This window comes from Gallinula chloropus (genome assembly GCF_964237585.1).
Source record: "Gallinula chloropus genome assembly, chromosome: 3".
Taxonomy (NCBI): domain Eukaryota; kingdom Metazoa; phylum Chordata; class Aves; order Gruiformes; family Rallidae; genus Gallinula; species Gallinula chloropus.
Genome location: NC_140087.1, coordinates 40,615,907 through 40,751,647, shown reverse-complemented (window position 1 = coordinate 40,751,647; position 135,741 = coordinate 40,615,907). Strand labels below are relative to the sequence as shown.

The following is a 135,741-nucleotide window of genomic DNA, read 5'->3' as shown; positions in this document are numbered from 1 at the left end:
GTGGATGGGGACGGGCAGCACAGGGACCTCCCTTCGTTTTGCGTCAGTCTGCTATGAAAATCCATCCCCCGGCGGGCGTCGGGATAAGGAGCCGCCTAATCCTGCCCTGCCTTGGGCGGGCGGCCGCGGTCGCTTGGGAAACGAAGCGCTTTCGGGGGTGGTGGCGGGGAGGCGGGACGACGACGACACGCAGAAAACAGGGCGGCCCCCGCACCCGGCCTTTCCCCCCCGCCACCCCCTTTCCGTACTCCCGCCCCCGGGCACGGCCGGTTCTGGCTGCGCCTCTCGGGCCGTGAGCGATGCCTGGGCCTGGGTCTTTCTCTCCCTCACGCTCCGTATTTAAGGCGTCGCTGCCCCCGTGGGCTGTGACCGTCCCGGTGTGAGCTGCCGCGGCGGCCGCGGCACCGCGCACACTCCCAGCCGGGGCAGCGAGACCCCCTCGCCGAGACCCCCTCACCCAGCCCCAGCCCCAGCCGCTGGCTGTCCGGTTACAAAGGGCCCGTGTTGGGTCACTGCAAAGCAGCCTTCCCCCTCCTCTCCTCCGCCGCCGCACCCGGCGGGGCTCCGGCCGCCTCTCCAGCCACCGCTCCAACACACGGGGGCACTGACGGATTTCCAGAAGCACTTTTAGGAAACGACTATCGCCTTCCTTCCGTTATCACTATTTTTTACCTTTTTCACAAGCAGGCAAGCAGTGGTTTTGCCCTGCTTTTTGCCTTGTGCCTGCCCGAACTGGCGCAAACGGGAAAAAGAAATAAAACAGAAAAACAAAATAAATAAAGAAAACCCATCTGGCAGGGGTACCCGGGGTGGAAAATGGTAGCCTGGTTTAACGGAAGCGCTGGTGGCTCTAATGTGAGGGGACGGAGGTTCCACGCAGCACCTCTGCCTGTGCCCCAGGTTGATGCAGTCCCTGACACAGCTGATATAACCGCATTGGGGTAGTTTAACCGATGCTCAGACTGAGCAGAAAATAGCTCTTGGTTGTTGCATGGACCCACTTCAGGCTTTGCGAACTCATGGGAGGGGGGCAAGTGTTGCCTGACATTTGCAGAAGCACTGGGGCATTGTCCTCTCAAACCCCCAGCCCTTGCAGTTATGGTGACAGCCCTGTGACTGCTGGGGACATCCAGGGTGTTGGTGTCAGTCTGTGTCCCATTCCCCTGTGTCCCACCCCCTCTGATTCAGGGAAATGCAATCAGGAGAGGCAAATTGCACAGGCATCCAGGGCCTGGTGCCACAGGCAAGCATGTTGTACACCTGCATTCATAAACCAATTATGGTCCATTTTAAAAGCAGTTAGAGCTTGTCCAGCTCCCTTCGGCTCTGCCAGCTGCTCTCAGAGGTAGGCAGCAATGGAGCTACAAGGGAGCAGAGCCTGGGCAGTGTACCTACCGGGAAGGCAGGCATAAAAATAGCACCCCTGACATGTCAGCCATCATGCAACTGCTTCAGAAACAAGTGAGGAACACCTGAGAGCACCTTCTCTCCATGCTGTGCTGCATGTGGTGCCCTAGCCGAGGCAGACATATGGGAGCCTTGCCCATGTGCTTCGCTGGAAGAAAACCAGGCAGGTGCAGCAGTAGCAGTTGCCCTCCCCTTCCCTCCCCCTCTCCCCCCTCAGTGCTGCCCTAGGGATTGCATATGGGATCTGCCCCATCCATTCATTATCCCCACTGAGGGCTTCAGTGGCAGCTGGGTTGTCCCTTCTGCCTTCTTCCATCACCCTTGGCAGTACCTCTGTGGAACCTCTGTGGTCCAGCCATGCCCTCAGCACCACCTGCTGTAACGGAGAGCGTTTCTTGGAAAATAACAGGACAATTGACACAAAAATGCCAGTAAATGAAGATGGTGGTAGGGGAGGCTGCCACAGAAGCACTGGTGAGAGAGGAAAGCAGATTAGTCCCCAGAACTCTTATGTTGATATTCAGCTCCATCTATATGAGCAGATGACATTATGAGTGGATTTCATATAAATGGGCATGATCTGGGATTTGCAGCATTTTCTTTCCATCTAGAAAATACTATTTTGTCCAAAAAGCCATTTTGAGCCAGCCTGCAAAGTCTTAGCTTAGCAGTTGTGGTTATGAAGACGTTGCTCTTCTTCCCAGGTATCATTTTAGAGTGACAGTCATTTGTGGCTTTTCCTTCCCAAAGAACTTCTGTCCCTGGTTTAGGACAACACACGTCTACTGGACATACATGGATGCTCTCTCATGGCTTCCCTTCCTGAGAGAGAAGAATAGGTTCACTTTTTGCAGGGCCAAACTTCTCCTGTGGTGCCCATAAACAACCTGCCCAGTCATTAACCTGTGTCTCAGCCATCCCACATGAAAACACAGAATCACAGAATCATAGGGGTCAGAAGGGACCTCAAGAGATCATCGGGTCCAACCCCCCTGCCAAAGCAGGTTCCCTAGGACAGGTCGCACAGGGAGGCATCCAGACGGGTCTTGAATATCTCCAGAGAAGGAGACTCCACAACCCCCCTGGGCAGCCTGTCCCAGGGCTCTGTCACTCTCACTGTGAAAAAGTTCTGCCTATTGTTGCGGAACTTCCTGTGCTCCAACTTGAGGCCATTGCCCCTTGTCCTGTCCCCACAGACCACTGAAAAGAACTCCAGAACTGCAAACATGAGACCCTGGCTGGCACACAGTCTGTCGGTCCCCTTTTCTGCATTTTTCCCCCCTAAACTCTACAGTCTTTGGAACACTCACTTCAGGCATCTTCTCTTCATAGCAGCCTGCAAGATGTCAGCACTCTGTGACTAACATAGTGGCGTTAGCAGCTGCCTCCACCCATCCTCTCTGTGGTCCCATACTGGGTTTAGGACCTCTCTCCATTGCTGGCATGAAAGCCCAACTGAGTGCCTGGGTGCTACAAGGTGAGCTGCTCCAGCTCCAATTCCTCCTTCCCAGCACATCCTTCCCACCCAGTGGGTTGCACACACACCCACCCACCCCCACATGCACACATCCCATACTGCTGGGCAGACTGCCAGCAGTGAGGCTTGGGGAAACACCAGGGACCATTTGCCCAAGAAGACCTGCAACAGCAGCCTGCAGAGACACTCCTTGACACTGATGCTGAAAATGGCACCTAAAGCCGGTTGGAGCAGCAGCAGTGGCTGTCAGGCACATTCCTCACGGCTTGCCACAATCAGTCTTCAGGATTACAGTTCAGGATCCGTTGGGGAGCAGGTCCCAGTGTCCCTCCAGGCCAGCCACCATGACAAATGGGGTCCAGACCACATTAGTCAGCTCTCAGGGAGGATGCTGAAACTCCTGGGTGATGTACAACTTCTTCCTCACCCCTCCAGCTAGAGCCAAGCGGCTCCATTATGTGCCAGACGAGACTCATTCCCCGTCCTCAACACAGCAGCTCTGGATATTCTCAGTGTAGCTGTATAAACATTATTATTTCACTAATCCTAATGAGTTTTGGCTTCAGTACTTCGTGGCAGAGACTCCATGGGCTGAGAGTAGCCAGTTATTAAATGATTCCTGAGTGAGGAACTACAATATTTATGACGCTGATACCACCACTAGATTTACCACCCTTGTGAAAAAAAAAACCAAACCCCAACAAACAACCCTTTCTCTGGGGTTTTTCCCCTCATTATAAAATGAAATAAAGGAACCGCTTGAAATTCTAAACAGGCTTTGTCCTTTTAAAGCACTTTCCCCCAGGATCTTAGTGACGCCTCTTAATCCTTATTATTGCCTACAGGTAGCAAACCAGGTGGCCAGGTAAGTAAAGAGTGTCAAACCAGATCCATGGCAGACGACTGATCAGTGCCAAACCCCAGGAGTCCCAATTTCATCCCCTGCCTCTGTGGGAGCACCAGAGCTTCTCTCTAGGGAGAAGAGCAACCTGGTCCTTGGAAACAGCCTTATTTCTTTCTGAAATAAGCCCAGAAAAGTCAACAGCATAGAGGTAACGTGATTTTTATGTGAGAAATAGCAGGAAATTAAAAATGAGCACGTATGTTATTTTGCAGTGGGGTCACAGAAAGACACAGGGTACCTGCATGGGGTGAGTTTACATGTGGTTTTGACTTGCAGTCTTGTGTGGTTGCACCTCTCTGTGGCTCCGGGCAATAAGGGAAGCAGAGGGGGACACATGGGGACAGGAGACAGTTTGTATGTGGTAGGAGTGGAAAATTACATGTCAACACAGCTTTCAGACTGGCAGACTAAGTTCCAGCCGAAACAGGAGCTGTCGTGATCTGAAATAGGGCTGTTGAGATGTCGCTTGGGTAAAGTCTGGGCGAGAGAGGAAATGGGGAAAAGCATCTAACAGCGTAAAATCCAAACCAGCAAGAATATTTTGCTGGGCAGGGAAGAAAAAATCAGGTTCACAGACCTGTGAAATTCTGCCTTCACCTAGACCAGTGAAGCTCTGCCAAATCCTGGGGTAGCTGTCCCAGTCACCTCACAAAACAAGCCACCGTGCTGTTAATAGAAGCTTGGTTAATCCCACAGATGTGGGGTCTTTGGTTTCATGGGCTATTATCCCTTTTAGGTCTGCACCAGCTGCCCACAGGGTAACACTGTCATGAGAGAAGGATCAGAAGAGCTTGTTCAAATGCTCTGCAGGGCAGGTTAGCCAGCAGTAGTGTGCTTGGCTGCAAAAGTCACCCAGAACTGCCTGATGCTCTTATCCAGAGCTCTGGGAAATTTGGTCACAGCCAGGATGGGCTGCAACCTGCTGGGGATGACCTGCAGCCCCCCCTGCCAGCAGCTCAGAGCACAAATCCTGTTACTTGTGCAAAGCTCACATTGTTCTTGGAGCCACGGGAAGCTTTTTACCATTGCAGCACACACAGTGGCACAGTTTCCAGCAAGCTCCTCCGAGCCTTGCTGATGGTCCGTGCTTTGCACCCACCTTTCTAAAGATGTAGCTCCTCGGGCTGTGTGCTAGGGATGTGTGCCCAGGAACAGGGACAGACATCTTCCACTGCCCAGCATCCTCTGGCTGCTGCAGTAGCAGCAAGCCCTGGACTGGGCATGCAGCAAGGCTGGCTCTTCACCAGGTGATGTGAACACAGCTCAGCTCCCAGCTTAAAAACAGTTACCATGGACAAAGAGCAAGATCCCTGCTGGTATCAGTCTTCCCCCCTCCCCCACTTTCTTTTCTTCCTGCCTCTTCCTTCTTCAGCTTGCATGGTTCCTCACCATTGCTGACAGGTCAAGTGGCTCCCAGCAAGGGCCAGCAGCAACTGGGTACTTGTCAAGGTGTTGCCCCCAGGAGGCACGCTGCAGGCTGCCTAGCCAGCCTGGGAAAAATCCAAGGTTACGTGCCAGCCAAGGGAGAGACAGGAGAATTGGGAGAGATTCCTTGCCTGCTCTCTTTTTATCTCCTGCTTGAGCAGCTCAGTGGCGAGGGGGCTGGCCGGTGAGCCCAGATCACTGCCTGGCTGCAGACTCCCAGTGAAACCTCTCTCTCTCTATGCTTAAAGGGGGTAGCTCAACACAGAGAAACCCAGCCTGGGAAGGTCTGGGTTCTGAATGTCTGTCAGAAATTACTTGTGTAGTTTCCAAAGTTCCCCTGAAAGAAAGGATAAGCAAGGATTGAGGCAGCTCTCCATGCGGAGGGATCTTGTTTCCATAACAAATCATCCAGGCAGAACTGGACCATGCCCTGAGGGGCAGAGCCCAACACATTCCTTTGCAGTGGTGCAAGACTTTACCAAATTCGTGGTCTCTATCAAATTTGTGGTCTCAGTAACACCTACTAGGTGCCACCTCCACCAGCCAAGGCAGGAGGCAGCCTGCATGGCCTGGTTGGGAAGAGTAAGTGGAGAAGTATCTGAGCCCACAGATACTTCGACGTTATATCAAGCTCATAATGCTGCACAAAGCTGTTCCTCACATCCCAGGCATGTCTTCCTCTCCCCCTCTCCTCCCTGGACCACAGGACAGCACCCAAGAGGCTGGTATGGCATTTGTCATAAGCCAGGGATTGCAAATACCTGGCACGGGCTGGCTGCCTCTGCGAGCCAATCTGTCACTGGGAGAGCACAGATTTTGGGGGAGAAACTGAGGTGCGTGTGCTGTAACCCCCTCCCTGTCTCACAGCTGTAAGGCAGAGCTGCCAAGCAACTGGCTTTGAAAGATCAGTGCTTCAGCTTTTCCCTCCGGGCCAGTGGCACCTCCGTGTGCCTTAGGCTGGTTTCTCCAGGCTAGGAACCGGCACACCTCACCTTTCCCCAGATGCAAGCCTGGCACCTCCTTGACATGGGGCCCAGCACCATTCCTGATCTAACCCCAGCCTGCTCAGTGATGGCACTCAGTTTCCAAACCCATAAACTGATGGGTAATAATAAATGCACTGTGGGAAATGATTTAGTGTTTGAAAAATCTTCATGGGATTTGCAATGTGGGGGCTGAGGAACAAGCCCAGCCCAAGCATGTATTCATAGAATCACAGAATGGTTGGGTTGGAAGGGTCCTACAGATCATCTGGTTCTAACCCCCTGCCATGGGCGGGGACACCTCCCACTAGCCCAAGCTAGTCATATTCCTGAGTTGGCTATTAAAGACCAAAAATTAGTGGCAGTTCAGTGTTGACACTTGGCTGATTTTGCTGTCAGTTTGAGAAATCTGTGTAACCTCATCTTGTTATTCCTCCCCCTGGAAATGGTGGGTCTTCAACACAGAATAAACCTCATCCCCACATAAACTCCACTTACAGACTTGAGTAGTATGATTGTGCACTTCGAGACTGTCCACTGAAGATCGCCACAGCCATCTGCCTTCTTTCCAAAGCACCACCAGCACCGGTTCAGAAAAGCCTGCGCATTAAAAGCTCTTCCCCAGCCCACCCAGAGAAGCAGCCCCAAAGGACCTGGTGGCCCCAGCTGAGGATAAGGGATGGAGGAGGATGCTATGATGGGGTGGGGGACAGGAGGAAGGCAATGCGTGGAGCTCCCTGAGAGGGGGTTTCCTGCCCTCAGAGGTACCCAGAGCTCAGGAGCTCCAGCCTCTTGTCAGGGCACTACTGTGCCCTGCCAGGGTTCAGTCCCAAATAAAGCCCTCACATCAAGGGCTCAGCTCCCTTCGTACCAAAGAGGAGCAGGGCTCAGCTGAGGAGCTGAGCTTCTAAATTCCTTCCAAAATTGCACAGGGGCAGCAGAAAGAAACTGGGAAATGACTGCTGGGAAGGCACAGGCAGGCTTGGGAACTACAAGCAGTAGGCTGGGGGCAGGCTGACTGCTCCCCTTCCCTCCCCGCTGGCACTCGGCTTGTCCTCACTTCTACCCATTTGAGAAGAGTGCTGGCTTGGAGGATGAGCAATGGGGGCCCCGTCCTCCCCCCTCCTGCCTGGGAGCTGCTGCCTTCGCTGCCTCTTTAAGCAGAGTAGGGGGGTCACTGCGGGGAGCTTTCCTATGGGGAACGCAATGGGGGTGTGCAGTCTGGACTCGGGGAACGGCATCCCTAATATGGTCTCAGTCACGCTGACTGGCTGGGGGGTCCCGGGGGAGGAAGGGAGCCCCTTATAAAAGCACCCAGGTCCTCCCACAAAGACAAACCTCCCCGGGTTTTAGCAGAGCTAGAGCGAGGCTTGCTTGATATGGGAATTTCATCTCCCCTTTGGAGATTATCCAGGCTTCCTTGGGTTTCACACAGCGCGAGGCGCTGGCCTGAGCCGTGTGCGACCTGGTGGATGCCAGCAGAGAGCCCCTTTTCAAGCAGCACGCAGCCCCTGCCAGCGTTGCTCTGTGGAGAAGACCTGCTGGCACTGCCCTGCCGTGCTCGCCCTGCCTCGCTCCCTGCTCCTGGCTGCCACAGCAGCGGTAAGCGCCTCGAAGGCTGCAGACCAGTGCCACCACTCCAGCCCCTTCCGCATTGCTCCCCTCCATGGCAGGACTCACAGCACCTCTGCTTTGGTTTTGCTTCTCCTCAGTCTGCCCAAGTGCGCATTCCCGTGCTACACTGGCTACATGTACCATCCGCACCCTAAGCAGCGTCCTTGGCCCGAGGAGCTGCACACGGGCAGCCCCCTGACCCACAGCACCAGCAGGGCTGGAGCCTTTCTCCCCTGCCTGGGGGGAGGTGGCAGCAGCCGGGGATATGACCCCAGCAGCCCCCATGGGAGCTGGGTGGGGGGGTGGGTCACACATGAGCTGGGGTGACTGCTGTACCCTCATCCACCCCCGACTGTTTCCTAGGCGCGCACATGGAGGATGCTCAGAAAAGTGTGTGTGCCAGGTACCTGCTGGGATGCTCACCCCCCACAGCCGACACGAGACAGAAAGGGCATCACTCTCCTAAGCCGTCCCCACACCAGGGCACCACAGGAAAGAAAAACGAAGGAAAACCTTTTAGTCATTCCCACGAGCTGGTCCCTGCCTCGCTCAGGAATAAGAACCACACGTTGGGGCAGCCACGGAGAGCACAGCAAACGTGCGGGAAGGCACACTGCCATTCCCCATTTAGAGGAAGGCAGAGGGGGGTCAGTGCAGCCCTGTGGAAGTAGCGCTCAGAGGGGAGCCCCCCTGGGGAGCCGTGGGCTTGAAAAGAGAGAAGAAAAAAAGAGAAAGATCTTTTGAACCAAATGCCAGCACTGCGAAGGGGTTTTCTCTGGTCTCTCGCACGAAGAGCAGGGCACACCTTTAAATGGACATAAAATGTGCCACCGGTGGGCTGGGATCTATTTTTAACCCTTTGGAGTCTGCAGATGTGCAAACCCCACATGCACTGGTCTCTGCAGCCGGCGAGAGTCGTGCCATCCCCTGTTTGGCTGTGGGACCAGGGGACACCCGCATAGTGCTGGGGAGTGTGAGGTGCAGGCTGGCAACCCGCCGGTAGCCGCCGGCAGCAGGGCAGTGCTGCCACGGAGGCCCAGCCCCTCTGTCAGCGCTGCTGCAAAGCCCGCGGGGCTGGGCGCCCGCCATCCTGGCCTGTAGTCTGGCCCCACCACCCCCTTCCACGCAGGCAACAAATGACACAGACCTGCCGAGCCAGGCCTCCTCCATTTCTGATTGATCTGCTGGCCTAAGCAGGGACAGGGAGGTGTCTGCCCACCTTTACGCCAGCCAGCATTTTGTGGAAGATTTAGCATCCTGCCTGGCTTCCCCATGGCTTCCTCAGAGGAAGCCTAGCTGCTCATCAAAACACAGTACCAATTCAAAATACAGACACACACCCTCTGCCCCCCAGCCCTTTCCCCAGGTCTCTCCAGATTACAAATTTAATGCATTCGTCTCCAGACACTTGTCTGTCCCGTCTGGTGCTCTCCATCCTAAAACAGCCTCCCCACAAGGACAGCCACCAAAAAGGCCAGACGCTCTCCAACAGCAGCTAAGGACACTGCAGTGTCCTTACAAAAAAAGATACCTCAAATCTGCTATCACACAGCTTGGCACCTGGGTTTTGGGTTTTTAGAGGGAAGGAGAGCAAGTGCAACCCGCTCCCAGCAGGAAAAGCCCCAGCTTGAAACATCGCATCCTCCCCAGGCACCAAAAATTATCTCAAGAGCAGTTTTGACAAATGGATGCCCTTGATAAAAACCTGTGCAGCACTTGTGAGTGGCTCCCCTAGAGAGTGCTGACATCTGTGTATATTATTTATAATGAATTATCTACTCGGCACGGGGAACCTGTTGGCTCTGGAGGGTGGTGTTAGGCTGACTTTCATCTCCCCAGCTTGCTGGTGTGAATCCAGCCTGAGCCGCCCGTGAACCAGACCTCTTGCTGTACGACCCACTGTGGTGCCCTGAGCCCACGGCAGTGCTGGGGGAGGAAGGCAGCTGGATCCCCATTGTCCTCATCATCCTGCACAAAACTAACTGTCCATGTCCAGAAACACTGCTCTAAGACTCAGCTGGGCTGCATGTGGAGACTTGCATGCTGGCTTCCCCTCTGAGGGGCCCAAGGGTGCTGCAGGGAGCTGGTTTTGGAGCAGCGGAGGAGCTGGCCACAGAGCTTGCTGGCTCCTGGCCCAGCACCGACACTCACCTGCCACCCAGCGAGAGGGAAATGGTTCCTGCTGCGCCCTCTGCTCCGCTGCTGATGGGCAACACGGGGAAACTCAAGGGACTCAGAAACTAAAAAAGCCGTGCTAAGCTGAGCTGAGCTGAGCTGAGCTTGCTGGAGAAGCTCATTGCCAGCTACGTGCTTGCTGAGAGGAAATGTGAGCGTTACCCACCAGCAAACTTGAGCTGTTTGCTTCGCCAGCAGCAGCTGACAAGGTGGGTGGGTTTAATCCTGGGGGGATCGGGAGTTTGGGACTCCAGGCACTCCCACCTCTGTGTGGGCATCCCTGCCCTCCCCACACTCCTGCTTGCCTACCTGTGCGTCTTCTTCTGGCTGCAAAGAACTCACCCGCTTGTGGCTGGACCATTGTCTGGAGCACACGACTGCTTCCCCACGGCGCTCTGACTGCCCACCTGCCCCGAGACTGCCCCAGAGGAAGGTGTGCAGCAAAGCTGAACGAGGGCTACAGCAGCCTGGCCTTGCTAAGCTGGGCTGGACAGAGGTTGCTTGTCTTCCTGTGAAGTCATTCGAAGTCAAACCACACCCGCCAGAAAGCAGTTAGCTGGGGGAGGCACACAGAAAGAGAGAAGCAGGAATAATCCGGGTGTCTTCAGACACCCAAGCCTCAGAAACAAGCAACTCTGCTTTCCTAGGGAGGTTATGGATGTGTTGGAATTGCCTACTTTGATACTCTTTAATCATAATTCCTAAGGCTCCGAAGAAGACTGAGAGGTGGGGCTCCAGCAGACATCACCTTCCACCCCTCCCCCTGTCACACATCTCCATGGAGAGGAGCAAGGCCACTCGAACCCAAGATTCCCTCCATGCATTGCTCAGGGGATGAGTTTGGCCAAGGATACAAGCGCAAAGAGCCTTCATTAAATAGAGTAAACGACAAGCAATTTCCCTTCCCAAGGTATGGTGGCTGTGCCGACACAGGGCTCCATGGCCAGCTGCAGTAGAGAGGCACTGTCCTGGCTATTCCAACCTCACCAGAGAACAAACCTGAAAGACCTCATCTGAACTGGTTGCCTGAAGAGGACTTTTCACTCCCAGGGCTTTTTGTACAGTTGTTCCAGAGACTTTGCCTGTCCCATGGAGTCTAAATACCGACTAACGTGTAGGGAACTTCGTGTATGTCCATGTATGTTACCAAGCACACTGACTGCATCATCCTTTGGCCCCGAGGTGGCCCCAAAGATTAGGTCTTTCTCATGTCCCACACTCAGCCCTGCTCTCTCGTTTGCCCAGTGCGTTTGCAGATGACCACCATGGAAGAATGACTGACAGGGAAACATGATCATGCATTCATCCAAACCACCCTTTGAAAACTCTTTGCACGTGTTTGCCCTTTGCCTGTGGAGAGGAGACAGGCAGAATGGGTTGGGACTCTTCCTTCGTTATTTAGTGGCACCCCTGCTGTGCTCCCCAGGACAATGCCCACTGCCTGCCTCACGCACCCCACTTGCTCCAAGGAGAGACGTGCACCACCCTGCACCACCCTGCACAGGGCACCAACCAGGGCAGCTGAAGGAAACACCAGATGGGACTCCCTGAACAACTCATCAGCTGTGCATGAGGAGCCTGGGGATGGAGGGCCCCTGTCTGCCCCACAGAAGGCAGTGGCAGGCAGGGCACAGGGATTCTTTTCCTCCCTGTTGCAAGGAGCAACACAGGTGGTGCCAGAGACACTGATGCAATGTCCGGGAGCGTTTCTGCAGCCCAGCATTTGGTGACACACTCTCTTCCCTCTCCAAAGCCCTGGGGAGGAGTGTGCATCTCCAGTGATGTGTCTGCTCACCCTCCTGCACGTGTGAGCCCTGTCAGCACCGAGGCACCCCACGGCCAGCAGCTGGCCAGCGGGCAGCCACCCGGAAAGAGCAGTCATGTGCAGCAGGGCCCTGGGCACATGCCGGCAGGGACCCCTGCTGAGACGCTGTTCCTCTTCACTAGCAGGGGTAGGGATGAGCTCCCGCAGCTCCACACCCTTCCTTCAGGCACCATGCACTGGGAGCGAACCACCAGCTCCATCCCAGTTGTGTTTGCAGGCACCTTTCCTAGGGATATCCTTGTCCCGGTCCTCCGCATGTCCCAAAACACAGCCAGGGGCTTGGCCCACGTGAACCCACCCTCTGCTCCTCTTTCCCCACCGTGTGACCAGCAGGCTGCAGTCAACAGCCCGCTCCTCCAGGACTCTCCCATGGTGAGAAGGCTAAGTGGCACACAAGCTCCGCTCTTCAGAAGGCAGCGGGCGTGCAGAGATTTGGCCGTGCCCTTTCTTAACTTCCCTTACTCTTCTAAACTATTCCCTGCCACCAGAATCCCTTCCACGATTTGGAAGGCTTACTTAGCAAGTCAGATATAGCAAGGCATGAACTTATAAATAGAGAGGGGCATGGTCAGGGACTGCGCAACGTGACTCACAAGTCAAACTGACAGCGCAGAACTTATCAGACATTTGCTTTAAATATTCATTTAGCAATACCCAGCCCTGCTCACAGCTACACATACCTTACTAAAGCACTGCTCCCATATACGGCTGGCATATTTACAGTAATTTCTCCAAAACTACTCAGAAGCCACTTACCACCTTGCTAGCCTGAGATAAACCAGGGTCAAACAGGAAAATACCTCTTTGGCCCTTGAGCCTGACACTCAGGGTGCTGGCCCAGTGCAAAGCTGATGGGATGATGGCTATGTCATTAAACATTTTCTCCTGAAATACTTTTTTTCCCCTTTTTTCCCTACTCTCCCCACCCATGGATCTTCTTTGGCAAAGCTGCTACTCCTACAGAAAGCCCGTGGTCCAGACTTAGGTCATACTGCTTTTCAGTTTTCTTTGATAAAGGACCATTTGCTCAACTGGTCCTTAATTGGGAGCGAAAAATAATCATGAATTATGAAATCAGCAATGAAATCTCTGCAGAAGAGGCAACGGATCAAACACATACATCTTACACATTTCAGGGAGTGAACAGCTTCATTACTCCTTTTCCTCCAGCTGATCTTTTAATGGCCTTGAGCCGTGCCAGGTCCTGGATTTAGAGCGATAAAATGAATGATTCCCTCTTCCTCCCTTCTGCTTCCTCATGTGATTGCTTTTATTGCTACGGCTTTGATTCTTAATCTGGGAGGCGGCCCTGCAAGCACTCAAGCATTAACCAAATCCCTGGCCCTCCCCGGGGCTCCAGTGGGGATTACTTCCGCGCATCTCTTCCAGCACGTTTGCAAATCGCTAAAGGAAGGGTTTGTCTGACCAGGCAGAGGATAGCTGAGACTGGAGGAACGGGCCAAAAGCTTCGCTGCAGCGCTGAATTAGGCACAAATAGCACAAATGAATAGTGAGTGCAATACCCGGGGCGTTCTCTGCCGCTTCCATGCTGCGGATCATCCCGGACACCTTCTTTCTCCTTGTGTGGCCCCTGTGACCGCAGCTCCCAGTATTTGTTCTGTCCTTGCCCAGACCCCCTTGGCCAGGCACGAGCCCTCCCTGCTCTGCCTGCTGACCTTGCAATATTTTCCACGTTGTGCTTGGCTCTCCCCTTTTTTATTTTTAAACAATGATGTGCCTTCAGCAGGTGGGGCTCCCCACGCTGCCCACGGCCCTGCCGCGGCCTGGCCTCGGGGAAACTGCAGCTGATGCAGAAACCAAGCGCCTCCAGTTTGGGCAGGGCTACATCTGGGGTTTCTGGTTCCCCAGTGAGATGTGACAGGAGTTATGTTGAGTTGCTTCTCAGCACGTACAGCAGGCACAAAGGTATAAACAAAGTCAAAAATTACATATATAAAAAACCAAACCAAGGCGTCAGCAGACACCTCGGGGATTCCATGGTGCACTTTCCAACTTGGACTTTGGATTTCAGCACCACTTCAGCTCCACTTAATGCCATATTTTGCTGTCTCAGCAGGTCAATCTTTCTTTCCTGGAATGTAACCCCTCACTTGGGAGCAGGGGCATTGTAACCCCTCGACTGTGCGATCTCGGCCGGGGTGGGCTGGCTGTGGCGGGCAAGAGGGAGTAAGTCTCAGAAAAGTGAGTCTAAATTCTACTGCTATGTTTTCCCCTAACACACTTATCCCAAGAGAGATTTCTCATATTCCCTCTGACTGGATTGAATACTGTAATCCTCCTAAATTCCCCACCTTTATTAATAATCTTGACCCACAGGGCTCTTGTGGGCCAAGATGCATTGCACCCATGGGGGAGGACGGGAACTGCTGGTGCTTGGGGTGCTGGTGGGAAGAGTTCAGGAGGAGGAAGAGTGCAGTCTGGGCTCTCAGCAGCACCACAGACTCCAGGGAGGCACAGCCGGTGATCCCAGACACCAGCAGCAGCTACTGCAGCCTCCAGCTTGTGGCTGCACTTGGAAAACAGTCCGATTTCAAGACTTTCTTTGGCATTTGTGCCAGGAAACTGGGCTGCATGACTTTCAGAGCTAAATTTAGGATCACAAGTATTTCACATTCCCCAAGCACCTTCTATGACAACGTCTCAAAGCCCTTCACGAACATTAGCTGTTCCTCATTGTCTTCTTGGAAATGGAAGACAGAAAAGCCATTTTGCTGGCAACAAACAGAGCTGCAAGTGTTGACTTGCTCATGGTCACAAAGGAAATCCATGATGAGCTTGAGATGGGGAGGGAAAAAAGCGAAAGAAACCCAACCTCCTCACGTAAACTGCTCATTTTCTGCAGTCACAGAAACTGGCATGTCACCTGCAGCAGAGCTGCGGGGATCAGGTAGGAAGAACACTACCTCTACTTCAACATGGTTGGGGTTAGGGAGCTCTAGTAGCTCTCTGTTGGGTTTTTTATTTCAGGGGGGTAGGGATTTCCAGGTCAAAAAATCCTTATGGAGGAGATCTCCTCTTCCACAGCCTTTTGAAAAGTGCCTCAGTCCCTACACAAAGGCTCTGAATAACTCATCACAAGAAAGCAGACAGGCCCAGCACCTGGCCCACGCTTCCTTTTCAGCACGGGATGCAGTTCAGAGCATGCAAGGCTCCCTGCTGTGCCCTTTGGCGCAGCTCCTTGCTCCATGGATGGCTGGCCCAGTGGCAGCATTGCTCATCGCCAGCGAGGTCCTCACGCCCCTGTTATTTTAACCATTCTCTGTGGTTGCACTTGCTAAGGGGAATTGAAAAAAAAATCTTACAGAAGCAGATGCAGCTGCCCCAGGAAAGCTTGTTGGCTTCTTTTGGTTGACCTGCTTTGGACCTTGTCCCACGTGCACGGTCCCCATCCCTCTCCCTGCATCCGCAACCCGAGCTCATCACCAGCCACTGCTAACAGCAAGGGAAACTCATTTTATTTTGTGCTCAAATGGGTTAGGTGATGGCTGCGGCTGAGGGACCAGGAGAAGGGTCACCATCTCCTGTCACCACCCCAGTGCTGCCTGTGAGGACCTTAGTCCTCTTAGAAGAGTTACAGGCACGATCTCCTCCGCAAACGCAGCTCAGGAAGAGCCCAGCTGCATTGCAAGGCAACAAACGTGCCTGTGTGAGCCAGGGTTGGGCACCAATACCTATTGTCTTTACACTGCTCGTCTCTGAGCATGTGTGAGAGCCCTTTTATAGGGCGGTCCTCCCCCCTCTCCCTCCAGCAGCGATGCTTCTCAGTCTTAAAGCCTTGTTCTCCCTGGAAGGGAAAGAAGCTGCTGGAAGCCAAGCAGCAAGGGAGTGCGGGGAGGAGGGGAGGGCAGGGAGAGCATGTTTGGAGGGTATTAAAGGCAGGCGGGATGTGCCAAGGAGGAAAGCTGCTTCCAGGGATCTATATATATGCAGCCCCCCAAGGTGGGGTTACAGAGAGGCTCATTCCCTGGCTGCCTGTGGCACTCCCTGATCCCCCACAGCCAGGGCTGCCTCCGAGCCGCACGCTGTGGTTTCGGAGCACGGCCTTGGGTGGCTGCGACAAGCCGGAGCCTGGCTGTGGTCCCTGCGGGCACAAAGAGGGTAAGCTGCCCAGGCTGGGAGCAGTGCTGGGGGGTCTGCACGCTGCTGGCCCCAGTCCTGTGCTGGGCAGAGTAGTTTCGAGGTTGACAGGAAGCCTTTAGTGGGATGGGGGCAGAATGGGACCCCTGGGCAATGAAAGCTTTCTCTGTCCCATCACCCGCGGTGCACAGCCCCAGTGGGAGCCAGACACACTCCCGGCTTTCCCTGCTGTGTGGCCATCAGGGCTGCTCTGCTTGTCAGCTCCTGAACACATAACAACCAGAGCCTTTGCCAGCTGCGGCTACAGCTAATTCCCCAGGCCTCAGGCCAGCCCCTTTTGGCCCCCTCTAAGACTGTTCTGCCCCTGAGGGCCTGAAGAGGATCCCCAAAGCTGCCAGCAGCTCCTGGGAAAGACCGTGAAGCCTGGGGATGCTCCCACTGACCCTGTCAGTAAGCTGCCCACTACCCTGACCAGCATCTGTCCCACGTGGCAGCCCTCCACACCCCCACTGCCTGTAGTTACCCATCAGCTGATCAATAGGTTACGCTCACTCTCATGTGCTGCTTTTTCCAGCCCCAGCAGGGGTGTCATCAAAATCTATATATCCAAATAGCTGTTCTAATTATTTGTTACAGAAATATGCCTGTTCAGCTCAGAAAGAAAGAAAGAAACCCTAACAGGCAATGCTACACTTGACCCCCTCACCCTCCCCCCCGCCCCCAGTAGATTAATGAAATAGAAGCAAAGTAATTATTATAAAGTAAAATAATTTAAGTTTTGAAACAACTGTGCTTGGAAGGGCTTCGCTTTAAAAGATAAACAATGCCACAGAGTGTGTTGCTCAGGAGTTTCCTCTGAAACCCAGGGGTAGTTTTCAGGTGGCCTCTAATTTGTCCTTTTATTGAATCACTTTGAATAAAATATTGTTGGCCAAGCGCCCTCTGGAGATTCACAGCCAACTGAGCACGTGGCGGAGCTGCTCTGGTGTCGGTGCTGAGGGTGTTCAGCTCCTCCCTGCAGAGCCAAACCCAACAAACACTGCAGGTCAAAGCGCTTTTTGTTTCTGCTTTTTCATAGCCCCCTGGGAGATGGGTGTCAGGGTGCCAATTCCCTGTCCCAAACCGGGCAGGGGGCAGAGCTGCAACATTCTGTGGGAGGTGGCCCGTCCTGTGCCACACTCTGCTCTCTGTGCAGCACAGACTGTCACAGCTGCAAGACCTCTTTCCGAAAGGAAATTAGGAAGCACCCCCAGTGCCCTCAGCTTCTCCAGGATTCCCTTTGTGCTTCTGCTCAGAGGCTCCCTTGAGCCTCTCCCTGGGATCCCAGGGTATCCCTGTTAATTATCTTCTCAAATAATCTTGCTAGAAGCCCAGACATCTGCAGACCCTGGGGAAACTTACATCAAAGCTTAATGTCCTGCTCATTCAAACAGCCCCACATAAATTTACCCCCCCTCAAGAACACTTTCTCTCTCCAGAGTTTCCATCCCATGGCGATATTCGCGCCCAGGGCAGCTTGTTGCATCGCTCACTGGGTGCAACCCCTACGCAGGGCGATGGAGGGTTGTCCCAGGCTGGTCCAGCCCCAGGCGCTGCAGGCTGGGAGCAAGGAATGAGCTGAAGCCCTGGAGGATGCTGCTGGTGCAGGCAAGAGCCGTTTCTGCCATTCCCCTCCCTCCCATGGTACATCAGTGTCCTTCATCCTTCCTTCCATTCCCTTTTACTCCTCCATGATCACATTTATTCCTTTGCCTCCCTCACAACAGAGGATGCCAATCCTGGCAATCATTTGCCTGTTACAGGCACGGGGAGGAGAATGAAGTTCTCAAGAAACACCCAATGAAGACCAAACTCAGGCCACTACGCGCAAGCAAAATTTCCCTGAGCACCTTCCCAATGCCAGGGTTTACAAACCATGTGAAAATGCCACTCACCAGTTCCCAAACAACCCGTGTCTTCAATTGCTGAGAGCCCCAAGCTCAAAGAAAAGGCTGGTTTCAAGTCCAGGAATGTGTTTTGGTTTGAAATAAAAAACCTGAACGGGTTTGGTTTGGCAGCCTTAAACATTTGTTGAGTGAGCAGCAGACCCAGGACACCAGCCATTTTGTTTTCAGCCATAAACCCACACTTTTTGGTGCTTAATTTCAACAGGATGAAATCAGCACTAAGACTATTGGGGATACCTGGTTCCATGGCTTGGTGTGAGACAAAACGTTGCTGTTAGACCAGAGGACGAGGTGCCAGTGGCAGCATCTGCCCTCCTCCTGCAAGGCAGTGCCCCTGTGAGGCTCTGGCTGCTGCAGGATTGGCCCCCACCCCATGTCTGCGCTCACATCAGCCATCCTAAGCTGAAGTTTGGCACTGCCATATCTAGGTCTTTGTTCAGAGGGAAGAAGCATCCCCTGCTCCCGCTGATTTTCCTCAGGTGGTAATTGCTCCACCCCCAAAAACACCAGCCCCTCTTACTGAGGGTTTAGGAGCCTGACTTTACCCATGCAGGTGGCAAAGCTGAGCCTGTGCTGGTACCCACGAGGCTGCTCTTCTAGCTTCACTTTTACCTGTGCTTCTAAAACAGCCTTTTAGTCAAAGAGTGGAAGTGGGTCCCGCATAAACCTGAGGGGGTCTCACATAAACCTGAGGGTGGGGTCAAGTCCTGAGGCCAAAACATCCTGATCTAGTTGAGCATCTCCCCACATCCCAACACAGGGCTGTGGGTGCTACCGCACAGTAAGTTGCACACACAGCAAGCAAAACCTGGTGTTTGGGTTTTAGGAAGCACCATGTCCTGCTTTCCAGGCTGATCCCGTCACTCAGGCAGGGATCCCGTGGGCTCAGGAGCTCCAAGAGCTATGTGGGGACCTCTCCACCCCCAGATATGAGGGAAGGATCAGGCCAGTTCCTCCTTGCAGGCTCTGCCTTTGGGAGGGAGCTACAAAGAACCATGAGACTCATGCTATGGGTCTCACCTTAATGCAGGCAAAAGCAGCTTAGTGTAATTGCAGCAGAGGAAAAACCTTGCTGGACTGGAACCTTACCTGGAAAGAATCTGTTTTTCCCAGTGCTGCTGTCTCCCATAGCAAAGGGACACCCCAAAAGTCAAGCACTGCTTTCCTGCCAGGGCCCTGTGCTCCAGGAAAAGTCCTTCTCCAAAGGCTGCCTGCTCCTGCACACGTGCCCTCACCCAGGGAGCTGCGCCAAGCCTGGCAGGGCTTTCAGGTGGCTCCTCAAAGGACGTGAGCACCCATGGGGTGAACTTTGGAAGCAAAGGGGAGCCCCAGAGCCCCCCACCCTCAGTAAGAGGGAAGAGAGACAGGCTGGGACACCTTTCCCCCCCACAGAGGCAAAAAGGGTAGGCAAACCCCGCGGCGGCAAGGGGAAGCCCTGGCATTTACCCTTGGGCTCCCAGGGAGTCCCTAGTGAAGGATCTGGCCCCGGGAGGGACTGGTGGGGGAGGGCAGCAGGGTGTGGGAGGCGGTGCCTTTGCAGGCAGCCCCTCATGTGCAACCGTGGGCAAGGGCGAGGGTGTCAGGCAGGGTGAGGAAGTGGCCCTGGCTGCCCCCGGCCCCCCAGGGACAGCCCCATGCCAGGCAGCCTTCCCAAAAGCGGAGTGGAAAGCTCTGTATTTAACCCGCACCCGCCACCTGCCCTAAGCCCCAGCCCCAGCCCTGCCTCCATCCATCACGGCTGGGCGCTGCACGCACATGCCAGGGCTACTCTCGGCAGCCTGAGCCAAATAAAACCCTTGGCAAGCCAAGGCTGCAGGTAACCCTTTCCCCCCCGGGGCTGCAGGTAACCTTCCCCCCCACCCCAGGGGGTCTCGGAGGGGCACCCACCTTGCAGGGGGCACGACGCAACACCCAGCCAACCCCTGGCTGCTATCCCAGGGAACCCAAGCAAGTCAGGCAAGGCTCTCTCCTTGGGTCCATGGGGTCCCATCCCCTCCCTGGTCCTGGGGAGCACCAAGCCCACCCCCCACTGTCCTCGCTGCTGGAAGACGCGCCACGTCAGCGAGTGATGGAAGAAGCCCACCAAAGAACGACAGAAACAAGCGCAGTAGGGGTGTGACAGAATGACTGGTGATTTAATGCTTCTTGAAGTTTTTTGTTTCCTTCCACAGGGCATTGATTTTAAAAACAAACAAAACGAGGTAAAATAAATTAATTTCTGTACACTTTACATACACTGTGTCACGTGGAGCTTTGCAGCAACAGTAACCAGAAACTGTTACAAAATAGAAAGTTACAATGGCTGTTGCAGGCCCTTGGCAGCCTGCAACCTAGAAGGTTGTCATCCTGAGCGTGGTTGGCAAGGTGATCATGTAAACATGTTTAGAAGCATTTGCGGTGGACAATGGACGGGCCAGCTTCATCGTACTCCTGCTTTGTGATCCACATCTGCTGGAAGGTGGACAGGGAGGCCAGGATAGAGCCACCGATCCAGACAGAGTACTTGCGCTCAGGTGGGGCGATGATCTAGAAAAAGCCAAGAGCAGAGATCAGTCAACGAGCAACCGCCGCGGGTGGGGGACACAGGGGGTGTGCGCAGCCCCCTGCCCCACTGGTGGGAGGGCAGAAGTTGGCTGCTCCTGCACCCACATGCTTGATGCTCCAGCCTTACCTTGATCTTCATTGTGCTGGGGGCCAGGGCTGTGATCTCCTTTTGCATGCGGTCAGCGATACCTGGGTACATGGTGGTGCCCCCAGACATGACGTTGTTGGCGTACAGATCCTTCCTGATGTCAATGTCACACTTCATGATGCTGTTGTAGGTGGTCTCATGGATGCCTGCGGACTCCATACCTGGGGGGCGGGGAAGGGGCGAAAAGCAGGTGCAAGTTCAGCACGGAGCCAGAGCTGTAATGGGAGGGCTCGGCCCCCCTCTGTTGGGGGAGGAGAGAGGGGAAGGGGGCACACACACCAATGAAGGAAGGCTGGAAGAGGGTTTCGGGGCAGCGGAAACGTTCGTTGCCGATGGTGATGACCTGCCCATCAGGCAGCTCGTAGCTCTTTTCGAGGGAGGAGGAAGAGGCGGCGGTGGCCATCTCGTTCTCAAAGTCCAGCGCCACGTAGCACAGCTTCTCCTTGATGTCACGGACGATCTCACGTTCAGCTGCGTGGGGGGAGCAAAGGCATCAGCGACCACAAAGGAGGAAGGGGGAAGGAAAGCTTGTGTCTCCTCCACAGGTCTGCTGGGACTCCAGACCCCCAACCATACACAAACTCCCAACAGCTCACGGGGCTTGTGACAGAGCAAGAGACTGCAGCACCCCTGGAGCTGCAGGGGTGGGAAGCCAGGGGGGGACGTTTTGAAGGAGGGAATAGTGCTTACCTGTGGTGACGAAGGAATAGCCACGCTCAGTCAGGATCTTCATCAGGTAGTCAGTGAGGTCCCGGCCGGCCAGATCCAGGCGCATGATGGCATGGGGCAGGGCATACCCTTCATAGATGGGGACGTTGTGTGTCACACCATCGCCGGAGTCCAGCACAATACCTGGGGAGACACAAAGCAGCCACCTGAGAGGCAGCCCACGAAGGGTCCTGCCCGGGGGGGCAGAGCACTTGTCAGCTGTAGGGGATCCATCCCAGGTGTCCTTGCTTGGGGAAGAGGGGCCAGTGGGACACCTGCACTCACCAGTGGTACGGCCAGAGGCATAGAGGGACAGCACAGCCTGGATGGCCACATACATGGCAGGGACGTTGAAGGTCTCAAACATGATTTGGGTCATCTTTTCACGGTTGGCTTTGGGGTTAAGGGGGGCCTCAGTGAGCAGGGTGGGGTGCTCCTCAGGGGCCACACGCAGCTCATTGTAGAAGGTGTGGTGCCAGATCTTCTCCATGTCGTCCCAGTTTGTGATGATGCCATGTTCAATGGGGTACTTCAGGGTCAGGATACCTCTCTTGCTCTGGGCTTCATCTCCTACGTAGGAGTCCTTCTGACCCATACCCACCATGACGCCCTGCGGGGGAGGAAAGGGGGGTGCTCAGCAACCTCTCCACAAGCAGCAGCATGGGGCTCCCCAGCGTGCCAGGCGTCCATCCTCCACGCAGAGAGCGGGGATGCAGCCGGGACCCACAGAGCCACGGCTGCAGCAGGGCTGGGGTGATGCTCAGAGGGGGACAGCACCCTACCTGATGGCGGGGGCGGCCCACGATGGAGGGGAACACTGCCCTGGGGGCGTCATCCCCGGCGAAGCCGGCCTTCACCAGGCCAGAGCCGTTGTCGCACACGAGCGCGGTGGTCTCGTCCTCGTCGCACATGGTGTTGGCTTTCTGCGGGGGGGGGGGCACAGGGGCGCGGGTTGAGCCTCACGGCCGGCCGGCAGCCGCGAGAGGGGGCGGCGGGGCCGGGGCTTACCTGGGCTGGCTGCGGGCTCTACGCGTCGGGCCGCTAGCAGAGAGGCCTCCCGCTCTTCGCCGGGTAGCTCGTGGGCCGCCGCCGGCCGCCGAGCCTTTTATCACGGCGGGCGGCGGCAGCGGCCGGCCCCCAGGAATGCGGCCCCGGCCGTCGCCATATTTGGGCGTCGGGCCCGGCGCGGCCCCGGCCCGGCGCTGCCCAAAGAAGGCGCTCCTGGCCGCGGCCCAGGTGAGCCGGGCCCGGCCGTATAAGGAGCGTCTGCCGGACCCCCCCCACCACCACCCGCGGCCGGGGCCGAAATAATCCCCCGGCACCGCCGGGCCCGTTAAGGGCAAAGCAGGTGGGGGCCGCCGCGGCAGCCCCTCCGGGCGGGGGAAGCCGGAGCGGACCCGGGCCCGGGCCCGGCGGGGCGTGAGGGCGGAGCAGGCCGCGGCCCTGCCGGGGCTCTGCGGGGCCAGGGGAGGCGGGGGGGGGGGGGGGGTGTCTCCGGCTGTGCCCCGAGGCTTGGGGGTGGGAAGGAGAGTGCGGCCCTCGTCTCTCCTGGAACAAGCAGGTACAGGCGGGCGCCAGGGAGGGGACAGGGGCCCAGAGAAGCGGAAGGGACAAGGGAGATCCGTGGTTTGCCCACAACCCATTGGACGTGGCGGCACGGTGCAGCCCGCACACAAGGCACATCTTTGCCCGCGGAGCTACGCCGCACGTTTCACCTCTGCCGTGACTTAACAGCGGGGAAATAAACGCAGGGGATCACTTCTGTCAGGTGAACGCCTGAAGAGAAACCCAGCACAGCGTTAATCCTGCTTCCTGCCTGGTCCCTGATGCCCAGCGTGGTGTGAATGCTGGTGCCATTACCCAGTACCCATTGCTGGCCGCTGAGGTCAGCTGGGCAACGTGGCATCCTCCAGCTACCAGCGTGGCTCACCCTTCCCACACAGAGTGCAGTCTAGTCTCACAGGCAAGTCATCCCTGCGAGCTGAAGGTACTGTGCGAGTGAAGAGGAAGACACTGTCTCCTCCAGCTATGGATACTTCAGCAGAGATTCCTCGTGGGACACGTGGAAGATTTTATATAGAAATTCCAGTTACCGATGGAAGAGGCAGTAGCATTAACAGATTTGTAGCCCTGCCAAGGAGTCGATGAAAATCAACCTTCAAGACCTTCTCTGAAGGCACAACCAGCCAAGGTTGATTTTAAATTGAATTGAATTGAATTGAATTGAATTGAATTTTAAAATCCTTCTAAAATTTAGGGAATTGGGAAAGGAGGAAAGAGAATTAGCAATCCAGAAGCGCTCATGCTGTGAGAAGTCTCCTGCAATGGAAAGCATTTCTGCAGCTTGATTTCCTCCACTCCAAGGTGAAGCAGAAGGGCCACAGAGAAGCAGACAACTCTTCTCCTCTATTTTCTACACCCTGTGGAAAATAGTTTGGCACTGTTTCTCTTTACCTCTGCCTACTCCCTATTTCGTTCTGCTGCAGTTTTTGATTTCCTGACAGGTTTTTGTATTGAAGTACACTGGGATAAAACATGCTATTCTCTCACACCATTCTTCAGCTTCTCGTATCATTCTTCAGTTCTGTCATCGACAACCGGCAGTACGAAAATCGGAAGCCTGAAAGCACTTGAAGCTGTCACAGGCATCAAATCTATTTACAGAACTGTAATGCTCCGTTGTGGATTCCAAAATACGGTCAGTTAGTTGTGTTGAATCAGAACTCAAGTAACAGAAACACTAAGGTTGCTGAAAGATAAACATTCTTAATCCTTCAATGAAACCTGGCGCAAGCACAAGCCCACTCCATCCCTTCTGTTTAATTTCTCTCCACCCCAGTCTAGCTCCCAGCAGAACACCCAATGGCAACATTGAATTCTTAGAGCTCAGCACAAGAGATAATTTTCCACACTTGGATCTGATATTTAACTTGACTCATGAAACAAATTTGAGTTCAGTCCCAAGTCAGAAGACACTTGGTTTCCAGAGCAGAGCTGGGCACAAAGAAGATCCCTGTCCACATCACATAGCTTCTGAGTGTGATCACAAACGCAAGCGATAAGCTGTCCTGCCGCTCCGGTGACAGCAGAGGGAAGGAGTGTGGACATCCTGTCCCGGGTGTACTTCCCTTTGCTGTGAGAACAGCGCTGTAAGAAACACCGTATGCTTCCCTGTTCAACAGGAGCTGGCCACGCTCCTCAAGCTGCTTTAACCCAAAGCATTTCATCCCCAAGGTATTTCTGGTTTTGTTACACGTGGAGGCAACCTGGAGCTCTGGCATGACCTTTGATATGCAGCGGTAAACGAAGGCATCCTCATCCTCCCCGTGCAGCTCAGTAACCCGAGACAGGAGCTCGGCCCCACAACAGCTCTATTGCATAACAGGGAGGAGGAGCAGCCCCAAATCCCAGCCTCTTCAAACTTCCCAGCGGAACAGTGAACCAGCTCGACATTCCTAGCACAAGAACGTTAAACTTCACTTTAGACACGGAAGTTATTTTAATGAGGTTTTATTTAAAGTAAACTCATTGCCCGTAGCCTTCTGTTTTGGCTGGAAAGCCCTTGTACAAATGCCAAACGCCTCCCGACCCAGCGATAGAATAAACCGTTGGTTGTGAAGCCAACACAGCTGATTGTTCCCTGAGAACCTGGAGAATGTTTTACACTGACCAGAATAAACCCACCCCGGCAGAGGGACAGCGAAGGATGAAGAGAAAACGCCTGCTTCTGGAGCAAGCTCTTCTGGTGGAATGCAGGTGGTCAGCAGTCAAGGAAGGGATGGGATACAGTGGGATCCCCCATGCTTTACCCTGGTAAGTCACTTGAAGAGATTCTTCTTCAAGCACAATTTAGTTTTCCAAATGTCCAGGTAAAGCATACTTTGGCAGGGCATGGCAATCATTAGGTTATTCCCTGTCTCCCAAAACATGGTTACCAACACGAAACCTCCTTTAAAGTGACTTGCAAACAAGCAAGTGGAATCCTTCTGAAGCTTTAACCCACTCCTTTGCAGCCACAGCTGGGCATTACACCCTCACTTCTCTCAGCCAGGCAAGGCTGAGGAAGAGCAAGGTTTGCTCCTTCGATCACTGGTAGAGGACTGCTAGCGCATTTCTTTCCCATATTAGTTAGAACCCCTCTAGATAAATCTATTCATCCAAACATGTTCAGACTCTCAGCCCAGCTTACTGTATTAGTACAGGGAGGAGGGGAAGCCACGGAAGGGGAGCTGTGCTTTTAAAACTAGAAACTGGATTCTCTTCAACCAATTTAACTTCTGACCTTCTCAGCTGTTGGATCAAGTTGTTGCAGCAGGCAGGGAGCCAGACAAGTAAAGCGCACGGGCATGGAAGCTGCTCTGCATTTACTCTCTGGCTGTTGAGCTGCTTGCAAAAAGGAACATACAACTTGTCAGATTAAATAAAAGTGACTGTAAAGATTAAAATCTGCTGCCAGTCAGAATAATTAAAATTGAAGAGTTAAATGGATTTTTTTTTGATTCCCACATCAGAGATAACTGGTAAAAAACATAAATTAGTAACATCAAGTGGTAGAGAACAAGCCGCTGAGTAAGGAAGATCACAGAGGACTCCCACACTTTGCTAACTGCTTTCTAGGTTTCTCTAGCCTAGGCTCAAGCAGTTGTTGTGAATGACTGCATGGTGAGATGTTAATCTCATTTTAACATGCATTCCAGAAATCTGGCTGTAACCTAAATGCCAATTAGACAGATAAAATATTAAGATGTCTTGAGAAAGTTTAATCTTGCCCCTGTGAACAAAGAGAATGGAATGTTTACTGGACCAGAGTTCTCTGAATGAGAACTGTGCGTTAATCCCTCCTGTCACGGCAAGCTGAGTGACAGTGACAAACCAATTAGCCTTTTTGTCCCAGTAATCTTCAGTGCAAAATCAGAACTACCTGGTTTCTTCAGCAAAGGGTGTTGTACAAAGAGAGAGCAGAGTTACCCGACAGAATAAGCAGTCACCCAAGTGTTTGTGTTTCCAGTGTGTTCTCTGAACTGAAATCACAGCTTCCACCTTCTGCAGTGGGTCCCTCATTTCACCCTGTGTGTGTCTGTATCTTCTGACTCTCAGGCAGGACTCGTACCAATGGAGACAGAAATCAGAACAGCAAGTTTAGGAAAGGCACAGAAAACAAACCTTTTATTTTCCTTTTGCCTGGAAACACACCTCTGCCTCTCCTGGCAAAAGTGTCAGTGTCCATAAATTTAAGACCAAGAATATTACTCACAGATTTTATTACAAACTTTTTTAGGATAAAAAAATGTAAAAAAGTGTACAGGAATTTAACAGTTCTTTTACAAAATAGTGAGAATCATGCTTGTCCCTGAACATAGAATTCATAGTTTGCCTTTAGCACAAATTCGAAGTAGGGGTTAGATTTCAAGATGCCAAGTTCGTTTGCTTGCAGTAAGTCCTTCACCTCCGGTAAATAGTCACTCAGCTGGACCCCTGCAACACAAAACCATCTATCACAGCACTGATAAAGGCACTGCCCCTCAGCAGTGAGGATGGCTGTTAAGGAAACACCAGTGCCTGCCTCAGAGTTAAATTACTGGTTTGGAATTGAGAGGATAAAACGATTGTACGTGGCAAGAAATACAATGAAGCTTAAGTAGCCTGCAAAACTGAGTTGGGGGTAGGGGAAGAGGATATTTCCTATCCAGACAGAGCTTCTCAGTGAATTATGATTAAACCTAAAATCCTTAAAAATCCTCAAATCCTTAAACCCAAAATCCAACATAACACTTCTCCAAAATAATAATAATGAAAAAGCAAAGAAAGATCAGTCATATAATAAAATGTATCATCAGTTGCAGCATTTCAGTCTGAGGAGTGAGAATCTTACTGAAGGAAAGAAACTGACAGGCCTGAACAGACAAAACTAGAACTGTGTTCTATCAGTGTTCTATCTCTGATGTGGAGCCTTCTCTGGTCTGCAAAAAGTCCATATCCAGGAATATTCAAAATGGACTTTGAGTCTAAATAGTTTCTCTCCTCTTCCTCCCACCCAGCTGCAATTTCCATGGCTGTAACTTCCCACAGTCAGTCACTTTTGATTGACAAACACATAGTTACTAACCCCTTTTCTTACAGGGGATGCACATGTAACTCCTGAAGATGTACTTTACAGTAAGAAACTGCTAAAGCTTTGATTGCTGCCCTACTGAGGAAGTGATCTGAGGGTACTGAGATTAGAACTAAAATCTGCTCCTCCCTCACCCCCCTTGACATGTCAGAGGGAATTAGCTCCATACAATGGTAATTACCTGCTGTAATGCACATGGAAGTTTTAATCACTCCGAGATTTTATTACCACCACTTGCTATATATCAGTATTGACCTGAAGCAGCTTTTGAGGCAACTACACAATTTCAACAAGTTCAGTTACATTCAGTACACTTTACCTTCTTTCAACAGCTTTTGTAGTATTTTCACAAATATACTATCTTTAGATGCCTCAATTGGATCGTCTTTACCATCTGAACTGGACCATCTGTCAAGGAACAAAATGTGGAAAGAATTGCACAGGTTAAATCAATTGAAAATTAGCAAGGAAAAAGTGTGGGGAATCGAATAGATTATCAAAGGCAATTAATACTCATTTACATGTACGTATCGTGTGCTTGGCTATAGAAAAAAACCCTCTTGGCTTTGTGCTATGGCATGTTAAATTATTCTTATTCCAAGAGTAAGACTGCAATAAAATTGCACTACTACAACATAGTGTAGTTAGGAGAACAATAGAAATGCTTCCCATCTCCTAAACTGTAAGAGAGAATTTTGTTCCCTCGATAAAATCCGAGCTGGTGTATATCAAGGTAAGAATTCCTTATTCTCAGTCATTGTGCTTTACAACTGAGATGATGCAGACATGGAAAAAAGCAACAGCAGCAACTTGCTGACGTATTTGAAAAGCCCAAACCAAACCAGCACACACTGAGAAAAGGAAGTAGGGAAGAAATATAAAATCTAAATTGCAGGCCTGTTAACAGCACACACAGACACAAAACAAATACAGGGTGTCTCATTTGTGATTAAATGTGAAGGCAGAGACTTGTGAATGCAAGTCTCATCTGTGACAAGAAAATCCCAAACCTTTTTTCCTATGAGAAAGATCATTAAATGTGAACTGTTCAATTTTGCAGAGCTTTGTGTGTAACAGCATTAAATCAACCCCAACCTAACTTCTCTTGCAGCGGTTTCAACCTTTCAGTTGTTAAAATATCCTGTTCTATGTATGAAGCTTCCAAAAAAACCCCCTAATTTTTATATCATTCCCTAACCAAGATGAACCTTCTGGGCCAATGGGACATGCTTGCAACAGATCTGTACCTAGCTCCCAGAAGCTGTTCCTGACAAATCCTCTGTACCTCACTGAGACTATGGTTTTACCCTGGATGTCACTTAAACTCCCAAACTTCTAGGATTTCATCTACTGGGAAGAATGTGAGGGAAGAACAGAGGATTTGAGCAAACAAATCACTCTCTGGTGCAGAGGAGGAGGTGAGTACCCTAGCAAGACATCAGGAGGGTGCTAATAAGGGGGTCTCCATTCTACCCAAGAACTTCCCACCATTTCTAGCTGTTTAGCTAGAAAACAGATACCATCCTTAAAAACAGGTCCTGTAGCATGCCCAACGTTTACTTTTACACACAGATGAAAGTTAACACTCTCTCCTATAAAATAGTGATCGACCACTCTGTAAGCCTTTGTGAGAACCTTGATGGACTGGAAATTCAACTGGGACATCAAGTTTTCTAAGTGATCCCAAACTGCAGCTGGTTAGCTAACAAAGCAGGCAAAATCTCGTCAGCATTATACATGATTTGAACAGTTATTATGGCCAAGATCATTCTTGGCCCAGGGTGATCAGGACACAAACCAACTATTAGACTGGAGCCATGTAGCAGTTTTGGGTTCTTTAGTCTTGAAAATAATAGGAAGGGAACAAAACACTTGGAATAGTGTGAAGCTGTTTCATATGTGAAAAACTTAATCTGCAACTAGGAATTTGTTTCCTACAGACCACCATCCTTTGGAATCTCCCCTATCCATAAGTGTGAATCCAAATGCTGCTTAGTTCCACTTTGATCACAAGAGGTGCAGTGTATTTGGATGATATTTTCTCCCCCATGTTTTCTTCCTTAGGTCCTCTTGGAAGATGGGTGGGAGCTAGAAAAGTTGGCTAACTGATGAAAATTAGAAAAGAAAGCAGGAAAATGCCAGGTGGGTTATTTAACCTGGGAGAGAACAGGCCCACTGCTTAGTAAGAAGATTCTTCTGACTAATTGGATTCAGCCTGTATTTGGTGTTGAACACCCCTAAGAGTGGCTTTTTAAAGCAGCATTTAAAGCTTCTATCTCTTACAGTCAAGGATGCAGCTTTAGGTCATGAAGCTCATGAGCTCAGTGTGGTTCAGTGGCCAAAAAGCAGTGAAATAAAAGTTTACAGTAGTGACCTCTGTACATGTTGTTCTTAAAAAGGTTCTATTTAAAACCCTTCACAGAAGGGGGTGGCAAAGAAAAAGTTTCAGCATCAGTCGTTTCTGTTACCCTACTGAAGGGTTCAGGGCTGAAAGCCACACAGACACATTCTGTCTCAGGTGCTGAGAACCCACAGCAGGTTGGCAGGGAGCTAAGGGAACAAAGCACTGCAGAGTTGTTTGGGGTCTGTGTGTGTCCCCCCCACCCCCACCCCCGCAAGGTTTCACTTTACAAATAAAAGAGAGACACATTTAGAGCGGGTATTTTATACTTTACTAACCTTACACATGAAATCCAGTCTTTTCAGGGAGCTAGAGGATAGCAAACTAGTATTTCATTCCGGAAAAGCAGTATCACAAATACTCATGGCAATTTATATTCATATTGGACTTACCCATCTCTTTGGAGAGCCTTACAGAGAATTTTAAGTTTCAGATCATTTACATCCACTTCCTCTTCCTTCAGTACATGTAAGGAGAAGAGACAGGCAAGTTAAAAAAACTTTAATAAAAAGAAGTAATCACCTCTCAGTGCCCGGCAGCACCGCTGATGTAAAACTGCCCCGTGAGAGCTAAGAGAAACCACAAACTCTTTGCCTGGAAGCCAAAGGATGGTCCTTGACTTTTTGCCACTTTTGCAAGAGAAAAGCAGGAAAAATTAGGCAACAGCTCGCTTTTTGACTCTGTCTAAACTGCCATCTCTAATTTGTGCTAACAAGCTATTAAAGGTTCTAACAAGCTATTAAGACTCCAACAGCTGAGCAAAGACTCACTTTGAATCTCCAGGTTTTAGAGTGACATTTGTTTCATTAGATTAAAAAAAACATTAGTTATCTTGGTGTTCCTTAATTTATCTTAAATTTTGTCAACACAAAACTAATTTCAAAGAACCAAATGAGTTCATGCAAGTTTATCTTACTGCAAAATATTATTTTATGTTTATGCTGTAAAAATTAAGGGGGAGATGAGGGAAAAAAGCATTAAATATTATTTTCAAACTACAGAGAATTAACTCAGAGTAGATGCTACTCTTAAGTAGTAGTACTCTTTCCTCAGCACACAGAATATAACATAGTACTATGCAGAGGGTGAGTAAACTATTTCATGTGTAAAGCAACCAAGCACTAGTTCATAGTAGCAAAGAAGTGTTAGTGAAAAGAAAATTTGATAAAAAATACAATTAAACCCCATCTAAAATTAAATTTAATTTTTAAAAATAAATTTTAAAATATTTATAATTATCAAGCCAAAGTTATCGAAGGCCAACAAAACGGCACAATGGTGTTCACAGAGCACTACCAGAGACTAGCAGCAACTGGGATGATCAAAGAACTTTCCTTTTTAATTAGTAAGGAAGGCTTTTCTTGAAATTCTAAACTTCAGCTGTTTAGCAAAGGCCGTTGTTCATTCAGGTGTGACGCTCCTCAGAAGCTGATTTATTCATGCTCAGTGGAAAATTACTCCTGACAAGATACTAGGTCCCTACAACACTGCAGAGATGCAGCGACAAAGGAGACAGCAAATCTGTTTCGATGCTATTTGCATGTTAAAAAGCTGGTGACTATCCCACATTATCTCACGGCAGAGGAAAAGCCAACGGGGAAGAAGCAAGAACTACTGAAAACAGATGCTCTTTGTCCTGTTTGGAGAACGCCTGCAGGGAAGGGAGCTCTAAAAAAGAAACTACAGACTATAAATGGGTGATGAGGATGAGGAGTGTCATTTTTCTTAAATGATCTGAACCACATTTGGCATCAAGTCTCCAGTGACTCAAAACACACTGAAAAAAAACACATCAGGGGTTATTTTTAATTACTGTATGCTAAACTAATATGCTAACCAACTACAGATGCACCATCCTAGACTAAATGATTTTATTAATAAAAAGAAATCTCTGGATTAAAGAAATCCTTCAAAAGCATTTCCTACCTCGTCAATATACTCCAGCAGATCAAGTGCCTTCTTGAAATCATACTCGTTGGCTCTTCTGTTCTCATCACATATGTATAACTATGATAGGAGAGATTAATGTAGAGAATTATTTTTAGCCTACAAACTAATGTAAACTGATCTCACGGACAACTCATTGTGGGAAGACCACCACGTATTTTCCACATACATGACCTTCTCATGAAAATATGTCTTGATTCAACTGCAAGTATTTTTATAGTAAGGAATATACTTAAGGTTTTAAAGCAGCATTCCACCTACATGACAATGGTCTGTGCACAAATGATATTGGATATAAGGCTGCTAGGTTTCAAATTTAAATGCCATTTAAGGCTGTAACATTCCTGGACTATTGTAGTCAGAGCTCAGCTACCCAAATAAGCTCTCAGAATTATTTTGGTAATTAAGCTCAAAGCAGTACTTAAGCACAAGTACTGCCTTTTAAAAATGGACAAGTTTGCTACCAATACTTCACACAGACCCCCAACAAAATCCTAAATTACTTCTTCAGTGGAAAACTAATGCTTTTTTCTTGTTTATACTTTCCAAGTTCCATTCCTGCACTGCATGTAGCAAGTGTAAAAACTGGTCTGACAGTAGAGAGAATTCAGAAGGAGAAGGGTCCTGATGCCAGCCAGCGCTCGCCCAGTCAGGACTGACACTTCCTAGTCTCCCCTGGTTCCACAGGTAGTCTCACTCAAAGATACAAGTAACAACTCCAGAGTCTAATTGGTGGTGTTCTAATAAGGAGAATGTAAAGCAGCACACTGCTGGATTTTGACTTTCCAGCATTACAGAGAAAGTAAAAAGAGCTGCAAAACTGACATCTAGGCAGGACCTGAATTTCTTACAGTGTACCATTGTTGCTCATTGAATGTGTGTGTGCATCCCTGGATGGCAAAACATGCTGCTGACAAGGCAGCAGCTGATAAGGTCGGTGGCTCCTACCAGAAAGGAGAGATGACTCCCTTTGCACACCATCAGCAACCTCAGTGCTGGAGCAGTTCATGGTTTGGTTTCAGTACAGGTCAGGGATTGTGTGTTTGTTTTTGACAATGAAAACAAAAAAAGACAGAAAAACCCCGAACCTCAGGGACTCTCTGCAAACAGGTGACCAAGCACCACTTCCTGCTTCTAGCCCTTCCTTTCTCTAGATTGCAGTGTCCTTCTGGGCATTCTTGGTTCCTGCTGCTTTCCAAGTTCTGCCCTGCTGAGAATGCAACATAAGGTAAAAAATTGTCTTGTACCTAAAAACTGGCTTCAACCAGTAAATCAACTTCTGGATGATTGATTCCCTTTCTCTCCTAGCAGCACGTGTGCAACAAAAATAAATATGAACTAAAACAAGAAGCTGAAGTTTGGTGTTGGCAGAAACTAAGCAAAGATAAAGGAATCAGTATATCAGATCCTTGGGTGCTTAGCAAGTCATGTAAGGGATAAAGACAGCTGTGACCTTCTTTTATTGCACAGAGGCAGAAAACATACTGGAACTTTACCCATGCAATGAGGTACTTACATCAATGAGCTGAGATGCAGACAACACCGGCATATCATTGAGGTTCAACTGTTTCTCAGCCAGCAATTGCTCAGGAAGTGTCTCCTGATGTAACAGAAAGCGCTCCTGTTCTGATATTTCTTGTTGTCATTTAAGGAAATGAAGGTTTCAGTGTCATTAAAATGTAGCAATGAATTCCACAGAGCAGTAACAACTGTCAAGTCACAGCATTATTCAGATCTAGAAGTGTTTGTTATGAAGCATTCAAATTGGACCTTCATCTATTTTCCCAAAGCACAGAAACACCATCACTTCAATACTGTCATCCTGGTGAGCCAGCAGTTACTTGCCACTCAGGCTTCCAGTGTAATGCAGGCTGATAACTATTCTTATTTAAAGCCAGAAAATGAATATATAAGATTGGAAGGAAGTTGTGGCACTAGACAGGAAGTTGGTTTGGAACTTTTAGGAGGTACCTTTTGGCTGAAGACTTGTGCCACAGACCTACTCTATCTTATGAAATATTCTATTTTTAATTATTTCCCAGTATAATCCACTTCAGTGTTATAGATTTACTGGGTGGAAACGCTCAAAATTGAATAATTTCAGCCACGGTATACGAACATCACCCCCTGCCCCCCCAGTTCCACTGCATGGTATAAAGCAGCATTTCATCTGTTTGAATGGATAACCAGAATGCAGCTGAAGTTACTGTTCTTTATCAAGAGAAAACTGATACATAGCCTAAGTTTTAAAAGCTCTATGTCACGTGACATGCAGAAACATGTAGCAAAGTCCAGACCAAGTTTTGAGAGACCATTACCCCACTGAACTAAAGCTTTCATAGCTTTCATTTCCTCGTTTTCCTATTTAAAGATGACATTTTTCACATTAGCATAGGTTTCTCTCATAGCAGTGAGAAAAATTTCAACTTTAAATTAGAAAGCATTGCATGAAATGTGAAGAACAGACAATATATTATTATCACAAGCTAGAACAGAATTTGTGAGGCCTAGTCATCATAATTAGCCCCAGCCTTTTTCATCAGGATTTCTTTTCAGAACTGTACAAAGCACACATGGATAAATGGGTAAATAGAGGTAAGCTAGAGTAGTAAACTTCAGAGTAGTATTTCAAAGCTTTCCCACAGTGGCCAGCATGAGATTAACAGTTAGCAGAGTTAAGACAGTTAGACTGCTTTTTCACAAACTCACAGCAACCTGACACTGCACAGTGTCAGGAACAGGGTGTGCTCCAAAGGGATAGAAATGGCTGAGCACCTGCTGCATTTGATAAGGAAGCAGAATAGGTATTCCTACCTTTCCCATCAACAGCCTTCCAGATAGAGCTTAATGAAACACTGCCACCATAGGATGCTGAGAAAGTGCTTCCTGATCATAAATGCATGCACTTGCAGTATACTGCAATACAACATAACTGCAGGATTCCCCTGTACGGCCCAAGAGTCTCAGGACTTGAGAATTCAAAATTGAAAGCTGTTCATCAAGCGGGCTTTAAGAAATAACATCACTTTTACCTTGCATATGAAATATAAGATACAGCTTTGTCTACTTCAGGACTCTCTAATGGCTTCTGAAAAGACTGTGCAGCTTGTTACTTATGCCAATGTTTTATATGTTATTAGAAAAAGCAGAAAGGTACAGGTTTCCCTTGCTCATAGACCTAACTATGAGCGAAGGTGAATACTAATGTAATACTAAACTTACACTGTTTTCCTTGTCCTTCCTGCAATGAGCAAGATCATCAGCCAGTTTATTCTTACTACATTAGAGCCCTCTGGCTAATAAATTAACTATATGCAAAATTAACACGATTCTCATTCAATAACCTCATTAGCCTATTATTTGCTTTGCTCTATTTCTTACCTTCTATCTTCTCTTGCAGTATATCTTCAGAGAAGTCAGATGCCAGTGCAGCCAATTTGCTCAAGCCAAGAAGCGTTTTCTTCTTTGCAAAATATCGTGTCTCCATGTTTGCCAACGTCTGCAACGTTCTGTGAGCCTGAAATTAAAGAGACAGGTTGGATAACCATTTTAGAATTTAACATCAGAATGATAATGGATAAGGAATTAATCTGAACTGCAGTCTCACAGCTATGTACTGTTTGTAATCCTCTAACTGTTTTTTAAAAAGCCGTGACCGATCCCTGGGACAGGCTGCCCAGGGGGTTGTGGAGTCTCCTTCTCTGAGATATTCAAGACCCATCTGGACGCCTCCCTGTGTGACCTGTCCTAGGGAACCTGCTTTGGCAGGGGGGTTGGACCCCATGATCTCTGGAGGTCCCTTCCAGCCCCTACGATTCTGTACAACTTGCACATTAAAGTCTCTGAATTGCTCTTCCTGAAGAGGTATAGATCTCCAATTATATCCTGAAGAGATACAGATCTCTACTCCAATTATATCCAAAACCCATTTTCATTACTGATCAAGAAAAACTATCTTGCAATCAAAGAATAAATTGCAACTTCACATACTACACCTCTGGGATCTTACTCAAGGCTCTGCCATAAAAGTCAGGTAAATATGCTTTGACAGGACAACTTTGCATAGAGGCTGATTTACTTGTTAATCTGACAATTTAAAACCCAGAATTATCAGTGTAACCGCTGCAGTAAAACGTTTAGGCAAGAATTTGTCTGTGGGACAACAGAAGAGAACATTTCTGAGCACCTACTCAGAAGCAAACTATCCAGACTGAATCACTGACCCTTCTTAACAGTGTTTTGCTGTAAGACAAAACTTCAGTCAACACAAATGGAATACCCACAAGACTCCCAGGGTGGGTTTTGGGTTCATTTTGTTGTTGCTGCTTGGCATTCTTCCTCAGTATGCTTTTTGGGTTTTGTGTGGGGCATAAAGTATTATCAACCTACAAACTGCATGCTTAATGGATGGGGAAAGAAGTAATTTTTCTTTATAATTAGTTTATTTGCTGAAGTGAAACACATTTGTAAATCTAGCAGAAGAAAGGGCCTGACCAACAGTAGGGAAAAAAACTAACTGGGTAGCCTACAAGTCAAAGAATCAAAAAAACCCCACCCTGTTACATTAACCTAGCCACATGCACATTAGCTACTAAAAAAAAATTGCTTTTATTGTAAGAATGTGAATTATTACAGTACTCAATACCTTTACTTTTGTGAAACCTACAAATTCTTTTGCTTTAAACAGCTGGTTCTGAAATACAAATTTCAGATTTTCCCCTGCTGGATAATCTGATAATGCTGTCAATAGCTCCCAGTTCCACCAATGTGGTGATTCTGTAGCCATTTAAAACTTCCTTGATACAAAATATTACTCACCAGCAAGGGATGTGAAGTCAGCCCTGAGTTCCATTACATGGTGCAGTGGCTTATATGACATACTAGATGGTGCCTGAGGGGGAGGCTTTTGGTACTGTTCAATATCTATGTCATCTCTCCCTTAAGTCCCCTAGAGAAGCTGTTGCCTTCTGCTGATGAAGAGTCAGAAGGAGATAACCTGCCTTCCTGAATGCATACTTGACTCATTTAACACACAGAATTTCAGCTTGGTTGTATCAAGAAACCTTACCTTTTGCAAATCCTGACTATTGATTTCATGTAACCAGCTCAGATGCTCGTGAGCCTGCAAGAAGCTGGCCAGCTGTCCGTGCTGAGCAACAGGCTGAGATAACAGCTTCCCGCGCTTCCCTTTCTCCAAGTACCACCGGAACAAGAAATCGGAAAAATTCTGAAGATAAAAGGAAGATGAGAAAGCTGCATTTAAACACCTCATTTGTCTAAGGCAACATGTTTCACAAAACACAACTGGGAAGAACCTGCTTAACAAAACAACCCCCCACCTCCCCAAACATGCTGCTGCTGAAGAAGTTTGTGTTCTGGGGGAAACAGTGTGTAAAGAACCCACAGGCTGCAGCACAAGAGAGGCTGGTGGGCACAGCGGGGTTCAACCTTCAATGAAGCCAAGGGAACGCCCAGTGTAAGTTCTTCATGTTAACCCACAAAAATGGAAACAGGTCTCATCATCCACAATTCTGATCTTATTTTTTCATCTTATTTTTTCCTACCTGCTCCCTCCTCCCCACCCCTCAGAACTCTTATTACTCTTACTACTGCTTACTACTTCCTTTCAGATACAGGAGAAGCTAGAGGCTTGCGTCTGCTGTCACATTTCTGAAGCATTCCCTCCTATCTCCAACTGAACCCACAACCTTACTTCTCAGCCACTGCAAAAAACTAGTATATTAAATAAAACCCAAAACAACAAACCCCCAAGTATTTTATCCTCAAGAACGTCAATGTGACATAACTAATTAGGGTTTAATGTTGAGATTTAAATTGAGACTTTTCAGAGTAATTTTAGAGTAATGGTAAATTTTAATTGCACTTAATTTAAGAAATAAAGTTTGAAGAGGCCATGGGTCAGGTATTCTATCGGCTAGACTCGACCTATTCAGAGCTCTGCATTGCTCAATTCTTTTCACAAAGTATTACCTTTTCCTTTAAAAATAGTGTCTGAAAGGAACTAATAGAGAATTTATCCCCTTCTTTGGCAGTATGAGGGAGCATTTAATGCTCACTATTAAAAACGTTTGCTACAATTGCTGTCTGTTATTAATACTTTTGTTTGTTCTTAGGCTCTTTATTAGGAAACCTGTAGACAATCATATTTCTCTTTCCACAATTGTTGTGGAAAGCTAAACAAATTGATCTCACCCACTCTCAAATTAGGAAATGTTTGTCCCACCCCCTTCACTTCAAGCAGCTTCTATTGCCTTTTTGAGCACACTTACAGGTTTTTACACCAGAGTTTGAGAGACATGGAAAGAAAGTTGTCCAACAAGTACCTGTCAGGACAATTAAAAGACCACAGCAACACTTCAATCTTCCTACCCTTCTTAGCTACTTTTTTATTTATACATTCAACAATCTCATTTTCTCTTTTGAAAATTACTCTTAAATTTGTATTACATCAATGTAATAAAACAACAGTAGACTACAGCACCTCAGTGAACCTAGTCACAAAATACCACAAGATGTTAAGAGTGGGACGATGTGTTTGACGCAGACAAAAGGTCCCATGGAAAGCCACCACACAGCTAGTGCACCTGCATTTCTGCTGACTCTGCTTTGCAGTCTCAGGGTAAAATATGCCACTGAGTTCTGCACGGTGAATCTGGATTCCAAGATGAGTATGTAAACCCATGTGCATTAAATAACAAGACACACGCCCACCCCCAAATCATACATTTGCATCTGAAACGCTGCAAGATTACTACTATAAAACGCTAGCCAAAGGAAACAGAAGAGTTACCTGATCTGCAAACTGAGTCATGTAGCGCTGTAACCTGGCCTGATTGTCTGTCTGCTCACACATCTGCACCAGGATATCAAAGTCACAGTACTTCTCTGCTAAAGCGGCCGCCATCTGATACTGCCCCAGGGAAACTGCGTAACCAAGAGGAGAAAAGAGTGATATCAAACAAGCTCATCTTTGGCTGTTGGATGACTGAGAGCAGAAAAATAAAACCAAGTTCCAAGTTCCTATTTTATCTGCAAATTAGCAGCAGCACCTGCTGTCTGAGCGTTTGGGGGGAAGGGGAAAAAAAAATCAACCCATGACTCAATACCTGTATTAGCAGCCACTTAATTATACAAAGAGACAAAGCAGCAGGCAAAGGCTTCTGGTAACAAACAGAACAAGTAAACAAAACATTTTGACTGTAAATCCTCTTATTTAAAATCTTTCATTTTGGTGCAAATGCATACGAGTTAGCAGAACAGGGAATTTTGTTATTAAAAAAATACTAACTTTAGTATTTACAAGATAACAGAGCCCATGAGCATCAGTAAAACTGACAAAGAGTTTAAGAGACTTTTATCAAGTTTTCAGAATGTTAAGAGGCCGCGATTATTAGAATTTGTAGCATTCATTTTTAGTCTAAGAAAATCCAACTTTATTAGCTTACTAAAATGTATTTGCTCAGGATTATTTCCAGTTAACAAGGGGTCTTTACTTTCAATTACTCATTAAAGACTTGACCACATCTGACATGTTAAAGAGCAGGTTTGCAGATTATTTAATAATCAAGATCCAGAGAATAACCTTTTCTTTATAAACACTAAATAAAATTTCAGGCATATAAATTATATTGTCACTAGTTGACATAAAACATTTATACATCCATTTATGGGCTATTTTTAGCCAGCTGGCACAAGACACATACCCACCAGAAAAAAATATAGCAAAATTAAAAAAAAAAAAACCAACCAAGCAGCTGCATGTCTTATTAGAGGTGTGGGCATGGGTGCAGCCCTGGATGTACTTCTGTGATCTGCCATTCTTCTGTAAACATCCCATTAAATCACAGACCCAAATGCTTATATTCTGAAGGCAGGCACATAGAATTCACACACACACACAGATGCCACTTAGATGCACATCCCTTCCTCAGCCAAGGGAACACTCCACCCTGGCGTGAAGGACAACAGAGGGTACTTACGGAGAGGAGACAAGAGCTCCGACCTCTTCTGCACATACTCCATTTCCACGTTGCTGTGTCTCTCTCGATCAGCAGGGCGGTCCACAGACTTCAGCTGAGACACGTAGCCATCCAGAAAGCAATCCAGTAGCGCCACCAGCTGCTCGGCCACGATGCTGCGGAGGTTGCTGTCCCCCTGGGGATACACGTTCTTCAGAATGATCCCGTGCTGACGGACTATGGCTGCACGAAGGCCACTAGATGCTTGGGGAAACAACATCGTGAGTATTAAAACAATAATCCTGTCACCACAGGGAGCGATGCTGAAGTGTAATAAAAACACATTACTACACACAATTTAAAAAACAAAAGGCAAAAAAGCTAATAAACGTTTTAATATTAAAACCCAAAGCAAGCCCAAACACACACTGTCATCTACCTTCACAAATGTAGTAAACAAAAAAGAACAGACCTCCCCCCCCCATAACTATACAGACCTACACTGTCAATTATGAGCAACAGCTGTTTTTCAGAAGAATCATTTGCACAACCTGTGAGCAAGGTAGAGAATACACACAAGGAAAAGGCAATATGTAACTTGATTAAATTACTGGGTTGTAGTCATCAAGACACAACACACCAAAATAGCTTGTATGGGTCCTGCTTTTCAAAAGATTTTTGTCTTGACAGGACTAAACAAGTGTGGCTTATAGGCAGAGGCCACAGGGAAGCTTAAGCACCAACTGGAAAGCACTTCCTTCTGCAAACATTTGTTCTGATGGTTTTCATTTATTAAAAAGTGGAGAATCATGAGTCTTCTTAAAACAATTATAGATCATATTTTATGATTAATTTTCATGTTACATGTCCCACATGCCTGCCAACCAGAACCACTGCATAACAGGAAAAAAACCCACCAAATGCTTTATCTCCCACACTTTGTTTCTGTAGTCAAATTTGCAATGCAAGTTTTAAGGAATTACCATCAATACTTGACAAAACAAGTTCTCCTTGATTCATTCCATTTCATTCACCAGATTAAACCTTCTGGTTCTCCTTATCTTACTGACAACTCTGTAGCAGCTTTTAACAGTAAGTTTAAACATTCAGGTTGAAATTCTTATGTTCTGAAGCTCATGAAAAGTATTTTTGTTTAAGAAAATAGATCATCAATAAACTAGCAATAATAATTTCTCACCTGTCCATGGAATATATTCAGGTTCTCTTTCTGGAAGCTCTCCTGTTTTATAGAGAGAGGCTCTCGACTGGCGATACTGAGAGGCAGCTAGTAGCATGTCCTGTTGAGAGGCAAGGACAGAAGCACTTTACAGTCTGCCTGCATATGCACAGGCTAAGAGATTTTGTCTTTCATAATTCTGAAATACTTTGTTAATATCCCCCTTCTCTCTACACCACTTTGTCAGCTGTACAGAAGAGCACATACTGACTGAGCAAGACACCTCAATGCTCAGGCATAAGCTCTCCACTTTTTGCTACGTACTCACGCTTTCACAGCTTCCAACAACACTGTCACTTCTCAAATTCTCTTTAGCAGTGGCTCAGGGGGAAAAGAAATGTCCCCCCAGTCTGTTTTAGACTTTTCCTTCCTAATATATCTGGACATGTGAAAAGTGCATTCACTTTTGTTCTATCACTAATTCAGATGTACAGCACTCAATTGGTTGAGAGGTCTTCAATAATTACCTTCCCCCTCCTACAAACATTCTAGTTAATGCAGTTCTGTACCTTAATGATGTTGTTCACATTGACAACTATCTGGGCCCATTCAATTGATTCAATAGGCATTTCTTTCAGGATTTGTTCCTCCTCTTCTAGTAAACATTCAAAGATGGAATCTATCTGGGACACCTAAAGACAGAAAGAAAAACTGCAGCATGCACAAGCATATCCATTACCAGCTGACACCTGAAAGCTAAGTTACAAGCTGTATAGAAAAACAAACAAGTATTAGTAAAAAACATGTTGATGACAGAAAAGATTAAAAATGTATCAACTACTCAAATGAATTAATGAAATTACCAGTTGATGTTTCATACAACACTTAGAATACAAGAACCGCCTTGTTTCTGGGCTTAAATCTGGAAGAACAACACTTTCTTCTCTGAAGGCCCCTCCATAAACTTTCATTTAGCTTATTCCTCCCTATTCTTCTGAAACATTTGGCAGCAGAACCTTTGTTAAACAACACATACTGGATAACATACCTGCTTTAAAATAGCAGACTATTATTTCTATTTTGTTTTACATTTACTTTTCTCCATTAGCAACTACCATCCACTCCAGGAACAAAGTCTTCCTAAATTTTGATTAGAAAGTTCTCAAGAAGGAAGAAACGAGCACTTGACCACAATGCAGCATAATCTCAGAATGAGCTTAGATTCACTAATGTTAGCAAGGGAAAAAAAAAATATGAGAGACTGAATCGATACAATTCCATCCAGGGCAGCTCAAAGCAGCTCTCTTATCTGTAAAGCTCTATACTCTTCAGTCCACCCTTTAAAAATGATAATTTAGCATACATTATCTGAATGTCACTTGTCTCTTTCACTGCTCATCTGTGTAGGTCAGTTGGAAATCCAAACTTTATTTCTACTACATGAAATCTGTCAGGAGTACGTACACTAAAGTGAGGAAAATGCTACCACCACACCATTCCTATTTAAAGAAAAGTTGTGTGAAGATAAATTGATTTTTAGAGGGAAGAGTTTTGAAGTATACATTAAAGCACTGCAACTTACTGCTACACGTGATATTATACAACAATTCAGAAACAACAGGTTTCTTACCTCTCTAAAGAAGACATCTGCAGGGGTAAGACTGGGGGGAATGTCACATTCTCTTTTGTTCAGTGCGAGCAGTATAGCAGCATTTACTAGATCAGGCAGCCTGGAGTGGTGATTCTTGAGAACAATAGCAGCTGCTAGTTTCTCTGCATGCTCACAGAGCAGCAGTCGAGTGGCCATCGGCATCCCTCGTACTGGAAAGCTGCCCAGATGTTCAAACACACCAACCTTTTATTAAAACAAACAAAAACCACATCACATACACTTTAAACAGTGTTCTAAAAGAGTTATTTTAAGACAAAAATACTCTTCTGTTGCCGATGCCAGAAGAACAGTAGAATTTTACCTGGTGAAGAAACTCAACGAAGAAGGAATGTGCTTTTGTCTTATCCTCTAGCTGATGAAGAAGAATGAGAGATGTGTTGCTGAAACCAGCTGCTTCTAATAAGAGGGGAAAAAAAATGTTGGATCAGACCACCTGATTAATTAGTTTATTTAATAACTACTTTTTTTTCCCTCTGAGATAAACATATTACTATACATTTCTATATATAGTGTTACTGCACCAGCACTTTTCAAAATATGTGCTGACACATTTGTATATTGCTGATCAGGCTGTTTTTGACGTGGTTTTTGAACTCTATCACAGCTGAAGCAAAGCCTTCAGAAGAACACAAGTACCGCAGTACAGCTGAGATACTTGTCTCTCAGTAATTATTCTGAAGCACTCAATTCATTACACAGCTAAAATAGCAGCTCATTAGCTTATTCAAGTTTTAGCACAATTCAGATTCCCATTTTTGTCTTCATCACAGACCAGCTATTGCTAAATTTATGACCACAGCTACTACACAATAATGTGGTAGCAGGCACTCAGACCGAAATTGACCTTGCATTGCCTTCACAATTCCACTGCACAGCCTAAGTGGGTGCCCAGCACTGGTCTGCTTTTCTTCTTCCTCACACAAGCTTGCATCTGAACAGCCAGCTAAGATTTCCATCCAGACAGTAAGGTCCTTAAAGGAGTCAGTAAGGACGATGGAAGCTTCTTCATGAGTATCCTCACCAGTATCTCACCTCAGCAGAGTAGTCCAGAGGCCAAGTTATTTTTCCATTTCAGAATTTCTGTACAGTCTACATGTGCTTTAAATCAAAAGACTAAGGCACAAAACCTCAGAAGAGCTATCACTATGAGCAAAATTAGCAAGACTATTTCCAGGAAGCTATCAATTTTCACTTCTTGCTTTAGCCAGGAACAAATGCAGATGAGGTGCTGCATTAAAATCAAGTTGATTCAGAAAATATTAAAGTTCTGATGCCTAACAATTTCTAACTGGCTGCCATGCAGAAATGACAGCAGGAAGTCAGCCATCTGTAACTATTTACAGTATGAAACTTTACAAGTAAGTCTTCGCTCAGTAACTGGCAACTGCCACCCAGAGAGGGTCCTGGGGGACGTTTCCAATTAACACTGTTCATAAGACAGGGAAACACCAACAAAGAAGTTTCTTGCTGAAAATGTGTCTGTGTTACTCTTATGTACAACAAATACTCCAAAGTAAATTGCTCTAGTCCTCTTCCAAACTCAAATACCAACACCCCAGAGGGGTAGGAGCTCACTCTACCAAGTGAATCCAAGCCTACCAGAAGCTGTGCAGCCACACTGACAAAGGCCTAAGCATGAGCAAATCACCTCTCTCTCAACATATCTACTTATGGAAAATAATTTACATCTATCCAAGGCATCGTGGAGTCACCCAAGTGACACCACCTGCTCCCTGCATGGACTACCCTCCTGAGAAATGTTTTCTTTGCTGTTTGTGCATACCACAGGAAGCCAAGAACTACCCACAGCAGACTGCAAGCTTATCTGGCAGTCCCAGAGGATGCATCTTTTAGCCCTTCTGGAAATACATCTAGTGGTGGAAGAGAGCAAGGAACACATCTGCCTTTTTTTGCAAATCTTACATTACAATTTTATCTAGGAGAACAAAAGACAGTTTTTCACCTAGAATAACCCCGTCACACCAACCAATAGAAAAGCCCCAACACACCCCCAACACCACCTCCCCACATTCTGTTTACCTTCAGGTACAGATTCAGCCCATCTTGGATCAGAGGCAGGGTAGTCGTCCATTAAGTCCACACTGATCTGTGTCACTGCCTTATCCAGTTCAGCATCAGAATCCAGATCTGCATTACTTGGGAAGATCTCAACTACCATGCTCTGTGCATTGACTATATCCTTCCTGAAAGAAACACAAAGCATGTGAAATAACAACAATAGATAGGATTATAGGAATAAGAACCACTCAATTCTCAGGATCTTCTAATATGCTTTTTAAAGAAGTACTTGACATTAAAAACATCATGGATTGTTTGGGCTATCTTTAATTATGGGTAAAAAGCACCCTGAGTCTATGGATAAAAGGTATTCCAATTCTTTTAAAGCTTGTAGGCTGCACAATATATAAGACAAAAAAGCACAAGCCAGGAAGTGTTTCAAGTTACTTTTTGTTTCATTATCCCTGTTACTTAAGAGAAAATATTCATCATACAGAGTTAAGTCTGGATGTCTCCGGTAGTTAATTGCTTGCTCTAAAATCCTATTAAGAGTACATGTAATTACTCCCACAAATGGCAACTGATTAAAAGCTCTCAGAAAAATGCTTCAGGAAACATAATGCATTATTCCTATTTCCCAGTTTCAGAGAAACCTATTCTGTTCATGTCAATGTGGAAAAAAGAGCAAGAAGCACCCAAACACTTAAACTTCCCACATATGACATCGTACTGAAGAACTCTATGTATGGGGTAATCAACACGCACAAGAAGCACTGATTTGAATTTGTGACTAAAAATTACAGTATTCCAACCAAGAAGGGATAGCTTGAATCTATTATTATTGGTTTTTCAAAATATGTCTATTTTTTATGAGACTTTCAGTTTGAATATTCAGATAACCAAGATATCTTGAAATAAAAAACATCAGTGTGTGAAATCACAGCAAGTTTACTGAAACAAACTATACTTTTAAAAACTGGAATATTCCAAATCTTCCATTAATCAGCCTCCCATCAACAGCTTGGCCAGCTGGACAAGCCATTGCTATCTAACACTTCCTATGGAAGACGTTCATCTATCACTAAAATAACATTTTATTAAAACAGCACAAAAGTAGCTTTACCAAGATAATATTTTACTCAAATATCAGAGTGCCTTCAACAACAGCAAATAAAAAACCCCTCAAAATCAAATGCAGTTTCTACCTGCAGTACTGTAGAAAAGCAGCTTTCAGTAACTTAGTCTTATCTTCTTGAGCTATCATTTCCAGCCTGCCTGTTGGGTCAAATGTAGGGCTCTGAAAATGCAAAGACAAAGCTTCAGCTGAAAGACAAATGTCAGACTTCATTATGAAATGAAAACAATGTTTCTAAGTACCAACAACATATATTTAAAAGAAAAATGCCACTAGAAGCAGTTGTGTTTATTAAGCCAAACATAAGCCCACAGGATGCATTACAATTAAAGTCACACAGTGGCCTGACCTCCAGCATTTTAATAAAATTCATGAGAAAGGAACTTATGTGAACTTATTTTACCAGTCAAACTTTGTATGGTAACAAATATCTTAACATTCAAAACCAACAGTTTTGACAGAATTTAAAAAGGGATTAATGAGTACTATCACCCCCCAAAAACAACCCAACTCACATATGTGCACACAAATCTAACCAGAGATTAGTTCAGTAAGAGAACTATAGTTCCATCTGAGCAATCACCACTAAGGTCTTCCACTGAAATAAAATACTAGTTAATAACTGACTACCTAACAGCTCACTACTACCCCATAGAAATATTCTCTGATTTATATTGCAACAACTGCTCTGTTCTTCCCTCTGAGTCCAGGGACATCTCCAGGGCACACACATTTTAAACAGAACATGTCTGATGTAAATAAAAGCCTAATAAACGTGCATTGCACAAAGTAACAATGAAGATACTTTAACATTTTTATAAGACCATATGAAAAATATATACAAGAGAAACAATATTCAGCCACTATACAGCCCTTCTCAGTGTGGTCTCCAAGCTTTCTGCAGCGTGATAAGAAAAAAGTCTCTTGCATGCACAAAGGACTGAAGAAACAATCCTGACCAAAAAGTGGTAACAAAATCTGAGTCTTAGCAGTACTGTTATATCAGGCCTAGTGACATACAGTAGTAATACATCTACATGAAAAAAAATACAAATTTCAGAGAAATCCTGACTTCAAAGGAAAGGAAAATAAAAGTTACCCAAACTGGCAGATGATGTAAAAATTTTGGGGTTTTGAAAACAGCCTTCATTACAAGTGTTTGATTCTCTATTAAAAAACCCTTTGAAACTCAAACAAGCTAGATTTCCCCAGTGACAATTCAAAACTACCAGAAAGACATTTTATTTCTACCCTCAATTTTCAACCAGTCAAATAAACAACCATTACCTCACTTCTTGGTGCAGCAACAGAAGAGGACAGAGAATCTTCAAGGTCTTCAGGAAGCACAGAAATGCTTTCCCTGGTTAAGATGGTGATAAGTCCACTTTTTTTGGTAAAGAAGATGGGGAGGCTGGTACAGGAACCTGCTCCTAGAATGCTATCTCCTAAGACAAGAGGGACAAAAGAAAAACATGCACATAAATGCCAATTTAGCAACAACATTGGTTTCACAGACAATTAAGTTTTGTCATGAACTAACCAAGAATAATTAAAAACTGCACCTGACTTAGAGAAATTATGGACACCATTTTGCTACTCAAGATGCAGATAGTGCAAGTTTTTAAAAAAGCCAAGATTCAGATGATTCAAATTCTACCAAATGACCAATGTGCACATCCTGCTTGAAAACACCTCTGAAGGTCAAGGATGACATACTTAAAGACAACTGATGCAAGCACCTAGTATCAGTTTTAGGCTCAATCTTGACACAAAGTTAATTTAAAAGAAAATAATCCAGAGAGAATGGTGAAAGAAGGGGAAAAAAAAAGACACACACACATCCCCCCCATATAAACTGCCCACACCCTTGCACATACCAGGAGTGGGGATTTATTTCACTTTTACCCAAACCAGCGCAGAGTAAGCAAGAACAATACTGGATGTCATGTCAGCACTTTCCCCATACACTCAAGAGAAACTTCCAAATTGAAAGACTTAAAGAGAAAAAGGAGCTTAAATATGATTCGCTTTCTGAGAAATCTGAATACTGCAAAAATGTTCAGTTAGTATGAAGAAAATGGGATTTAGTTTTCCCCTGCATGTTACCTTGTATGCCAAATATGATTTTCTCCTGGGGCAAAGAAACTTTTCCAGTTCCCGTGGAACAAGCAAACACTTCATCTTCCTTATAGAGGTAAGCAGCATGGCTAAAGTAATCTGGGACTACCAGACAGCACAGCACTTCCTCTTCTGACTGAAAGCATCACATACGAACAACATCACATACATAATCAAAACTTTAAACAAACATCTAACATTTTAAAGGTTGAGTTACCTGAATTTGTTTTAATACAGGAAGATATAGATATTGTTTCTAACCTAAAAACTCAAGCAACTTTTAATTTGCCCTAAAACTTAAGATTCTGTGTTCTTTTCCCTCCCCCTCTTCCTTATATATTAAAACCTTCCTGATTTCACTTGGAGAGAGAAGTAACAGATCATCAGTGTGCAGTTTTCACATTCTCAGCTTAAGATTCAATTTTAAGATGCCATTACAGGCAGGGGGGAGTGGGGGAAGGCTGGAAGTTTACTGAAGAAATTTAATGTCCAAGCTGACACTTCCAGAAGCGCAGATGAGGTAATGCTGAGGTAGGCTAAGGACCACCAATGTGTCCTCCCCTCCCAGCAAGCCAGCTGTCCAAGGAGGACCAAAACATGGGTCTCGATTCCTTGTTCTGCTACAAGAGTCTGAGATCTGCTCTAAATGGACTGCATGAATATACAATAAATTACTCTGCAGAAACTTTCACAGATAGGACAAAAATTAAGATAAACCAGCAACAATCAGTTTAGATTTTTATTATGGAGGCTTTTTAATATACTTTAAAGTGTAAAGCATGAACTTTTCTACAGTTACTCTTAAACATGAGAGGATGCCAGTACACATACTTTGCTGACTGAATATGAGCCAGCAGTGTGCTCAGGTAGCCAGGAACGCCAACAGCATCCTGGCTTGTCTCAAAAATAGTGAGGCCACACATGGAGTACTGTGTCCAATTCTGAGGTCCTCACCACATGAAAGACATTGAGGTCCTCAAGTGAGTCCAGAGAAGGGCAACCAGGCTGGTGAAGGGGCTGGAGGGCAAGTCTTACAAGGAGCAGCTGAGGGAGCTGTGGATGTTTAGCTTAGAGAAGTGGAGGATGAGGGGACCTTATCATTGCCTACAATTAGGGTAGATGAGCTACTTAGGGATATGGTTTAGCATAGGACAGGAACGGTTGGACTTGATGATCTTAAAGGTCTTTTCCAACCTTGTGATTCTGTGATTCCAGTAACAACCTTAAGACAGAGAACTTGATTTTACTTTAGATAAAAATCTGATGGCTGATTTATCTACAGGAATATTCTCACTCTGATTTCTTAACTTGGTTTTAGAGCTTTTGTTTCCATACCTGAAAAGATGGATTATACTGTGTCACCTCCACGACAACATCATCAGACATCTGGTAGCCTTTATCTTCTACTGTTATCAGAGTGTAGTAGACAAGACAGGGACTATCTCCAGGATGCCATGCTGCAGCAAGTACCACCAGTCCATCACTATTCGACAACAGATATCACACCAGAGAAAGATGATCATCACGTATTTTACTCACTCAAATTCTACCAATCACAAAAAAATTTAAAAGTTTAAGAGGAATCACATTTAAAGAAAGATTGCACTGCTTGCTCTTTCAAGCTGTTTTATAAACAGTATTCATATTGCAGTACAAAAGTGAACCAAGGCAGTTGTGATTTTATGTAATTACCTTAAATGCAAGAGATACTGAATTCCCTGCATTTGCAGCAACAAGTTACAATCAGTTACTTGCTGCCCTTATAAAACCAAGACAAAATGAACCCCCAAACCTGGTAAAATGACACTAAAAAAAGGGAAAGGAGTTTTGCATGGTTAGGTGCTGGGAGAGAACGGGGCTGCAAAAAGTGGCTGCTGTGAGGAGCTGCTGGAATTCTCCACGGCCCCAAAGTGTAAACAATCCAAGGCCAAGAGACAGTCGAGCGCCTCTGAGAACCACATGTAGGAGAAAACAAGCCGGCAGCAGCTGCATTTTGCCACCAGAGAAGGGAGCGAGAAGATGGAACGAGCTGTGCAGACACCAAGGCCGGAGAAGGGCGGGGGAGAAGGCGGCCCAGGTGCCGGAGAGAAAGATGCCCCTGCAGCCCGTGGAGAAACCCATGGAAAAGGCTGAGACCCCACCTGCAGCCCGTGGAGGGTCTCCACGCTGGATGGAGCAGGTGGAGACACAGGGAAGATGCTGTGACCCGATGTTGGGATAAGCCCCTGCCAGAACTTGCAGCCATGAGGAGAATCAGAGACACAGAGATGAGAGAAAGAGAGTTTTGCATCAGAACAGGTTTGCTGGGGGAAGCTGGTGACCCTGTGGAGGACTGGGACTGAGAGGCACTGGGACAAAGAGATAAAGCCCTGTGGGAAAGGACTCACGTTGGAGAAGGAAACCAACTTGCAAGGGACTGACCGAAGCCCCCATCTCCCAGTCCCTGCCCTCCTGTACTGCGAGCAAGGGGAAGAAGGGAGTGAAATCATGACTAGAATGAAGTCTGCTTAAAATGGAGCAGGGGGCAAGGTTAGAGGTGTTTTAAGATCTGGCAAAGGAAAACAGCTCATGAAGAAGTAACTGAGAACCCCATCTTCCCCAGTCCCTGCCCCCTGTGCTGTGAGCGGGGGGAAAGAGGGGAGCAAAATCCTGACTAAAGTCTGCTAAGAAGGGAATGGTGTGGGGAAAGTGTTTTAAGATCTGGTTACGTCTGTTTTAAGATCTGGTCACGCTTCCGACTCCGGTTTTCACTGTTCTTTGTAGTGTAGTGTAATAAATTAGGCAGTTTTCTTTCCTTCACTATGTGTTGAGTCTGTTTGGCCCATGTCATTTGATGACAGGATGATCTCCCCCTGTCCTTATTTTGACTCCTGAGCCTCTTAATATGCATTTTCTCCCCTCTCCAACTAAGGAGGAGAATAATAGACTGACTTTGGTGGGCATCTGGCCTCCAGACAGGGCCAAACCACCACACAGAGGTAAAGAGAGCATGAAATATAAGATATCATTATAACAGGGTTATCTAACATGATGTGCTTATTGCATATGCTTGAGTGGCACTCAAGCATAATTAAATTGCGATTACTTTAGGGAAAGTGTTTGCAAGAAAAGAGAACACATTTATCTCATTAATGTCTTACCAGACACAAGTGTACTTCCTTACCGATTCTGCTGCAAATCCATGTACTGTATATTTACTTCTCCTTTAGTATCTTCATAGTTACTTTCAGAACCCTTAAAAAAATCAAATCAATACATCTGACTTACTATAGAATCACAGAACAGGAAAGGACCTCATACATGTTTGATGATGTATCAACCTCCAGGTGTTATACACCTGTCTGTTACTATCAAAGTCGTATACATGGCAAGTTCAATGGAGGTGCCAGGAACCATTTGGCACAAGCCATCAACAATATCATAGAACTATGGAATAATCTGAGCTGGAAGGGACCTCAAAGCCCATCTAGTTCAAACCCCTTGCCATGGGCAAGGACACCCTCCACTAGCCCAGGCTGCCCAAAGCCCCATCTAGCCTGGCCTTGAGCACTGCCAGGGAGGGGACATCAAATGCATATACACTATATAGCAACATATAAATAGGCTGCTAAACAAACACACAAAGCCTTTACCAGGTGAGGGGGCTCTTACCCAAATTGCATCTGTAATATGTTCTTTCAGGATCCTGTTGATATCCCAACTAAGAATAAAACGTTCTGATGAATCATCAATCTCCCATTTGTTTAGATTGGAACTTGTCAGCATATAAAAGCTGGATCTCTCTCTATCCCAAAGAACACTTGAAATCTGCATTTAAAACAAACAAAGAAACAACCCTCAAAAGACTGAAGCACAGCCGTAACACTTGGATACAATTATCCACACCACTCTCAGTCCACATATAAAAAAAAATTGCTTCCTTGAGCAGCCTACACAAGTTACATTACAAGACGAGAATGTTATCCCCAGGAGGAGTCTCATTTTATAGATACAATAGCATCTACAGCAAGTATGTTTCTCAAACTTTTTGTAACTTCCATGGAATTTATTGACAAAGCTCAACCCAATCACCAACCCTTGGCAACCCTAAATCAGAAAAGTAAAATTGCAGGTTACTGTTAGCTTCTTCAAGTAATAATAAGGCTATTTCTAGAAAGAGGCAAGACATCTTTCCAATCACTGTGCGTTCCCAGGAAGTCTCCTTTTATTCAGCATCCAGATGTATTTGGTTTCTGTCTGTCTTCCAAATTTCAAAGAAATATAAGAACAAGAACAAGTTGGGTCTTCTCCTTTTTTTGTCATCGTACAACTAACTTTCTTAAACACTGTGGCTGGAAGTTATAGGGAGAAGTTAAAGCAGTTTACTATATGAAGGTTTTTCAAACTTACCACAGCATCGTGTCCAGGAGACAATATACCCAGAAGAGAAGAAACCTTTCTACCAATTCCAGAAAACATGCCCTGACCCTGTGGCAGGGCATGCTGATGAATCTTGCCAGAATTATCTGGTATCAATCGAACTAGTTGGCCTCTGGAGGATGATAAAATAAAGCTTCCTCCCTAGCAAAAAGAAATAGCAACTATATTTAAAAAAAAATTAAAGTCATAGTCCTAAAATAATTCTGTAAGATAAAAATTCTTTATTTCATCTTGTAAGGGCAAACACTAAACAAAAACAATGCACATGACATTCACAATACTCAAGAGCTAAACAATTTTTTAAAAAAATAATCACATAAGAAGACTGTTTAAACCAGTTTTTCCACATTATTCTCTAGGCTTGAATTAGTGCAGAGTACAGCTCACAGCATACTTTAATTTTAAACCAAGTTTTGGAAATATATGAGAAAACATATTTAATCAATTTCTGCAGGCACTACTACATGCAATATTCATATGTTGAATTAGGAATTAACATTCAACTTCCATGTCTGCATTTCAATCTTGAAGATTTAAGCCTACTATAGCTTTTTTTTTTAAATTAGCATCCTATTCTACAGACACTAACCTAAATGACCTGCATAACAAATCTTCCATCTAGTTGTGTCAAAAAAGACTGGGGTAGGTAATTAAAAACAATTAACAGCTCATTAGTGAAAGTATAAATGAGACAAGATGTCACAATGCTAGTGTCAGACCAGGAAATAAAACAATATGCAGATACAAAGACAGAAATAGTTTTCTGGTGGGGCTTGAGATTTTTTTAAAGGAGATTAGAATAAACATTAGCATGAAGTGAAATGTCAGACTGGTGCTTGGCACTGGCAGAGTCATGTTCTTATCACTGCATGGCATTCTTATCCATGAAACTCCATTTTAGCTTAACAACAGAACCAAAATCTTCTGCAACCCCAGTGATGAAAAATACATGCAAAACATGCACTCCAGTGTAGGTGCTTATATACCTCATTTAGGAGCTGGAGACTTCTGTCAGTGGAAGCCTTGCTTCTCCTAATGGGTGCAAGAGCCAAGAGCCTGTTTCTGAACCAACCATCTGAGAGACCCCACGTGATACCTGCTGGATCCCATCACAACTCAACCTTTTTACTTTATAGGTTCTCAGCTACTGCCTTTCACTACTTGCAGACATGGACACTGCCTTCGTGCCCGCTACCACCAAGGCAATAAAAACAACAAAAAAGGTGCCCTTAATCCAAAAACTGATCAAAGTGTGTATGTCATAGGGACTGAAAAGTCTGTTAGATGTACAACCATTAAACAACCCCACCAAACAAACCGCTAAGGGTCTGAAGGCTGCAGAGAGAATAAACTGTTTAGGTTTAGGACTGATAACGTGGAACATGCTTTTCCATTTCTAACATATGAAGTAAGGCAGAGTTCTGATATACATCATGCTGTACTGTACCTTTACTGCAGTTAGGAAGCTGCACAGAGAACCTCCAAAATCTGTGAAAGTCTCTGTATAGGAACCTTCGTGTGCCAGACTGGGCCAGTAGCGCACGGACCCTTCGCTGGTGGCCACCATTATTGCCAGGGACTTGAAGAGAGAAAGCAGGTAACAGAACATGCATCAGCATCATCACACAGCTTTAACCAAAACACCTTACCTATCAAGAACGTGGGTGCAAGTGCCCAAACAGGTAGTAAGTACACATGGCTGCACACTGACAAGCCTAGAGCTGAACTGCGAAATGGCTCTGTGGTGTAACTGAACACACACAGGCAACGTGCTCATTTTGCTAATGGTATTTTCTACTAGTTCTTGTTCCTGAAAACTCAGGGTCTGCTGTTGAAACGCAAACAAAAGTTATGGCTACAAGACAGAAAAGAGCCCAGGGAAAATCCCACATGCCAAGAGGTGTAAGCTACTATGGAACTACAATTTAACAAAGAAACTGCACCAGCTCACACTGCATACAAGATTGTATTATCAACACAGTACTTCTTAGAGTACTGCCGTTTTGTTTGTGAAAGTATGCCAAGCGACCCTTAGGGAAACTATAACTTAATCTGATCCTGTAACATGTAAATGGTGTTCACTCCAAAGGTCTAGAGAAGTTAGTTTGCAATAGTTTGAAAGAGACAAACAATCCTGAACCTTTTAACAGATATTACAACACCAAATGCAGTTTTCAAATACTTGATAAAATACAATATATATTCAGTTACTCTAAAAGCATTTTTAAACACTAGGATTTAAAAGTGATCACCTGCAGAGACGGCGCTTCACCCAAGGAACTGAGACAAGATATAGCGGCTAAACTAGAGCTCCACTGGAAGTCACTGGGTGGCAGCTGCAGTTCCTTGCACAGAGACAACTAAATAAGAAAGAAATGTCAGTATAGATATGAGACTGAAAGAACTTATTCCTCTGCCACAATCTTTAGACTTTTGGACCCTGCTAAAAATTCTTTTTCAGCCAGCCCAGAGACTAGATAGGGGAACCAAAAGAATGTCACAGGACATTTAGCTGCTTGTGGTGACCACACCGAAAAACACACCTATTTGTACATTTTCAAGCATAACTTCTTATTTTGCTTTGGTGGCTTCCCCTTTCACCCCTCCCCCCCCAAATGTTGTCATAACATGACAATTCTGAACTAATTCTTTTGCAGGTACAGTTACCCAGACATTCCTTAACACAATATACTAACAAGGCAGCGAAACAAAAGTAAACTGTGCTTGAGAAAGCTCACTAGGTGCTAACAGAATAGAGAGGGTAAACACTCCTCCCCTCCTGAAAAGTTAAATCAGCCAGAAAAAAAATTAGTATCTTGAAAAATCTCTGCAAGTACCAGAATGTCTATACCCTACTGTCCACTGTAAGCACAGAATCTGTATAATTAACATACACTCCCCTGATTTTGTGACTATGGGGTTCTTCTGACCAGACTTTCTACACACTGAAACACTGCCCAGAGGAAAAAAAAAAAAACAACAAACCCAAACCTAAATAACAGTTCCTGATGTAAGAAACCTGGATGAAAAAAATACCTGCAGCACACCTGAACCTAGGCAGCTAGTTTTGACAAGCTGAAAAGCAGTGACAGAATTATCTAAACCGATCTGTAACGTATCGGTTAGTTTCCAACTACTAAAACAAACTTTAATCAAGACTATCTAAAATAAGAGACACATTAAACCACAAAAAAATTACTTTGGTGTTAAGTTGACAAAAATGAAGAAATGAATATAAATAGTTAACATCTCTCAGAAGCCTGAACTTCAGTTACTGTTGTTAGTACAATGTTGTAGCAACGATGTTATTATTGAGGGAAAACAGATTAATTCAAATTTATTAAAAAAACACCCCTGCTTTAACCAAGGCAACTGAATATTTTAACCAGCATAATACAAACATGTAATTTTTTTCCCATCTTGATCTTTCAAATACCTTAGCAACTGGCGACTGACCAATCTTCCAAATAATCAGCCTCTCCTTATGGACTAGCCAGGCCCATCCACTTTCATCCACTTGAACGCTCAGCGGGTCATCAGCTACACACAGAGTAATTTCAATGCATTAAGATTTTAAGACACTGCAGACTAACCTTAAAACCAATGAACTTTTGTTTGCATATGAGAATAGCATCTTTTCTATCAAAATTAAATTCCACATTAAGATTTCCATATAGTTTAAAAATACATTTGACAAATGCCTAGTTTATGAGTGATGGAAATATCTTCTAGGACTGCCGTGCTTTTCATTTTACAGAAGACAAAAATAATCTTCAAAACTGCTGAGCACTTGCAAAGCTATGAAGGATAAATGTTTTGTTCCCTCATACCTATTAGGAAAAGAAATCAGAGAAAAATTGCTTAGGACACTCATTCCTTGAGCTCCAGGAAAGGTTGGTTTCACTGGGGGATTTAGAAGTGATAATAAACATGGTTTAAAAATAAATAAAAAATACAATTAGAACATCCACTGAAGGTGTCGCAGTTTTGCATGGCTGGGTGCTGGGAGAGAACGGGGGTGCAGAAAGTGGCTGCTGTGAGGAGCTGCTGGAATTCTCCGCAGCCCCAAAGTGGAAACAATCCAAGGCCAAGAGATAGTTGAGCGCCTCTGAGAACCACATGCAGGAGAAAACAACCCGGCAGCAGCTGCATTTTGCCACTGGAGAAGGGAGCGAGAAGATGTAACGAGCTGTGCAGACACCAAGGCCGGGAAAGGGCGGGGGAGGAGGTGGCCCAGGTGCCGGAGAGAAAGATGCCCCTGCAGCCCTTGGAGAAACCCATGGGAAAGGCCGAGACCCCACCTGCAGCCCCTGGAGGGGCTCCACGCTGGATGGAGCAGGTGGAGACATAAAGGAGATGCTGTGACCCTACGTTGGACCAAAACCCCTGCCAGCACTTGCAGCCATGAGGAGAAACAGAGACACAGAGATGAGTGAGAGAGAGATTTGCACCGGAACAGGTTTGCTGTGGGAGGCTGGTGACCCTGTGGAGGACTGGGACTGAGAGACACTGTGATAAAGAGATAAAGCCCTGTGGGGAAGGACTCATTTTGGAGAAGTTCATGGAGGACTGTCTCCTGTGGGTGAGACCCCCCGGTGCAGCAGGGGGAGGGTCTGGAATGAATGCCCCCGCCCCACCCAGCCAAGAAGGGAACCAACTTGCAAGGGACTGACCAAAGCCCCCATCTCCCAGTCGCTGCCCTCCTGTGCTGTGAGCAGGGGGAAGAAGGGAGCAAGATCATGGCTAAAGGGAAGTCTGCTTAGAATGGAGGGGTGGGGGGAAGGTGCTACCAAGAACCCCATTTTCCCCAGTCCCTGCCCCCCCTGTACTGCGAGCAGGGGGGAAGAAGGGAGCATAATCCTGACTAAAGTCTGCTAAGAAGGGAGTGGTGGGGGGAAAGTGTTTTCAGATCTGGTTGCATTTGTTTTAAGATCTGGTCACGCTTCCGACTCTGGTTTTACTGTTCTTTGTAGTGTAGTGTAATAAATTTGGCAGTTTTCTTTCCTTCACCATGTGTTGAGTGTGTTTTGCCCATGTCATTGCTGACAGAATGATCTCTCCCTGTCCTTATTTTGACTCCTGAGCCTCTTAATATGTATTTTCTCCCCTGTCCAACTAAGAAGGGGAGTAACAGACTGACTTTGGTGGGCATCTGGCCTCCAGCCAGGGCTAAACCACCACACAAGGAAACAAGAGATTCCAAACAAGTGAAAAGGATGAGAAAGAATTAACAAGCAAAAGTTACTAAAAAACTACTACTGACTGTCTTCATAACTTTAGATTACAGGATATATTGTTAAGACAGCAGCTGAAGGACATTTACACAGACTCATGTAGGTATTGTTACAATTACACTTATATAAACATAAAACCCTTAAAAAGTTGCTTTCAAACTAAGCCACAAACATTTCAGCATCCTCTGCAAAGTCAGCATTTAAATTGCACCAACAACATGTTAACACCTTTCTCACCTGCCAGTTTTCATGAGGAAAATAACTGATAAAATCAGTTCTTACCATCAGCCTTTTTCAGGGCTTCCATAACCTTGACAGGCAGAGAGGATCCATAAGCCTTAACATCATAGTTAATGGTCTCGCCTGCCGAGGGATGCTGGATGACTCTGGTGGGTGTTGCTCTGAAACCAAAGAGAAAGTTATAGGTACCTGACAGTTGTTTCTCCAACAGTTTCAACAGATGTTCACCTCATCAGTATCTGTTTAGAATAGATGTGGCGAAATTGGTTTATGTAAAATAAACACACTCTGTCTGGGAGCACCATCTAAAGCAGCCATTCGGTGGCCTCCTTGCTCACTGCCATCAAATCCCTTTATTTTTTAAAGAACTGATTTTAAAACATGCACACACACACACCCCATCGCAAGTCTCTCCTCCAGTAACAAAATCATCATTCAATATCCTTACAATCTGGTTGTCTAGAGCACAAAGCTATCCACAACACCAGGAGACCTCAACAGAGAGTCAAAAAGATTCACAGAACTCCAGGGGTTGGAAGGGCCCTCAAAAGAACATCTAGTCCAACCTACCCCACTCCCTGCCCCCCAGCAGGATCACCTAGACTAGGACATACAGGAATGTGTCCAGGTGGGTTGTGAATGTCTCCAGAGGAGACTCCACAACCCCCCTGGGCAGCCTGTCCCAGTGCTCTGCCAACCTCTCAGTTACCAAGGTCTTCCTTATGTTGACACGGAACCTCCTGAGGTTCTGAGAGGCACCCACTGCCCCTTGTCCTATCGCTGGCCATGACTGAGAAGGGCCTGGCTCTGTCCTCCTGTCACTCACCCTTTACATATTTATAGACACTGAGGATAACCAGGGGTACAGAGCATCTTATAATACATCCCAACAGATAAACAAACAGTCAAAGCGATTTAGATAACAGCACTGTCATAACCTAAGCTGGTTTTAGACCATAAAACCAAGGCAGAGACTGCAAAGAGAGATGAGGTCTGTTCTTAGAACTTCTAACGCAGCTGAAGCAGGGGCTTCAGGCAAAGCCCTCTCACCAGGCTCATACAGAAGTATGTCTTACCAGATCTACTGACCACTGGAAAAGGTTCAGATAACAAACACTTGGCTTTTTTTGTTTATTATTATGCTATCTTTCTTTTGCTCCCCTTTATCACCATCCCAGCTTCCTACCAGCTCTCTCAACAGCTGCTACTTCAGCAAAGAGCGAGCCTGGCCAGGCCGGCAGCACCAGTAACCTAACCGCGTATAACAGGCCTTCCCCGCGCAAGGAACGAGGGAGGGGGTGCCGGGGCCGGCTGTCAGCCTCCTGCGCAAGGGTGGCTGCGGAAGAGCATCGGGAGCACCTCCGCACGCCCCGTGCGGCCCCGCGGCGGGAGAGGCGGCTGCACGAGGGGCGGCGGCCCCCGCAAGGGAGCCGCGACAACGGAAGGAGCGGGGTTTCGCTCCGAAACGGGAAGGGAGAGGGGAACGCCCCCTCAAGACCTCAGCGGCGCGGCCCGAGGCGGGCGGGAGCACGGGGAGTCCCGGTCCCGCCTCGGAGGGCGCCGGGAGGGGCGGGGCCGAGGCAACAGCCCGGCGGGAAAAGCCGCCCCGTACCCCGTCACCCCTGCGCGGCGCGGCCCGGCCGGGCGGAGCGGCCGGGACTCGACTCACCGGGCGGACAGGGAGCCGCTCCTGCGCGCCACCGGGGAGAACAGCACCGGGGAGCTGGCTGCCGCCACGACGGGCAGATTCTTCCTGCCGCCCGGGCGGGAGAGCGGGCTGGGAGCGGCGCTGCCGAGGTTCCTGCGGGCCGACCCACCGGGGGTCCGCGGGGAGGCGGGAGCCGAAGGGAACATGGCTGGGAGAGGGGAGCGCCGCCGCACCGGAGCTCCCGCCGGGCGCCGGCTGAGAGCGTCACTGCGGGCGCGGGGCGGGGCAGAGCGGAGCGAGGCCCAGCCCCTGCCGGGGAGCGGCGGAGACCCCGCAGGAGCTGTACGGCTGTCGCAGCGCCGCAGCCGCGCTGGCGGCTCTGCCCTCACAGGCGCGCCCTGCCTGTCAGGGGCTGCGGCCTTAACGCACGAACGCCCCATTTCCCCATCGGCTGCGCGGAGCTCCTGCCGCCCCTCGGAAGAGGGCTCTCCCCCTCCAGAGAGGGGCGTAGGGGGCCCGCTGGCGCAGTGTTACCTCTGAAGAGCAGATGTTCTGCCGTGCCCTCCCCAGCACAGGAGCCTTTCCCCAGCCAGCGGCGCGGGCAGCCAGCGCTGGCGCGTGGTTCCGCAAAACCCCACGGGTCCCCTCGCTCAGACCTTCCAGAAGGCCGGCTGGGTGCGCTCGGGATTCACAAGGCTGGGTTTGGAACCAGCTCTTGCTGAATTCACGCGGTTGTGGCGCTAACCAGCTGGAGCGGAGAAGGGGGGCAGGGCGCTCGCAGCAGGCTGTCCCTGAACGACAAGCTGGTGTAGGGCGCTTTGGGAAGGATGCATGTTCTGCTAACAGGGCGCCTGCTCCCTGAAACAGCCTCTGCTGTAACCTGTGTGTGTCCCCCAGGTACCTAATAAAACCAGAAGCAAACAAAGCAACCAACCCGAAGAAAACATGCAAACCTGGGCACATCTCACTTCTGTGGCCCAGTACCAGTCACACACGGCATTGGGTATAGAATTAGCCCTAAAGGACACTGAAATTGTCTCAGCTGCGTTGGTCTGTAGAAAAAGAGCTTTCAGAAGGTCTCTACATACCATCTGCTTGGGGAAGAAGTGAAGGTAATTAGTGAAGATAAACTAAGAATATTAAAATCCCTTAATTAAAAAAAAGTTTGATTAAAAGTTAAAGGTGCCAAGCTTTCTGTCTGGACTGTGGTCCAGTATGACTGAACTTTAAATGCAGAGGAGATGAACTTGAGCTGTTTGGTTCTGGGGCATCTGTTTCAGCGCTTTGTCTTTTAACTTCATCTCCTTTTGCTTTGATTTTATAGGAAAAGCAAAAAATACGAACCTTTAGTGGAGCTTCACTCTACTGTTACATTAATAGTAGCATCCTTCTGTATGGCCTTCTCTATTATACTTGGTGCAGCAATGCTCAATCACTGTTACTCTTCCATCAGTAAAACCAAACTGAACCAGAAGACACACACACAAAGAAGCAAATGAGTAAAAGTCAACCTGCTGTCCACGTTTCCTTTTGTCCATGAACTGTGAAGTTCAAATTATTTTCAGAACTGAAAGCTCCCCTTCACATCTCGTTTCTGAATTTAAGGTGATGCAGTGGTCTTTTTGCCTATGGAATCCTGCATACACTTTGGTAGCTTGCTCTGGGCATTACGCAGTGGCTTTTTACTGTCCCAGCCCTGTGTTAAGAGCTCCACCTTCAGGAAAGAGGATAGAGCTCAACCTTTACATATTCTCTACACAGAAATAGTTAATGCTGGTATGGGTTAGAGATTTAACCAGTTCTGGAACTGGGACTCATACGGTGTTTTTCACACGAAAATGTGAACGTCCAGCTGGCACGCCAATATATATAGGAGTGATAATCTTTATACTTTTAAAAAATTTACCAATGGGTTGAAAAACTGTAGAAAATCCTGATTGGGCAGACTAGCCACAAATAGCTGCCTACCTATTCAGAAAGAAAAATTAGTTTGAAAGGATAGCACCAAACTTATTCAGCTGCAGAGCCAACAAAACTCTCATGAAGTGGTGAACTGAATATGCCTTACAGGTCTTTAAACAGAGCTCAGTATCATTTTCTTCATAGGATAAGAAATGTAATGCCTACCTTCTCAGAATAGAGTTCCCTAATAGGTCAGAGCATTAATCTATTGGATCATTGCATCGTGAGTTGAAGGCCTCTTAGGTAACTGGAAACAATTCTCCCCATTCAAGACATCTGAAAATGTTGAGCAGTGGAAATGTGAAGACAGAGTTGGCAGAGATCACAAAGGCAGGGTATTCTCTTCTGTTACTCCCTGAACTGGAATCCACTCCCTTTTCACAGATTAAAATTTTGACAGAAAACAGGCTCTCTCTATCAGAAGATTAAAGCAAAAATGCTGCATTAACTTCTTGAAAGCTCAGTTGAAAGAACTTTAGCTTATTTCAGAGATGCCAGTCATTTGCTGCAGCGATGATGTTGTCATCAGTACTATAGGTGTTTAATTACATCTGGATGTAATTTTATTTTCATTCCTTACCACACAGGAATCTCTTTAGCATCTTCACTATGTTCCACGAAGTGCCATTAATGGCAGGTTGGATAAGCATTTTAAGCTTGCCCAGCACTACTAGATCTTTTGCCTATTTCCAATGAAGTTTTCCAGCAGCAGTTGTCCTTGTATAGATGACTGTTTTAATGTGACCTGGAAAGTTTCTAGCTTTTTAAAATTACCTGGTGGTACTTCACATCTTCAGAAAGTCCCCAGGGATTCCGTTGGAAGAGATTCTTAAACCAGAAACATGAAGCCATCCCTGCTACCAAACGTACCCTCCTGCAGTTATTCAAATGAAGGCACTGCAATTATTTTTCTAGTTACGCTTTTGAGTGTAGTTTGCTTATTGTCCCTGATAAGGTAGTTAGGCAAAACCTGGGATTTCTAGGAATGAAACTTTAAGTAACAATAAAAAACCCCCAACCCTTACATATGCTTTAAAAAAGGGCATAGACTTACATATGTAAGACCATGTTCTTTTAGACACCATCTGAGAAGTGAAACTACAGAACTGGGAAGAAAATGCAAGCGCATTTTAGATCTTCCTATGCTGACTTAATATACAAATGTACTTCTTTTGTCCTTGTGGAAAGTCAGCTGGGCTTTTTGTTTGGTTGGTTTTTTGTTGTTTTTTCTTTGTGTTTTAACGAACTTTCTTCCAACTCATCCTCCCGTACTCCTGAAAGGTTTCTCCTCTGTAATTCTCTACAGTAACTGTAGGTGGGGATAATAACCAACCGTCACATTTCAGAACAAATGATAACTAAAAGGGCAGCACTGTGAAAGTCACACAGAACTCTGAGACTATGCTGGTGCAGCATTTTAAGACTACTGACAAGCACAGAAAGCAAAAGTTCCTTGAAAACTATAAGATTGTCATTTAATTACCCTTAAAATACTGAAGTTACTTGAGAATGCAGCACATCATCATACAGTGCATTATGGCAAACAAGATTCTAAATGGTCTCAACATAACACAAAGCAGAAAAACCTATACACTGAAATTCTCTCAAAGGGATAGACATTTTAAAAAGTAGCAATAATTATTAAAAAGCTTTCAATAAAAAGTTTAAACACATTTAAGTTTCAAAAGAAATTTTGTACATTTTGGAAAAATAGAACATTTACTTTACATCACTGAAACATAAGTTATATTCTTTGTAGTCTGTAAGCCTCCACTATTCACACATCCTCTCATACATTTTCTTTCATTACATTCTTTTCTTGGGGTTGTAAATCGAACATAAAAGTATCGTTATTCTGAAGAAAAGCTTGTTTCTGCATTAGTTTCCTGAAAAGTCCGTTCGGATTTGCAAGGAGTTCTTCATGTTTCCCACATTCAAGAATTTTACCCTGGCCAAGGACTGCAACAAAGTCGGCATTCTGAATAGTGGACAGACGGTGAGCGATAATGAGGACTGTCCTCCCTTCCATCAGCCGGTCCAGAGCTTCTTGCACTAGATACTCATTTTCAGCATCCAGAGCACTAGTGAGAGATGAGAAACAGGGAGGATGTTTGTTATTTTAAGACAGGTTAGGTTTGTGTGTGTTAGGCTTATTTTGCTAAAACTGCAAACCCTTTTTACTATTGGTGAAGAACCACCAGTGGAACTGTAGGAAAGCTTTGTGGCTATGCTTAGTGCCACATCCAAGTTGGAGACATTACAGTACCATATGCAAAAATATGCATGGAGAAATAGCACTAAATTAATTAAGTGAATTAATTAATTAATTGAAAAACAAGTAGTTATCCTGCAGTATAGCATCTCTTTTTCAACACCAAGATCTTAACTTAAAGATACAAAAAAAGCTTTAAACAGATGTTTCAAAATCAAGTTATGTAGTACAAGTTTAGCTCCACGAAAAATGACAACACAGGGTACCACCTATCCTTCCACTTTGTGTAAACAGCTCTTCTCACAGCTCTCCTAACGAAGCCACACATTCTAGAAAGCACATTCGTTTTGTGGGTAGAGAAATATCAAGGGCTAGGTAACTTCTGCATGGGCATGCAGAGAAGGAAAGGATGGAGAGCACATCTGAGTTTTAGATAATTTCTAAGTGTCTATTTTTGTTCTTACCTTGTTGCTTCATCTAACAGAAGAATTTTAGGATTCTAAAGAATAAAGTAAAATTGGTTATAATAACAATTGGACAAGATGTGAATATTTCTATCAGTAGAGAACAGGATTCATACAGCTTAAACCTCCAAGTAAGTGTGCTTATTTCATCAAAAGAACTGTCATTCAAAGCATTGCTTTTAGGAAGCCTAAATGCTACGAGGACAAAAGAAAAGAAAAACAACATTCTTCCATTTTTAAATTTTGCAAACTAAAGTAAAAGAACACTATGACCACATCACTATTTGAAAGATACCAACTAAAGGTGGGAGGTGATTTTTAATGCATACTTGGCAGCACTGTGGTTAAAAGTTCAATTTTCTGTTTACTGCTCTTATGTGGATCTTTCACAGGAGCAGAGCAGTGAGTCTGGTGTATGTATCACTGTGTAGTAACAAAAAAGTAACAAAAGCCAACCGACAAGCAGTATTTCACCCACAGATAAAATACATCATACCTAAGAACCAGCATTTAAGAACTCTTCCCAATTAAATAACAACTAAAAAAATCACCAATACTCAAATCCCTAAGAAACCTCCATAATCCAAACTTTCTTGATGAAGTTGGCAGTAAGAGTTTCAGAGTTTGGAAGAAAAGTGACCCCACTGCACCTGCCCTTCCTGCCTCCCCCCCAAGTAAATAAGTAGCTATTTAGGTACTGGCCTACCTTGAGCAGAGCTCGAGCAATTGCAATTCGTTGCTTCTGTCCACCTGAAGGGAAAACCTCAGTAAATTGAATTATGAAAACAGTCATGAAGTAATTTTAACTCAGTGCCTGGGCTGAGCAGAATTCTGGACATGTACTTCACAGGGTAATGGAGATCAAGGAGGGGTTTTTTTTAATACTTGTGCCAGGCCATGACTTGGAGAAAAAACTGGTAACAAAAAATAATCAGACAGTATCAAGATTTTTTACAATAACCAATGTAAAGATGTACCTGAAAGCAGAATGCCTTTTTCTCCAACTACAGTGTCAAACCCTTTAGGAAAATCTCGGATGAAATTAGCAGCATTAGCTATTTCTGCCACTTTCTGAATCTCCTCTGCAGTCACGGCAGAAGGATCCTCTGCACCGTAGGCAATATTTTCAGCAATAGAACAGGAGAACAGAATTGGTTCCTGATAAATTCAAAAACATAACTAATATGGTAGTTCTGTAATTACATGCATGTAGTATCCCAGCATCCTAGACGCAGCGTAATATTTTTAGTTTACATATTCTTTTGTATAGATAAGAGTAATTGAATTAACATCAGATAAAACCCCCTCAACACCGCAGGCAAAGCCAATTAAAAAATAAATGACTTTTAACTGAGAAAACGTGACATAATGCTCTATTTCTGATATTTGAGGAAGAGTTCAGAAAGAGCTATTCATCGGAAAGAGGAGAGCTAACAACAGAAAACCTCCCCTGTGCACTTTACCACATATTACCATTCGCAACAAGGATTCTCTTAAAAATGCCTACATAGTTGTTGTGGCATTTTGTGTATTTAACTTATATTACAGCTTAAAACAGAGAAGAGGACTGCCAGATATAGGTCAAGTGATGTACAATGTGGAAAGGTCTGAAACAAGGTAAGTCTCCTCTGTTTATAAAATGAAGAGGAGACGTGCTATAGTATGAATACCGGTATGCATCTCCTACTGGTAACTCAAGTGGAATACACACGTTCAAAAGGAAGAATGCTTTTAATTAGAGCATCAGCCTAATGGTTAATTGCACTGTGAAGCATCTAGGGGGATGAGGGAAGTAACCTACATGGTTTAATTAGTCAAACAATTTATTTTTAAGAGGCCATTGAACACATCTCTCTACTTTCAGAGTCTAGGGGTTGCTAAGGATAGGGCACTACAGGGGTAAGCACCAACAGTGCTGTATTCTCATGCTTTCCTAATGGAAATGTGTTTGCCTGGAAACAACACAAGAGCACAGGTGGTCAGTTTTCAAATGGCCGTGTAAAATATGATTGTGCAACTTCCATTAATAGGAAATGTGATTAAATGTTAAGCTTTGTGTAGTTTCTTCAACAAATCACAGCAGACATCAAGATGGTTATAGCTGTACAATTTGCAACAATGTACTTTCCAGTCTCCACATGCACCCTTTTCTTTCAAGCTAACACTGTTAATCTCTGTGATTACATAAAAACAGAATACAGAATAATGGGACTAGCTCTGAATACTTATTTTTAGAATAAAGCATGAACAACAGCAGTTATTATTAAAAAGATGAAAAGTGAGGCATAGCTGGTTGATTACACAAAATTATTTCATTCACTTAAAAATTTTTTTCTTCCTTACCTGACTCACTGTTCCAATCTTTGCCCTGAACCACAGTGGATTTAACTGACGGATATCAAAGCCATCAACAGTGATAGTACCTTAAATTAAGAAACAGTAGAGTCAAGTGTGTTTGACAAGTACTGAAAAGAGACAGAAAGAACAGCAGACAAAAACCATCCCCAAGGAATCACATACTGGTGGATCAGAAATCCAAAGCTGTGCAGGCACCACAACCAGGTAACCATACACCCCAGAGGGAAGAAGCATGGTGCACCAGTGGAATAATCCCATCAGGACCTCAAGCACAGAAACCACAACTGTTAAACCTCAGGGTGCATCTGAGATGTAGAGAACCAGTTGTCATGAGTGAGAGCAACACACAAAACATACCTGAGAGAGGATCATACAGCCTCAGCAGGAGGGATACAACAGTTGATTTCCCTGTGCCACTTGGGCCAACCAGAGCCATAACTGAGCCAGCTGGAACGGAAAGGCTGAAATCTTTGAAAATTGATGTTTCTGGACGTGTGGGATATGCAAACTCAACGTCCTTGAATTCCAAAGCACCCCTGAACATGTCTTTGCCTAATACGATTCCCTCTGTATGACAAAGAATAAAACAGAGACATGTGAACAGAAACAAAAAAACCCAGACCCCTCAGCTCAGCCCTCCTAGAACTTGATTTACAGATACCCAACAGAAATACCTATCGCCATGATAAATCTGGAGATAGCTGCAAGCCACAATTCAGGGCCACAGGGGTTTATTTCAGCCATGACTGAAGCGGTGTGGTACACCGCTTGTTCCTGAACGCAGATTCAGGTTGCTCAGCAGTAGTGAACCTTTAGACTACTCACAGCAAGAGGGAGAATTTGCATCTTGCTAACACCTACTAGTACTCACTTTTAGTATAATTATCTTAAATTTTAAACATAAACTATTAGGAGCAATTAAATAATATGGCACTGTTGAAGACCAAAGTCCCGTTGCCATAGAACAGATGTAAAAAGTTAAACATTGCAGATCACTTCCTGCACTTTCACCAAGCCACAAAAGTCACCTGAAACACCACCACCCCCGCTGGACAACAGCAGTTCCCTCACCACTAGCTGTTACCTGCGTGGCTTTTAAGTAAAGACTGTCACTGGAATAAAGCTGCTGCCAGGTTTGTTGCAGTAATGGCCACTTTTTATTTGGTTTTGTGGGTGTTTTTTAAGTGGAGAGTATATTTAGTAATTTCAGGACAACAGTGTATTCCAAGACCAATTGGAGGTGTAACTCTTAGGGAACAGTAAACTAAAATTTCCATTTCTGAAACACCATAACAAAATAACAGACAACTGCCAAAGTTAAATAGAACCAGCTTCTTCCTGGAGTGCAGCATTTGATTTAAACAATTATATTAAAATATTACCAGTACCAGAAAAAGCGTATAAATGGGTAAGAAAAAGAAACAATTTCTCCAAGCCATGTTAAATCCCAGCAACTCATAACCATCCAGAGCAAACTAGTTGGACACTGGTGCTTGCTGCATTCCTAAAGGACAGAGTGACACTGACAAAGTTCCTACCAGTTTTCTGAAAACCAGCAGCACCAGAGTAACACCTGAGTACCGCTTGTGACCTGCAACTCAACCCCCTTAATTCTTTATGCAGGCAGTACACAAGTAACACCCAACTAGCTCCACCACAGGGTAGCACATGCCCATGTCTGGTTAAACTGTAACCATGTCTCAGAAATGCAGACACCCAGCAGTAGCAAACCCAGACACACATCAGTAGCAATCAAGATTTCATTAGTCCTGCTGTTCCTAGAGCAAGTAATTTGGTTTGCTTTGCTTATTCACAGATTCTCTTCCCTTCTCCAGCCTCTCAGTTTATAAGCAGTAGCATAGAAATGGCAAAGGCAAGAGCATGCAATTTCAGACTCCTTCCTTGACTTTAATCCATGGATGTACATACTGTAACTTGTTTGTTAGCTAAGAGCACAATGGTCTTCCTTTGGGAAAAGAAATTTATTTGCTAAATTCTGTGCTAGCAGCAAAAGGCTTACTATTATATAAGTAATGGCTTATGTTTGTTCTCAGTTCCAGTTATTGCATGCTCTGTTCCATGGCCAGACCCACTAAAATCTACTGCAATACAGGAAGTCTGGTACCACAAGTCCTTCCTCTATATATTACTGTAAAAATATCTATAGAGGATTGTGCTTATTTCTTCTTTGGTTTCTAGATACAGGGGAAAAAAGATATTATAATCTGTTCCCGAAATATTTGTTGTCACCAACAACATCTGGAGTTCCATGAAAATAAAATCTAAGGAGGCAGAGAGTAGATGTTTCAGGTTGGAACAGGAGAGAAAGAGTCTCTTGGTTTTATTGTCTGGTGGGCGAGAAATCAACTATAATTATTTTCTGAGACAAAGGGGGTTATATCCTTGCCTATGTATTTAGTTTATACTAAAAGGAAACTTAAAGGAAGGTCTATGCTACATGGATATCTGAAACTCTGACCAATTTATGTTCAGTCTATAAAATAAAGATGGCTTTCTGGATGTCCGCTGTTGGTGTAATTGAGCAATTCAACACCTTCAGTGGAGAAGACAACTTCTGCTCCAGTACTGCTGTTGACTCTGCACTGGTGCCACTGTAAACCACTGAAAGGCCATTGAAATAGTCCAAATTTAAAAATAATAATAATAATAAAAATCACATCCAAACTATGATGAAATCAACAGTTGCCCCAGGTCTATGAAGGGCACAGCAAACTGCAGTGTGGCACTGGACCATCAATGATGGCAGTGGGTTTAAGCCAACTTCACCGCTAAGGACAAGAGTGTGTAGTGCTCTATCAGCCTGTTGCTGTTACCTTTTGGGCAAATGGCTGCTACTCTGCCTTGCCTCTGGCCATTGGTGCTTTCCAGTGGCTAAGTAAAGTCTATGCACATTGAAAAGCATCTTACAGACAGGCCTGCAGCTGTGCAGAGAAATGAGGCAGAGGCCAGACTCTGACTTGGTGCGACTTGTTCTTGATTAAGGACTCGAGGAATTCCAGCCCAGGAAGACAAAAGCAGAACAGAAATTTGAAGCACAGCCTTTCAAAAGAACCCCTCTGTATCAACCAACGCAAACCTCTATTCCCTAAAGCCAGAGCTCACTCATGAGATCTGTTAGGTATGTTGGATGTTCTTTTTTGACTCTTCCTCTTACAGCAGCCCTTCAAAAGTTTCTAAATTAGAGGATGATACAAAACTTTTAGGGAAATTCCAGCATTGACAGCTCACCTGGGTGCTGCTGTACTGCATTTCCTAACAACGTACAGACCTGATGAAAACTCAGGTATTACTTTTTCCTAGTGGGATGCTGGTGATGGAATAAAACAGCAAGTCACACACAAAGTATCTTCTACAAGGAGCTCAATGAACTACTTGGATGGAGATGGGAAAACGGTGTTTGTACAAATATATTCAATACTGGAGGGTGTTGCATAGCTTCCAAACAATAAAGCTGTAAATCTTTATTTTGCTGGCCATATATTTTTATTTACTATATTTGAATATTATTAAATATCCAGAATTAATTAAAGGCAAAAAAAACCCAAACCAGCCAAAGTGTCAGCTTGTAAAACTTCTGATTAAAGGAAGTCTTCATCACCTGTTTCACAGTTAGGAACAGACAGAAGAAATGAGATCTAGTAAGACTATCTTTTTTTTTCCCCAAAGAAATGCCAGCTGGTACTACCTTTAAGCGTTACACACACTTCTTTCTGAAGTACTGGTGACCAGTAAGAGAAAAACCAACCCATGTCCAGCAACAAATCAAGGTCCTACCATTAAATGGCAGTTGGGGCTTCCTTTCAATAAGTTCCCACAGACGTCCACCGGCACCTAGTCCTTTCATTAGTTCAGAATAAAAGGAACTTAGACCTAAACAAAAAGCAGACCAGTGTTATGCAGCCATATAGGATGGACATTAAATTTCCATTACACTTTTCATCACCGGCACTGAAGCATCAGATGTGTAGGGGATCTTTCATTCCAACACACTATCAGACATGTTGATTCAAATCCTACCAAATCTCACTTCAGAGCTACTAGTAAGCCTTATAGCAACCATAGTTAATTATATCTCCAAACCAAATCATTCTGAAGAAAAAAAAAAACACTCAAACACCAGAAAAATAGGTAATACATATAAGCAAGCAACTCAAGATACATTAAAATAGGTTTACTAGTTTATTCTTGCAGAGCAACAAGCCCAGCACAAGGTCAAGAGTCTGTAAGTGTAGGCAGGGCATTTCATCATGCTGCTGCTGAGGACTACCTGAAAGCTTGCCACACAAGGTACTAGCCATGGTGAGAAGCTGTCTGCTTGCAAAAAAGCCAAAGCATCAACATCCTAGAGCAGGGCACAGGGGAGAAGGCATAAGCCTCACAGAACATGTTGAAACTAAGGCATTGAGGTTTACAAATTCACTTTCACTCATACAAAAAAAATTATATAATATGGACAGCAAATACTAATTAGAAAATGGTTTTAGTTTTCATAAGTCTTCAGTATTTGGTAGAAAACACAGCAAACTGTTATAATAAAAGGAGGCAAAGTCCTAAACGATGCAGTGAACGTCAGAGCTCATTGCATGCACTCCTGTATGTGTGGATGACTTTGTGCTTTGAAGATTTCTATGCTTTGTAGGCACCAAGGAAGGTGGTGTGTTTTGTGGCAAGACAGCTTTATTTCAGAGTCCCCATGAGAATGAGCTCTTTGCAGAGCTATATTTTTTTACAACTTTATATGTATTTTTATTTTTTATATATTTGTAAGCAGAATTAAAAAGATGTTTTTATTTTAAAAAAATTAATTCAATGACATTCTATCAGTGTTTGTAGTCTTTTTTTTTTAATTTATTTAACAGTAATTTGTCCCATGCTTTCAAAGTGCCAGGTATCTGTTTGTTGACCAAAAATTAATGATTTAAGCAGAGGAGAAAGGGGTTTTGTAGTTGGGGTGTAGTTGTAGTTGGGCTGCAATTTTAATACCCAAAGAAGCAGGCTTGTGCATTTCATCCTCGGGCACATCTTTATGCTTCCCACAATATCTGACTTAGTCTTAGAAGAGTACAGATGAGCTGCGTTGCCCTGCTGGTCTATCAGCAGTAACAGACTCATGTTAAAGAGGAACCCTTCCAATCAGTTGTCAAACTTCGAAGTACCTTATCTTCCTGTTGGCCTGTATGCAGTAGTGAGGACTGCTCTGAGAAAAAGATAGACAGTTTGTTTCTGGGCCAGCAGATTACAGAGCCTGACCTTCAAGGAGCCGTCAGTCAGTAAGGAAAACCAAAAGGTTAGCACCAGAGTGTAGTGATCTGCTGGCACTTTGTTTACTTTTCCAGCTCAAAACACTCTAATACTGAATTACAGCTAAATTCTGCATGCCTTTCTAAATAGAGTATGTTTAATGTGGACACACATATTCTGTAAAAAAATAATAGCAGCATTATTTCTTTACACAATATACCAAGTACCAAGTATCTTAATTTAGACCCAAAGAAAATTAAAGTAATATGTATGTTGTACACACACATTGAAAAAAATAACCTCTGTATTCCTTTGGGAAAATGGAAGGCTTATAGTAAAATTAAGTTCTAAATCGCTATTTTCATTAACTCTTCAGAAAAATAAAAGTACGATTTCTTGGGAAGATAATTTGGAAGAGACTCTTTAAGAAAGTCAGATCTTTTAAGAGCTTCTTCCCTTCCACCTCCATACTGACTGTAATGCTTTGAAGTGAAGAAAATCTAATTTCCATTCCATACCTCCAATGCTTATTCCAACCCAGAAAGCATACATTAGGAAAGATGAGAGTTCACCAACTGTCATGTAGGCACTGCCCATTAGTAATCCTCCTTTGTATAAGACTGAGAGGACAATTAAGTTTCCAGAAAGGCCAGTCTAAGGAAAACAGAGGAAAAGGCAGATTTTTGTCACACACATGTTAAACTTTATCCTTTAAAACATTGTTTCAGAATTTTCCTTCTAAAAAGAATTCTAATACTATGGATATTTAGATTTTGAGAGGACTGAGTTAAATTTGAACAAAAACAATTCTAAAGCAAATCGAGCCAACAGCCAGCCAGACATCAAGTAGCACTGCACTGTGCTATCCAAGTGCTCAAAAGGCGAGTAATACTTTTTTTGGTCAGTTTGGGCTTGGTTTGCTTTTTTTTTTTTAACCTCATACCCTGAGATGGAAAGGAACACCAATCATTATTTTCAACCATCATTAAAAGAGAAGAGTTGATAAGTCTTCAGTTATAGTACCATTTTAGAAAAAAATCTCATGGAAAAAACAGTCCCAATCTCCCTCCTTGTGCACGCTCCGCTCCCCAGCTTCCTTCTTACCTCACTGGGAAGCCAAACCTGTAAAACGTTAAGGGTGGGGGAAGGTTTCCACTGCTTTAGCTCCCTGAATAGGAGGTATGGGCTCAGATAAAGAGTACAAAGCTATGGGGTGTGGGGCAGAAATATGAGACTGGCTTTATCACACCACTGCATGTTAAGGTAAAGTTTCACAGCAATTTAGACTGATTTAAGTCCAGTCTTCCCACAGTTTCGTGTAGATTCAGTTTATACTCAAAGAATTTATTTGCAGATTTATAAGTATTCTCACAAATTTTGTAATTATTGACAATTGGCAGAACACAGTTGGTTTACTGTCATCAAAATGCACTTACTGCTCCAAAGAAGCCTGCCCGAGCTAGTGCTTCTTTTTTAGCCAGCTGCAGCACGTAATCCACTTTCTTTGTGTACTTCTCCGTTTCAGACACTTCCTGCCCAAAAGCTCGAACTGTTCTTATGTTTCCAATACGCTCTTCAGCCAACTGCATTGCAGCAGAAAACAAGCCAAACACACACAGATACACAATTTGAAACGTTTGTATTACAGAAATTTGAAAGTTAAACCAGTATCACTACATTTATCCTCAAAAACATTCATTTGGATACCACTGGAAAATTTTCCCTGCCTTCCTCCCCCCACTGTCTCCCCCCCCCCCTTTTTTTTTTATTTAATTCTACTAAGTTAAAAGTAAATTGCATGCCTGGGCAGTTGAAAAGAACTTCAAGATTGCCTTAAGTAAAAGAAAAAGAGAAAGAAAAATATAAAAGTAGGGTTAAAAAAGCAACTTAATTTGATGTGAACAACACACATAAGAAAATTACTGTTCACAGTAACTTGCAAGAACATGGTGGAAAGAGGAAAAATAAAGAATATTCTATTCCAAATTAAATCATGCAAAAAAGCCTGCTGTTATTTCCTGAAACAACTCCTCTCATTTGATCAAAAATCAGAGGGAATTAATTTAATTCAACTACTAATGTCCCACTTCAAGTCAGTATTTTATTTTAACTTCTAAACTGCAAAGTATTAGTTCAAAAATTACCGCAACTGTAACCAGACTAAGTTGTTAATAAACACTGTGATGGGCTTACAAAGAAAACTAGGCCCTTTTTTGTGTGTAAAAATACAATACAAAAATTTAATTCTTCCATCCCCCATTCAACCTGAAAATTTGAATGGAACACTACAATTGCTTCTTCATGTGAAGTCCCACACCTGGTTTAGAAAGACATGAGCTTCCCTTCCACACAGCATGTGTTTCTTTTCTTCAAGAGTGCTAACCTTCCTCCTGCATGGTCCATTTGCAGATGTCCTGCATAGGACATCCCCAGTTTAAAACAGCTGACAACTGCAGCTATTTTAACTAGTTCTTTCCTCATTATATCTCTATGCATTTTAACTGTGTTTCCTCACCATCAGCCTGTGAGGAAACAGGTCACTTTCACTACTATTTCTCTGATAGTGCTTTGCACTATTTCAGCCCACTTAGGAAACACAGTGAAGGCCCCTCTAAAAAAGCCTCTTTAGAAACAGCAGCCTCCTTTACTTTCTATATTTGGGTGCGTGCTGAGATACCCTGAAAAATTTTTAAAAAAGTCCAGCCTCATAAACATTAGAGACCTGACAGTAAGGTCAAACACCAAGGAATCATTCCAGAGAGGGAATTGCAAGCAAGACAGATCCATCTAATGTGTTTCTGATGACTTCAAACCATAATCATGCTTTTGAAACCTAGGTATGAAATCACACACAACTTCATGGGTCAATTTTTTTTATGTTCTCACACAGCTATAGCCTAATCTTCCTATCCTTTCCTACAATTACAAATTCTCAAGGCCTGGTACCTCCATAATATATTGTTATGCACAGCTCTTTACAAAGTAGGGGTTTTTTTTTGAGATCTATGAAGTGTTACTGAAGTTTACCTTTCATACAATTCAGGTGCTAAACTAAAGGCTCAGCATGGCTTAGGGCAATGAACAGTACAATTATCTTCAGAAGATCTGTACTTCAGAGATACTAACCTAAATAAACTACAGCAACTTTGAAGTTAACTGGAAAGTGTCTGTTAAAAGATTACCTGTGTTGCTTCTGCAAGAGAATCCTGGGTCAATTTAGTAAGTTTTCGCAAATATCTTCCATAAAACACAGCCAGGATGGCTAAGGGTGGCACAACACTCAGAACAAATGCAGCAAGGCTAGGAGACACAAAAAACTAGAAGAAAAAGGTATGTGTCAGGGGTTAGTGTTCAGATTAAAACCAACCCACCGGAGTACTGAAACGCAACTTCCCGCGCTCGAGTATTCTGAAACTAGTAGGGCTGTAATTTAGTGCTGCCATGCGTCCATTTATCATGTTTTATTTCTTCCAGGCATCATATCCCTTCCTCCTCAGCATTTGGGGAATGCATCCCACAGTTAGAACAAAGGCGCCTGGTTTTCATTTCGAGCCTTCTCGCTGGTTTGCTGTGTGGTCTTAGCCAAGTGTCTTAACCTGCCAGTAAGCAGGCCGAGGAGGAAACCCCTCGGGGATGCTGAGAGACATAAGCTGTTACATAGTGTCTAAAGCGCTTTCACAGCTTTAACATAGATGGTGCAGTGCAAAAAGTTTGAGTAGAGAAACACCGTATGCTACTTCTGAGTAGCTGAGGCACAGGGGGAGTCACCACTGCTCCCTAACACCCACAAACGCTCATAAACCTGGAATAATGGATTTAATTTACTGTTGCAAAGCCTTATCACTCAAAGCAATCATCATCAAAGCTCCTAAGTAGGTGCCTTTCATAAGATTTACTTAAATTAGATCTAATGTGTTTTCATTTCATCTTGATTTCTGTATTGAAAACAGCAAAACGTCCAGAAAAATATAAAAATTTGCTAAATGGACAGGCTTTATAATTTTTTTCATAATACTACCTTCTTTCTGGGCAAGCTTTTACAGTCTACCTTTGAACACCACATCATGGCAGCATTTTTGAGTAAAATGTCTTATATAAAGTTATTCCAGTTAATCCATAGTTAAATGAAAGCCTTAGACTCTAATTGCTTCGATAAATACAGAAAGCCCTAATTCTTATCAGTGACAAAGTCACTCAGTCTGAAGCTTTAAAGCTTCAGAGTGGAAACTCAGTTTCTAATAACATCAAACTTGGAAGCTTGTTTTTATGAGGAGACTTCCTGTTATCTGTTTTTAACTCCAGGTAGACAGTAGAAATTAACACACTTTCCTTTAAGGTAATTGTCACCAATGTATCCTTTCTCAGATGAGCATTAAAAAAAAATATTGCCACAAAACCAACAAGCAAAGTCAGATTTTTATATAAATCAAATCACCACTAAAGATTATTAACTGATGCACTGGACTAAAGCCTTCATTAACTGACAGACTAAAGCAGAAAGACTTACACTTGGTGTAAAATTCTGAGAAGTAATTTCATATTCAGTACTGCCTTTGGTCACCTAGGCCTTACCCAGAATCAACCACATTGAATGACTTTTACATCAGGCCCTTCACACCCTATTTTGCCTAACACTGTGTGAATGTTATCACTGATTTTAATACCTTCAGTAAGAATAGTTTGGCTATTTGCCAACTATACTTTGCTTGATAAATTCAGCAGCAACAGCAGTTCATTTAAAACCCTCGTTCTCCATATTTTGGCTTTTGAGTAAAGATCAAGTTTACTTGATGCAATACTGCAGTGCAGTACAAGGGTAACTGGTGAAACACACTTGTATCCAAGGTCACCAAACAGTTTCTGTACTGAATCACTTTCACACTTCACAGAACTGAAACACAAACAGAACTGAAACAAACTTGAAAGTACAGGAAGTGACAAGCAGGAAAGAGACCACCATACCATCATTCCAACTCCCACAGATGCCTGTGCTCCTGCCCTGAGCCCATCTGAAAGGTTTTCAGTCACTGAACGGCCCAAGAGGGCTGTATCTGAAGATAAGCGGTTGATCAACTCTCCTGTTCTGGTCTTGTCAAAGAAAGCGGTTTCTTGCTTCAGAATAGAGGAGAACATGGTTGTTCTCAAACGTTTCACGATTCTTTGTCCTGTCAGAAACAGAAGGCAATCAACCAAAGCACACAAGAGTTACAGAGCTTTAATACACAACAGGATAGTCAGCTTTAAGATGTCACAAACAGTAAATAAAAATGAACGATTATTCCAGCATACTTATCTTTGCACTATTCGTTTACCTTTGATCTGGTAAAAAAAGCTACTGATTCCAAGAGGATCTTTCAGGCAGTGCCAAGAATTTATTGCAGATCATTAGATATCCTGACTCTGTAAAAAAAAGATGACTCTCAGTAGCACTTTTTGCTTCTGTTTTTACCTGCAGTCTGCATGAGGTAGACACGAGTAGCATTAGCAGCAGCACCACATAAAAAGATTCCACTCAGCAAGGCACACAGGCTGGTCAGGCTGTCAGTGAATTCTTCACTGGGATTTGTATAAATAACGTCAATAACTTTACCCAGGAAGAAAGGGGCTGACATGGTAATGACACTGGAAACTGTCAGAAAGCCAACTGCAGCTGTAAATCAACAAGAAAAATTAAGTTGCAAGATCATAAATAGTGCATATGAAGCAATTTTTCACTTGAAATTTCTATTAAGCTTGTGTGTATGGACATTAAATAATCAACATTCTTTTAGGCTGAGTTCTGGACGGGACATTTTAAGTCACTACATAAATTAGCTTAGTCAAAGTATGTTTGAAGTTCCTGAAAGCCTCTGTATACAATCACAGTCCTGGAATGCTTCTGTTGTCTAACCTTCCTCACCACTACCCGACAAAGTTAACACTTCACAGATGTCATCCTTAGAGAGCATTCACAGTTAGCAAGTCTCCCCTATCTCTCACACAATCCCTCACTCCTGGTTGGTTTGGTTTTCATTATTCATGCTTGCTACTGTAACAAAGCTTCCAGCTATCTATTTCTGAGATGGCAATGGACTGAAGTAAAGATCTGATCTGAGAATTGCCTAAACAATCGCAATTTTATTTGGGGAATACAAACAAACACCAATTTGATTTACTCTTGACTAGCAAAATTGATATATATTCGTTCTTTTACTCTCTACTATTGCTGATCTAAAAGAAAAAAAAAAAAAAACAACCCCAAAACCCAGAAAACCTGTTTGAATGGAAGTGTATTTGCTGATGAGCAGAGCTCTTCAATCCCAGTTGCAAGATCACCCATGGAACAACCTGTATAACTGTTTGAAGCTCTACCACAGAGTATTAAAAATTGCACCGAACTGAGACTTAGCCCTTTGAACTTTGGTCTGCAAGGAAATTTCCTGAGCCAAGAGCACAGCTCAATTCTGAAAAGGCAAGCCAAGCTCAGAAGGCTGAGAACTAGAAAAAAAACCCTCTTAATTGAAAACTGAATAAACTTCATATGAAAACCACTGAACCACAACAATACTGTTTCTATACCATAATTTTCCAGCAGCCAACCCCACATTTAAAGCAACCATTCATAGGATTGCTACAAGACTTAGTACAGATAATGCCTTTAAGAGGCAAGACGACACTGTGAAAACACACTGAAGCTGCCTAAGTTTTAGTTCCGTTCTACTGGGTTTCTTGTATCACTTCTGTGATGAAGACAGAAGACTGCTTCCCAGCAGTGCACCACTGTAAGCAGTGTTTCTAAGATCTGTCACAGATGGTTCGATACCTCTTACCACCTCCACACACATATGGAAAGCTTTGTTTCAGTTTACACTTGAAGTGTAAATACAGCTGTGCATTTATGACCAAGAATTCAAGGTACAAAACATGCATACCTGCCACCACCTGAAAGAAACCTCACTGCAGTACCCCAGAGCAGACCTGGGAGAGCTCCACATGCTGCCCAAACAAGCTGAATCCTTGCTCTTGTGTCCAACCTGCTGCCTGTGGTTCTTATTCAAGATCCATTTGCCCTCTTTCCATTGTGTTACACTCAAGCCAGCAAGCGCGTTAAAGATGAAGGACTCGGATCTTTGACTTCAAGCTACAGAAACTAAAAGAAGCCAGAATAGAAAGGGAAAGCCTTCCTGCTGCAAGCTTATGTGATCTATACCATAGGCACATCTTAGAAGCGTATTATTTACTAGCTAAAACATCCTAAGAATGAGTGACCTTATTAACAGGCTGGCTGCAATGGTATATTCAAGCTGGGAAGCAGTGGGAAAAATCCAATAAAAGCCAGGTCACCTCCTGTCAGGAAAAGCTGGTCTGCAAGGCAGCTGGAGGCATTGTTTACGAGCACAGTGCTGCATGGCAGCTCAGTCTCTACTAGTGCAATTTCTCAGTTATGGATAGAACTGGACAACTGCATATTCACTGAAGAGCACTGTATGGCTAAAAACCCTGAATGTCTCCAGCGGTACAGCCTTCCTGGCTTGGATTTACTGACCTTCGGCTCTCCTTCATTCAAACCAGCATAGCTTTCACTGCAATTATTTCCAACAGCCTTAACTGAACTAAAAGCAAAAACTAGTACATAAACGGAAGACTATTAAACTACTGAAACATTAAAGTTTCAAAGATATATTGAAACAGTGTAGTCCTGAAGATGAAAGCTTCTAAATTTCCCTTTAAGCAATATACCTGTCTGTATTAATTTAACCACAAATCACATGCAAAATAAAATTCCCTAATTGAAACTCTCACTTTGATTACACCAGTGGAACAACTAGAAAATAGCACAGATGCCAGCTGTTGATTTTTGTGTTGTTGCTTTAAACTGTTCACTAATTGAAGAAACAGGAGTCAGCAAACACTCCTATCTCCTCAAACAGCAGCTGTCATTGTGATAACTGACTAAAGGGAGGAGTATGAGGTGTTCAGCAACTAGATATGAAGACACTTGACTAACGCTGAAGGTTGTTACTGGCAGAAAAAAGGTCAGGGTAAACGTTATTTCACATAGCTTATTCTCTTAACAAGAAAATAATGTCAAACAAAAGAGTGTATTTTGGAAGCTTTATTTTTTACAGTGAACCTCTTCTGTGGGCTACGAGATGAAAATAAGGCAAATGAGTCAGATCAACTGAACTTGTAAGACGAGGGCTACATCAAAGTGGCAACAGGAGCAAAGACAAGGCAAGCTGGCTCCGGCAGCAGCTGAGCAGTCCTCCTGGAAATGTTAGGCAAACATTTTGCTTGCCTACCTGCACAGAAATCCAGATCGCTGCACAGACAAAATGATGCCTTTGTCGCTATTAAGATCAACATGTTCTCTGTCTAGGCTAATGTGGGGTTTCTTCTTGACAGCAGGTCTGCAACTTCATTTCATAGTAGATGTATTTGAGTGCAAGGAACTTGTCACCAACTGATAAATCTGGATGTTTAGAAGCAGTAACTAGGCAGACCTATCAGAAACCTCTCTTCTGGACGTGGACTAAGTGACTTCAAAGAATCATAAACCAATTTTCCACATATAAAAACACTGCCAAGACATTGAAAATTTCTAGTTTTGCTGGTTCTTACCAGCGCATTCTTCTCACCCAGTTCAGTACGTGAGAAAGTACAAGTTAGGTATGACTGCTATGGGTTTCTTTCTGTGTTAAACTCATACATGATACCTGGACTGCACTTCTTATTTTTAGAATCGTCCTCCTTCTATTATTCAGAACAACTGTACTACTGTGCTCAGAAAAAAATTTAGTTCATGTCTGATGGCATGGTTATATACTGCATTCTTGGGGTATTTCAGAAAGCTGCTAGCTTTTTGAGTGGAACTGTCTTCATTCGCAGGTACTGTCCATTTACGGCATCCTGCCAGTTACTATTTCCAGTGATGATCACAGTTTTTAGAAAAAATTTGTATGAGTATTCTAAGGGCAGTTTGATGTAATTATACAATCTGTGGTGTATTTTCCTTTATTTTGTTATTCTTTAAGAACAAAAGAACAGTTTGGGTTTCCAAATTGCAGACTGTTTTCTTTGGTACAATAGCAATGCAGTTGCACAATTTACTGAAAATTTCTTCAAGACAGCTCATGAAAGGACTGTCATACTCTGGGTCATCTGACTGACCAGGATTATACAACAGTGAAGAAATGAACAGTTGCAAAAAATTGCTGTGGGACAGAATTAAACAAGAGAGACAAACAATACCTTTGTGATAATACCTCAAGAACAAGACCACTGTTCAGGGTTTGGATGGCATAGTGTGATACCAGCACAGGAGTGAACCCTGAAGCATCAGTTAGTGGCATCCCTCATGCTTGGATCATTGACATGACGTAAGTTAGAGAAACAGCCCACCATCTTGAAGAAAGTCTGTTCTTTGAGTCACAAGATGTTCAGGATTTGACAGACATCATCCTATCCTCAGTGGCTCCCCAGTGAGGCCTCTATGATCAAACGGGACAGACCTGCCAGGAGTCCTTCGCAAACAAAGTATCAAGGAGCCTTTGCAGCGTAGGCTAGAGGGGGTTTGTTGGAAGAGCTTTCAGAGAAGATACTTAATAGAAGTGTCCTCCCAGGCAGAGCAGACCACAGCGATTTGAGGAAGTCCGAGAAAGGGAAGAGCAAGTAAGACTGCCACTGTGCACAGGAGGGAAGGCAGAAGAGGCAGCAAGGCACAGAGCCTCGATGGAAGGCCTGTTCAGAGCTGTGAGAAACCTCCGCTTGAAAGCAAAGACGGAGGCTTGCCTCTGACTGTAAGCAAGCGTTTTCACTTTCTCTTGGGAAAGATGGTATCTCTATTTTATAATTTATTATCATGACAAACAGTATCACAAGCTAGTCTGTTCAAGATACCCCAGAATTGCTTGTCACAAACAGGCCTGTTTATGAGTCCAACAAAATGGGGAGGGGGGTTGCAGGGGTTTTTTTTGTTTGGGGTGTTTTAAGGGTTTTTTGCCATTTTGGAAATATATTTGGAGAAGTCACCACCCACACACAAATGTAAAACCAATTCAGGTTGTGTGGTGGGGAGGGAAGGGGTATGTTATCATTTTTACTTCTAAAAGCTTGCTATCCTATCAAAATCCACAATAAAAGGATAGCTCATATAGCCAGACTAGAATCCTCAATGTTTTCAACAGCTTCCCTGGACTACTAGAGGACAAGGTACCAGTCTGTACTTCAGATAAAGCAGAAGTAGAGAGCTCACTTAGAAAATTAGGAAAATACTAGCAATTTTTGTATTTTATCACAGCATGCAAAAATAGCATAAACCATTAATTATGCACCCATACAGTTAAGTTGGAGATATGTCAAAAGCAGAATTCCTTTAAAAGATAAAATACCTTAAAATTTCTATTGTCTTTCCTCACAATACTGATTTTTATCAGCCATAAAAAGTTTCTAATTGCCAAATGTTCAAAAGTAAGAAAGTCTAGGTTTGCAGGAGAGAGTAGGGCTTTTTCTTTACTACCATGTCTTTAAAAGAATTTAACTTGTTCATATCTATCCTGCATAGAAGACATCTTTATGGCATAGCAATCTAGCTATTAGTCTTTCTATCTTCACATTTACACAAATACTGCAGCAAAAACATTCTGAAGAGAAATGAAATTGTAAGCACCTAAGTGCTTACATCAGTCAGCAGCTACCATTTCTGCAATGTCTTACTTAAGTAACTTCATTAACAGTTCATCACCAATTTAAAATACGGAACTGGCAGCCACTAGCCACAGAGAGCAACCTTTTTGTGATAGAATTACAAGGCTGATTGGACCTTTTTTAAGTTTCATATCAAACATCAACAAAACCAGAAGAAAAACTGGAGGAACAAGAAAACACGTAGCCTATTTGATTTCTGTAAACCCCACACATGAGAAAACAATCAGCAAGTTACCCCTAAATATACCATACATACTGGAATGATGATTTTAAACCCGCAGGAATTGCCTTCAGAAATTTCAAGTTAAGCGCGGGTGTTCAGTCACTTTTAGACGCGCAGTAACTAAAGACAGTAACAAAAACAGTGGCCACATATGTGGACTTGAGAGGTGAATCCAAATTTTGGCCAGGAATTTCCTAGCTACTGGGTGACAGCACAGCAAGATTCACAAGGCGGGGTCCAATCCAGGTTCCAAAGAGATGGGTAGTCCTCCCTCTGCTCTCACTTGTTTCCTTCCTTTTATGTACACTGCAGAATTAACGTCAAGGTTGGAATGGGTGTATGAAAACTGTTTTTTTCAGAGAAATGCCACTTGTTTGACTTTTAATTAATTTTTAAAGGGGGGGGAGGAGGGGTGAGTAAATCCTTAACAGTGCATGGATTGCCTGCTGATGTTCAAAGTCATGCTACAAAGCTTGGAAGAGCAAAAGTTTCAAAATTAAACCATTTAAATGTTACTACAAACTAAATACATATTATCTGCCCAATTTAATTTCCTAAAAATAACTGAAGCTCTCAAAGATACGCCTACTCAAGTACTTGACATAAAAAATGTCACCTTGAATAAGTATAAATAACCAAAAGCATGACTTCCTAGTCACAATACTCACAGCTGATGTGTTTTACATTTCTTTCTGCATCATTTACAAAATATTCAAGCTGCTCACTACCCCAGTCCTCCAAATCAAATGAATTATTAAAACAGTTTTCTGAACTACATTACAAATAATAAACCTAAAAAAACGGAGATAGTCTTTGGTACAACATTTTAATTGCCTTTCTTTAAGAATTGATTTTACAGGCATTTATTCCTTATTGGAAACCACAAAAGATAAATCTACAGCAATCCAATATTTCTCATTCAAGGATGAGAAAGCATATCACCCGATAGAACTTTAAAGTACAGAAAAATCAGATTATGAATAACACATTAATGGTAAAATTCAACCCACAGGAAAACAGTTATTACAAATTATGTCCAAAATTCTAAAAGAAAACTTTTGAAATAACATTTCTTGCACATCTCTAGACAAGACCTGTGTCCAAAACCAACCTTTCTTTGCCTCGGTGCGTAGGAAGTGTAATACAGGGAAAGGGCACACTTTGCTATAGGATTAAAAATTTCAGAGTTCCTTGTGCTTACTTTTCAATTCAATAGAACTATTGTTTTCTTCAAGTGTGGTTTGGATAAAGCACAACAGAGAGATTCTCACAGCGGGAACTGAGGAGGCAGAAGGAAATAAAAGGGATAATTTTGAAAAGGCGTTTTTGTGGCTGTGCACACACAGCAGGATTTAATAATTTCCAACAATGGCCCTGTCCTCTTCCCTGGGAATTGAATTTAACTGAAGATACAGGTTTACCTGGCCTGACTGCAGAGGATCAGCCAAAGAATGGCTAAAGCTACTTCCCTCCCTTGTTAAACCTGGGAGGTATTACAGAATTTGCAAACTCCTCATTTCACTGCACAAAACTGTGGCAAAACAGAGTGAATTCTCATCATAGTATTTAGCCATCATTATGCCACTGTTGTTAAGACCAGCAAAATTTAACACTCATGTCTGTTTACAATGTATTCACAGCTCTACCAAACTCTAGAAGTAACTGTAGATGAAACATGGAACATATTACATTGATTTTTGGGGGTGTTTCTTGGCAGTTAAATATTTGGTAGATTTATTTTCATGCCTAACAGCCTCTGGAGGGTCATAAATTCCTTCTGCAAGGACAGTATTACAGTGGGTGCTGCTTCCTCCTGAACCTGCAGACAATGAAAAGGCCCTGTGTAAAACCAAATGGGACTGTCTCTTTTGGTGCCAGTCACAACTGAAGCACCTGTGTACCTGCACCTCCTCAGCTGACACCACTTCCCCACCACAAGAAGACTGGAGATCCTAGTCTTGCTCAACTGCCTCACAAATCATACTCTGCTGCCCAGGCCTCCATCATCATCCCTGTGACCACGTATTTCAGCGCAAACAGCGACGAGCAGAATATCATGGCCTGAGCCACATGGAATCACAGAAAAAGTCTGTATCAGTTCACAGTGGTAACACTATACACTCCTGTTACCAATTACAGGTTATATGAAATACAAAAAATTTGTAAGAGCTCAACCTTCTTGCAAAACAAAGTCTCATCTGTAAAGCATCTGAGGACATCCCACAACATTTGCTTACCACTTATATGGACTTGAAGAGGAAATTAAGTGCTTTACCCTAGCTTAATTGTTTTATGCAGTGAAAGCACTAACCTTCCTCTTTCTTTGAAAACAGGAAATCCACTGATACTAAGTTTTTAAGGACTAGCTTCTCAGTACAAAGATGCAACTGGGACAAAATGCAACATATTTTAACATATTTTAGATACAATAAGATGTGATTTCCCTACCGACACCAACAAGGCCTTTTACCCATACTTGTTATCCCTCCACCTACAATGACCGAAGTATTTTCCTTGTTAGTTTTTCCATCCTCCTGCTTAAAGGAAAACTTTTGTTGTTAAGTTGTAATTGAGTAGGGTATCAATACAAGAAGAAAATTTTTACATGAATTCTCTCCTCTGCCAAAGCCAAGACCAACAGAACATTAAAAAGCAATTATTACACAAGTGTATTTTTTCCAATTCTCATGATTTGATATTATCAAATTGTTGTGTTGTGGGGTTGGGGGTTTTTTTGAACATTAATACTGGACATTTTGATATCTCAAAAGATAAAACTGCATGTAGCTGATTTTCAGTAACTGTGATAGTCAATTTACTTAGATAAAACCATCAGCAGACTGCATAGGTTAAGAATAATCAGCCCTATTTTAAAACACAATTACAAACAAGTATACTATACCTGGCCTGTGATAAACAAGCTGACAGCAAGTGCCCAGTAAAAGGAATTAAATTAGGATCTCAGTTAGTTAGGAGGCTTTGGTTCCTAAAAGCCATCCTTCAACTAACTGGTTTATTTATTTGTTTTAGTTTCCATGGGAAAAACAAAGAACTTGGTCATAAATTCAGCAGGTAACCAGTTACTCACTTCTTCACCGAAATCTGAAGACTGAACATTAGCGACTGGTAAAAGGCTTTTTACTTTTTAGTCCATAAACCAATGAAGAAAAATAATCCTGAGCAAGACTGAAACATTACTGCACAGTTTTCTCTCTCTATCCAGCCCAGTCCCATCAATGTTCCCCTACTTTCATAGACTATCCTGAGTTGAAAGGGACCCATAAGGATCATCAAGTCCAACTCCTGGCTCACACAGGGACAGCCAAGTCAGAGCATGGGACTGAGTGCATCGTCCAGACACTTGAACTCAGCCAAGCTCAGTGCTGTGACCACTTCCCTGGGGAGCCTGTTCCAGTGCCTGGCCACCCTCTCAGTAGAGAGCCTCTTCGCAATATCCAACCTGAACCTCCCCTGTCGCAGCTTCATGCCTTTCCCTCAGGTTCTGTCACTGGTCACCAGAGAGATCGGTGCCTGCCCCTTCGCTCTCCCTTGTCAGGAAGCCATAGACCACAATGAGATCTCCCCTCAGCCTCCCTTTCTCCAGGCTGAACAAACCAAGGGACTTCAGCCTCTCCTCATAAGACTTTCCCTTCCGACCGTCCACCATTCTCTGGATGCTCTCCAGCATTTTTGTGTCCCTCTTGTACTGTGGTGCCCAAAACTGCACACAATGCTCAAGGTGAGGCCACACTGGTGCAGTGTAGAACACAACAGTCACCTCCCTGGACCAGCTGGCAATGCCGTGCTCGATGCACCCCAGGATACAGTTGGCAAGGATACTTTTACTCTGCACAACCAAGATAGTGGTATTACCCACATAAAACAGGGGTTCACAGCATAGAAACGATTCTAATTTCTTGTAAAAATTCATTTGTATCCACATTATTTTGGCTATGTATTGCCAACATGTAATGAAGCTCTGTAACTATCCACAGGGAATAAAATGTATTTCATATTCCATAAAATCACCTCTTTATGTAAGTCTACCTCCCTCATCTCTTTTCTTTCAAACACCGTTTACCCATTCTGTGGGAACTACCCAAATTTTTGCGAAGGCCTCACACTGCAATGATACACTCTTTGCACTGCTAAAGATGGTTTAAAAAACCCCCAAACAATCCAAAACCCCCACAAAATTTGATGTTGTTATCTTACTAGCAACTATTGTCCTCTTGTCCCCATGAGAAGCAGTATCAAGAAAAGTTTGTCTCTACTCTTTGTAGATAGTATCATTCTGGTATGGGTGCAATTCATACAATCGTGGTGTTTGATTTCATCAGATACTAAAATAAATAAATAAATGAACCATTTTCAAAACAACTTACAGAAGTTCTAGGCAAGGAATTCCTAGGAGACAGAAAGTCAAATTGATCCCTCTTTTTTTAAAAAAAGCTTAGGGTTGTCCTTTTTACTTAATTCTATACAGTCACAGGCTTAGGTTTATTGCAGGCTGGGTGTGAAGTGAGCATTGAACATGCAGAGAGGCATTAACCAACCCTACTAGAACCAAAGTTCTGTAACTTCCAAAACTTTTGCCTTCCCTTCAAAGCAACAGCAAATGAAGCAACGGCAAGGAGAGAGGATACACGATTTTAGCTTTTTACACATTACCAAATGCCCATTCAAAGATTTCACGTTGTGCTTTGATGCTACCAGATGCGCTGATTCCAGAGGGACATAGGACCTTCTCCTGCACCCCGGCCGCGGGTCGCTCCGGGCTGTGCCCCCCAGGCAGCGGCCCCCACGCCGCGGGCAAGCGGTTGGGCGGCGCGGACAGGACCCCCACCCTGGCTGAGCACCCGGCCCGCCGCGCAGCTCAGCCCTGGGAGACCCTCCGGGCGGGGCGAAAGGAGCCCCGCGCAGTTGCGGCGCCCCGCCGGTCCCTCCCCGCTCGGACAAAGCCCCAAGGGCGGCCCCCGGCACAGCGCTGGGGTAGTGCCGGGCCGCGGCCGGTACCTGTCAGTCTCCAGCGCTCGGGGTGCGCCAGGGCCAGTAGCCTCCGAGCCTCGAAGCGCGGCGGGGTGCCCGCAGCCCCCCGCGGCGGCGCCGGCGGCTCCGCGCCCGCGGCGGCGCTCAGGGAGCGCGGGGCGCTGCTCCCCGCCGCCGGCGGGAGAAGGAGGAGGCGGCGGCGGCAGCCCGGCGGTGGCGGCAGCAGGAGCAGCGGCGGGGGGGGCGGCCCGCACCTGCTGGCCGGACGCGGCGGGGAGCGAAGGCCGGGGGCCCCGCCGGCAGCCCGAGCCCAAGGGGGTGGCGGTGCCGCCCGCCGCAGCAGCGGCACCAGCCAGGGCAGGCGCGGCGCGTAGCCCGCCATGCGGCCGGCGCGGCGGAGCCGAGGCAGCGGCGGCGCTACTGCTGCAGCCGGTCCCCGCCGCGCGGGTCTGCGGCAGGAGGAGGCGCCTCCGAGCCGCCGCCGCCGCCCATGGGCCGGCAGCCGGAGGCCCGCGGCAGCCCAGGCCCGACCCGGCCTGCGGCAGTTGATAAGACTGCGGTTGTCGGCCTCCTCCCGGTCACAGGGCCGCGCCCCGGCCGCTAGCCAGCGCCCTCGGGCCTGGGAAGGGGATGGGGCCGGGGCCGAGACCCACCGAAATGGCGCCCCAGTCCGCCCTGCCCGGGGATGGCAGAGCCCTACCTGGGGGGCGGCTGTGGCCCCTGACCCCGGAAGGAAGGGAGAACTCTGCCCTGCTCGCTTGCACGCTGTCTCGGGACGGGGACAGAGTTTGCCCCATCCCCTGCTCTCCCTCCCAGAGTTGTGCAGGTGACACTTGGGGAGGCCATCTCAGGCCTCGGTGGCCTGCTTCTGCAGCACATCCTGCCTCTGGCCATGGGTTTGGTCTTGGTCTGGTCAAGAGAAAATCTCCAGGCAAAGGGAAGCTCTGGCCTTTCAGAGACACCATGTGCCCAACAGCCCGCATGGGCCGGCGGCTGCAGGATGCATACACACAGGCCTTGCGAGCCCATGCTCAGACTAGTAGCTACAGGATCCATAGGAACTGCCCTTCATTGTTACTCGTTTCTTCACATACTGCTGGTCAGGGCACAAGCCATTGTCTGGAGAATCTGCTGCCCCTACAACCCCTCATTTAAAAAAGAAAGTGCTGAGGCACCGGGGATGCAGCTTTCCTGAGGCTGTGCAAGTATGGGAAACTTGAGCAGGGAACAGATCCCCAGTGCTATTTTATCCCTCGATACAGAGCCTGGCGTAGGGATACCCACACTTTTAAAATTCAGAGTCGTGTTTCTTTATGAGTTAGTTAACTTCAGCCGATGAGATTTGTTTTGCATGGGCACTGTTTGAACAACTGCACTTTAGAGCCTGCAAGGGAGTAAAACTGTACTAAAAGATCAGGAGAAAACCCAAATAGTCTTTTGCTCCCACAAATGCTATAGTCAAATTCCCAGTATTTAGGGAAATTGAGGGGTTAGCACGCCCAGAAAACATAGAGAGGGATGAAGCCTCATCCTGGGAAAATCACCACCTTGGCGGAGCTGTTTCACCTGATATTTGAGTAAATTAGCATTAGTGCTTTGCAGCCCTCAGGTGATGGCTAAACCGTTTCGCGACCTACACCGTGAGAGCACCGGCACGGCCGCCTCACCCGAGATGTTTGCTTTTCCTCCTTTCTCATACCAGGCCTCCGCAGCCCTGTACACCGCCATCCTCTGAGGCTGTGGCGAACCACTGTATACTTGGGTGAAATCCTGTGATTGCTTCCCAGCACCTGAGGTGCCTCACAGAACTGAAGCGAACCAAGCCCACGGGCAGCACCGTACCAAAGCCACCCCTCTGGGGCCAAGGACGGCGCCATGGCGCATGGCGATGCACAGGCCTACGCATACCAGTGGGTGTGGGGGCTGTGGCTGAGGCAGCTTTGCATTGGCCCGTGCGGGAGCTTACCCCTATCCCCTCCATGGACGCCAGGGAAGAGGCTTCACCCGCTCCCGGCGCGCAATGCCGCGCCTTTAGTTAGCGCTTCGCCCAACGGCTCCGTTAAGGACCGGCGACCGTTGGGCGCTCCCCCCTCAGCGCCCCGCGCCGCATAGGTCCGCCAGGGGGCAGGACGCCGCTTGGCGCCCGGGCGAGGCGGAGTACGAGGCGGTTTTTCATGCCGCTTCCCCGCGCAGAACATCCGGGGGACGTTTCTGGCGCTCCCGACTTCCCCGAGCTGCCCTCGACGCAGAGGCGCAACCAATCGATCCGTCGGGCGGCGAGCGAGCCTGGCGGGCCGGGGCGGAGCCGCTCCTGGCCGAGCAGAGCGGGCCGCCCGCCTTGGGCAGGCTCGGCGCCGCCGCAGGGTGAGAGACCTGGGCCTCTGCCTCGCCCTGCGCGGGGCCGCCCCTGCCGCCGCCCCGTGAGAGAACGGGCGGGCCAGTCTTGTCCCGACACTGACAGCGAGACCCACGCAGCAGTTTTAAGGCGGTTTCGGTGTTTCTGTCCCGTTCCCTCCCCGCTCGAAGAGGCAGCGTAGGGCCGCGCCGCCTCCCGCGGGCAGGAGCGGGCCCTGTCAGCGCCCTTCCGAGGCCTTGGCACGACCAAATTCGCCCTTCCTGGACCAACGGTTTTTGGGGGAAACGGCGTGAGATGGTCTGCAAAAGGGGGGGAGACACAACAGAACACATCTGCTTTACTAGGAGGGATGGTTAGCTGAGCTGCCTGTGGCCTGCGAGGAGCCACACGCCATTGCAGCATGCGTGCCGTGGGAGTCGGTGCCATCCCCGGTGGCCCTGGGGACACGCCACAGCCCCCACACCAACCCTAGGCTGGCCACCCCACATCTCGAGGGGCTAGGGATTAACTGGGGGTCTGGGATGTAATCCAGAGAGCCAACCTGCTGCCTGGGTACAACACAGAGCGCCAGGGCTCCTGCCAAGTCTGGGCCCCCTTCCCCTGGGGGCGCTGGAGGGTGCAGAGGTGTAACCCAGCCAATGCAGGGGAGGATACTGGTGAAACGGGCAGGTGCGAGCACTGCAAGAAGGGCACACTCAGGAAGGTGTGCAGAAGCAGGGGTTTCTGTCTTCCAGAAAAAAAGCTTCAGATGCCACAGGCTGTCCTGCCTAGCCTGGGCTGTCCCCAGGGTCTCTGATAGAGGTGAGAGCTGGTGGCGTTGCACGGCGTAGATGGAACTGCAAATGCTAGATTTATGTTTAGTTATTGCATGACACTGACATACCTTTGCAGCCTGTTCTGCATCTGCACAGTACAAAAGCAACACAAAGTGTTGAAAACCCACAACATGTGCTTTTTCTCAGTGCCGTCTGAAGGCAGCCAGAACATCTCCCACCGTGAAATTAAACCTTACAGAAGCATGCAGTTCCCACTGCCGGGTGCGCAGTGCACCTGAGCTGGAGGTATGCATGTGCCGCAAGCAGCAAAGTGTGCAGAGTGTACCTCTGGCATCCCCACACACAGATGTCCCCAAGATGCGTGAGGTGATCTCTCAATACAGTTTTGCAAGTGAGAAGCACCCAGCACTCACAATAAAACCATTCAGACAGCACAAGCACTGCTTCAGGAAGGCAGGTTCTCTGCAGTTGTATGTCCCCTGCACTGGCTGCAGGGTGAGGGCTGTGGAAAAACACAGGGTGGTTTCTCCTGAGAGAGTTTGGAGAAGTAATAAATTATGGATAAGTAGTTAAAAAAAATAATAAATAAAGAGCCAAGAGAAAGCCAAGCACCCTCCTGCAGGACAAGGAGGTCTGGCTGGCAAACATGGTGGCAAGTTTAGATGCAGCAGAGCTTTATGTTCCAGTTTGTTTTAGGCTTCACTTCTGGGGCAAAAAACTCATGTAAAAAACTACAACAAAACCCAAGGTCACAGATGGTTATAGGGTCATCCTAAGTGGTCATGAAATACTTGTACTGGTGGAGCAGAGTTGCCAGGAGGGAAGAGAACACCTAAAATTCAGGCTATTATTTCCCAGTTTGTTTACCACATGTGGATTCCTCTGCTATTGCCTTAAACAAAAATGGCAACAGCAATGGCAGTCCAGCACTTAAGTCTCCAGCTACGCTGCTCACCAGGCAAAAAAAAAATTAAATAATGAGGAAAAGCCATGCAAACACACCTCATTTCACCTTGAGCAATGAGCTGAAGTTGTGATGTGTTAACCTGAAACACTACAGTGTCATTTGTGGGCCCAAAACTCCAGACCTCAGGATGCCTGAGCTTGGTGTTTGGGCTTGGTGTTGAACTTTCTGGTGTTGAATGACACGCAGCTCTGGAAGAATCCGTGCCAGTTCTAAAGGGCAAGTTGTGTTTACATGAGCTTTGCTGTGCTTTTCTGGATGCCAGACAGATGGCTGTCCTCCAGCTGTGTTCGGCACTGGTTTGCCTGGGATTGCCTTACAGCATGACCCAAGTTTATCATTGCAGCAGGCACAAGGCAGTTCCCGACCTTCCTTTCACTGTCCTTTCCCTCTCCATGAACTATGAAGCATCACTAGCTATTGCAAAGCCAGGTCCAGGGCTGGCCCAAGGCAGACATCACAGTGGGCAGGTACTATCACTGCTGTCTGGAGACCTCGAAACTGGTGCTGACATGGATGGTTTGTTATCTAGTTTGTTATCTAGTTCCTCTTAGTGTCCATCTATCTCTCCTCTACCCATCACTTGTAGGAACTCCATGAGACTTGTGCAAGCTCAGCCTTTGGATGCTTCAGTGGAAGCATCACTGTGCCACCCAACAGAGCCATGGCACTCCACCTCTGTCTAGGTAGCCCACTTGCTTAAGTGTAAAAGACAGTAGAGTCTGATCTGGTGCCTTCCAAATTAAGGGCTGGGGGTTCAGGATATCCTGTGAATACCCCAGAGAATATCACAAGACTAAAGGTGCTTCTCTCCAATCGATATGGGCGGTTCAGGGTGCTAACTGTTAGACCATATTAAGCCACTGGAAAAAAAACTAAACCAAGCAAACAAAAAACTCAACAGTAAGAAACCCAAACCAAAACCCAGGCTTGATTCAGGAAATCTTTACAGGCCATTTACAGCAAGGCAGGCAGCTCGATTATTTCAACAGTCTGCCTGCCCAGCCCTGCTAAAGCTGCTGGAGGTGGCGGTGGTGCACGATGTGTAGCAAGCAGTGTGAACAGAAGCATTGCTACTGAAGGGGGGCGGGGAAGTGATAGCAAAGAAATAGAGGCGGGCACTGCCACCATCCTGGTCTTGTGCCCTGGCACTCTCAGCTTCTGCACCACCTTCCATCCCCTTCTCTGGAGCTGGGGTACCAACAGGGGTATACCTCCTTCCTTTGACAGCAAGTATTTTTGTTATCAGGCTTGTCATAAACAGAAGATCATGACTTCACTGAAGATCACAAATCTATGCAAAGAGATGACAATTTAAGCCTAAATGGAACTGCATAGACCTGGGCTAGGTAGGAAAGCAGAGCTACTGATAAAGCAAGTCATCTTCCTCCTCTAGCCGTCAGCTTAACACAGCTGATCTCCTGTTTGACAACAGGATGCATGTTTTAGTTACAGAGTAACATCTACAATACCAAGTTATAGAAATAGTTTCCACAGCTGCCTTGCTCAAGAATGCAACTGTCTGGAGAGAACATTTCTGCAAGATGACAGGCAGGGTGGCTAAAACCTGTCTTAAATGGGGCACTGTGAGAGAATATGCCACCACCTCTGTGCAACTGCTGCTGGGTGCTGTTGTGTAGCAGCACCCGGGAAACAGAAAGCCAGGCACATGCTTTAAATTGTTTAAAAATATTACCAGTGCAGAGACAAACGTTACCAGCACTGTGTACTTGAAATACACTGAGCGTGGTGAGCATTGTTGAGTTATTTCAGTCAGTTTGGGCTCCTGTCCAGTGCTTTTTTTAAAAAAAAACAACCCAAGAAACCCATAGCTAACGTGCAGCATGATGGGATAGTCTTTGGCGAGGGACATCCAGGCAGTTAATTTAACTGTCACACCGGCGCCTTGTAACAGTACGGTTTTAGAGCCTGGCTCACCGTCAGCAACCAGACACCGCTGCGAAGGAAGGAAAGCCCTTTCAGGGCTTTGCTGAAGAGCCCACCGAGCCTGGAGGGCTAACAAGCAGCCAGCTGCAGCTGGAACGAGGTTAGCGAAACGGCTTGAAGTCCTTTTTATTTTTCTTGGCAAACTCAAAGGATCTGTTAATGGAAAATATCCTTTCTGTAATCCTTTTTTTCTTTTTAGACTGAAGACACTTGCAAGAGACAGCTTTTTCATCACAAAGGAACCAGAACAGGGAAGAACAGGATGAACTCTGCTGTTCGGGATGTTAAGATGTTTAGACTGAGCATGCTGCTCAGGAGATGCCAGGCTTAAAAAGTGGGAAGGGCAACTTTACACAGACCCACGAAGGGGCACAGTGGTTTGTTAAAGCAAATACCCTTTCATCCGTATTCAGGAGCTAAGCACAGAGCTGCACCTCAGCTTTGTCTGTATTTACTGTGGCCTGGAACACCTGGCACCTTTTGAAAGGGTGGTTTGCTGTTTCTTGCCTTTATCAATTCAGGAGGTTAGGGAAAAGGAGGAAATTATCAGATGGCAGATGTCAAAACCAGGAGATACTTTCCCCTCCTCATAAAGGCATTGTGTAAAGCTTCTCGCTGCAGCAAACTCCAGAAGCCACAATTACATAGCTGATTTATAATAAAAGGGCTGAGACAAAGTTAATGCAACCCAAATCAGTCAGCAGTATTGCAGATACACAGCCTGCAGCTCTGCAGGCCTATTAAAAATAGTTAAAGTCCCCCAAACCAAGAAGCAGTAACCATGAGGAGACAGGAGAGTGTAAAGCACAGAAGAACTGCTGACTATAGATCCTCTTTCTCTGAGCATCACCCCGTTAGCCGCTGCCCGGTCCCACGCAGCGCCTGGTGCACTGCACATCCTTCAGGAGACGAGTGTAGTGAGCAGAGCATCGCAGGGGCAGGAGTACCCAGCTACATGTCTGAGAACTGCCTTACACGCAGACACAAGCATCAACTGTCCCTGGGCTGACACTTATTATCTGAGTGCTTATTCATGTCAACCTAAATGCTTTTTTGGTTTTAATAACATCTACTTAAAACAGAGTAAGGAAGGGTCTGTACAAATGCAGACTTACTTCTGAAATACACAATTAATATTGATTATGGCACAAATTTTGCTAGACTTAATGGTATTCCTTCCTCCCACTCATTTTCCTCCCACTTCTGCCTTGAAATTCAGCCTGTCAATCAATTGCAGACATGTCTTACAGTCTAGATTACTTCCTGGCCTTCTGCCTTCAAACATTTGCATTCTACGAGCACCAAAAATTGTCCACACAGTACACATTTTATAGATTTGAAGCACATCATTAGTGGCTATATTTTCCCAACACCTCAGAAAGTGATTTTACATCTGTTAGCCTATGTACATATAATAAGATCTGCTTCCAAAGTCTCTTTACTCGTATCTCTTTTGTATGCAAAATAATTCGGAATAACCCAACTAATAAAAGCCCAATTCCACTGTAGAAGTATGATTTTTAAAGGGAAACTGTTCTCTGCCCAGCTCACCTTTATTTCACCACCTCACCGCCCTCCCCTTTTGGTGGCTGTTTGCTCTACTTCATTACCAAAAGTCCAGCTGCTCTAAATTTAAGCACCACTCAGGACATATGGCAACAAACAGCAAATGAGTTCCAGTGCACACTGGCGAGCCATGTCCTTCCTAGATACTCACACAGGCGCTCAGCCAAGTACTTCAGTTCTTCTGTTATGATACAAGATTAGTTATTTCACAACGAAGTCTTTGGGCTGGAATCTATAGAACTGAGCAAAACCACTCAAAACTACCACAGAGATTACTGAGGGGTGAAAAACGCAACACATTTAGTCTGGTGGGCAGTATCAGCTCAACAGATCCAGAGAAGGACCTGCATAGCACAAAGCATCAGCAATACAATCATCTCCTACACTGTGTTGCTTTGTCTTTGCCCTACCCCCTCCCCCCCCCCCCCCTTCCTCCCAATTCCTAATTCTGGTCTGGGATTGTTGAGCTGCTTCACACTTTTGATATCCAGCTGTCAGAAGATTAGCAGTGCCATTCAACTCCAAGTGTATGCAGGGGTTTCTGGTACTCCCAGAGCCAAGCTGCAGCCCACGCTCCTGCTGATCTCAGAAAGGTCAACACTTTTCTGATAAAAGGTTTGAGTATTTTACCAACATGTCAGACAGAAAGCAATTGCAAGCTGTTGGCTAAACTCCTAGATTGTTTGGATGCTTTCAAGAGAATTCTCTCATGAAAAGTCCAGAAGGTCTGAGGGAAGCCAAAGGGAATTACCATTTAATAGCGACAGGAAGACTTCAGGATTGTGCCTTTGCTCAAAAGGTGGTTTATAACATCAAGCCACAAAGCAGAGGTCATGCAGCACTACAGAACAAGGCCTTCTGGTATAGAGTGTCAATCTCACGGGGTACCTACATCCTCCATGTGCATTTCAGAGGACCTACAAAGCTGCATCATTACCCTACTCCATGACCTGCTGAGACAGCTCTGTAGCAGTATGTAGGATGTATCAAACCAGCATGCATCAAGTGAGAGAGGCCACCAGATTCAGCCTCCAAGCACTAAGTGGGGTCTTGCCTGAGCAGTGTAGGAGAAGCATACTCCTGCCCTCTCTTCCCACCCAAGTCAGAGCAAGTTTCCCAAAAAGGGACCAAACATTTTTTTTTTTAAACTAAATGCTTTTAATAGAAAACAAAATACAAAATAACTCTTTCCAGAAACCAGAAATATTTAATCTCTCCAAATGACAAACTAGAACGTGCTTTTTTTCCGCGGATCCTTGTTGTAAATGCTGATGATCTATCTCCCAAAGTGTTCATGAAACTGATATTGCAACATTTTGAGAAAAATCCAACACTGGCAGAGCTGCCTCTGTGTACACACAATAATTTAGTAATACTATTTTTTCCCATGTCGCTTTGTGTGTCTCTCTCTCCCTGTCCCCCTCTTCCTAGACTGCCAACTTCCATTTATGGAAGTATTTCTGTGAGGTGCAGTGGTGGACTGACATGCCCCGTTTCCACTGGGAACCCAAACTTAGCCACCTCAGCTCTACTGTGCCCTCCTTCCAGACAAGGCGTGTCATTTATTACCCTTAAAGCCACCGCGCTACCCCACTGTCCTCCCTTCTTCAAAACACAGTGCAATCTGATTCAGAAAGATTCCTAATTAATGGAACATAAATACATACATCACAGCTAGTACCAGGAACCAAACCCAAATGACAACGCAGAAATGGGCTCCAACTGAGGTCAGATCTCCATCCCCTTACTAAAAAGAAAAATGGTATTTTCTACCAAGCTAGTCCAGAATATTCCAGAAGTGCTCTACGGAACTGCAATATTTAGGACCACTATCACTGTAGAAAATACATAATGTTCTTTTACCATAAGGGCCTTAAAATGCTGGTCCTCTGCAATACCAGGAAAACAAAAGCAAAACAAAACAGAAAAACACCAGGGCCAGTAGTTCTCCACACACTCAAGCCTCAGTTAGCAGTAGGTAAAGATGTGCCCATCAATCAATGCAGGATACTTAAGTGCAGGTCAGCAGCTTATCTGGTTGGCAGTTTCACTTGTCTGGACCAGGCTTTCAGTTTCTCCCAAGCTACTGGACTTCCTCCCCTTTTCCCCATCCCTACAAGTACAAAATTAGATAGAACGTATATATATTTTCACCACCCCTCCTTTTTTTCCTCTTTCCGTTCAACTGCACAGACCTTCTTGTGGGCAAGACATTTTAAAGCATTTGGAACTCTGAACGTGCCTTTCAAGGGGGCAGAAGACGAAAAGTGTTTCACAGTCAGTAATCTCAGCTTGCAATGGACTCTGGCATTCAATACACCCACCCACTTCCCTAAGAAAAAAAAAATAATTAATGTTCCTGATTTTCTTGTGCAATTCCAGTCACTAGAAGAAGATTACAGGCCATAAACTGTACGCTCAGTACATTATTCATTTGTCCGGTATATACACCAACCAGTTCACTGGAAGACCCATCTGCAGGGGCGTTGCAGTAAGTGTTCCGAATGTCCCAGACCCGGACCGAATTGTCCATCGACGCTGAAGCGATTAAGCTACTGTCGGGGCTAAAAGTAAGGCTGGTTATGTTGTCCGTGTGCCCCCTCAGCTCTTTGTAAAGGGTTCCCGACGCCAAGTCCCACAGCTTCAGCCGCTGGTCTTCGCCGGCTGACGCCAGGTACTTACCGTTGGGAGAGAACGCAAGCGCCAGCACGGGGCCGCGGTGCCCGGTGAAAAGGCGCACCGAGTTGCCTTGCTGAGTGCTCCACAGGCGCACAGTTTTGTCCGTGGAGCCCGTCGCTAAGTAGTTGGAATTGGGGTGGAACTTGACACAGTCTACGTCCGCCAAATGGCCCGCGTATATTCGCAGCGGGTATGTCCGATCGAAGGACCAGAGCCTTGCGGTGCGATCGTGGGAACCGCTGGCAAAGTACAAGCTGCAGGGACTGATATCCAGATCCCAGACTGGATAGGCATGTCCTTGGTACAGCACAGTGTTTGTAAAACTTCCGAGGTCCCAGTATCTGATGGACATGTCCTCAGAACAAGATAAGAGTCCCGAACTGTCCGAAAGGAACCTCGTGCTATAGACAGGTCCACAGTGTCCTCTCAGGATCTTCATTTCTGTGCCCGCACTGTCGTCCTCGTCCTCCTGGTCAGGGAGGAGAAAAAGAAACAACAAAGGAAAGTGTGTTTATCTGTTCCACAAATACAGGAACCACCATGAGGAAAGCAGGCAGGCGTCAATACAGAAGCTATTTTAGATGTGGCCCACTTTGTGCAACTCAGACAAACATTTCTAGTGCATTTGCTACATCTGAGTTAATGCTGACAGAGATGGGGAGGTAAGACTGTATTTATACATAGGTTTTATCTTCATTTTTTGTAGCCTCCTGCTCACCCCAGAAGGCACCTTAACCTGGGACTGCATACAAATAAAAAAAAAGTATTTTAGACATTTTTCCACTTGCTAAAAACATATGCTTATTCCCTATCCAGTCTCTACTAAACTTTTGGCTGAGATGCTGAAACAGATTTGGCATCTGCTCTTTTGGTGCAGTCATTACTGGAAGTGAGTCTCACAGTAGAGAAAAAGAAACCCAGATGTCTTAAACAAAAGGCAGAGAATGGAAAGACAAAGCATATTTGTCAAGCTGTCTGATGGACATTCCTTCTTAACCTCACATGTGAGCAGAAACACAGTAAGGCCGTAATATCTACTGCTCGATCAGGATGCTTTCACATTTTCACCCTTCCAGAGCAGCCTTCAAGAACAGCAAATGTATGCAGTTTATTTAGGTCAAAGGATCTATTTTGGGGTAGGAGAAGATGAATAATCACAAAAAGGATGGTACTGCAAACCTTTTTTTATCCTTCAATTTTTGAATTCAAGTACCAAGGCAGATAGTGAACAAGTGATGGCTTTCACCTTTAAAGACTGTTCAGTGAGCTGCACAAAGAAATCTCCCAAGCAGAAGGGAAGAGTCTCCAAAAAGTCTACTCAAGTGGCAGCCTATCTTAACAATCAAACTCTACAGAGTGCACAATTTTCAACAGATCTCAACTCAAGACGGTGTCCTTGCCTGACAGGCTGGGGTCTCACTGACAGAGTGCAAAGGCAACCATAGCTCAGAGTGCACCTGCATAGTGGCTGAAGATCACCCTTCCTCAGGGCTGTCACGCAGGCACTGTTCCTCAGTACTGAATCAGTAACACTCATCCACAGACAGTCTCTGCACATCAAATCCAGCCCTTCTGTTTGTGAACAGCCCCTTTAACTTTTATCATTGCAAACTGGCCCATTTCCTGCAGAAGGAGCACTTCCTGCCCTGAGAGGAAACCCAATTCCCCAGGGCTGGTGGACTGCAACCAGCAGAAGTCAGTGCTTCATGAGTGGCTCTCTCAGCTGACACGACATCTCCTGTGTCTCTGATCTCAGGACCCACACACAGTTTTGCTTCAGACCTACCAATATTCTCAAAAGTCCTACTCCTTCAGCAGTTTCAAATCTCATGGAAGGCATGAGCAAACTTTGTGAGCTTGCTTCCTTTCTCCATCTCACCTGTGTGCTTAGAGGTAGACAGCAAACCATGTTTAGCAATGCTGATTTCCCTTCAGGCAGGCAGTGCCCATGGGAGTTTTATGATGTGGTTGGGAGCCAACTTCATCTCTACTATGGAGGTGAAGCAGAAAGAAATTACAGGCTCTAGCATGCAAAGCCCCATTCTTATTCAAATTGCTTTTTCGACCTCAGATAGAGCATTACCTGCTGGAATCCACAGCATCCCTAGGCTATGTTACCACATTAAAGGAGGGAGGCTGATACCTGTAGCGTTTTATCCTATTTAATTATGGCCGTAAGATTCCTGACAAGTTACCAGTGGGAGCCCATTCAGGTTACCTACACCATACCGCAGTTCTTCTAAATTCTGCCAGTCCAGGTACTTAATTTTATGCCTCCAAATTCATAGAAGGCTACTTGGGCTGCCTGCAAGCACCTACTCTTCTTCCTTATAAGCACCTACTCTTACTCTCCCATATTACGCAGCAGCTTATTTGAAAATGCCTGCCGAAGGGTTGAAAACCACACTCCTGTAGGGTCATACATATCAGATCTTATCTTTGACTTCTCTTGTTTGACACCCACTTAGCATAACAACTGCACCCAGCTCACCAAAACCAGTACACCTCTAAAGCTTCTGAGTCACTACGTTTCCTCCCTATCCCAGTTAGCCTGCTGCTCAGATGAACACAGCAACTGGAAGGGCAGCCACTAAATTACTGCCTTGAAGAACCATGCTTCATTTCTTTGTCAGACCAAGCACACTCTTCCTTGACTCCCACAGCTACTACCATGTGGGCCGACCATTTACAGCAGCTACAGAAAGGCTGCAAACTGTGCTACAAGTCAGCAAGGAATTCCTCTTCAGAATATTTTTTTTCAGGATTCCAATTTCACATGCTGAATGTTTCCTGGATATAAGGTACAACGAGAGGTGCTATCCAGATATCCATTAGCTCCTTCTCAAGTGGTTGCTGCTGCAGGTTGGCAGGAACAATTTCTATTTCCTTGGAATGGACAAGAAGTTAAGCTATACAAGCCTATTTTAATCAATAGCCTATATACAGACACGCTAAAAGCTACCTTTTATTATCTGCCCTATCCATTTTTGAAAATAAGAACTATCAAGGCAGATCTGAAATTAGAGGATAGAACTGGAAAATCCACCAACACTGCTAAAACGAGCTAAAAAAAAATACTTCAACAGTGAACAGGATCCTAAACAAGTACAAAACTTCCCAAAATGACATCGTTAAGAAACCCGAAAACGGCAAAAATATTAACATGTTTTATTACACAGGACACCTTCTAAGTGATAGACTTCTGGACAGACTGCCCAAGTCCTCAGCTGTTGCTTAAATCAGTAATGGATTTTCCATGGGTGTCATCTGGACCCAGAAAGATTTACTGCTGATGGATTTAACCTTGTGAGCAGCAAACGTTATCTAGCTGACAAAAGTCATCTTGATCTTCCACCCAGTATAAGCCTCAAGGGAATGAATGAGCCTCAAAAAGCAACAATAACCTCAAAAAAAACCACACCAGAAATGACAAAGCAAAAAAATCTCACCCTGTCTGCATCCCCCCCCCTTTTTTTTTTCCCCACTAACTAGTAACACCTTTCCCTGGGTGTTGTCATCTCTCTCAATCTGCAGTGCTCCTAAAACGTCAAAAAGGAAGATCTCTTACCTGCCTACAGCAGGGTTCTCCTAGCAGGGAAAGATGAGGGAGTAGATACCATGGCGCTCTGCAGAACATTTCTAACTGCTCCTTCCAGAATTTCCACCCATCTGCCATCCACCAAGGTGTCAGCATCGTCTCTGCTACCACTACCACTTTAAGGACCACTGGCCACGTCAAAGCACTCTCAGCAGCAGAGCTGAATGGCATCAAACCTTAGTCCACAGAGAATTGAAAGGCTGTTGTGCTCCTGTGGTTTGTAGCAGAGGGTTTTATTTTCTGTTGTTAATTTACATACTACCAGCGATAAGCATGGCAAAATTGCACCCATTTGCACAGCTGCAAAACTGCACTTTTACACTGGACCTGAAGTAAGGGAGACTATAAACTGGCATTTGCAAGAAGCTACTATAAAGAAAATTTTATTTCTTTAGCCAAAAAATAGTAAGCCTCTCATATTTCCAAGAAGCAAGACAACACTGCTAAAATATACTGGGGCATCACGCTGAGCAGAATTCACTATAACTACACCTAGCAGACAACTTTGACCTTACTGGCACAAAAGCTTTACATGGACTAGGAAAAAACATTGTTCTCTAACACTTTTGCCAAGTCTCAACCTCTTTTATATATATATAACATATATATATATACATATATACACACACACACACACAGAGTTAAACCAAATAGTGTTGTTCAGTGCCGCCCTAAACAAGATCCACTGCAACTACTGGCACTGTTTCAGACTTCAGTATTTTCAGAAACAGGAGGACCTATTTGCTTGCAGCAAATCAGAAACCAAGCTGAAGACTGAATAGTAGTGCCTGAAATAATTAAAGACAGTATCCAAAGCTAATTGCATAATGCAGAAATCAACTAAACACATTTAGAAGTCTTATAAAACCCACCCAAGTTTAACAGCCTCTTAAGTTATTCTACAGAATAGCTCACTGAAGTAATGTCAAAGCACATGCAGAATTTTTTGCTCTTTGCTAAAGTTTTTGTCAGGTTTATCACTGTGGATTGTTACTCATCAAACCAGAGCACCAGCCTGAAGCTCAGCCCCTGTTCACACCAAGCTTCATTACAGACTGCAGCCAGGCTGGGTGGGGTTGTTTGCTCTGTTTTAGCACGTGTGGCTTCTGTTCCCGTGACACCCAAGCGGGTGCTGGTTCGTTCCCACCTGTGATCCCCATGGTCCCTATGTATTTTCACTTATGGCTCACAGACACTGGAATTCACTTCTAATCAACAGACTTTCATTTGTATTTGGGACACAAAGCCAACAGTGCATTCAAGCTGGTGCCCTCCCTTAACACTGAACTCCTCATCAGGTTGCTATTTGTTTTGTCAGTGGTGAAAATTCAGGGCAATGATGACTTTGATCTGTGCCAGTCTTTGGCCAGTTTTGGGTCTTCAACCAACACTGCAGGGTACACAAAATATTAAAGAGCCAACAACAGCCATGTGTGCTCAAGCCTCCATGGCTGTTTCATAACACACATATGATATGCACCTATGTGCCAACGTGCCAAAAAAAGCTAATAGGTGCTCCTGATAACCTGGCACTATCTCACTTGTCTATTGTCTGGAGCCAAAGGAGGCGATGTGCTGATTTACCAGAGAAACTCTCCTCCCTTGCAGGTTATCAATGTTTGGTTTCCATGAAAGGTAATAGGCAGTCACATGCCCTATGACCTCCCACAGCTTATCATGCAAACAAGGCCACAGCTCCATATTGGGCTTGTCTGACTCACTCACCTGCTCGCTCTGCAGAAGGGGTGAACATGCCCCTGCGCTATCTCACCTGGATGCCTGCCTCTAGTCCTCAAGCTTACAAAGCAACTCGCAACCACAGATCCTGGTCTACAACAAGCTCTCTGGGCTTTTCCAGAACGAGCAGAACCCCGCCACTAGGTATTTTGTGAGGTGAAAACAAAGCAGTGGAAGGATGTTTCTCCTGCTAAATGCTCAGTACAAGAACAAATGACTTTTTTTCCCTTCAAGAGGGCAGCTATTAAACAAAAGGAAGAGTCATAAATTCTGATCTCTAACCAGATAAATGGTGGTACGTGGGCAGCTGTGGCAAGAGGAAAGGAAGGGCGTGACCAGAAGGCAAAAAAAAAAGAAAAGAGTAAAGTAGAAGATGCTATCTAGCTTGACATGTAAAGGCACACACATCCCTGTCATCATCTCTAGCACTCCAGAGCAGGAAGCCTCTAAAATTTCCATGTTGCAGATTATTTAATGGAGGCATTTTGCATAATTTTTCCACGCTAACTCTCTAGTTCTGGTTAAGGTGATTCCTCAAATATAGTTTTGCACTTAGGCATTCCTTCTCCCCACCCCTCCAAGGCCTCAGACCAGCCTCCTTTGACTCTTTCCTTACTTTGTTTTCCTCTTCCTGCATCTCTCCTATTCTTTCCACCCTTCTGACGGGTTGTTCTGAGTCAGTTTCCTTCTAGCTTTCACTCACCACTGTGTTTACTGCTCAGACCTCCTTGTTTCATCTTCTCATCCACAAGAAGGCTCCATGCTCCTCAGGGATGGGAGCCTTCTCTAGTCACTTGTCCTTACTGTGCTGCCTGTGTACCATTCAAGGGCAGCTGGACAAGGGCGATCAGCACCTCGGACTAACAGACTATGAGTTGAGCCCAAACTCATTGTACCACATTGCAGCATTTAGAACCACTAGAGGAAAGAACAAGGACAAGAGCAGGCTATAAAATTTGTGCCTCAAGACAGAGAGGTTGCAGAACAGCCTCGCAGTCCTCTAAGACATTACTAAATACTCCACAAGGCATGCCCAAAATAGCTCAGCAGAAAGGGTTTGGGGGTTGGGGGGAAAAAAAAAAACAAGTATCCAGACCTCCTCATCCAGGATGTCACAAGCCAGGCGGATGCGGGACACATCAACGAGGTGGGGCTCAGATTTTAACTTCCTGGAACGCAGGCTCCACAGCTTCACACACGAATTGTCGAACCCAGCAGCGAGCAGCTTGCTATTTGGTGAGATCTCTGCCGTGTTCAGCAACTGCTCCGTGTTATAGAAGGCATAGAAACAGATGGTCGTTAAGGAAGGGGGCCCGTCCTTGACACGTTTAATGCTGTCCTGCAGTAAATCCAGCGCCGCCTCGTTCTGCAGAATGGAAGCGGGCACGTCGCTGGGTTCCAGGCCGTTGCTCTCGTTGCGGGAGGAGCTCCCACCGGCGTAGAGCTGGTAGTCAGTCCTCTTGGCAGGCTGCACATCCAGGTGGATATGCAAGGTCAGGACTTTGCACAGGGCATTGTTGTTGTCACTTTGGAGGTAGCGAAGAAGGTAGTTGTAGCTGTCCTCTTGAAGGCGGATGACATACTTGTTATCCAGAAAAGCCCGGAGCTTCAAGTTCGACAGGATATCTTGAATAGTCATGGTAGTTTGCAACTGCTCAATGATATCCTTCTGGCTGGCATTCTGCAGGAACATGCCATGGAAGCGGCTGTAAAAACTGTCCACTGTGCTTTTGAGGCCATTCTGGACCATGTTCAGATGGAGGTAGACAAAGAGGGGATACAGAAGAGGCATCACTTCATGGCTGTGCTGAGAATCTGAATCTATATAAAAAACAGCAACAAACTTTGAATGATTTCTCAATGCACTTTCTACCAGAAACAAAACAGGACAAGGACAATTACTGCAAAAAGCCTTGACAGCGGCATCAGAGAGAAAGCAAGAGGAGACTTTTGTTGGTGCATCTAAGTGAACCTCTTCTGTCACCTAAAGGGGATACACAATACCTACCACAGGCCCAAAGAGAGATGTTTTCAAGTCAGTGCAGTGTGTTATCAGAACATAACAGGCATTTCAAACCTTTTTAAGTGTGGGTCAGCTATTAAAATACAACCTCAAGCTACAGCTGAATTTCCCCCTATGCATTTAGGAAAAAAAAATCCCTATTCCCTCAGTTTATTTCAATAAGTGAACTTTAAAATTTATTCATTATATTCAAAATAGTATTTAGCATATTTAAGTAAAAATTATTTACCTAGCTGGCACAGGTCTGAACTTTGGTGGCTTTCCCCCCTCCCCCTTCTCAGTTTCAGTAAAACTTGCATGTGGTTCTTTGGATGGCACCAATTGTCTGCAGGTTCCAAATGTGCAGCAGTATGCTGTGTCCTTGTTTTATTTCTGTGCCTCCTCATGTGCACATCCCCCTCTCTATCCCCCGACTCTGCCAAGGCAAATCCCAGCAGTAATTCCTAGTACACAGTGTAACAAACTGCCAATTAGGCTGTGCTGTACCTTGCAGAAACTAAATCTGTGCAAGAGCTCCACCCCTCCTTTACCAGCTTCTTGGGGCTATTCCCTCCCACATTCAGCTAGCAGCTGACGCACAAGCATACAGGGCCACAACAATGAGTTACCAGAGGATGAAATCGTCCAAATTACTAGAACAAAATAGGCATTGCTGATCCTATTGCTGGTTCTCAAACAGCATTGCTGGTCTTCAAAAGGAAGTGCTTCTTTTCCACTTTTCTTCCCTCCCGCCACTTGCTAAAGTAGATTCCCCCCCCCACGCCGCCTTTTCCATTAGGATAATTTTCTTCTCTTGTTGAACACCTGCCCAGATGTTCTCTGGTCCATATCATGCCCCTCTCACATTTCTATATGAATAACTACAGAACATGTGTTTTGTCTGCAGTATTATACATCAGCTGCAACAAGGGAGGTTCAGGTTGGGTATTAGGAAGAGGTTCTTCACTGAGAGGGTGGCCAGGCACTGGAACAGGCTCCCCAGCGAAGTGGTCAGAGCACTGAGCTTGGCTGAGTTCAAGAAGTGTCTGGACTATGCTCTTCAATTACGAAAAAAATAAAACCCCTAGACTAGGAGACAGCAGACAACTACATTGATTTCTAAGTTGACCTGCCTTTCACATAAAACACTCTTAATCTTCCTTCTTGTCCTGTATGTGTATGCTGTTGTCTGCAGGATCTACAAAGGGCAAATGCTTGAACAAGGAAGTGCAGTCAGCTATCTACAAAAGCCAAAGGTTCTCAGCACGCAGACAGTAACATGAAATAAATGTTTCTAACTCTAGTAACTGAAGTCTTCAAACTAGAAATCAAAGATTAAGAGACATGATTTTAAATTTTATTTTGTTCCACACTCATTGAAACGACAAAAAGAGAAATCAGTTACTATCCTCTTCCTTGCTTCCTGATAGTTACCTGTGAGAAAATTGCGTAATCGTCCAAATTGTACTTCATATTGCTGTGGCTCTGCCAGGCAGGGAGCTGCAGACACAACGTTGGCACAACCAGATTCAGATTGGACTGTGAAATAAAATAAGTAAGAGTTAAATAGGGATTTAAGGAGTTCTGCATGTAGGTCTGGAAACAAAGCTTCCCATAAAATCCAAGGTAATGCAGCCACCAATATGGTATTTCATCTTTCAAACCGTCCAGGGACGACATAGTCCGAAGCACCTAAACATGGCACTAACAACCTAGACAGATCATGAATGAGGTAATATACTGGAAGCTTAAAAAGAACACCCTTAAAAAATCTTTGAAAAAAAATCTGTAAAGTTTCAGGGTTTCAAATACAACCAAAGTGCCAAAAAATTCAGAGTAACACCACCCTTAACAGTTAACATAGATCCCTTCAAAGTTTTACTACTGTGCACTGAGAAAAGATGATGAAAGCTATCTATAACCTTCTCCAAAACACGGTTTCTTTTTTGTGCAGGACCTACCACCCATCATGGACAGAAGGTCTGCAGTGACACTATCTTGGTCTCAAAGTACTTGTCCCAGGCATTATCGTTTACTACCAATTATAATCATTATCATTTACTAGTCTTCCAGAAGTGGGGGTGAAAACCCACTGAATCTTTAAGCACTACTCTCTAAATCAAAACGTGTTCTCCTCACTGAGGATTTTAGGTTAAACGGCTGCTGGTATTTGACCACAGACCCAGGGCAGGGTTATGGTCTCCTGAGATGGTGTTAAACTGATTTTCAGAATCAGTATCAACTTTGGTAAAAGCAGTTTGGCAATTGTCTTCTCTGGCACCAAACCTTTGCTCTTCTGCTCACTGCTCAGAATCTGACAGGGGACTTTGTGCAAGTTTGCAGACAACCTGAACATACCATAAACATATACAAATACCAGTCATTAGAAGCAGCACAACATGCTATGTTTATTCATCTGCTCTTCTAAGGAAAGCACAGAACAGCAAGGAATTGAACTATTTTCTTTTTATAATTGTTTTTCAATTCATAACTATTCCCCCTCCCCCTTTTTATTACTCTCATTTTCAACTACTCCAATTTCTCTTCAGTCTCCTCTTCCCCTTCTCCCTGATTTCCATCCTCTCTTTACCTTCCTGGAGCTTTTTGCTCCAGCACTTGGCTCACAGAGGCACAACTCTGACGGCCCTGGAAGTCTATGAACAACATCAAATTTTCACATGCTAAACATGCATGCTTCTAATTAGAAAGATCTGCACATAGTGTACAGGCAGCCTGTCTCTGTCTTTCCCTCTTCCCCCTCCCCCCAGGTCCATGTCCACAGGGAAATGGAGAAGGTATGCTTACCAACTCAGTGGGGCAAGCTGAATTCAGCCTCAAAAACGGAGCTAGACTATGCTTATCATCCCCTCATGGGAAGAAACAAATACAGATCCCAGCACCAGATAGGTTTTGAAATAAACAAATGCAGCCTCTTGAAAGGTACAGATACACTGCACAATTGGGCTGCTTAGGAAACTCAAAGCTGGTAAGAACCCCAGGCTCATGTCCTGGTATTACTTAACAGCTAAAGTAAAACCAAAACACAACTCTGCTATTCTGACTTCTGCAAGGGTCAACTCTGCACAGAGTTCCGGTGGCCTCACTAGAATGGGAATCACTTGTCATCTTGCTCATACCATGCAAGCACACCTTACTGTCCTTAGCTCTGTGAAGTGCTCCCTCCATGACACCTATTTAACTTCATTTGCATAAGCAACTTATTTCCAAAACTAAGATGTATGCCATGCTTCAGAAAGAGGAACATCACCTTCAGCTACCTATCCTGGAGCTGTCTGACTGGGGATCATTATGCCCCACTGTTTCAGTTACAACGCTAGAGCTCATTCCCATCAAACAAATGGTACACGAACCCCACATACCAGACAGCTATAACAAGTTCAAATTCTAGTTATTTCTCTTCCCAAAACTTTACACCTACCAGAAGTGCAAGAGGGATCAAAAGCTCAACTGGTTCCAAAACAAGGGAGTAAATTTTCAGGCATTCTCTCTCAGTGGAAATAAAAAAACACCAGCCATATCCTTCTCATATATTAGTAGGTCTACCCCAGTTTCTTTTCCATCCTCCCCAGTGGTCATAAGAACATCCATTGGAAGCATCTGCTCCTTGACTTTGCTTCCAGTAACAGCAGCCAGCTACACGACCTGAGAACAAATCCAAAGGGACTTGCCCCTAACTCAGGGATATTGACAGTACCCTCCTGCTCTTGTGTGTTGGCTACGAGCAGCACTGCTTCCAGCAAACAAACGTGGGGCTACTGTAAATGCTGTTTTACAGCAACTGGTTCTTCTTTGACACAAGTGAGATGATGCATAACTTTACAGTATTTCAGATATGTCTGCGTGCTGATAGAATACCATGGGCAATACTAGAGGAAATTGTTCCTTAGTCACTCATTCTGTCCTCCAATATTCTTCATTTTCTATAGAAACACAGGACAGCCATGAGGAAGCAGTGCGCTGTATGCTACTGCAGATGCAATCAGACAGGGTGCTAGACAGACATCAGGGCTCCCTTTCCCACGAAAGGCTGGACCAGATGATTGTTCAAGGTCCCTTCCAACCTCTATGATTCTGTAAAAACAGAGCTGTATGGATAGAGCAAGTATGTGAAGCAACGGAGAAGAGCCGAACTGAAGAGACTCTGGAAGAAGACAAAAAAGAAATGCTGAGATAAAGCTGAGAAACAAAACTATTAAAAAAAAAAGGACAATAGTTTTCACAGAAAGAAATCACAGAGCTGAAGACAGAATTAAGCAACTCTCCCACTTATACAGGCTAGTTAGAAGTCAAACAAAAGAAAGGAGCTGAACAGAAAAAGCAAGGTGAGTTTTGTTAAGGAAAAAGCAAAAACATCTTCAGAAAAAAAATATTTGATGGCTTTCCCTGAAATAAAGCAATGCAGGCTTCAGAATCTGGTCAGGTTTTATGCAGTTTGCAAAAGCAAGATGAGTGAGGAGAAGATATTTTCAGCTTCTGTTGTAAGGATAAGTACTAGGTGGGTTTTTCTTTTTCAACAATCATTCATGGAACTTCAGCACACTCAGTGACACTTCACATTTGACAAAAAGTAGTAAGCAGCTGAATACAGGAGAACAGACCATTTTCAGTTCTAATGAACACTGGTGACTAAGGTCTGAATCACCAACCACAAAGCCCTTGCACTGGCAAGAGGATACAGGCTAATAAGAAGAAATGTAGTAATAACATTTGATGGAAGATTAGTAAAAAGACAAAACCCAATCCCACACTCTTTACTGAAACAGTTTTATTTTCTGCATGGTGCCATCTGTGAATACAAGGGCTTGTGATCCAACTGTCTCTCCTGCATCAGATACACTTGTGTCCTCCAGGTAGGTGTTGGTCTCAACTTTGAATCCCATTTCAACCCACCTCCCCCAGAAAAATCTCTCTGAAACAATTCAGCATTTTACTTTGGTTTCATTCCTTTCCCATCTCCCCCAGTACTACTTCAGAGAGTTGCGACCAACCTCTCACATTTACTGTGAAAACAACAAGGAAATGAAAACTAGTAAGAAGCTGCAAGTCACTTCTAATAATGAAATATTACCCAGTTTCCTTCAGGCGCCCCAGAGAGTTAGCCCAGGCATTTACTCACAAGTAAATAGTTACATCTTTGGATTGTAGCTATGGCAAAATACTCTAGAGCTGGAAAGACCTATTTTGGCATCAATCATATCTACCTACAAGCAGAGAGTTATACATCAACTAATGTTTTGCCAAATCAAGTTTTATCACAAGAAAACATGGTCTCCACTGCTCTTAACCTGGGATCCTGTCACAACCTAAAAAGTGTCATTAACAGGACACATTTCCTCCTTTCGTTTTCACCTAAAGAACAGCCCAGTATTTTTTATTACTTTTACAAGTAAATGCAACCTTTATAACCTCCATTATTTCCATCCTTTCAATATCTGTATGTGCTCAAGCAGTAGTGCAGTTTGTTGCAATGAAAATAAAAATTGCAGACTGCCTGTGCAGGCTGCCACAGGATTTGAAAAGCAGGTAGTGTAACAGGATTCAGAAGCCTTTAAGAAAGGGGAGAAAGGTCATGCAGGGAAATAAACTGTCTCATCTCCCGAACGGGTGGGTTTTTTTGGTTCAGTGGGTTTGTCTCCAAGTGACAGAACAGAGCCTTCATGACTAGAAATCTGACTAGGCCAAAGAAAGAAGCAGCCTGTATCACCTCCATTTCACATGATACAGCTCTCCTGGAGGTTCTTCTCACCTCCATCCCAAAGCACCGCTACTCACCAGACTTCATGTTCTTTGGGATACAGCATAAGCATTTTCCACTACCTTGACCTGGTATGTCAACCTTCTGTTTTTCCCTGAGGATGAATCTCACCTTGTTACACGTTCATCCACATTTTTCATTCTTCAGAAGTTCAGAACTCACCCTGACTTCCCACTGGGAAATCTCTCTCTTTTGAAAGGAGAGCTGTCCATAAGTACAGACAAATTCACGTAGTTACCAATATACGTACTCACTCTTGTCATAACTCTGCCAAGAAGCAGGCACAGAAAACACGTTAAGGTTACCTGTGAGATTGGCTGCCATCTCTTCAGCAGTCTGACACAGCCTCAGCCCTTGTTTTAGGGGACCTTCCGAGTCCACATACTGACGGCGCTTGAGGTAGCAGGACACTGCCATCTGAATCTGCTCTGTGCGTACGCGTTTCATGACCTCGAAAGAAAAGATGAGATGATGAGGCTCTTACTGTGCAGGTACATGTGCTAAGGTCAACTACACCACAGCTGTGTTAGAACTGATAGAAGACAAACAGCTCAGCGCTTTCATTGCTCAAGTCAAGCAACTTCATTACTCAAGTATGAAACAAAACATTTAGGCGTCTTTGACTCAGATCCCTGAAGATATTTTGCTGCCTAATTCTACAAACTTCACTGAGGAATCAAAAACACTATTGAGGATTCTAGACTAAAACCGCAGTGCTAAGCTGAAGGATTTGTTTTTAGTAAAGGTAACTCATAAGAGGGGAATGTTTCTCCTACCCCTATTTTGTCAGTGGGCATCCTTCAGTTATTTTATCATTCCTCTGCTTGACCAACCAAGAAAACAATTCCAAAAAGAGACAAGGGAATGAGAAATCAATACACGAAGAAGAAAATGTCACAATCATAATGCTTTAAATAGCACACCTTATCTGGGGAGTTCAAGAAGAAATAGTTTCTTGCCTGAAGTTAAAAGTTAGAGCCAGAGTTCTGTCTCTTCAGTCAGGTAAGACTCCCAAAAAAACCCCAAACCAGCAAAAAAACCCCACAGGGAAATGAAAACAAAAAGAGTCTCATGCTTTTTTCACTTGCCTTCATCTACCTGGACTTCTCTCCTACAAAATTAATAAAAAAGAAAAAAAGGGAAATGAAAAAAGAAAAGAATCCTTTGAAGTTTCCTCTAAGTTTTGAAAGCCATCCTCAAAACCACCACCTGGTAATGTCTCAAAACCAAAAGGAGCCCAATGCCAGCTTTTAGCCTCTGGCTTGTAATAGCCACACCTCAGCTAGATGAATGCAATAGCTCCCTTGCTATTTGACTGGTCCCTGACTGCCACCAACCCTTCTCAATAGCCACTGATTTTACACAGAAGTTTAGATAAAGCCTTTTAGGTTTTTTAAAGCAAGAACTAAACAACAGTTTTATTTCACCAGAGTAACAGGCAAAGCCTACCTCAAGATAGTTCTGTGCCTTACAGCCCCACTACCAGTGACCTGCATTCGTTTTACATGCATTTGGGTGTGAGTAGCAACATCTGATGAAACGCAACTTCTCAGAGAGACAGAATAGGATGACCCCCCCCTCCTCACCTTCCAGAAGCATATTTCTAACAAAGTGACAGGTTTAAAAATAGGATGATAAATGGGCCTTTTCTAATACTCATGCACACTTCGGTGCTTATCCCAGATGTCAGAACAATAATGGCTCTGTGAAGTTCCAAGCAGATGGGGCTGTAAGGTTTTAGCAGAAATTAAACAAATAGATGGAACTGCAGACCCCTGTGTGCTGGTGAACACGTTAAGAAGATTTCCACTTGTCCTCACAGGTGAAATAATTGCTGAGGGTGGGGAAGGGGCATCAACAGGTGCAGAGTTTTCAAAGCATTTCCAGATAGGCCTATTAAAGTCATGAGCTTCAACCACAACTTTTCACATTCCAAAAGCAGACTTCCTTTTCATCTTCCTTGCAATTAAAAAAAAAAAAGCTTACACCATCTCAAATGTAACAATTTTTCTGCTGCCCAAAAGTGTATGAAAGGCAATTTCAATGCAAGATATTAATGTTACCGTTCTACATTTCAGCTGGCAGCACAGACTCACCTCCAAGTGACTTGCCCAGGGCTCCATGCTAATACCTCTGCATCATCTGTCATGAAGCTTAGGTTTGGGTAGCAACTTAGTTACATTTTAAAAGGCTCTAACAAATGCTTATTTCAGGTTTAGAAAACGTTTTGGAGAATCTGAGTGTAGACTGTTGCATTTAGCTTATAGTCCAAAAGAAACTCACTCCCAAAATGGCATGGAACAGATTCCACAAAATCTCTGACACCACTTAGCCAGTCAAAACTATAAAACCAGCCTTAGGTCTGTGGCTCAACTGCAAAGAGAGAGCCTCTGGAAACACCACTGAACCACACTTTCTTGCTGCACAACCAGTTTTGTGCTAGGTTAGATTTGGTGAGAAAACCCTTATTTGTTATGGCACAGCATGCACTTACAGATAACTCCTCATAAACCCATAATGGATTGAAGAAACCAAAAACTGGACTAGTATGTGGAAAACACAAAACCCCAGAAGTCCCTCTGAAGTGACAGGGACAAACAAGAGACCAGCCACCAAGACCAGCCTTTTCAAGCTGCTTGTGAACAAGCAAATGACCAGAGAAAATGGTAAACTTTAAATGATAGGCAAAAAGAAAAACCCCAGTAGTCTCAATTTTTAACCTTGGGATTGGATACTTCAGCAGAAATGTAGAGAAAGGCCTGGGAAAGGAGCAGTAGCTGGCAGCTGATTCAAATCTGAGCTTTTTCAGAGCTTTGGGGTAACAGAGAAGCCCCAGTTTCTTCAGCCAATAGGAGCAAGGTGGGGTTTGCAGCTGCTTTATGGAAACCAGGCAGTATCTTGCTCCCTTCATGTACCTTGCACACTCCTCCCAGTAGTCACAGTAGCGGTTGTTAAGGAGCAGTTATCTCAAAGAGATCTCTTTCCCTACTCCCGGGTGACAGAACAGGAACCACCTTACAGGAAATGCATCTTCACCAAGCAACACCCATGGGCATCAGACACACTACCACCCCTTCTTTCATTTCAGGTCTTGACCTCTTGGCTGACTTTGCCTTTATGTTACACCCTCAGCGATACAAAGATCAGTGCTGCAGGAGGAGGGAAGCTGTTCAGGGTGCAAGTGCACAGAAGCATTCATGAAATGTCTAAACCCATGTTCCTACAAATATTCTTTATCAAATCTTCAAAATCAGAGCCTATCATAAAATCAACATAAGAACAGCCTGTCTTAAACCAAGTTCACAACAGGTCAGGGATGCAGAATTTAAAGGCAAAAAAAAGGGGACAAGCCTGCCATTTTAATCTCCCATCGATTTTAAGACTGTCTCCTCACTAAAGATCATCTCCAACACACGAGACAAGACTGAATACACACAGCGTTCTCTGCCCAAGCCTGCAGAAAGCTTGAAACAATCGCTCGGAAGCCCCAGTCGCCACGTTCTTCTCAGAGCCAGAGAGAACAACAAATAGTAACGCCATTAACTAGTTTTACTGATAAGCAAAAATACGTAGGGGAAGAGCAAAGAAAGATCACACTGGGAGCCTGCACAGCTACAATGCAGCATCTTCTGCTGTGTCACAAATTGGGTCACAAAATAAAAACCCCAAGATATTAGGGTCACTTTCTTTGAGGAACCAAAACCATACAAGAAACCCAGAGGAGAGGCCTATCGGGCCTATACATTACAAGTTCCTGTTTCCTAGAAAAGCTGGAAATTAGCAGCACACTAAGCACTGGGCTGAGGAAATTAATTTGCTGCCTATGCTACATCTCAGGTACAGGTTTCAGCAGATTCCACAGCCGTGAAACATCACCAGTACAGGCATATGAAAAAGAGCTTGAAAACTTGGTGTTGGAAACGCTGCTTTTTAAACACTCTACATTCCTTTTCCAATGCTGTGATGGCAGTCTCTTCCTCCCAATAGGCCAAAGTAAGCCCTGTGAGTGTTACAGAAGAACTGAGGACAAGCAATCTTAACCCTCCCCCCCCAAAACACCTAACATCACCACCAAACCAATAAAACAACCCATGAAAGCACATGCTGAATGGTCTCAGTGCTGTGTCTCAGGCCTCAGCTGTGGACAGAGAGGTACCATCTTTTATCTCTTACAGGTGAAATTTTGAGGCTACTAACAACACCGAACCACCTAATTCTTAACTCCACGACATTGAATTAAGGTTTTAAAAAGTTAGTAGCAAACAAGGTAAGGGTAAGCTGATACACAGGTAACAGCGATCCTAGAGCTGAGGGGCTTCTCACACGCAGCAGCTGCAGCTCAGAAGAACAGGCGAGCGAACATGACAAGCGGACCCGAGACTCGGCGTGCAAGTGCTGCAGAATAGGACGAGCGCTGCAGGCAGCAAGAACCGCAGAGAAGGATTCTGCCTGAGACACGGCGTTCGCTCCAGGAGAGCCAGAGAGGAAACAGCTGGGATTTCCGAAGAGCCTGCATCCATCTGCATCGGACCAAGATTTGGCTCACCGTCCGCAGACCGAGCTTTGCCAATTCCACAGTTGGTTTTCTTCCCCCCGCGCCCCCTGGGCAGGACATGCTCTACTCCTGCCCGCGACACACCACCTTGCGCCTCCAGCCCCCCAAGCCTTCCTCCTCCGCAGAGCGGAGCTGCCGGACCCAGCGCCGCTGGGCTGTGGGCCCCGCGAAGGAGAAACCTCGACCAACGCTGGGGAGCCCCACCGAACCCGGGCAGCGCTCACGGGAGGGGAACTGAAGGGCGCTCGCCGAAGGGACCCGAAAACGAAACCCTTCCCCTGCCGGGCGGAGAAGGAGTGAAGAAACAAGCGCAAGGAGCGAGGAAAAAGGGAAGGGGAGCTAACGCCGCAAGCAGCAAGTGAAACCCACGCACTTTTCAAGGGAAAGGAGGATGTAACGCGAAAAGCCCACCCCACGACCTCCGGCGCTGGGAAGGCGCTCGGCTCGGCCCTGCCCTCCCCAGAGGCTGCCCCTGAGGGCCGTTCCCGATGCCCGAGGCCCCCACGGGGCCCGCCGGCCTCCCGGGAGCCGCCTGCCGGGCCGGGCCGGGCCTGCGGGCCTCCGCCACGAGGCGGCCCGGCGGGACGCCCGGGGCCCGCCCGCTGCCGCCGCCGGCCGGCCGGCCGGCGCCGCTCCCCCCGCGCTCCCCCCACCCCGTCCCCATGCGGGCCTCGGGCCGCAGCCCCGCGCCGGCCCCCGCTCCCCGCCACTCACTGAGCATCGCAGGCGGCGGCGGCTGCGGCGGCGGCGGGAGGCAGGGGCCGGGGGGGGCGCTGTCACTGCGCCCAGCGGCGCCAGGCGCAGCCGGCGGACGCGCCGCCGCTGCCGCCTCCCCTGAGTGCCGGTGGTGGTAACGCTGGCGCGGCCGGTGCTGCCCAGGGGCCGGCGGCTGCCGCCGGCGGCCGCTCCATGGCTGGCTGACACACGCCGCGGCGGGGGGGGGGGGGGTGGGGGGTGGGGTAGGGGCGGGAGAACGGGGCTGGGGCGGCCCCACGCGCAGGCGCCCTCGGGCCGCCAATGGGCGCGAGGTGCCTCCGCGCCGCCTCCCGCGATCGGCGGTCGGCTGGCGCTGCCTGGCGGAGGCCGAGGCCAGCGGCGAGTGCCGGGGGGAAGCGTGCGGCGTGGGCCCGGTGGCACGGTGAGGGCCGGGCGGTGCTGGGGAGCGATGTCCCTGCGAGGGACGCGGGGGTGGCAGGAGCCCGGTGGGGGAGAGGTTGGCGCTGGGGGGGGGGGGGGGGGGGGAGGGGGAGCGAGGGCGTGTGGGGCCTGGTGTGCCCCACTGAGGGGGAGGCGGGCGGGGGGCGGTTGGGCCCTGAGGGGTGGGTGCGTGACCGCCGCCCCGCCAGACGCCTGCCTTCCCCTCAGACTGCCTTCCCTGTGCCGTGCCTTCCAGTCGTGCCTCTGCGGGCCCGTGTGCCGTCCCCATGGCAGCCATCTACTCCGGGATTTACCTGAAGCTGAAAAGCGCCAAGACTTCTTGGGAAGACAAACTCAAACTCGCCCATTTCGCGTGGATTTCTCACCAGTGCGTCCTGCCTAATAAGGAGCAAGTAAGTACTTTACAGCGCTCCTACAGGGAGAAAGAGGAAAAAAAAAATCCCAGTAATTATTTGCAGGGAGAATGAACTGATTCACAACATCCAGTTCTAGTTGCTTGGGCTTTTGACCTTAGATTGTATCGCAGATGTATCTCTGATGGGGAACTGTGGGTGATATGAAATGTTTTCTTTGTATTTCAAGCGGCTTCAGCAGAAAAATTGGCATTAAGGCAGGAGGAGTATTTCTTATAGCAATGGTAGTGTGTGTGTGTTGTGATTCCCAGATAGATGAGAAACCACTGTCTCCAGAGCTTCCACTAGCATTGTTTATTATATCCTATATAAATACAGGATAACACTATAAAGTTGGATGCTGTAAAGTTGACACTGTAAAGTTGGATGCTTTTGATCACAGCTAAAAGCAAGAACCTCAGGGTGGCAGAACTGTAGCTACACACATGTTTCCTGGTGCTCTGATTTTGTGCATGTGCAAAGAGTGTACCTGATTCATGATCTCCTTGGAAGATGCTTCAGAACTCACCCTGTCCCCTCCAGGCTTTTGTTTTGACCCCGTTTCCTGAAGGTCTGCTCCCCAAACAAGGGGTGTCTTCCAGCGTAGTAGTTTTGTGGGGTCAAGGGTTTGCACCATCTAAAGTTAGCGTTTTGAGTTCCTGATATTTCAGTTACTTGGAATATTAAATCTAGCCATACACAATCCTTTTGTTTTGAAATCAATATTTTAAATTAGCAGGTTTCAACCTTTCCAGTTTGTACACATCTAAATTCCTAGGCCTGGACTTCTAGGTAGTAAATTTAAACATACCAGGAGGAGATGTGAAAGAAATACCATTGTCAGAAAGTGAAAACCATCTGATTCTTCAAGTTTTTATTTAAAAGACTGCATTTGCTAATCGGTGGTGACTGTCAGAATTATACCCTGATGAAAGGGCCTTAGTATGTTGACTACTGAAAGCCATCTCAGGGGGTATGGGGGAGCACAGGGCCAGCATTGGGTTTGGAATGAAAGCTCTTAGAAGTTTAGATCTTGGTTAAAATGCACAATGGTGGACTTCTCATTCAGAGCCTGTGGGATGCACAGCAGTTATTAAGGCATGAGTGCTGTAGTTGTGAAGAGCCTCTACTTTTCTCTTGTTCCCATGTAGGGGTTAGTAAAGATTATTTCTTTCCCCTTTTGTTGACAGGTATTGCTGGATTGGGTGAGCCATGCGTTGGTTTCGTACTACAATAAGAAACCTGAACTGGAGGATGAAGTTGTTGAGAAACTCTGGGCATATCTAGATAACATTATCCGTAGTAAAAGACTGCAGAATCTCTTAAAGAGTGGAAAGACAATCGGCCTCAGTTTTTCAATCGCACAGGTAATTAAAACTGTGGATATTTTGTAAGATGCTTGATAACCCTGCTTATCTTCTACAGTGCATGACTCTTCCTCACAATGTATGATGGTATGTGAAATACATTGTAATTAATCTGATGACATTAAGGACCTCTGATAAAAAGTCTCTGTTTCTGTTCTGTGATACAATCTATATTTGTGCAGCACCAAGGCTGAAAAATGGCAGAGCATTCTAATAACAGCTTCAAAGTTAATCTTCCTCTCTGTCTTTAACTTCTGCAAACTATCAGAGTGGACTGATTTAAGTATTGCAATAGGTAAGTAAAGGCTCAGTTCCATATGCTGCTCTTCTGTATTTACGGCTTATATTGCCATTTTACATGGAAGTCTTAGGGGGAGAAAGATTTTCCCTCACTGTGGGACTCATCAGTGTGTTTTGCTCGAGTACTTGTGGGGTGTGAGGTGCTGTTCAGCAGATCCTGCAGCTTCTTGGGAAGGCTCTGAACAGTGGTGGCACCGAAATCATTATTGATCTTAATTGTATCAGTAATTCAGCCTCAGCTGAAAGTGAATGGGGGAGGCTTCAGTTACAGTTCAGAGCTGAACCAGGAATCGTAACTTCTTATTTATCTTCCTGGTTACAGTAATAGTAGAGTTATGGATGGCTGTAGAGGCAGTCAAAATGGCTGGGAAAATAACCCTTTTAGTTGGGATCTGGTTGGAAGGAAGCAAGAGGAAACTGCCTTTAATTGCAGAAATTGATTTGTGAAGTACAGAGAATTGATTGGAGCAAACTTCTGCTTCAGAGATGCTTCACAGAAACCATGACAGATTTAAAGGTGGTCTGGGTGTGAAAACCTGTCTGTCTGAAGATTAGCTGAGAGGTACAGGCCAGAGTACCCCAAAAACAAAGGACAGAGGTGACAGTGGGTGTGGTGGAAAGAATTTAAGGATCTATTCTAGTCCAGTGGGGCTTGAGCTGAGGAGAGGAACTGTCCGTTACCAGGTGTAAGGAGACAGGTGAGATTTTTAAACTCTGGAATAGCAGCAGATTTCTAAATCGTTACTGAATTTATTTTCTGACAAGATTATCTGGAGGTGAGAAAAGGGAGCAAATTAAAAGGACACCAAGGGAGAAAACCATAGGGAAAACTCAATACCAAGTTGGAGAAGAGAAAGGGAAATACAAATTCAGGTGAACATTAATTCTTTAGAACTCTGTCCGTCAAAGAGGAGAGAGAACAGTCCTTCACATTCCAAATACCAGCACAGGAAACTGTCTCTTTGTGAAATAGGAAGATGATATTTAGATGTGGACATTCTTACTGAGTAAGCTTCCTCGATCAAAGGTTAAAAGTGTGTTGTGTTGGGGTTTTTTTTAGGGGAGTTTGGTCTTGGTTTTTTTTTTCGGGGGGTGGTGTTTGTTGGTTGGGTTGGTTTGGGGTTTTTTGTTTGGAATATAGTTCTGGGGACCTTGCAAGAAAGGAGGAAATTTACCCCTCCTCCCTTTCTGCAGTATCAACTGTTAAGATCGAGTATAGGAAAGACTTATGCTGTTGCCAGTAGCACACATGCTGAAGGAGAGCTTCCTGACTCATCTCTTAGCACAAACAAATGCAGAGGCTGTTCTGGCCAGAGGAGCTTGTCATTAGAGACCTACATTTTGAGAGGCCCAGCAGCAGCTGTTGGCAGGTCCCCATTGCTTCTTTCTTGCAGCTGGAGCTCAGGGAAGTCGGTGTTGGTTTGTTATAATCAACTTTATCTTTGTGTGCAAAATTGACTATTGGTTTGTGTTTTGTTTTTTCAACCTCCAGGTCATAAATGAAAGATTGTCAGAGGCCTGTTCTCAAAAAACACAACGAAGCATCAGCACGGTGCTGAGTTGCTCCAGTGGCATTCTTTCTACTCCTTCACTCTCCATCATTTACACAGCAAAGTGTGAGCTCTTGGTTGATCTCCTCAGCAAGCTGTCCAAGCTGGCATGTCAGCAGCTGGCTTCTGATGACACTGTGTGCTCCCAGGTGTTCAGTGTCCTCCAGCTTACCTTTGCTCAGTACCTCCTGATCCAGAGGCAGCAAACCAACCCAAATCGTGTGTTTGGGCAAGTGACAGGTCACTTGCTCCAGCCATGTCTGCTCCTGAGGCACTTGCTGACTGTGAGGAGCTGGGCACAAACGGATGACAACCATGTGCGCCAGCACCTGAGCAGGGAAATCCGAAACCAAGTAGAAACATTGCTGCAGGCTGGGTTATTCCAGCCTGAGCTTTTCTCCTCCTATAAAGAAGAGCTGCTGCCAGAACAGGAGAAGAAGAAAGGAGCCTTGAAAAGTCTTCTGCTGCCAGTCAACACAATACAGACCAAGCTGGGCAGTGACTTTTGTGAACCTGCCCTCCATGGAGCTGTTGTGGCTGGTTCCGTGTCCCTGCTGTATAAGCTTTTCCTGGACTCGTACTGCAAGGCAGAAAACCACCTTGTGTGTTTCCACATGCTCAGCAGGCTCTTTGGCTGCCTCAGGCTCTCTGGCCTGCAGCAGGGTGTGGGGGGGGACAGGCTGTCTCCCGCAGACTGGAGCGGGGAGCTGCTTGCTGTGGAGCAGCTGCTGAGCTTGGTGCTCAGCAGCGATATCTATAATGTTGCCAGTGACCGTATCCGGCACAAGGAGATACAGTTTGGGTTCTACCGCCAGCTAGCACAGATGTTGGTGACTCACTCCCAAGCTGCCATCCCGGCTTGGTTCAGGTGTCTCAAACTCTTGATGTCGTTAAACCACCTGATAGTAGAGCCAGACTTGGACGACTTGGTGTCCTCGGCCTGGATTGATGCCAAGGTCTCGGAGCCCCGTACGCAGAAGCCCCAGGAGGCTCTCATCAGCGCCATGTTTCAGACCTACTCCAAGCTGCGGCAGTTCCCGCGGCTCTTTGAGGAGGTGCTGACAGTCATTTGCTGGCCAGCTGCTGATGAACTGAGGCAGCCTGTCTTCTCTGGTGGCCTGACAGTGAAGCTTCGTGAGTGCCTCCTTGAACTGCCACCCAACCAGATTCTGGACATTTTGTGTCGCTTTGTGGAGAAATGCCAGACCCTTATCATTCCTGCTGTTAAAGGGTCAGCTGACATGGCCTTGAAGCTGCTGTCAGTGAGCTCGGTGCTGCACGCTTTTCTGTTCAACATGAGAAGTCTAGATGATGTCACTCCTTCCTCTGTGGTCCTGCGCACTCAGAATCTGCTGGCAAATATGCAGAAGGGAATAATTCAGCCACTGATGGAGCTGCTCCAGGCTCCTAGAAGAGAGGCAGAGAAGTCAGACCTTTGGCTAAGAAAGGCCAGTGACTCTGCTCTCCTCCTAGTTTACACGTGGGTTGAGGTAGACACTTTGTTTGGTGTTAGCTGCAGTAAATACGTGTCCCCAGCAGCTGAAATTGCGGGTGCTGTTGCTGCATCTGCCACAGGACACAGGGGTGTTTCAGCTTTCCTCCCTGGTGTGGGGGAGCAGTGCTGGGAGAGAGTCATGGGACTTGCCAATAGCTTTGCCTCCACCAGCAAGTATTGCTTGGAGCAGCTCATGCTTCAGAAAATGAAGATGATCTTAATGCAGGCGGAAGCTGACCTACAGGCCTTGCAGCATGCTGCAGCTTTCATCCTGGAGTCTGGGAGATCTAGCATGAGCAGAGGAGAGTCTGAACCATGGGATGGAGATATCAGCACAATAAGTGATCTCACCTACCCCACGGCCCACTGGCACCTCGTTATCTCCAACCTGACTATCCTCTTGCCATACATTTCCTGGAAAGATGTAGAGTACATTGGAAATGTGCTTCTAGAGACAATAGTATTGGCCAAAGCTCAGGAAGCTGACGCAGACCTGGAGCCTTCTATCAGCATTGGAAAGATATCTCTTGGTTTCATGCATAGCTCCTTTCTACCAGAAATGAAGGTCCTGCATTGTGCTTTTCTGACCAGCCTTATTAATCGGTTTGCTGGGGTGCTGCCCTCTGCTGCCAGAGATTCAGTAGATCTGCCACTTCAGCAGCTGTCTGTGGGTAATATCCCTTGGCATGAAGAAATCCTGGCTCCTTGCCGACCTGCTGACCCATTGGAAGCACCATCAGAAAACAAGCTGCTGAAGGCTGAGCTCAGCTTGTCTTGGAAAACACTGGAGAGAGTTGCCCAATGTACGGTATTGTTAGCAAAAAACGGCTGCCCTGTCACCCTGAAAGAAAGTCAGCTGGAAAGCTGCTTGAGTTTGCTAGAAATTGCTTCTCTTCTGAAACTAGATAGTCTTCTTCCCTCTGACTGTACCCGGTGTTACCTGGTGCTGCTGTCCCTGCTAGCCAATACCAGGGCTAGTGGCTCTTGCAGCAAGCTGTTGCTGCTGAAGTTTTTAACTACCTGCTTCCACCTCCTGAGGTGCCTGCAAGCGGGCAGGAATGCCAACTGTGTTTTTAAGGTTTTTCATGCCAGCGATGTTCTTGAGGCTGTCATGACCTCCCAGCTCACAGCTAGCAAATTCTTCACCAGCGTGTTGACTGCTCCTGTTTGGACACAGTATCTCCAGGAAGTCCAAGCCTTTTTGGAAAACTTTCTTCAGATGATTATTGAACGAAGACAAAGCCTGAGGCTCAATTTGGAGAAGTTCATGTCTTTCCTGGTGAGCTGCGATCCAGGTGTTGCTGCAGCCAAAAGCAAAGATTGTAAAAACTGGAATCCTGCAGCTGGGCAGATCCTGCTAATGGCATTCACCACGCTCTGCCACGTTGTCACACATTACCTGCAGCAGCTCCCAGAGAAGAAGCAGCTGTCTGCGGATGTGCTCTCCGCTCTCTTGGAGCCAGTGGTTCTGCAGGTGGCCACAACTGTTGAACACGGTCTTCAGAGTAACACCCCAAACCAGCCTTTGCCTGTAGCATTCATACCATCTGTCACTACGCTTCTCAAAGCAGATCTGAGCCACACTGTCAGGAAGGGCTGGCAGAAGGACCCCGCTGCATTTTTGGAGCAACCCCGCATTAAACTGTACCAGAAGTTCTACTCTCAGATAATGAGGGAGCTGCCCTGCGCGGGGGGTAACCTGCAGTTCCTGCAGCCTGCCCTGCAGTTCCTGACCACCTTCTGCTCAGTGCCAGAGCTGTATCCCGGAAAGGAAACCGCAGTCATGGTGTTTTTTGCTATAAAAAAGCTGCTCACTGGTATGAAAACTCCCTTTCTCTGGTTCCTTTGCTAATTCTGCAGCGCAAAATGGCAAGTTAAAAGCCATTTAGCAAAACATACAGTTTTTACAAGAGCCTGTATCTACTTATGTTCAAGCAGTAGGCTATCCTTTTGTAAATGCATAACAGGAAAGTTTTCAAGGAGGCAATGTTGTGGTACCCGGACCACAACTGCCATCTAATTTGGTAATGATCTTCCAGGAGATGCGAACATCTTAATAGAGTTGGAGTCCTCAGTTACTTGTCCTTGTAGAGCATTTTGGCAGTAGCTGCAATATGGTAATACTTCTGGATACAGGGCTGGAGGTGCAGTGTCCTTCTACTCATGTAGTTGGTACAGAAGGCACCAGGTCGTATCTGAGGATCTCGGGAGTATTTTGCTATAAGGTCCTCTATTTTTGTATCTGATAGGCAAGGTGATAAAACAATGGACGTCACCTAACTGTAAGGATGCTGAGCACCTGTAATTCTGATAAAGTCTGTGGGATAGGCAGATCAGTCCCTTTATCAATACCAAATAAAGACCCAGGGCTAGAAAAGACATAAAAAACCTCTTACTGCCTACTGTGTGACCTAATGGCTCCTTTATATTCTCTCATTCAGGAAGTTCAGGAGATGAACTGAACATGGCATAGATATAACTGTTCTGTTTGGCTTCTCTGGACAGTTTCCATTTGTCCGAATCACTACTAGCATGCTCTAGCACAGTGGTCTCCAAACATTTTTGATTGTGCATACCTATCAGTAAAAAAATTAAAATTGAGCATGCAGCCTCTGTGTATGTTTGGTTGTAAACTAAAGTAGCATATACTACTCTACTAGTATACTATGTACAGTAAAAAATCTACACAAAAAAACGTTGAACAAGCACAGATTCCTGTTTAAGACGACTTTTGGTATTACCTCAGATCCTGCAGATAAATTGTGGAACTAAGAAACAAGGCTTCACGATCAGTTAAGATACAGGCTAGTCCAGGGCCATCTGCATAATAATAATTAAGTGGGGAGCATGACATCAGCAGAGAACTGAACTTCAGCAGCTTAATGTTTTTGTGGCTTGTGAAGGCTCCCTGTCCAGCATTTGTAGTAAAGCCGTGGGCCTTGTTTAGCCCGCTCCCTTGGCTCGTGCACACAATTTGTTGTAGTATTTCCACACTCCTGAAGGCTGTTTATTGATACAACTGCTCTGTGAACCCTAGGGTAGAAAATACTCGAGAACAGGAGTTCATTGAACTAGTGGGGAGGGAGATAAAGGGGAAGTGTGGGGCCCTTTATGCATTTGAGTGTTAAAAAGGTACCCTTAGAACTGTTTTAAGTTTGGATTTGCCCTGTTCTTATTTGTGGAAGTACCCTTTCTTGGGAACTGATTAAGGCATGCTTGTGTCTCCTGACTATGCAGGTCCTGCAGTCACAACCCAGGTGATCCAAAGCATCGAGATGGAGCTGACAGAGGTGCTTGTCCAGCTGCTGGGAAACTGCTCTGCCGAGGAGTTTTATGCCATAATGAGGCTGGTACTGCAGGGACTTGAAATGAGGAATGTTTGGCAACAGAAGGATAAAGTAAGGCATGAGCTTAGTTTATGGTCAACTTCTTCCTTCCATGTTCTGTAACTTGAAAAAATTTTTGTTGGCTGAACGGCATCTGATAAATATTTTTTTCATCTTCCTGCTTGGTGTTCAGTGCTAAAGTCAATTTGTTTGGCATAGTTAAGGGCTTGGTGACTGAGATATGTTGTGGATATAAATTGAGAGGTAGAAAGATCGTGGAAACCTGGAAAAACCCTCTCTCCAGTTTAAGGACTCAGCAATCTTAATTCCCCATATTGTCAACAGAAATCACACAGCTGTGATGTGTTGAGATTTTTTTTTCCTACTTGCCAAGCTCTTGCACATCAGATACTACTAGTCAACGAGTGAGTTTAACCACTGTTGGTCTGTGGCTCTTCTCAACAGGGTTAAAGGCACTGTCAGAAATGCTGACATTTTTAAGTAAACCCGAAACTTCACCTGTGCTTTTGCTTAAATGACTGTGAAGCCTATAATGACTTTTACTCTAATAACCAGACACCATGCAGTAGCTTTTTTAATGCTATTCCTTTCTCCAGAGCAGTTTAAGCAGCAGTGGTGACATATGGAACATTTTTGGCAAAAAAACCCCTGTACTTGAAAATGAAAATTGGGTTAAACTTGGGGGTTTATTTGGCTCTTTCTTATTTGTCAGAAGTAGGCAAGGATGTGCTGCATCAATTCTTGATAGGTGTTTTTGAAAGTGTATCTGGAATTCCCCTACTACACATATAAATTTCTGCTGCCTGAGTACAGCTTGTAGTAGGTTTCTTTTATCAGTCTGTCATAACAGCCAGCAAGTAAAAACCCTGCTGCAAATGCAGCGTTCTTAGCTTCCAGTGTAGTGGTGTCCTTGTATTTCCCTTACTTCCCCCTGTGATCCAGCGGCAGTTGAAGGAGAAGCCTTTCCTGTCTTAAAAACCAGGTGAGCCTTTCTGCATGGTCAGTTGACTGTAAAATCACTGTGTTTCTCACGGTATGTTGGAGCTGGTGCTGCTGCTCAGCGTGCTGAATTCTGTTGAGCTGCTGTTTACTTCACAGCCTCCAGAGAGAATCTGTCGGTGGGGGAACTTCCATGTGTCAAGGCTCCGGCAAGGCTCAAAACTGCCGCTGCCCTTGGAAGAGCTTTCCTGTCCGTGAGAGGAGTCAGTGCATCTTGTACCCCTGAGTGATGGTCAGTCTGTTTTCTGCAGGAAGTACTGTCGGCTGTTACCCTAACCAAATTGTTGCTGGGCTGCCCATTAAGTGGAGACAAAGAGAAGGCTTTCTGGTTTGCCAGCCCACAGATAATCACAGCTTTAGCTGTAAGTAGCTCTTTATTATAACTTCATTACCTATCCCTTTTATTTGTTGGCGTCTGTAATGGTTATATCTAACATGCACAGCAGCGTACACAAACAGAAAGTTGTGGATGCTACACAAGTCCATACCAGACACACCTCACATTTTTGTCTAGAACCTTTCTCTCCTTCTTTCTCAAGTAAATTTCCTCCTGTGAGTGCAGTGTGTGTAGGTCATCCATTTCTTATTATCAGTAATGTTCTGGGACTGCACCATCTAATCTGGAGCTTGGGAGAAGCTTGTTAGGCTGCCAAGGAGAGAGCCTGAGTTCTCCTGTCCTTCCTCCAGTTCAAAGGAGAAGGCGACTGTTGGCCACATGTTGTAGCAGAAGCCAACAGCAGCAAAACAAAAAGAGAAGTACTCATGTTAAAATAATTATAGAAAAATATCACTGAATTATGAATGGGAAACTTAACAGAAAGTAGCCAAACCCAGGTTTCCTGGGGTTCATCTGTACAGCTTACAAACCTAGTGATGTAGGTTTGTCTTCTCTCATGATGGTGGTGTCTCTAGACTGCTTGCTTGGAATGCCTCATACACAGCCTAGCCCAGGGTGCAGTTGCGCAGAAATGGCCCAGGGTGCAGGAGTTTCCCTGCCAGCCCAGCTTGCACCATTGACTCAGGTCAGAGCTTTATGGTTCCTAGGTGTGTGAATGCCAGTGGTAGGTGGTTAATGCGCTCCTCCTTAACTGTTTTCTGTCATCTTGTAGATGCAAACCAAAGAGGCCTGCCAGGACCAGTCACTGATTTCCACCATAGTCGTACCGATTCTAGAGGCGGTAGCAGCTCTGCTGAGGCACGGAGAAGGGGTTCTCTTGAACCCACACCATGTGGCGCTGGCATTCAGCATTCTACTGACGGTCCCTCTGGATCATCTGAAGACAGAAGACTATCGTGGTGTCTTCCTGGGAGTCCATGAAGTGCTCTTCTCTATTGTGCAGTGTCATCCAAAGGTGAGGGAGTAGGAGGAGGGGAAAAGAGTAGAAAGAACTTACACAGAGACAAGTGATGAGAATTTTTTTTTTAATAGTGGCTTTGTAATAATATGTCCTGGTAGTGCTTTGTACTGCTTGTCATTTAGAAGGCTGTGAATCTCAAAATCACAGCATTTCAATTGTTCTCCTGCTTTATACATGCATTGTTGGTCTTTAGCAGCAGATGGCCTATCAACTTCTGATGCTAGATTAAAATAAAACTTTCACTTTTTTATGATTGATTTGTAGAAGCACACATGGCTCAGGCTGTAGGATCTCATTCTCACTGGAGATCAAGATTGTGCAGTCCTTTGAAAATGGGGCTTAGGCATGTTAGAAGTTGGAGTGACCTTCAAACATTGTACTGTCATGTTCTTGTCAGCCTTCTGGCATGGGAAAACGGAGAAATACTGGGACTTCCACAGGGTTGGAGGCACTCCTACATGGAATATGTAGGCAGAGGTGGAAGAAAAAAGGAAAGGGGCCTCATGCATTTGCATTAGGACTGAGAGTAAAGAAAGCTAAAGATGGGGTAATAGCAAATTCTGAAAGCAAGGCAGGACACATTGCTAAAACATCCTTACAAAACCCCTGTGGTAAAAATCTGCCCTTCCAGTCTGTTTTCACACAGTGATCTGTAGTGTTACTGGACCCTGGCTCTGTGAATCTGTTTGGCTACACAGCTTCTCGCCCAGCAAGAGAAAAATCCCTGGGCATTAGGGTACTAAGTCAAGTGCTGCTTGGGAGAGATTGAGTAATGTGATGTTAAGTGAATGTGGCCAGGACTGCAGTCCTGCTCCAGGCTTCTCAAGTGGGGATACTGTGTGGGTGAAGAATGGAAAGAGAGTCTCTGCTCCTGACAGCTGTGGGAGCTGCATGCTTTAGGTCACAGGAATCGATTTCACCCAAGCTATGGGGTGGTGTACCTCTACCCTCTCCGCAGTCTTTACTGCATAATCTCAGGTGGTTTTATTTCCTCTCTCTGCAGGTGCTGTTGAAAGCAGCACCGTCTTTTCTGAACAGTTTCCACCGTCTGGTTGTGTCTGTCATGCACGAAGGACGTCAGAAAGGAGACAGAGGTACCAAGCCTTTTCCACTTTTGCACAGGGTGTATCCACTGTCATTCTGTATGCTCTAGAAGAGAAGCAGAACAGAACCTAGCTATGGCATCAAAACTGTTAGCCCTACCTGTCTTATGTAAAATTGAGGATGAGCTTTGTAGTATTGTGGGTTTAGGGAGGTAACAGGCTCCTGTGGAGCTGCATCCGGACAGCATTGCTGTAGGGCTGGCTGTGCCCAATTTCTGCTCTTCCTATCAACCTCTGTGTGTGAAAGCACGGTGAAGTCTGTGATGCATGCTCATATGCCTGAGTTATAGCCCCAGATAAATAGATCCTACTACTTGAAGCTTCTTGGGACTGGGACTGTTCACTACAGACCTGAATTTGTCACCGTTCTGTGCTAAGCATAGAGCCAGAACACCGCATGTATCTGAAGCATCAGTTGGGATTAGATGATGTATCTGTATGGTCAAGGCTTTGGAATCAGTGTAGTTAAATATATCAAAAGGAAGAAGAAGAATTAAAAAAAAAAAAGACTTATTACTGTAAATTGTTAAAGAATTTGCATTGTCAAAGAAGCAACCCAGTCAGAGATGTTCAGAGTGATTAAGATAATCCACCTGTACTTCATGCTGGTCAGGACACAAGTACCTTGTCATTAATAGTGGTGGCTTTTTGAGACAAGCTGACTTCACAGCCTGCAACTGCTTGTATCCCAACTTTGCACCAATGTCCTACGGCCTACCATGTTCAGATTCATCTCAGCTGGTAATGTTGCCCACAACTGTGGGCAAAGATAAGTGCATGTATGCATTGTGGAAGAATATACTAACAAAGGCTCAGTGATAGAGGAAAAGGCACTTTAAACTGGTGCCAAACTTGGAGAATTTGCTACCGTCTGTAACCTGTTCATGTAAGGTAAGGGTCAGAGGAAACTTACGGGTACATGGTGTCCTAAAGTTTAAAAACACACTGTTTATCTTTGCTGGGCTGTTTTATTCTTGTAACAGATAACATGAAAGAAAAGTCTAGATTTTCCTTCTCTGTTTTTTGTACTAGTTCTCTTCATTCATTGCCTACTGAAAGAGTAAATTCTTAGGTCACCCCTGCAGTCTCACTTTAAATATCTCTAGTGTTCCTGCTCCTGTATTCCATGTTATAAACCTCATCAGAAAGCTTTCTTACTATGCTGTTTCTAAGAGATGGCTTCTGATTTTCTGTAGGTAGAGAATGTAATTTTCCAGTCTCCTTGTTCTCTCCTCCACAGTACTAGTTGGGAGTGAATCATGGAAGGGACCATAGCTGCTACTTTTAGCACTTCAGCATGTATAACAAATAATTTCCCCTTGCAGGGCATGTGGAGTGGGAATCAGTGTACTCTTACAAAATATCCCTTGGAAGAGATGCGTACGGTGTGTTGCAGGGGTGTGGGGGGCGCCTCTCAGCAGTGGCTTGATAAGAAAAGGAGATAAAATGGGCAAGCTGGTATTGGCTTCATGCAGTTCAAGAATCATATGGAAGACTGTGTGACCCTGTATTTTTCCTAGAGCTTTTAAGTCTTAAGTACCAGATCGCAACTTACTTTGTGTTTTAGGCAACACAGATGACTTTGAAGTTGTCCTGAAATGTGCACACTTGGTGGAACGGATGTATACTCATATTGCTGCAGAAATGGAGGACTTCACTGTGTTTTCTGCTTTCATTGTGGCTCACTATGTGACTGAATTGCAGAAGGTAACATGTTCTCATACACTTGAACGTGCCATGGTATCATGTTGGCTTTGGGGTTTCTGTTTGAATGGCAGCTACGTCAAGCTTTGTAAAACCTGTGAAGTTATAAAAGTTGCTGTGCCTCATGGGGATGCACGTTTGATCCAGACTATCTCTTATTTTGAGCAAGAGTTCATGTGAATCTTTCTTATTCAGCTCCTGAAAGCTTTCTAAAGGTGTGGGCTTTGGCCTTTTTAAATATATCTCTTTACAGAACTGCTTTGGTTTTCTGTCACATTGGGAGAACTTGTTGAGTTTTTTTCTTCATGTGTAGTTAGGTTCATCTCCCAGCTAGTCTCAGCTGTCCATGATTGATAGCACTTAGGGCCCCATCTGGCAAAGTAATGGAGAAAACCTCTACTGGAAAATGTTTTTTAATCTGGTGAGTGGAAATGTTATTGTCAAAGAAGTGTTAGTTTTTCAGTAGTTTCCACTTCTGTACCAAAGATGCTGTTCTCATGTTTGCTGAAAACAGCTGCTCCTACTGTTAGGAATGCCAAAGCTAGGTCAGTACCTTCTCACCTCCAGACCTAAGTTCAAACTGTCATTTTGTTCAGCCTGATGGATTTAGATTTCACCAGGGTTTGAGTGCTGCTCATGTTGCAAGTACCTGCAAATTGATTATTCGTGGCTGTGGCCTGGGCGTGGACTGAAACACAAAAAGGAATGTTAGTATTTGATTTTAGGCACTCTTGCCACAAAAATATCCTAACTGGTGCTATGTTTCTTAATAGCTGTGGTGTAACCAGTGTAACTAACCAGGAACATTGTTATGTAGCTTAAACTCAGCTGCCTTCTCTATTGCCTGGCTTTTTTCCAAGGCTTAGGAGCAAAACAATGGGATATGTCAGTTTTTAGCCCTGTTATTTAGCATACCTGGTAAGTTGTTTGTTGTGTACGTAGTAAACATAGCAGTTCAGCAAATGCCAGGGACAGACTGCTGCTAAGACTACCTGTTCTCACTTGAGCTGTCACTGAACTGTGTTTGGTGCTGAATGTAGAGCCTTTACTGGGGAAGCCTGACTTGAATCATTAATGACCTCTCTGAGTTAAAAGGGCACTTAATCAGTATCAGCAGCGTACGGAGTCTCGTGAGGCTTCAGGGAATGTTTTGTGCCGTACTTATCACTGGGAAGTGGAAGGTGATGGATGATAGCTGAAACCACAGACCAGTAATGTATGTGTGGAACCTTTGGGCGTGGAAGGGGCAGTCAGTGTAGCGAGCCACCGGGCGCTGTGACAAAGGGGTGTTTTCTCTCTGACAGAATAGATAGATCACAGGTAGGTGATGATTTATTTGCTCATTAGGCTGCTGAGAATTGATGGGTATCAGAGGAAGGGGAGGCCTCAGCGTGCACGTACACATCTTTCATGTTGCTCTGCAGAGGGAGAAAAAAACTCCTTTACCATTCATCTCTTCTGAGCCCAGATCAGTGTCTTTCAGCCTGTGATCTAAAGACCCTGGGGTCCCTCAGGGGTAACTGAGAAAAACATGTTGGTCGATTTAAATGGGCATCTGCATGCTTACTGGAACCCTTATAAAACTGATGCAAGCTACTGGCCTAAAGAGTCACTTGCTCCTGAAGTAGTTGTGTAACAGTTCCCTCAGTGCTGCAGCTTTATACCAGGAAATAAAATATCCTTGTGAATTATTTTGTGTTACTCTAGAAAGATTCATTGCTGGAGTGGGTGGCATCTTATAGCCTCTTTCTTACTGTTGACAGTGCTTTTCCCCTGTCTGTGAGCTGTTGCTTAATTCAGCAATAGTGAAATAGCTCTTCACACATTTAATGCCTCCCATCAAGAGCTCTGTAATGCTTGACAAATTCGTTGTGCTAACTATATAGACCATAAAACGCTTACAAGCATAATTAACTGCCAGCCAGTAGTGGCAGCTGTTTAAATCTTTGGTTCTGCTTCCCATGGTGTAATTGGAAGGTGTTTATAGGAAACTGCACTGCAAAGCCAGCATGGCCCATGTGAGGCAAGGGTCCAGGCTAGTTGGGGATGTGTGGGATGCGGTTCTGTTAACTGCAGCTCTGACACACCAGCCTGTCCCAGGTTGTCCATCTTGGCAGTAGCTCTGGGTTTTCCTGTCCCCGTTCTCTGCAGTCATTTCTCTGTGCTAGGAAGGGGGAAGCCAGCCCAGTGCATTCACTGGGAGGCACGATGCTTGACTGTCCTGTTATTTCAGTGCAGGGTGTAGGGAGAAATAACATCTGTTACGAAGCAGCTGATAGATCAACTGACAGAGAGGGGGGAAAGTACAGCCTTTTGGTTGTGGGAACCCATCGGGGTCAGGGATGCAAAGAAAGGCTGATGTGCCTTAGCTCCTGCTCTCTGTTTTTTCCCAGCTGTGATAGCAGGGCTAATAAAATACATTAGCTGTTTTGTATTTAGGGCGGAAAGGGAGCAGGAGCCTGTCACAGTGATTAGGAGCGCACTTCATTAGCGGAAAGTTTATTAGTTGCCTCAGGAAGAAAGAAGTCTGAATTTTAATGACAGCTTTTTATGTAATTTTCATTAGGCCTGGAGTGCAGAGCCTTAGGTCTGGAGGCATAAAGCTAATTTTGGGATTCGGCAAAGATAAGGCATAGTTCTGTGGCAAAATAATGTGATTATGCCAGAGGCCGGCAGGGCCTCAGGCAGTGAAGTATTTAGCAAGTGATTTGTGAGCAGGGACACATTTTAGTTGGCCTGGAGCACCAGAGGACTCTGGAGTTGGCACTGATGCTCCTGGTTGTAGTGGCTGTCCTGCTAGTGGTGCGGTTGAGCTGGAGCACGGAGTCCGGAGTCATTCCCGCTATGCCTTCAACTTTCTGCGTGGCTTCAGGCAGGGCACCTGATTTCAGGTGTTACAACAGATCAAGGCAATAGATGCGCATCTCCCGAGCTTTTTGAAGGCTTCTTTTACTGAACCTTCTGCGGTGAAGTCCTCAGATACAAATTGTTAGGTAAATGTCAAGTTGTTAAGTGGTAAGCTAAATTGATTGACTACCCAGTGTAAATGACAGAGTAGCCTAAAGAAAATGCTCATTTGAAATTGAGACCAACAGGAGCTCTCAGCAAATATGAGACACAGAATCTACTGAAATGTGTGATACAGGGTATTTTAGAGTTTAAGTACAGTTTTTCTGCTGAGGAGTTTTCATATGGTTCCAAGGTGATCAGTGTCTTTGCTTCTGCAGCAATGTGTATAGTGGCACTCCCGTGCCATTTATTGCAAGGGGCATGCTTGCTCTGCAAAACATGTTTGCAGGAATCAGGGAAATACTGCACAAGTCAAAATCTTGGATTTTATCTAATGGGCTGTTCCAGATGGCCTGATGCACTGGAAAACACGATGTCAGCATCTAATGTATACTGACTGTGGAAAGGGTGTTTTCTTGCCTTTTGGTCTTCAAGTGTAATGCAGTTTTGTTCTCCTAGGTGACGCTGCACCCGGCTGTGAAGAAGCATCTCACAGAAGGGATATATCGCATCCTTGACCTCTGCATCGAGCGGGACATCAAGTTCTTAAACACGTCGCTACCAGCGGGTGTCAGGGAGGTCTTTAAGGATCTCTATAACGATTACAACCACTACCACAAAGCAAAAAAGCAGGGGGAGGAAAAGTACACAGCGTGAGGAGTCCTGCCCGCTGCTGCACAAACTCATCTCGCAGCGCTCAGAACATGCTCAGTTTTTGTTTGGTTTGGGGTGAGGAGTAAGATGAAATCTGAAGAGGGTCGCATCTGTCTATCCAGCCAGCCTTCCTGATGGAGAAATGAGGGAAAGGAAAACGGGAGAGGAAGGGGTGTGCTGTTAGGTCTGGTCCTGCTGTGTGCTGCAAAGGGCAGAACTGCTGCAACCCGTGCTGGCCCCGGGGAGCTCTCTGCAGCCTGGCAGCAGATGTCAGGCTTCAGGCTTTTGGCAGACTGTGGTGCCTTTCTGTGGAAGCACTGGTCTGGTGTAACAGCCAGTGAGGGTTTATAACTCCTACTCTCGCTTACGTGGTAAGCAGAATTAAAGCAGCTAAAGTGCTTATTTTTGTACCCTGTTGTTTTACATTTTTTTACTGAAGACAGTTGTGAATGTTACACAGCTGTGTGGCAGGCTACTGTGCAAAACTCTGGGAATAAGTAAAAAATTTGAAAGTTTGTATCTCTTTGCTTGCTGGGTTTTTCTCTCCAGTCTTGTGCAACCCGGTCTGACCTATTGAATTCCCTTCCCAACTGAATTATCCAGTGATCTCACGATAATCAAAAAGACTGACCCCTTTAGAGCTCTGGTCAGTTAAGTGTCATTAAGCAATTACACTTAGTCATCTGAGCTGTGGTCACTCTTGGTGTACATTTTTATCTTGTGACAAATGCTAAGTGCCAAGGCCTATCTGAGATCTCCTTGGTCGAAGCTGAGCCTTGGTGCTTTGTATTCAGTCCAGGTTAAGAGCAAGCCCTGGACTTACTGCAGCTCATCTGACAGTGATTTAATAAGCTGTGGTAAATTAATCACATTTGAGCCTGTAAGAAGCTTTATCAAATTGCTTCATTTCATTAGCTAAACTACAGAGGTTTATTTTGTTGAAAATGATGGAGTCTAAAGATCCAAACTTCTATGAAGTGGTGAAACATCATCACACAGGCATGCAGTTAGTAGTATCAACACAATACTCCCACATGATGATCAGCTTTAATCTACAGGTAGGGCATGGGCAGAGGAAGACTGAAATGGGTCTTACCACTTCTACTGGCTCCTTTTAACTCGTTGCAAGGTCCAAAGGATGAAGTTTGGCCAGGACAGGGGACTCCATGTGGTGCAGACAAGGGAGGTGAGCAGAGCTGGACCTCAGGGCAGGCACAGCAGGGGCGTGTCATGGCATGGCAGCTGCTGCCGGATGTAGGCCCTTCCTGCACCCCCTGCACTGCCCCGCTGGCTGTGGCTCTGGCAGGGCTCTTCTGGCACATCATGGACCTCCTCTGGCACCATGAGTAGGACGTGGCATCAGGTCCCTGGCTCTGGCCAGGGCAGCTACCTCACATTGGTGCCTGCTCACCTCCTCCATCTTTGTCATGTGGAGCCTCCTGTGCTGGCTAAACTTCATCCTTTGCAGCAGAGGTGATCCTTCTTATGTTCTGAAGAAGCTCAGAGACAAAGCTTTGGTACTGTGCAGGTGCTGTTCTGAAGCAGCCACAGCAGTGGCATGTTATCAGCAGTGCTCAGCCACTAATACAAAGCACAGCACCGCATGGGCCGCTGTGAAGCAAGATAACTCACCGAGGCTGGGCCCTGTACTCCACTGTGCCATTCCTGAAAAGCTGATGTGTGCCAGCACTGGGGGGGGCAGTTGCTGCTCCCCACCAGTGCCTCACTGCAGTGCCTGCTAGGTCCCAGAAGGGAAACGTGTATGAGCTGAGCCAAGTGGGCACCGAAGAGAGGATCTCCGGGGTGAAGACAGTTAACACGCTAGCAAAACGAAGGAA

General features: G+C 45.4%; 5 protein-coding genes across 5 annotated transcripts; 1 reads left to right on the top strand and 4 right to left on the bottom strand.

Moving 5' to 3' along the window:
• Positions 1-19,962: 19,962 nt before the first annotated feature.
• Positions 19,963-22,384, bottom strand: ACTA1 (actin alpha 1, skeletal muscle). The gene is made up of 7 exons (XM_084261972.1): positions 22,263-22,384; positions 22,037-22,177; positions 21,540-21,864; positions 21,237-21,398; positions 20,826-21,017; positions 20,526-20,707; positions 19,963-20,380 (listed from the first exon to the last, which is right to left on the bottom strand). Exons 2-7 carry the CDS (start codon positions 22,163-22,165, stop codon positions 20,237-20,239), a joined length of 1,134 nt encoding a protein of 377 aa, XP_084118098.1. The 5' UTR covers positions 22,166-22,177; positions 22,263-22,384; the 3' UTR covers positions 19,963-20,236.
• A 4,027-nt stretch (positions 22,385-26,411) lies between these two features.
• Positions 26,412-59,596, bottom strand: NUP133 (nucleoporin 133). The gene is made up of 26 exons (XM_084260976.1): positions 59,377-59,596; positions 57,750-57,868; positions 55,670-55,773; positions 54,486-54,593; positions 53,681-53,812; positions 52,204-52,374; positions 51,466-51,621; positions 50,978-51,048; positions 49,150-49,297; positions 47,803-47,950; positions 46,984-47,141; positions 45,767-45,858; positions 44,583-44,746; positions 42,844-42,938; positions 42,501-42,725; positions 41,440-41,562; positions 40,892-40,991; positions 39,715-39,957; positions 38,526-38,659; positions 36,783-36,941; positions 35,096-35,231; positions 33,231-33,349; positions 31,694-31,774; positions 30,160-30,224; positions 27,686-27,774; positions 26,412-26,729 (listed from the first exon to the last, which is right to left on the bottom strand). Exons 1-26 carry the CDS (start codon positions 59,559-59,561, stop codon positions 26,593-26,595), a joined length of 3,462 nt encoding a protein of 1,153 aa, XP_084117102.1. The 5' UTR covers positions 59,562-59,596; the 3' UTR covers positions 26,412-26,592.
• A 3,194-nt stretch (positions 59,597-62,790) lies between these two features.
• Positions 62,791-87,893, bottom strand: ABCB10 (ATP binding cassette subfamily B member 10; the record flags this gene model as incomplete). The annotated part of the gene is made up of 13 exons (XM_084261539.1): positions 62,791-63,398; positions 63,994-64,028; positions 64,700-64,743; positions 64,971-65,151; positions 66,337-66,416; positions 66,709-66,918; positions 70,147-70,242; positions 72,132-72,267; positions 73,050-73,196; positions 74,796-74,930; positions 76,576-76,778; positions 77,063-77,263; positions 87,539-87,893. 13 exons carry the CDS (start codon positions 87,891-87,893, stop codon positions 63,107-63,109), a joined length of 2,115 nt encoding a protein of 704 aa, XP_084117665.1. The 3' UTR covers positions 62,791-63,106.
• Positions 87,894-97,257: 9,364 nt separating this feature from the next.
• TAF5L (TATA-box binding protein associated factor 5 like) lies at positions 97,258-116,237 on the bottom strand. Its single transcript, XM_084262302.1, has 5 exons — positions 116,182-116,237; positions 111,218-111,362; positions 106,571-106,675; positions 104,231-104,955; positions 97,258-98,268 (listed from the first exon to the last, which is right to left on the bottom strand). The coding sequence occupies exons 2-5, from the start codon at positions 111,357-111,359 to the stop codon at positions 97,471-97,473; spliced, it is 1,770 nt and encodes a 589-aa protein (XP_084118428.1). The 5' UTR covers positions 111,360-111,362; positions 116,182-116,237; the 3' UTR covers positions 97,258-97,470.
• Positions 116,238-116,891: 654 nt separating this feature from the next.
• On the top strand, positions 116,892-134,422 carry URB2 (URB2 ribosome biogenesis homolog; the record flags this gene model as incomplete). The annotated part of the gene is made up of 9 exons (XM_084261660.1): positions 116,892-117,017; positions 118,208-118,384; positions 120,177-123,546; positions 124,967-125,127; positions 126,327-126,437; positions 127,185-127,427; positions 128,437-128,527; positions 130,104-130,243; positions 133,709-134,422. The coding sequence occupies 9 exons, from the start codon at positions 116,892-116,894 to the stop codon at positions 133,904-133,906; spliced, it is 4,617 nt and encodes a 1,538-aa protein (XP_084117786.1). The 3' UTR covers positions 133,907-134,422.
• Positions 134,423-135,741: the final 1,319 nt, after the last annotated feature.

Excerpts from the sequence above, each read along its gene's own strand:
- ACTA1 (XM_084261972.1), bottom strand. The coding sequence starts at position 22,165 with ATGTGCGACGAGGACGAGACCACCGCGCTCGTGTGCGACAACGGCTCT. Across the intron at positions 21,865-22,036 it reads TGGGCCGCCCCCGCCATCAG|GGCGTCATGGTGGGTATGGG; the intron begins GTAGGGTGCTGT and ends CCTCCCCCGCAG. Across the intron at positions 20,381-20,525 it reads CCAGCACAATGAAGATCAAG|ATCATCGCCCCACCTGAGCG; the intron begins GTAAGGCTGGAG and ends GGCTTTTTCTAG.
- NUP133 (XM_084260976.1), bottom strand. The coding sequence starts at position 59,561 with ATGTTCCCTTCGGCTCCCGCCTCCCCGCGGACCCCCGGTGGGTCGGCC. Across the intron at positions 55,774-57,749 it reads AGCCCTGAAAAAGGCTGATG|CTGATGACCCGCTGAGCGTT; the intron begins GTAAGAACTGAT and ends CTCTGTGTGTAG. Across the intron at positions 47,142-47,802 it reads AATCATATTTGGCATACAAG|GAGATAGCATTCTAGGAGCA; the intron begins GTAACATGCAGG and ends CTCTTGTCTTAG.
- TAF5L (XM_084262302.1), bottom strand. The coding sequence starts at position 111,359 with ATGAAACGCGTACGCACAGAGCAGATTCAGATGGCAGTGTCCTGCTAC. Across the intron at positions 106,676-111,217 it reads GATGGCAGCCAATCTCACAG|TCCAATCTGAATCTGGTTGT; the intron begins GTAACCTTAACG and ends TTTATTTCACAG. Across the intron at positions 104,956-106,570 it reads ATTACGCAATTTTCTCACAG|ATTCAGATTCTCAGCACAGC; the intron begins GTAACTATCAGG and ends TTTTTTATATAG.